This window comes from Peromyscus eremicus, chromosome X (genome assembly GCF_949786415.1).
Source record: "Peromyscus eremicus chromosome X, PerEre_H2_v1, whole genome shotgun sequence".
NCBI classification, from domain to species: domain Eukaryota; kingdom Metazoa; phylum Chordata; class Mammalia; order Rodentia; family Cricetidae; genus Peromyscus; species Peromyscus eremicus.
Genome location: NC_081439.1, coordinates 12,176,521 through 12,320,699, shown reverse-complemented (window position 1 = coordinate 12,320,699; position 144,179 = coordinate 12,176,521). Strand labels below are relative to the sequence as shown.

The 144,179-nt window shown below is 41.8% G+C and overlaps 3 protein-coding genes across 5 annotated transcripts in view; 2 read left to right on the top strand and 1 right to left on the bottom strand.

Annotated features, from left to right (window-relative positions):
* Positions 1-13,226, top strand: part of Dgkk (diacylglycerol kinase kappa) — a 130,704-nt gene extending 117,478 nt beyond the window's left edge. The window contains exons 23-28 of the mRNA XM_059251222.1: positions 2-162; positions 958-1,099; positions 2,701-2,787; positions 6,571-6,681; positions 9,228-9,351; positions 10,297-13,226. Coding sequence (XP_059107205.1) covers positions 2-162; positions 958-1,099; positions 2,701-2,787; positions 6,571-6,681; positions 9,228-9,351; positions 10,297-10,385 — 714 coding nt within the window. The 3' untranslated portion in view covers positions 10,386-13,226. The remainder of the gene's footprint in view (position 1; positions 163-957; positions 1,100-2,700; positions 2,788-6,570; positions 6,682-9,227; positions 9,352-10,296) is intronic.
* A 31,128-nt stretch (positions 13,227-44,354) lies between these two features.
* Positions 44,355-103,184, bottom strand: Ccnb3 (cyclin B3). Of its 3 annotated transcripts, XM_059250598.1 has the most exons (15): positions 103,107-103,184; positions 100,079-100,163; positions 94,443-94,576; positions 85,003-85,086; positions 77,995-78,104; positions 69,723-70,041; positions 69,459-69,605; positions 67,050-69,374; positions 63,946-64,059; positions 59,850-59,942; positions 55,564-55,701; positions 51,713-51,868; positions 50,397-50,546; positions 44,903-45,033; positions 44,355-44,666 (listed from the first exon to the last, which is right to left on the bottom strand). In XM_059250598.1, the coding sequence occupies exons 3-15, from the start codon at positions 94,536-94,538 to the stop codon at positions 44,585-44,587; spliced, it is 3,945 nt and encodes a 1,314-aa protein (XP_059106581.1). In that variant the 5' UTR covers positions 94,539-94,576; positions 100,079-100,163; positions 103,107-103,184; the 3' UTR covers positions 44,355-44,584. The 3 variants fall into 3 exon arrangements, with proteins under 3 accessions (XP_059106581.1, XP_059106579.1, XP_059106580.1); XM_059250596.1 differs by having other exon boundaries at positions 67,050-69,605; XM_059250597.1 differs by having other exon boundaries at positions 67,050-69,605; positions 100,123-100,163.
* Positions 103,185-123,917: 20,733 nt separating this feature from the next.
* Positions 123,918-135,825, top strand: Akap4 (A-kinase anchoring protein 4). Its single transcript, XM_059251171.1, has 7 exons — positions 123,918-124,073; positions 126,780-126,874; positions 127,032-127,095; positions 131,388-131,438; positions 131,935-132,036; positions 132,819-134,915; positions 135,479-135,825. The coding sequence occupies exons 1-7, from the start codon at positions 124,047-124,049 to the stop codon at positions 135,632-135,634; spliced, it is 2,592 nt and encodes an 863-aa protein (XP_059107154.1). The 5' UTR covers positions 123,918-124,046; the 3' UTR covers positions 135,635-135,825.
* Positions 135,826-144,179: the final 8,354 nt, after the last annotated feature.

Genomic DNA, 144,179 nt, shown 5'->3' with positions numbered 1-144,179 from the left:
GGAGTTTGAGAACTCAATGAAAACATGGGAAAGTAAGCATACTGAAATCCAAACGGCCCCACCACCCCAGCTGGATTACCAGGAATCTCAAGATAGCCTCTCTGATAGGGAGTATGCCCAGATGCAGCACTTGGCTCGGCTTGCAGAAGACCTCATTAGCAGGTAAGAGGACTGACCTTAAAACAGGGCTGGGAAACCCAAAAATGGATAGGGAGAGATAGTCAATTGATATCTGTTGACTACTGGGGATCTTAGCCTCAGAAAGGAATCTGACTAAGTGCTTACAATTAGGGCCCTGACAGTCTATGCAGGAAGTATTCTTGGTGACTGACAATAGACCAGTTTTCACACTCCCCATTAGAGCCCGAGGTGAATTTTTATTTCCCTCTGCTTTCCAAGACCCAGTAGGAATAAGAATGTTTATTCTGGGCCAGCACAATGGTTCAAGAAGTAAAGGTGCTTGTCATCAACCCTGGCCATCTAAGTTTGATCTTTATGGTCCCACATGGTAGAAGGAGAGAACCAACTTCTGCAGTTTGTCCTCTGATCTGCATGTGTACACACACACACACACACATACATACACGTATGTGCAAATACAAACAAATAAATGAACAAATAAATAAATAAATGAATAGTTTATCCTTGCCCTTAACTGTTAGAAAGACCTTGAAGTTTCAGCAAGAGCCAGTTACCTCCTCAATTTTAGTTTCTCACCCTATTCAATCTCCCAGTATCTAAACCCAATGTAAACAAACATGAACAAAGGTGAATGCTTAAAGAAGCATTTCTAGCATTTTCTTCATTGGATACCTAGTGAAGAACAGAAATAGCAAGAGGGAATAAAGAGTTCAAATTCAGGACCTAGGGTTTTTGTTTTGATTCTTATCCCAATCTACCAGCTCCTCACACCATAAATCCATAGCAACAAACTCATCAGGTTTTGCTTTATTACAGACTCAATGACCTGAGCAAGGTCCACCAGCATGTGTCTGTCCTCATGGATTCTGTGAATGCCAGTGCTAACATACTGAATGAGGTGTTCTATAGCCAAGACATTGGCAATGAGGCGGGTGCAGCTTCCTGTATTCCCATTGAGGTAAGGGGAGAAAATTGGCAAATGAAATAAAGGAGCCAAACTTTAAAGGAAAAGGGGGTTTAAGGGAAAGGGAAACAAAAATGAAATGAGGAACATGTGCAAGTGATAGGGTAGAAAAGTGATGGGTAGAGTAGACGGGGGTGGGGCCATGGATTCCTAGGTAAAGTGCCTGCTGTGCAAGCATGAGTAACTGAACTTATATATAACCCAAGCACTCACCTTGTCAGGCATGGCAGCATGCATTTTAATCCCAATACTTGAAGGCAGAGACAGAGGATCTCACAGGCTCTCTAACTAGCCAGTCTAGCCAAATCAGTGAGTTCCAGGTCCAGTGACAGACGCTGTCTCAAAACTGTAAGGTGGACAGCAATTGAAAAAGACTCCTCACATCCATCTCTAGCCTCTACAGGAACACACACACACACACACACACACACACACACACACACACACACACGCATCCTTATACACAGGCATATACACATGTGAATATTTAAACAATATAAACAAACTAAAATTGAAAAATAAAGTAATAGAGTCGATAGGAATGCAGGAATTCTTTAGATTGTTATAAGGCCAAGGTGGCTGCTGAGGAAATGCCATGACCGATTTCATCATCCTGAGAAGCAGTGTTTGTTTCTGGCAGCTAGCCACCACATAAGCCTCAGAGTGAAATAGTTAATAAATGGAAAGAAACATAGTCTTGGACCTTCCTCATTCCATCTGACTCCCTGTGTAACAGTATAAGGTTATACCTGTCATTGGAACCAGAGATCCAAGAGGCTTTTATTTCCCTCTTGACAGGTCCAGATCAGACATTTAATATTAAATGTGCCATCCCATGCCAATACTCACTGCCATAAGATTTGAGTGTTGCTTTTAAAATGTGCTTTCAATTTGGAGATGTAGCTTGGTGACAGAATGGCCTTGGATATGATCCCTGGCATACATAACTATATACATGCACACACAGGCACACACACATGCACATATGCACTCATTCATGCCTACACAGGAGGGGAAGGGAGGGAGGGAGGAGAGGAAGAGAGGGAGAGGGACGGAGGGAGGGATATGAAGGGACAGGATGGAGATGGAGGGAGAGGAGCACAAACTTCATTAATAGGTAAAAATACAATAGGATCAGGATGTGTTCAAATGTGAGTTAACTTTATTTTAGGCCAGATCCTAGTGAGGTCCAAAGGCCACAAGTTTCAAGAAGAGATATGTATGGTTAGACTTATTTCTACCTGCCATGGGAAAGGTAGTTTTCACTTAGATTTGCAAATTTCCCTCTGGTTTGCAAATTTCCTATTGCCCACTGTACCGAATCAATGATGCCACAAGCTAAGCTGTATTGTTCCACTTTGCGGGGCACACCAATAGAGCTATATTGCTGACAGTGGACCGTTGACAGCTGGTGTCGATTCTGACTGGTTGGTGCTCATGCTGTGCCAGCGGGCTGTATTTGTAATATTACTTTTCCAGCTACAGCCATGCCCTGCTAGTCTGCTCCTCCCTTCCTGTGGAGAAGGCAGCTGCACACTTACTAACCAGCTACTCTGTCTTGTCCTTTCCATTCTTCTCCTTTATTCTCCCCTCAGACTCTGAGCAGAACTGATGCAGTAGATGTTACATTTATTCTTAAAGGGCTCTACGATGACACCAAAGCTTTCCTGGATGAAAACTTGGTGAGTGCATGGGGTTGGAGCATGGGAGGGCACATCTCTTTTGAATATGGCCACTTTCTGTATTTGGTTCCAGGGTACTAAAGATGTGTGATAGTGAGTAGATGCTTGCCTGATGATTCCCGTCATTCCAGTCACAATTGCCATTATGCAGTATTTGTCACCTGAATATGCTACTGTGTGTGTTTATGACAATCCATAGGGACTACCATATTTTGGATGAAAGTCTTTCTATCTTTGGTCAATGTCTCCTGGGTCAAGACTAGGCCCATCAGATGCTCAGTGTTCTCATTACACCTGATTCAGCTACAAGTGAAAAGAGTGAGCTCCTCAGAGATGCTCTTCTCTCAAGATGGAAATTTTACCTTCTCCATGGAGAAAGTAACAGGAAATAGGGGGAAATTTTGAGGGCTCTGAGCTCAAATACAAATTAGCTACCTACCATTTGTATTAACTCCCTAAGGCTGCCATGACTAAGTACCAAGGATTTATATGACTTTAAATAACAGAATCTTACTAGCTTATCATTTTGAAAACTCCAACATTAAAGCCCAAATTGTCAGCAGGTCCATCCCTCTAAAATCCCTAGGGGAAGCTTTCTTTGCCTTTTCCCAGCTTCTGGTCATTTTTCTTGCAATCTTTGTTAATCCTTATCTTATCTTCAATGTCTCTTGTCTTCATACGGCCATATTCTGCCAGGGCGATTGATAGTAATGGATTAAGGCCTGCTCTATCTATATGACCTCAAATTAACAGTGAATTACAAAGGCAATGGCTATAATTTCTCATAAGGGTGCATTCTGAAATACTGGGGATTAGGACTTTTAACATATCTTTTGAGAGGAACACAATACAACTCACAACACTAACTGTGTAAGTTCACCTGTTTGCATTTATTTCCTTTACCTCCAGGATAGGAATTGTAACCTTACCTCTACAGCTTATTTAGAGGATTTACGTAAATAACAAAGTATTATACCTTCAGTGCCCAGCAGTTCCTGGTACATAGTTATGGCTCAAGAGATGGGCTTTAGCTGGGTGGTGGTGGCTCATGCCTTTAATCTCAGCACTCAGGAGGCAGAGGCAGGTGGATCTCTGTGAGTTTGAGGTCAGCCTGGTCTCCAAAGCGAGTTCTAGGAAAGGCGCAAAGCTACACAGAGAAGCCCTGTCTCGAAAAACCAAAAAAAAAAAAAGGTGGGCTTTAAAAGTACTAAGGAGGATGAACTATGACTCTGAACACTACAATGTTTCTCCTCATGTAATGTCCATGCATGGGCCCAAGGTGATTGTACTCTGAGAAGACAACTGCTCATAACTATCCAACTTTGATGTTGTCCCTGAGCAGATGTTGTGCTTGCTTTTGATCTAATTAAAGTTGAATTTGAAGAAGGGCTTCTGAGTTGAAATTGTAAGAATATCCTCTTTCGTTTACATATCTGATTGTCACACTGCCTCAGAAGCAGAACGACTAAAGTACTCAGACCACACCGTTCCATCATCTGGGCCCCAAGCTAGGGTGTTTTGGCTTTGGACAATTTCAACTGGAATTCTGAACTCAATGTCATTCCCAGTTCAACCATCAGTAAATATGGGAAGTTGGCCTCTTGCTAATTTAGGCTTTCTTGAAGCTCATAGCTTGAAAATTAGGCCATGCTAGGTAACATCCCAGCTTGAACATACCCTACCATGAAGTGAGGCTTTCAGAAGGCTTCCTTCAGATAGGACCTGTGAGGCTCCATCCATGTGTACACATCAAAATGAGGCGAGCAGGCACAAAGCACATAAGAATGACCATGTATCTCCAGAAAGGCTGTCACCGACATGAGATGGGTACAGTCATGTTTCATTTGGGGATTATTCCTATTGAGAAAGTATGACAGTAAAAAAGAGCAGTTTTGGCAGAGGGGCTGTATTAGCTTTCCATTGCTGAAATGAACACCCAAGATAATCAACTCACAGAGAGAAAGCTTTGTTTTGGCTCACAGCTTTGGAGGGTTCGGTCCATGAATGGTTTGATCTTTTGCTTTCAGCATCTGGCAAGGCAGCACACTGTGCTGAAAATCATGTGGGAGACTAAAGTTGCTCACCTCATGGCTAGAAATGAAAAGGAGTGTGGCCCAGGAACTACTGTCCCTCTCAAAGCCATGGTCACAATGACCAGAATACTTCTGATTGTGCTACATCTCTTAAATGTTCCACTATCTCTCAATAGCACCAGTCTCAGACTTAAGCCTATATAACAACACATGGGCCTTTATGGGACATTGTAGGTAAACTGTAATAGGGATATAGTTTTTTTGAAAAATGAAGTGAATCTCATTCAGTAATTCCCACTTCCCTTCTTTGGCATTATATGTTTGGCACGTGCATCTAAGCCATGCTGTATTGTCTTAAGTTGCAAAGGAGGACACATTATTTGTTAGCATTGATTTGTTTCTTTCGTTTAGCATGTTCTGACTGGCCATAACCTCCCATCCCACTCGCTGTCGATTCATTCAGCACACATTTCTGGCACTAGCTATTGCTACAGCAGCAAGTGTCCCATGAATAGGAAGAGACCACAGAGATGCCAAACTGAAAGGAGAGTGCATGTAGAGATGAGAGCTGGGTCCAGCTTCGATTGCTGTATGCTTTCAAGGGCTGTGTCCATCAGTGTGTTGCCATGTGCCCCAATTATTTCCTCTTAGAATATGAATGCTCTCCCTGTACTGCTGATTTTGGAACTTGGAAATGGTCTCAAAAGAATCTCTAAGTCTCCCATGTACCACACAGAGTTTATCTTGTGTGTGCTGGGAGGTTAGCAGTAACCACTTAGATAGGACAATCCCTCTGCACACATGTTTCTTAATCATGGAGAACAAATAACTAGACGCTACAGCACAGTCTAGAGAGGCAGAGCCTCTACCAGGAAGGGAAAAGTTGAGGTAGTCCTTCCCTAAGCTCACCTTGATTTACAAACTATCTTTTAAATTATAATGTATAATAACTATTATAACTTCTAGCATCTGGATACCTTTGTGTATTGTATAAATGGTAGGCTATTAAGTTAGACAGATTCAGTCTGGCCCTGTAATCTTCTTTTAAATAAATTTATTCTCTCAAATATTACATCCCAACTATAGATTCCCCTCCCTCCTCCCAGTCCCTCTCCTCTCTCCCCATCCACTCCTCCTCCATTTCCCTTGAGAAAAGAGCAGGCCTTCCAGGGATAACAACCAAACATTAGCCATGTAATCTTCAACACTAAACTTCTTTGATTATACTTTCTCACCTATGAAATGAGAATGATCATACCTTGTAAGGTATTGTGAGGGTATTGGGGAGAGTACAGGAAATTATGTATTCACGGTACCTGATATACACAATATGCTCAGAATTTAGTGACAGCTCTTACTTACGTGGGTAGTTATATGGCTTCAGAAACTGGAAGCCAAGAGTGAGACCCTTGTTGTAGACATTAATCGTGATGCTAATTCATGCTGGAGAAAAGACCTTCACTTGTGAAACTGAGCATACCCAGCTTCAAAGAGACCTCATCCATCTGATGATTTCCTGGATCTTCTTGGTGAAAAGAGAGCTATCTAAAGCTAGTATTACTTTTGATAAATGAATAATCTGATTGTAGGCCAAATGAGCTACAATTTGTCACCATTATAATCTCTTGGCCAAGTTGAGCTACAGTATGTTGATACCTGTATGATCTCTTGGTCCTAGCATGGACTCAGAGTAGAGTCTAAGGCAAAGTGCTAGGAAATGTACACTTACTATTCTCCTTGTCTATGCCAGTTGAGAGATGCTGAGGATGAGGCCGTACTACAAACTGCCCTGGATGCCATGAACACAGAGTTGAGAAGGATCCTGTCAATTGACTGGTTGAATCAAATCCTTTTTCCAGAGGTTCGTAACCTGGGGAGTGGGAATTTTCTCTTGGTGTCATAGTATGGGGTCAGTACATGGGATAGGTGTAACAGAGGCCCAATGCAAACTTTTAACTTCAGCATTAATGAGGCACCCTCCTCCCTATATCCTCATCATAAATGGACAGAATAAAGCAGCAAAAATGAACAAGTAGGTGACCATGGACAAATAACCAGAAAGAAGACCATTCTAAAGCAAGAAAGACTAAGGAAGATCACATTGTTGTCTAGGCTACAAGCTCTCCCTGCTCAGTGTCTGCTGCCAGAACTAAACCATATATGGTACATACTAGCATAGCCACACCAGTTGTTTGCAGACAGCTGTTGTAACTGCTTGATACCTAGGACATGTTGGTAGGTCAGTCTTCCAAATACCTCCTCTTCCTGCTGCTACCTGCCCCTCCATTGCCTCTCCCAGCCAATATGCGGCATAAAAGGAAAACCAAACATTGTAACAGATAGAATATAGTTGCAGAGATGCTGCCAAGTTTGGACTACTTTGAGTACTTTTCTAAGACTGCAAACTTTCACATTCATTCATAAACCAATTATCCCAAAGATGGCCACCTATACCAAAGTAAAGTATTCTCATTGTGATCTGACAGAGATTGTCTCAAAATTTTTCCAACCATAAAAACATTCATTTCAAATTTTAGAATCCCTGCCTGCCTCCTCATAGCTATTTTATGACACTAAATGCCAGTTGTATGCATGTGAGCACTCATATAGACATGTTTGGAATAGTGCAGGGATAAGGCTACTATTTCAGAAGGAAAATCATATGCAAAGTCTCAAAACAATGGTTCTCAACCTGTGGGTCGTGACCCCAAAGCCCAACAGTAGCAAAATTACAGTTATGAAGTAGCAATGAAATAATTTTGTGGTTGGGGGTCACCACAATGTGAGGAAACTGTATTAAAGGGTCGCAGAATTAGGAAGGTTGAGAACCACTCATTATCTTAAAAAGATTTACCAATCTTTGGTGATTACATTACAAGGTCTGGTGTACTGCATGTTTTTATCAGTAGCCTTCTAGGGAAGGAAGACGTCCTGTTAGACAATAAGAAAAGCAAATTCTCACTCTTTTCCCATTATTACCTGCCTCAGCTATCTCCCATTAAGCTCCTGAGCGAGCAAACTAGCTGGATATTAATCATCCTATACCTTGGGGTCCCAATTCACATGTGAGTCTTCCTCACCTGGGACAAAAATCTCTTTTCTGAGTTCCAGTATTTCCAGAGAGGTAAAGCCCTGAAGAAAGGAAGTCAATTGAAAATAAGGCAAGGAGAGGTTGCTCACACTAACTGCCCTTATCTTGAGATTACAGAAGATTGAAACCCACTTTGCTGGGGGAGAGCAGGACAAGGGTCAATTCTTTATTGGACTTCTCAGGACTCTAACTGAGGGGAAGGTCCTGTGCTCTTTCTTGAAGTTGTTTATAAAAGGCAGTTCTGAAGGTCGGGGATACAGCCAGGAGCAGCACTAGAAAAGAAAGGGTGTCATTGGGGTCTGTGCAGAAAGAGGAGGAAGATAGGTTTGGACTCTTACCCTAAGGGAAGGGACTGGAGGCATAAATAATCCTGAAAGGAAGATTACCCCAAAACCTCTTGTAATGTGTTTGGCTAGATTTCCTGGCAATAAATCAACCGTTTTGCTAGGAACAGAAGGAAAATAAGAATGCTTTTACAGAAACAAGATATGAGTTGCAGAATGAACTGGAATTACAGAGCCTGTGTTGTCTGTCCAGCAAAGAACTTACATTCAAAATTAGTAAGTTTGTTTAGAGCATCCTCTGCATTCCAGACAGGAAAACAGGTAGCCTGTGAGGCAGAGTCTTCCCTATATGAGGATGGCTTGACTGAGGCGGCAAATAGGGGCTCTCAACTGGAGGTGTGAAAGATGAAATACATTTTTCTATTTATAAAGAAGTGCCATATGAGCAGCAGTGACTCCCAACAATCCATGTGACCTCACATGAAATGTTTAACCTATGAGCCTTTGCTTTTTGGGTTTTTTTTCCAAAAACTTTAAAAAATGAACAGTTATTTGTTTCTGCTTCCTCCTCCCCTAGCCCTGCTTACACAGCCTTCCCCTCATTCTGAGCCTTTGCTTCATTTCTAATGCAGGAATGATAGTAGCCATTTTTCCAGGTTGTTCTGAGGCTTGTGTAAGGAGCATGTATTGATATATCCAGAAAGGCACATGGCACAAGAGTGAGCTCTTTCTAAAGCTCAATTTATTTTAGTTTTAACTCCCCCCCCCATCATATGGGTGCTGGGAATTGAACCCAGGTCCTCTGCAAGAGCAGCAAGTGCTCTTAACCACTGAGCCCCCTCTCCAACCCCTACAGCTCAATTTCTTTATTAAGATATATGGCTAGTGAGTAGGGGCGACTCTAGTACCTGAGCTGAGAGTAGGTCCACCTGCTTTCTGTAGCCATCCTTGTCCATCACTTTAAAGAGCCCATAGAAATCATTGCAGAATGTAAACTAACATTTTGACTTTACTCTTGCTGTGGTTTCCCAGGAGCAGTCTTCTGACACTCACAGTTTACGTCACAGACTGAGGATTAGATTCCCCAAGTTGAGGAAGAAGAAGCAAGAAGAGGGAGAAAAGCCAAAATCAAGCCACAGATTCCCTCGTTTTCTTGGTAAGTCAATTCCACAGGCACAGAGGGCATGAACAACAGCTTGGGCTCCTCCATGAGACCTGAAAGTACCCTCAGAAATGTTCATGGTATGTTGGAAAGGGTCTCCAGGAGGAAGCCAGTATTAGGTAATGCCAAGTAAGTCAGAGAATGATATGAGTACTGGCTGGTAAGGGGCGAGCCTGAGAAGGAACTGGTGCTATGTGGGCTGGATGGCCAAAAGGAAAACTAAACTTGGACCGGTATCTTACTGTTTGACCCATTCCTAAGATGCTAGGGACAGGTTTATCGCCCTGTCAAAAAATCCCTTCTCTCTGTTAACGAGAGTTCCTGGATATACAAATCTCATACTATATAAATTTTGTTTTCTGTACCATTCTTCCTTATAACTGAAGTATTGTTGAAATGTGAGTGGGATACAAAAGAAGGCTCTCCTAGAATTTTCAGTTGTCCCAATTCTGATGCTCATGGTCTCTCCTAAACTTGAGGCTTAGGTAACGTGGAAGCTTCAAAGATACAGCATTAGCAGACATGTGAAAACAGGACGAGAGGACGGCAGTTTGTTTTAGTTTGAATGAATAAGGATTTTTCAGATGCCAAGAGAAAATCTTTTGGATCTAAGTATATTTTTCTTGGGTATGGTCCAACTGGTTTGATTCCTTAAGAATCTGACATTTGGAAATCTCTAGTGTTGGAAAGGATTTCTGTAGACTCAGATTGAGTCCACAGTACTTGCATAGATGATCGGTTTCTAAGAATTAATCCTATTTGCATTTAGTTTGTATGGTCCCCAGTGGCTTCCTCTTTGATTCAAAGATGGTTGCTACAGTAGGAACAAACTAGTCTGTCTCCTGCCACCCTGCCCCCTCTGAGGCTCACACATTGAAGCATCTGGCAAAGTACTAACTTCATTTTTTCTATACCCTTTTTTTGCGGGGGGCTCTGAAGGCAGGTTCTGGCCTCACAGAAACCGTGGCAATGCAGAAAAAGGTGATGACGACGACGACCCTCCAACACCTGCCAGTTCTCAGCTGTAGTCCTTGAAAGCTGGAAGGAGAGCTCTCAACACAGAATTCCACTACACATTCAAAACCTCAGTAAAGACGGAACTCAATTATATCAGAACAAACCTGAGCACCACCAAGAAAGACCCTCCAAATCCTTAGACTAACATATTTCCCTGGACTTAATCAGATCTCCTTAGAGGGTTACATTTTTCTCGTTGGCCAAAGATTCTTGTTCCGAGTTGTCTTGTTCAGTTCTCCTTCTCTTTGTGTACCCTGAGCAACTACAGTGTTTACTGGGGATAGACTCTTTATGAATAGCCTGGGATCTATGAGAATTGATGGGAGTGCATCTCTTTAGGAAGTGTTGGAATGGGTTTCCTTCACTAGAAGAGAAACTGTTGACATCAAGGAATGAATGAATAAACCGACTCTCAGAAAAATGAAGAGGGGGCAGGGCATTCGGGCTTGGCTGTGTTTCTCCTCCAATCCCTGCCAATTGCAACTTGATGTTTCAAAGGATGTGGTTGGTTCAAGATGAGAACAAGGTCCTGGAGGCTTATCCACTTGTCTGTTACAATGATCATGTGAATCTTCCCTTGTAGATATGAGTCTCTCCTCCACTCCTCTCCTCTCGTCCCCTCCCCTTCTCTCTCTCCTCTCCTTTCTCACCTCCCCTCTCGCCTCTCATTTTCTCTCCTTTTTTCTTCTCTTCCTCACTAGCCTTCCTTCTCATCCCATTTCCCCTCTCTCCCCTTCTCCTCCTCTACTTCTCCTTCCTCCACTCTCCCCATACACTCTTTGTGTTTTCTCATGTGTACATGTATGTCTTTGCACATGTCCAGGTGGTGCTCTCGTGGCTGGGTGGGCCCACTGTTTGGAACTCACCCCTCATGGCAACCATACAGGCTCTTGTCCTTTTGCCTTGATCCTAGCCTGCATGTCTTCATGGAGTGCTTGCCTGCATTCTCGCTGGATTTTTTAACTAAATGTTTTGCCGCTGTGCTGCAGTATAGATTATATACAGAGACATAAAGATGTACATATATATACATATATATTTTTAAGAACTGAAAATACAACTCGACCTCTAAGTGACCCTCTAATATATTGTGATAACCCAGGAATCCCTCCCCTTCCCTATTACCCTACATACATATATAACTCTACCAACTGCCCTAGTTCTTGGTGGAGCTCCTAATCTTTTGGTGCATTTTTAGGGTCTTAGAAGTAGCTGGAGTCTACTTACAGCCCAGCTAATTCTGACATCCACTTAAAATACTGAGCCAGGCCACAGAAAGGGAACAAAAACACCAATGCCCTGAGAAGGGCCAAGCTGGCATGCTGCCATTTGCCCTGTTTCCCCTGGCTCTGTATCAGCAACTGCCCAAGCTTTATTGTCCCCTTCCCCAGTCCAAAAGATGTCAAAGAGCTCTACCCTTTGGATGTCTAAGTTAGGGCCTACCAACCACCACAGCCTGTGCTCTTCCCCACAAGCTTAATCTGGGCCTGCAGCTATTGGACAGGCTGTTGGGGCACTCTTCAAATTAACTTCAAATCTCAGATCTTCCCCCCTTTTCCCCCGAGTATAAGAGGGGCAGTCAGGGTGACCAGAAGGAACATGGATCGGGGAAAATAAAGGCTAAAAGCCTTGGGCTTCCCTGCCGTTCTGCTTCCAAGTTTTTCATGGAAACATAGTAGGCCTAAATTGCTCCAAATCTTAATTTGAATCTTTTTTTTTTCTAAGTGTACAATCTTGGTCAGGCCAATCTAATGAAAGTCCAATGCTCGGAGAGAATGTCTCTGGTCTGCCTCTCATCTCTACCCTCGGTCATAAATCCAGAAAACTGCCCTTTTCTCACTGCTCAGCCAAACTTAGCGTGCTCAATTTACCTGACTCAGTCCAACGGCTGGTTCACTGAGGTGCACAATCCAGACTCCGATCACTGGTTCTCAACTTTCTAGAACTCCACCAGCCTAACCCACTTAAACCAGCTGCCTGTGTTCCACCTCTTCAGGGGTGAGAAAAAGAGACTTAACAATGGGGTAGCCCCCGATGTCTTGATAGCTGTGCCAAACAAAACTGTCCTAGCTCTACAACCAGAGGAGAAACTCAATGGGAAAAGATGGCCGAAAACACTTAAACGTCACCATCAGGATGTGTATTGCTGACAGTGCAGGTATTTAAGTGGAGCGTGCTGTTGCAGTGTCTTTGGTTTCCTCTTGTCACTCTTTCTTCAAAGGAAGAGGTAGCAGAACAAACCGCCAATGCCACTGTTCCTCCTTGGCTGCAGGAACTAATACCTGCACATGCACATTCACATAGTTGGGAACCATGTTGAATTTTCTCCGAAGAGTCTTTTAAAAAACTGGATCATTTCTAAATAAGCAAATTTAAGGAAACAGAAGGAAATCCTAGGAAACAGTAGCCTTACCTTGGTAATGACTAAGCAGGGCTATGTCTTGTAATTATTTCATTGCAAATGATAGTCAACTGTAATAGGAATCCATCCCTGCTTCTTTTGCTGGAGTGCTGTAGGTCTTTGTGTACTGTAATGCTGCTGTTGCTCTGTTGTACCAACTGAAGTCCCACTCATTCCCCACCTTGTCCTCCTATCTGAGTCAGAATGCTATTGAACGACACCTAGAGGATGGGGACTAGAACGGAATGTGGGGCAAAACTGATAAGCTAAGGGGCCAGTGTGGCTTGTTAAAATGGTCCAGATACCATCTGCATTGTTTAGTTACCAATGGTTCCCTGTAAAGGGAAGCTGGCATGCTAAGAACTTGTTCACACATCTTTGGAAACAAAGCAAGAAGGGATCTCTCTCTCTCTCTCTTTCTCTCTCTCTCTCTCTCTCTCTCTCTCTCTCTCTCTCTCTCTCTCTCCCTCCCTCCCTCCCTCCCTCCCTCCCTCCCTCTCTCCCTCCCTCCCTCTCTCCCTCTCTCCCCCTCTTTCTCTCTCCCTTCCTTTCTCCCTCTCTCCCTTTCTCCCTCTCTCCTCCTCTCCTTCCATCCCTTCCTCTCTCCCTCTCTCCCTCCCTCTCTCTTCTTCCTTCCCTCCCTCCCTCCCTCCCTCCCTCCCTCCCTCCCTCTCTCTCTCTCTTTCTCTGTCTCTCTCTCTCTCTGGAGTTTCCTTAGCCCTGAGAACATGGGCTTCTTTCAGGATTTCATTGTTAACGATTTGAAGTAATACAGTTGCTCAGGTGGTGGGACCAGACACTAAGTATCCACCACAGTTCTGTACAGAAATAATTAAGAATCAAAGTTTTGGGGTTTGTTTGTATCTTTGGTAGTACTGTCTGTAGAATTGATTGTCTAATTCTTGGCCAGAAGGACAGCAGGGAAGGAAAAATCCAAATAGAGTTAAGTTGCCACCAACCACTTCTGGCATTGATACTGTAAGAGGCCAACAGCTATCCATTAAGGCCCTCGATTACACCCAAAAGGGCAAGGGAAGAATAAAGAGGATATTGTCAATGTACTAAAAGGTGACCAGAAGAAACAATTGGGGGTCAACATCATCTTCCCTTAGGACACAGTAGAGTTTTAGTTGTATAACAGACAGAAACCAATACCAGAGAAATCAGACCCCATCCACACCTTTCCACTGAATAAGGGACCTTGATTGGCTATATGGTTTGTGGAGTTGCATTTGTCTGCTAATCTGTAATACATTGTTGCTTACTATTATATGTTCTGTGTTTTCTCAGAGGCCCTGCAAATAAGTAGCAGGGCCAGGGCCTGGTCATGGGAGGAAGCTGGAATAGTGATGGAATAACAGAAAATAAAAACGGAGAAGGAAAAGATCCACAAAGTGTGCCTATTCTTCTTAGCCCTTCCCACAAAATGGAACACCGGTCCTCAAAATTCATACAGTGATTGCTTCTTAAAATATTTTAATAAATGGATAAATATCACCAATAACTACATCTCATCATTTCTTTCAACAGGGTAGAGGATCAGTTGCATGGGGCTTGATGAGAGTTAATGGATTGGGGTGGTCCTTCAAGCTCTCAATAGGCCTCCTACAGGTACCACTGGAAGGAAGGACTAGGCAGCAAAACACAAACCAAGACTGGCCCTTCAGGTTGATTATAATGCAAATCAGGACATTTCTGTGGGGAAATACCTGCCACCATAATTGCTCTAGAAGCCAGTTCTCTGCAGTATACAGACAAATCTCAGTAAAACCAGATGGTTAGTGGAGGGTAGAGTAGGATGAAGGAGTATACCCCAGGCTGTTACAAAGAAGTGGAAGACACTTGAAAACATTGTAAAATGCAATGTGCTCTCCTAACACAAACAATAAAAGCTCCTCTCCCTTCCAAACGAGTTTGAGGTTGGAAGGGCTCTGTTCAGATCCAACATTAGTTAGCCCCACCACTGAAAATAGTTTAGGGCCATTGAGATGGTTGGTACAACAGATAAAGGTGCTTGCTGCCAAGCCTGATGACCTGAGTTCAGTCCCTAGAACACACATCACACTTATAGGTTGTCCTCTGACAACAGACATGTGCTATGGCATGTTACACACACACACACACACACACACACACACACACACACACACACACACTGTTACAAAAAAAATGCTTTAATTTCTGCCACATACATGTAGTCCCATTAGGAATCCAGATGTTAATTACATTTGCCGCACAGGCAACTAGGGATATAGCAGAGCAGGGTGCCACATAAAGTTCTATAAGAGTAAGAATTCAAGTCATAAATCCTTAACTTGCCAAATACTAAAAATGATTTCTTATTTGGAGACAATGCATTTGTGACAGTTGGGACATTTCAGACTATCCTTATAAAAACTATATTCCTGGGCTTTGGGGGAAGGTAGGTAAACAGTTCTGCTGTGGAGGACATAGCAGGCTAGGCCCTGTGATCCATATTAAGACTTGTTTTGCATACACCAGACTATTGAAACACTATCAGGATTGGACATCTCATTCCAGTCAGAATAGCCAAGATCAACAAAGCAACTGACAACAAATGTTGGCAAGGATGAGGGACAGGAACCCTCATTCACTGTTGTTGGGATAGAAAACTCATCAAGGCACTCAAATCACTGTGGAGAACTCTCCAAAAGTTAAATGTAGATGTACCATATGACTCAGCTATTCCACTCCTTGGCCTATGCCCAAAGGATCTGACATCCTACTCCACAGTTACGTGTTCAGCCATGCTCATAGCTGCCCTATTCACAATAGCTAGGAAATGAAAACAGCCTGAATGTCCCTCAAGTGATGAATAGATATGGAAAATGTGGTACATATACACAATGGAATACTATTCAGCCATAAAGAAAAATGAAATCATGAACTTTCCAGGTAAATTGGTGAAACTAAAATAAATTATGAGGGAGGCAATCAAGCCCCAGAAAGACAAATACTGCATTTATCCTTTTCATCTGTGATTCATAGCTCCAAGTCTTTAGCAAGAATATAAACTGGAGTAACCACATAAACCATGAAAGTAAAAAGGAATTATGGGTAGGGGAAAGAGCTCCAGAGAGTGGGATGAAGCATACAGGTGATATATAGAGGAAAACGGACAGAATGGGGTGGGGTTTAATTGGGGATGACAGAGGGAGATAATACAGAAGGAAAAGGGGAAAGGGGGATAAACAACACTATGGATGTCTAAAATAGCAATAGAGAGTTACATTTGTGTTTAGCTAAAATTACATACAACATAGAAATGTGTGGGTATACATACAGAGTTTAAATGAAGTTAAGCCACTTGGGATGATAATGTTCTCCCCAAGAGCCATAAACTATGTGACAAAAAGCCAAGTGCCAGGCACAAGGAACTTCCTTTCAAGTTTTTGGTCAGGGATGTCCAAGAGCAAACAATTTTGGCTATTGCTCTTGCCTTTGCTTACCTCCCAGTAGTTGAATTTAAGTCCTTATTGCACTTCAGACACAGGACTCAGGATGCAAGCTAGTTTGACCTGAAACCCTCTTCCTTGAGGACTAGCTTTCATAATATGAGAAAGTATGCCAGCTGCAGTTAATGCTCCTCCACAACTGTAATGCCTATGACCCATAACAATGACCAGCACAGCAAGCCATCCCTAAAGGTGTACCTTAGCCTCTGTTGTGTTGCTGTGAAGGGACACCATGACTAAGGCAACTAGTATAAAAGAAAGCATTTAAATGGGGCGTTCTTATAGTTCAGAGGGTTAGCCCATGATCATAGTGGGAAATAGGCATGGCACTGGAGAAGTAGCTGAGAACTTCACATCCCGATCAGCAGGCAAAGAGAGACACTGTGCCTAGCTTGGGCTTTTGAAATCTCAAAGCCCACGCCCAGTGACACATCTCCTCCAACAAAGCCACACCTTCTAATCCTTCCCAACACCAACTGGGAACCAAGCATTCAAATCTATGAGCCTATGGGGGCCATGCTCTTTCAAACCACCACAATGTACAATAAGGGCTAATTGGACTTAATAACTATTCAACAGAAGGGAATTCATGCCTGGTATTATTAACCTAGGCCACTAGTCATGGTAGAGAGGCCATGGACCCTAGAAGATAACCTAAACCATTATAATCCCTAACTACAGTCTAAATGTATACCCTTATACATAAAGAAAAGTACAGTTCTCAGCTCTCATCAAAGAAGCTTCTCTTTGAAGCAGACAGAGACCATTACAGAAAGCCACAATGGGTCAAAATTCAGAGAACTGACTACCATGTGCCCTAATTGATACATTTACAACACAACCTCTATACCAAAGGCTCAGGAAACAGTGTAGTGCTTTCTCTTCAGCTGTCTAATTGGAAACTATTTACTTGTGCAGTTTTGCCACCTCTTAAGATGAGTGATAGACAGCTAAGCAATGGGTAGAGTTCCCAGAGTCCAGTCGAAGAGAAGGAGGAGGGATTGTATGAGCAAAGGGGTCAAGATCATGATGGGGAAACCCACAGAAACAGCTGACCTGAGCTAGTTGGAGCTCACTGACTCTGGGCTGACAGTTGGGGAACCTGCATGGGACTGAACTAGGCCCTCTGAATGTGGGTGACAGTTGTATGGCTTGGGCAGTTTGTGGGGCCACTGGCAGTGGGACCAGGATTTATCCCTGATGTATGAGCTGCCTTTTTGGAGGCCATTCTTTATGGAGGGATGCTTCCCTTAACCTTGATGCAGGGGGGAGGGGCTTGGTCCTGCCTCAACTTGATATGCCATGCTTTGTTGACTCCCCATGGGAGGCCTTACCCTCTCTGAGGAGTGGATGAGGGGTGGGTTGGGGAGGGGAAGGTGGGGGTGAGTGAGAGGAGGGGAGGGAAGGGGAACTGTGGTTGGTATGTAAAATGAAAAAAAACTTTTAAATATAAAAAAGATGAGTGGTGGAAAAGCAGAGAGATTTAAAAGCAATGGTATGTGGCTCTCCTCTGTTGTGGCGGCAGGTTAATCAAATACAATTATGGAGCCTGTCCCTGAGAGTACTCACTCCTAAAGGCTTCTACTGCTACTGTTGTTGCCACTGAAGGATTAGCTAGAGGGTGGGATATAGAAGAGAATAACCTGGATTCCTCCTCTTCTTCTAATCTTGAAGAATTATCTCTATCATCTCTCAAGCCAGAACTAGATTTCTATTGGAAGTATTTGTCTGTACCATAGTGCTCACTTCCAGTTTCCCAACTGGATTAATTTCAGATCAGAGAATTCAAGAATCAAAAAATATAGGAATGCTATAACTAGTTTGTTGCTTATTCAAATTCTGATTCTTCTTTAATAGGCTTGATGTTGTTAACTTTGAGATCCTCTGATAGCTAGCTACATCATGTGTTCTTTCTAGGTCTTATTGAATTCAGCAGGAGACAAAAGATAGGAGATGCAGAATTATAAGTTCAAAATTAAATTTATGATAGCCTAAAAGTACAAACAACCCAGTATCCAACATCGAATGACAAATAAACAAAATGTGATATATTCATACCATGGAATATTTGATAACAAGAGGAAATGTACTAATATATGCTACAACACAGATGAGCTTTGACAATATCATGCTCAGTAAAAAAAAAAACTAGATACAAAAGGCCACACATTGTATGATTCAATTTATATGAAATTTCCAGACAGGAAAACTTCCAGAGAGAGACAGAAAGTAAATTGATTGCCTAAAGCTCACTGAAAGTAGGAGTGGGAGATGAAGACTGACTGCTAATCAGTTTTGAGTTTCTTTGGAGGGTGATAAAAATGTTTCAGAATTACATAGTGATAATGGGTGTACAAGTATGTGACTACACCAAAAATCACATACCCACACTTTATATAGATGCATTACAGGATATTTGAAATATATCTTAATATAACTGTTCTGTGGGCTTACACAGAAAATTAGTGACTAGAGTCATCAAAATATGAAAGGCAGTCTTTGATAAAGGAATGGCTGTGTTTTTTTTAATAAGGGCCAAAATAACAAGATCCAGTTATAAAAGCTATCCTAATTTTGAAGTAATAATTAAGCTTAAAATGAACTATAAACATTTGCAACAGCAAAGAAAAAGATAAATGATGGTTTAGTTAGCAGCTCTGAAGCACAGAGTTGGAAAAATAGAGGAAATAATTCAATTAGTTAATGGTTCCCCTTATGTGAAACTTGGGATTTAAAAAAGCAGTAGATAATAGATTGGAGTAATATGTATGATAGAAAGGAGATAATTAAGTAAAGCTCCATTTCAAACCTTTTCTTTCCATCCCGTCATTTACAAGACACAAGTGGTTGATTATTAAGAGCAGTCATTGCAAAGCAAGTTGCTTTAAATAAAGGGACAGTAAAAAGTTACATTAAAACCTGGTTTGTGAGTTTATCTCTTTCAGTATGAAGTCTGCTAGCAAGGTAAACTGTGTCTGCCTTTCTCAGCTGGAGACCCAGTAGCTTTAAAATGAGGCCTGATTTTTACATATGAAATGAATTGACCAAGCAGCTATAGCCTTGGGGTTAGGAGCTAGGTGCCTGCTGCAGCCAAACTGGCAAGACTACAGTTAGCCATCAACACCTTCAGAGATCTGAGAAGGATTAATTATAGCAGGAAGTATAAACCAAATGACTTATGTATCAATTAAAATGACAGAGACTTACTGCTACCTGGATGGTTCCTGTGGTCTCAATGGCTTCATGGGGGCCATCGAGGTCATAAATCTTTGGCTGTCACACAGTCACACAAAACAGCATTACATCTTCAGCTGCTGCATAGGACAGTCTTGGCCTTCAGCTGGCAGGCAAAGAAGGTTTGAGAGATTTTCCTGTGGCGGAGGAATTTGGGGAAACTTATATACCTTGGTGAGGCAGAGTAGAGCAGTCAAATCAGTGGTATCCACAGTTTGGCCAGGGTTCTGGCAGCAGGTGAGGCATGAGGCAGTTCTTTGCCCAGCAGTTAGCATCACCAAATCCAGGTGAAGTTGTCTGTGCCCCATCATCTTCTTTGGAGACCTTAGGCTGGCATTTCTGTCTATTACAGGAAGTTTTCTCATTAAACACTTTAAATGCCATATTCATCAGATCTCTAAAGAGTTTGAGAACCATTATCTATTAAGTATACCTGAGCTAAACAAACATTACTTGTTTTTAGTTACTTGCTTTAGTCTTAACCTTGAAGACATATACAAGAGGACAAATGTGATGGTTGGAAAGAAAATGGACCCTGTAGGCACATAGGGAGTGGTACTATTAGGAGGTGTGGCTTTGTTAGAGTGGGTATGGTCTTGTTGGAGGAAGTGTGTCACTGTGGTGGCAAGCTTTGAAGTCTCATATACGCTCAAGCCATACTCAGTGAGGAAGATCACTTTTTGTTGCCTGTTGCAAGATGTAGAACTCTCAGCTCCAGCACCATGTCTGCCTGCATGCTGCCAGTGCCACATCATGATGATAATGGACTAAACCTCTGAACTGTAAGCAAGTCCCAATTAAATGCTTTTATTTCTAAGAGTTGCCATGGTCATGGTGTCTCTTCACAGCAATAGAAACTTTACCAAAGACACTAAATATAGCTTGTCCCTATAAATGAACTAATTTGGAATTCTGAGCACATTAAAAATTTGATCATTTATAATGTGACTTTCATGTCTTAATTATCTTTAACAGTTACCAAGTCAGTACCATTTAGATTATGAATTTATAATTTTATCCCTGTTAAGCTTGAGCCTTAAAATTTAGAGATGAAGGTTTAATTGGAAGTCCTTTAGCATCAAAATAAAACTTTAAACCATAAATAAAGTCCACAGCAAGACTGGGAAATTTACAAAACCATAAATACTGTCCAAAGAGAGACTTTTTGATCCTTTCATAATGCACCATTACAGAATATCAGTTTCTTATAAGACTCAGTGTCTTAGGGTTTCTATTGCTGTGAAAAGACACCATGACCACAGCAACTCTTATAAAAGAAAACACTTAATAGAAGTGGCTCGCTTACTGTTTCAGAGGTTCGGTCCATTATCATCATGACAGGGAGCATGGCAGCATGCAGGTAGCTATGGTGCTGGAGTAGTAGCTGAGAGTCCTACATCTTGCAGGCAACAAGAAGTTGACTGATATACTAGGTGGTATCTTGAACATAGGCAATCTCAAAGCCCACCCTTACAGTGACACACTTCCTCCAACAAGACCATACCCACTCTAACAAAGCCACACCTCCTAATAGTGCCACTCCATGAGATTATGAGGGCTAATTTCATTGAAACTACTGCATTCAGTTTATCCAAATAGCTAAACCTTAATAAAGTTAGCAAAGACAAAGAGGCTGGACATACATCTTCAAGTCAGTTATTGTTAACCTGAGTAGACCTTAGAAATTTATAAACCTTACTTATTGAAAATATCTTATGTTGTTCCTTATTTGAATTTTTTCTAGTAGCCTGATTTTGAGCAGTTAGCAGAGACATAAGTAGTTAGACATACTCCTCTAAGTCAGTTTCTGTCAATCTCAGTATATCTTTATAACATTAGGAATTTATCATCACACAAAAATCCATCCTATTCCAAAATATTTGAGCCCACCAGTTGTCTCCTTAGTCTAAAAAGGAGATATAATGATAAAGAAGTTTTATGATTGTTGCCTTAATTGATTTATGCCCTGTGGTCATCTTACTAAAGATGGTAGTGAAGTTATATTTTATGTTCTCTTCTTTAACCTTAGTAAATATAGCTTCCAGCCACATAGTTGCTTCCACCTTAATGAGATCATCAGCCAAGATGGAGGCAAGTCACATGGTTGCTATTTAAAAAACATCTATTTTCCTAAACAAGAGTTGAGTTCAAGTTATATGTACAGTAAGTAGATCTATTTTTTTAAATAAGAGTTGAATAACATGTAGCAAATTAAGATTCAACCTTTTGTTACAAATTTTAAGCTACTTTTTGTTACACATTTTACAGATTCTTTAACCACATCCAATGAACTTACAAATCCTGAGATAAAGAGTATTTACACAATAGTCTTAAAAGATGTCTTGAGAGTAGAGCACAGAGAAATTGTAGAGATAAAAGATTTTAAAGAGTGGAAATTTAAAAAAAATAGAGATAAGAGACATTGAGAACAAATGAAGCAGAGGGGGCAGCATCTTAGTGGATAGTTGTCCATGCAGTGGGGCACTGGAGGGTGTAGGACACTCCAGGAGCCAGAGAGAAGACACCCAGTAGTCCAGTAGAGACAGATGGTTGGAGCAGGTGAGGGGAGGAAGTGGCTGAAGAGGTGAACTCTAGAATTTGCAGTTAAATAGAGTGGATGACAGAGACCAATGATCCATACAGATCTTAGGAGAGTCAAATCAGCTTTGGTTCAGGGAGGCTGAGACCCTTATACGCTACTCCCGGGTTTCAGCACCAGATGAATGAAAATGAAGATATGCCCATTCCTGGGTATGTTTGAGGAGAAGAGTTTTATTTTAGATATGAGGGAGGCATCTGGAAGAGTCCATGCTGAACATGGTCAGCAGAATAGAAAGGAGGGAGAGAGAGGGAGAGGTTGAGAAGAGAGAGGGACAAGGAGGCCAAGAGGACCAAGAGAACACATGGGAAGCAAGAGAGTGCACAGCCAAAATGGCAGAGTTATACAGAAATCAGACGCTAGGGGAAGAGAAACAAAGCCTAGACTCTGGAGTGAAGAGGTTTAGGATAGGGGTTTGGTGAGAAATGTTGGGAGGGACAACAGGTACTGAGTGAGATTAGTCAGGTTTCTTTGGGACCTGACAGAGTCATTTTATCACTACAGTTTTTTTTATGTGTTTGTTTTAGGCCAGTAGTATTTGTTTTCACCCTAGGTCCCTGGGCTATCTAGTCTCTGGTTCTTTGTCACCCAAGCAGTGTCAAGTATGGGTTCCGTCTCATAGAGTGGGCCTTAAGTCAAATCAGGAGTTCGTTGGTTACTCCCACAAGCTTTGTGCCACCATTGCCCTAGCACTTTAGACTTTTAAACAGTGTTTAGACTGTGAAAGAGTATAAGGACTCTTAAGGTAGACTAAATGTATTTTGTATTATGATTGGTCATGAGCCTATGGGGGCCAGTGAACAGAATATGATTGTTGGAATAGGAATGCCTCTCTTAGGCTCAGGTATTTAAACACTTGGTCCTCAGATGGTGGCATTGCTTGGGGACATGGTATAGCCTTGCTAGAGGAAACAAGTTTTGAGAGTTCATAGCTTCACCCCAATTTGAGTTTTCTCTCTCTGATTTCTTTGTATAGATGAAGATATGATCACTCTGCTTCCAATGCTCCTGCCACCATGCCTACAATTTGCTATGCTTTCACTCCTGTTCTTTCTTCTATAAGTTGCTTTTGGTCATGGTGTTTAACATAGCAACAGAAAAACTAACTAATGCATAATACTTACCCATACTACTTACTTTCTAATATTATTAACTAAAACATGAGTTTGCTACGTACTATAGTTCATTATTAATACTCCAATGGTTATTGAATTCAAAGGGGCCACTGTATTATTTGGCTAGTACAATATCTGCATAGTGGTAATATGAAGCAGTTCTGGTTCCTCAAGTAGACAATATCCTAATCAGGGAATAATACTTAGTTTATATCAGGCACCCTGTAGCAGGAATCTTAAAAGTTCTTTTTAACAAAATCAAACCTGAGGCCAGTTATTAGGGTAAATGCTGGAAGATCAGAGAACAAGAAGCCACAGCTACCTCACCTCACCAGTTCCTCAGCTGGTCCTGTTTCCTCAGACTGGAAGCCTCTGAGTCCTCATCCAGAATGAATCTCAGCTGAACTGCTGCTCCAAAGCCTGAAACCTTAACCAGCTAAATTCTACTAGTTCTTGGTCCTCATGCCTTATATATCTTTCTGCCTTCTACCATCACTCCCTGGGATTAAAGGCTCACTCCCTGGGATTAAAAGCGTACGCGTGTCACCATGCCTGGCTGTTTCCAATGTAGCCTTGAACTCACAGAGATCCCAGATGGATTTCTGCCTCTGGAATGCTAGGATTAAAGGCATGAGTGCCAACATTTTCTAGCCTAAGTATCTAGTGGCTTTTCTGTTCTGTGACCCCAGATAAGTTTATTAGGGTACACAATATTTTGGGGAACACAATACCACCACATCTAGGTCTAAGGAACCATTTTCCAAACTACACACTACACATTCAACTTTACCTTATCCAAGGGTTGCAGGATATTTGATCACACTATGAACCCTGAGATTGTGTTATTTACTGGAAAACCCTGTTTCTATCTGTGGTGTGGCTCAGCCCTAGCACAGATCTTTAGTCCAAGAGCTTTCTGTTTGAATATTGTAAACAGGATTAAATAAAATCAACCAGTTGACAAGAAAAAGCCATAGAGAATAGGAGGAAGTCAGGAGGATGGGGGGGGTAGAGACACACAGTAGAAGGGAGGGACATGAAGTTTGAGGAGTTTTGTTTGTGAAGGCATAGTAATTGTGAAGGTATAGGGTGACAGCAGAGGAGGAAGCAGCTGGGTGCTTTCTCTGCCTCTCTGCAATAGCATGTTTTAACCCTAGCATCTGGCTCCTGAGTCTTTATTGATAAAATAGAATAAGACAGAGACTTAGATAAATAGATATATAGAGACTAAGATAGAGACTTAGATAAAAAAAAACAATACCCAAGTCCCATTTGAACATTGCAGATACTTCAAGTGAAACACACACACACACACACACACACACACACACACACACACACACACAGATACACATATACCTGATTTAAAAACACAAACAAACAAGCAAATAACACAAGAAGCATAAATCCCAATATATTAATATAAGAAAAATGAAAAAGTCAAGGCAACATAACTCCTCTGAAACTTATTAATCCTACAGTAATGGTATATTGTGATTGATGGTCAGGTGAAATCCTAGACAAAGAATTCAAAAGAATATGTTAATCCCACAGGGTGAGAATAAAACCACTACCACAATTTTTGAGCCAGATTTGAATCAAGCTTTATTAAACACTGACCAGGATGACAGACGTTGGTCAGTTCCATACCAGGGATTCCCAGAGAATAGCTGAGAATTACGTTTGTCAGGTGCTTATAAAGGCAAAACCCATTAGGCTTTGTACTTCCCACCTTCCTACCTCCTGCCTGTGTGTGATCAAGCACATCCTGTGCAGTTGGGGCAACTAACCTTGTTTATAAAAGTGAAAACATGTGGCTTGTTATCTTACCTGAACAACAGTCCCTAGTATTCCAGGAAATTATCTGTCCTTGGGCAAGTGGGGCTTACAGGTTAGAGGCATTTTTGTTTTATAGATCTCTTAAGCATAAGAATTTAAACTTAAAACAAAATTTTAGCCCTCACAAATCATTATAAGTATGTTCGAAGAAATAAAAGAAAATCAGCTCTTGGTAGAGAACACAATCATAGCTGAATGAAATAAGAAAGGTGATGAGAGATGTGAAAGAGGAATTCAACAAAGAAAAACACTAATGAAAACCCAAATTGAAATGCTAAAAATGAAAATCATAATGATAGAGTGCTTAGTTGTAAAACAGGATTCACAAGATTTCTACAAGATTACAGATGACCTTGCTTGGTCAGCCCAGAAAGGAATGTTTGCAGACATAACTTATCTTCCAAGATAATCTGTCTTGATGGGAGCAGGCAATTCCGGGAAAGAGAAACTACAGAACTGCATATATTCCACATGGCTGCAACAACTTTCCCATTCTCAAGTCCCTCACCTGGCCCTATAAAGGGTTGCACCCAGCTTTTCCCCCTTACAGGTACTCCTTTTCCCACAGGAAAGTGTCTGCCCCCTTCTCTATTTCAAATAAACAGTCCTGTCTGTTGAAGTCAGAAACCTGTCTCTTTTCTGCCTTCTGTCTCTTTACATTGTCTCAGAAAGCTAACATTTGGTGCTGAAACAAGAGAGCATCTTGGGTCCCAACCCCCATCTGGGGTGGCTTCACATCCTCTTTCTGGGATCTTTTGACTTTCTTATCATCCATGTCTACTCTTGGGACCTGTTCTTTCAGAAGTACATGCCAAGCTCACTATATAGGCTAAATAGGCACCATTCTACCTGGGACCTCTGGTCTTTATGGCCTTTGCCTCTGTGAGTGGTGCAGGTCCTGTGGATGAGACTTCTGGCTCTTGGAGCTTTATCAGAGTTTCTTTTTTTCCTTTACTGAAAATAGATTCTTTTCTCATACAGTATATCCTGATCACAGTTTCCTCATTCCTCTATTTCTTTCAATTCGTCCCCACCTCCCCTCCCATCTGGATCTACTCCCTGTCTCTTTAGAAAAGAACAGACTTCTAAGAGATGACAAAATACAACAAAATATAAGATAAAACAAAAACCATCACATCAAGGCTGGACAAGGCAAACCAACAGACGGAAGAGAGCCCCAAGGTAAGGCACAAGAATCAGAGATCCACTCATTCTCACAGTCAGGAGTCCCATAATAATACTAAGCTGAAAGCTACAGTATATATGCTGAGGACCTGGTACAGACCCATGTAGGCCCTGTGCTTGCTGCTTCAGTCTCTGTGAGTTCATATGAGCTTTGCTCAGTTGATCCAGTGGGCCTTGTTATCCTGGTGTCTTCTATCCCCTCTGATTCTTACATTCTGCCTCCTCCTCCATTGGGCTCCCTGAGCTCTGAGGGGAGGGATTTGATGGAGGAATCCCATTGAGAGCTATGTATTCCAATATCTGTGTGTGTGTGTGTGTGTGTGTGTGTGTGTAATGTCTGGCTGTGGCTGTGGGTCTCTGCATTTGCTCCCATCTGCTACAGGAGGAAGCGTCTATGATGATGAATCTATGAGTATAGTAGAATATCAGTAGGAGTTATTTTATTGATACTTTTTTAAGGCCAGTAGTGTTTGGTTTTAACTTAGGTCTCTGGGCTTCTAGTCTCTGGTTCTTGGTCACTCAAGCAGTGTTAGGTATGGGTTCTGTTTTGTGGAGTGGGCCTTAAGTCAAATCAGATATTGGTTGGCTATCCCAAGAGTTTTGTGCCACCATTGCCCTAGCATATCTTGCAGGCAGGACATGTTGTAGGTTAAAGGCTTGTGGCTGGGTTGGTGTTTACATTTCTCTTTTGGTAGCCTGCAGAGTACCTTCCCCCACCAAAGACACTAGAATATAGGGGTGAAGTCTCCATGTAGGCAGGCACCTGCTTAACTTGTTCATGTTCAGCAAGTTGTGTGGGTGTTGTCCTCAGTAATGAGGCCCCACTGTCAATTTGTGGAGGGCAACCCATTGTCATGACAATAGCCTGGGTTGTTTGGGGATTTCCATTAGAGTCCTTTGAGGAACAACACAATTGAATGCAACCCACTCTTGGTACTAGAAGCGTCGTTTGGTGATGAGGTGGCAGTTAGAACTGTCTCCCCCATCATTAGAAGATCTCATTAGGATTGTCTTCATATATTTCAGGAAGTTTCCACTGCACTAGGTTTCCACACCATCCCTCAACTGCCCCTCAAATCCAACTGTTTTCCCCCACATTCCCTCTCTCAATCTTATCTTCCCCCTCCCCACCTGATCCTCCCATAAAATCCATTCTATTTCCCCTTCTAAGGAAGATCCATGTGCCCCCTAGTCCCTTCCTGTATACCTAACCTCTCTGGGTCTATGGATTGTAGGTTGGTTATCATATATTTAATGGCTAATATCCACACATAAATGAATAGACACCATATTTATCTTTCTGGGTCTGGGTTACCTCAAACAAGCAGGATGATTGTTTTGTAATTCCATCCATTTGCCTGCAAATTTCACGATGTTATTTTTTAATAGCTGATTAATACTCCATTGAATAAATGGACCACATTTTTCTTTATCCATTCTTTTGTTGAGGGACATCTAGGTTGTTCCCAGTTTCTGGCTATTATGAATAGAGCAGCAACAATGAACATGTTTGAGCAAGTTTTTTTTTTTTTTTTTTTTTTTTTTAAAGCCCAGTTTGGGGCCTATTTAAATGGGCTTGTCCGGGCTAGCCATCTCTCCCAGGCAGTTATTCCTTTACCTTTACCTTCCTCTCTCCTTACACCTTTCTCTGTTTTGTTTAGACTTTGGGGCCCATCCCAGCAGCCAAGTCCCTGAAAGGAAATGATGGTTCTGACTCTGGCAACCATGATCATCCAGTACCTTGGCTGAATCCCTTCAAGTCCACCTGACTGATAGACCTGCCCGTCCATCACTTTCATGAATATCTATCTTCCATCATCTCTCCTTTTCTTATAAAATATTCACATTTCTCTTCTCTCACATCTCTCTCTTTTGTTCTGACATAGTCTGACCTTCAGAGAAGAGGCCAATTCTCCATCAGATCGGACCACTCATCCAACACAGCCAAATGTCAGGACAAAGTAATTCGTGGGAAGTCCCCTGGTTAGGTCCCAGGGGTGGGGAAACTCCCCTCTGTATTGTCTTGAGACTCATTCAGGTCAGAGACTCCAGGAATCCCCCCCTCTCACCTTCAGACTTGCTCAATCAAGAGTTCCAGGGACTTTCCAGGGTCCCAGGGTCTCTTGGCTTCTGGAAAGTATGAGATTAGAGATGCCCCTCCTACTCGCCAGGCCTGTTTGGTCAATTGTAAATTCAGGGAACACCCCAGGAGTTCAGATGTTGGCCTCTGTCTTTATCTTGATCCCATACTTGCTATGGGTTCCAAACTGTCTGCGCTAAAACACTCCTTAACCTGTTCGTGGGATAACTTAAAGGAGCTCCAATTAGGAGAGTTGAGACCAGCAACTTTCCTTCACCTTTCAATGTAAATCTGGCCCCAGTATCTGCTAGACAACAACAATTATTGCCCAGAAGTCAGAACTTTTATTTTAGTATCTTAATTGATATAGATAGCTTCACAAAACTGGATAGAAAATAGCCTGAAGCCCCTTATGTACATGGCTTTTTTTCCTCTGGACTGACTCTCTCTCTGTAACTCTTGCTCTGCTCATCAACTTTTCCCCTGCCACTGTCTTAGTTAAGGTATCTATTGCTGTGAAGAGATATCATGACCATGACAACTCTTAAAAAGGAAAAACATTTAGCCGGGTGGTGGTGGCACACGCCTTTAATCCCAGCACTCAGCAGGCAGAGCCAGGCTCTCTGTGAGTTCGAGGCCAGCCTGGGCTACAGAGTGAGTTCCAGGACAGGCTCCAAAGCTACACAGAGAAACCCTGTCTTGAAAAACCAAAAAAAAAAAGAAAAGAAAGAAAGAAAAGGGTGGCTTACAGTTTCAGAGGTTTAGTCCATTATCATTATGGTGGGACATGGCGGCATGCAGGTAGACATGGTGCTGGAGCTGAGAGTTCTACTTCTTAATTGGCAGACAACAGGAAGTGGTCTGTCCCACTGGGCATGACTTGAGCATATATGAGACCTCAAAGCCCACGTCCACAGTGACACACTTCCTTCAACAAGATCACACCTACTCCAACAAGGCCATACCTCCTAATAGTGCCACTCCCTTTGGGGCTATTTTCTTTCAAATTACCACAGCCACTGAAATCTTGATTATAAACCCCCCCACAAAAAGACCCCCATCCCTCCAGTTTCAACCCTGCAGATGACCCTACACTATATAAGCACCCTAGAGATCTTCCACCAGCTCCTATACCAGCTCCGTTTTTCCTCCCCAGTCCCCCTATCCACTCTATCCACTCCCTCTACTACTTCAGGAGAGTTCCTTCTCCATTCCCATCCTTGACTCTCCCTATGTCCCAGAGACCCTGATCCTTTCTGCTCATATATGCTTCCCTTGAGAGAAGTAATAGGGAGGGATGGCTGCTCTGCCTACTTCCACATTCTGTTCACCACAGCTGAGATGGACCACATAGAGGAAAAACTGTGGTCCTTCTCAGAAAACCCTTTACATTCCAAAAGAAGATTCATCAGATTCTGACAGGTTTACTCACTCACATGTCAGGCTATTATTATATACTCACATCCACCTTAACAACAGATCAAGAAAACCCATATCTGGAAGGTACCCAAGACTATGTAGATAGACTATACCAGGTAAATGAACAATCCCCAGGAGGAGTAAATGCAATCTCCACAGCAAGTTCCAACTGGAACTACCTGGAGAATGGCATGGTGACTCAACACTTTTTTTTTTTTTTTTTTTTTTTGGTTTTTCGAGACAGGGTTTCTCTGTGTAGCTTTGCGCCTTTTCCTGGAACTCACTTGGTAGCCCAGGCTGGCCTCGAACTCACAGAGATCCGCCTGGCTCTGCCTCCCGAGTGCTGGGATTAAAGGCGTGCGCCACCACCGCCCGGCGACTCAACACTTTTAATTATGATTATTTGCCCAGCAGAAGGCATGCAACAAAATATTCATTCAAAGGTAAACCTTGAAAAGTTAAAAGAAATAACTCAGGGCCCATCAGAGCACCCCACCCTGTTCTGGATACTGTCACTGAATTTACCAATGTATAACCAGACTATCCAGAAGGAACGTTACTTCTTCATATCCACTTCATGGGACAAACAGCCCCTGATATTAGACGCAAACTCTAACAACTAGAAAGGGTCATGACACCCCAGAATGAATTCCTCAAAACCATATTTGAGGTCTTTAACAACAAAAGAGAAGGAACAGGAATGTGAATGGATTTAAAAAGCCCAATTTCCATTTTTGGTCTTGGCCCTCCAGGGGCACTACCTCCTCCCTCCCCTGACAGCTCTCAGGTGCAAGTTTCTGCTAGGCTCTTGTTTCACCAGACTCAGGTGATAGGACTCATCTCCTAAGACCCCATTCTCATCCTGTGTCACTCTCTATTCATCCTACAGCATGAGGCACTGCTAATCCTTCCATAGCCTATCATCACTCCCCTGTCCTTGTCTCTCTGAAAAGACCCTTCCTACTACATAAGACAAGTATAATAGTCTCTATCCACAAAAACATGGAGAGGCCTGCCTCCTGCCCCAATTCACCAACTCCTTCAGGTAGGACTCCTAGTTCCCACACACTCCCCACATAACACACCTATCCTTGGGGTATAAAACAAAACCAACAGCAGCAACAAAACAAAACACAAACAACAACAAAAACTAATGGGCTCTTCTGCTGGTCCAAGACTTTAGAAAAATCAACAAAGGCCGGGTGGTGGTGGCATACACCTTTAATCCCATCAGTCCAGTCGGGAAGCAGAGCAACGCAGATCTCTGTGAGTTGGAGGCCAGCCTGGTCTACAGAGTGAGATCCAGGACAGGCATCAAAGCTACACAGAGAAACCCTGTCTTGAAAAATCAAAGAAAAGAAAAGAAAGAAAGAAAAAAAAATCAACAAAGGTATAGTCCCTACCTTCCCAGGACTCTCCAACCCCTATACTCTCCTTTCATCCATCCCTCCCAGCATGGCCTAGTTTTCGATTTTTTACTTAAGAGTTTTACTATACTCCTACACCCATCTCCACTCCTCTGTTCACTTTCACTTGCATATTCTAAATTCCCAACAACCTACTTGGACAGTCCTACCCCAGGGCTTCCAGGACATCCCCTGCTTCTTTGGTCAAGGCCTGCAAAACCACCTAGCTTCCCTAGACCTCGCTCCTAGTTTCCCCCTGCAATATGTGATGACCTTGTCCTCTGCAGCTCAACCCACCAGGACGAACTCTGCCAGGCCACAGCGCTCCTCAGTGCTCTGAGTTCCTGGGGCTATCAGGTGTCCAGAGAGAAGGCATAGGTCTGTGCCCCAACTCTTCACTACCTAGGCCACTTTCTCCCCTCTAGGAACCACTCTATCCCCACTTCTTGGACTCAGGAGCTGGTAGTATACCCTTTACCCAAGACAAAGAGAGACCTTGTGGCTTCGCTGAGCCTTTTAAACTTTTTCCATATCTGGATGCCTAATTTCTCATGCATAGCACAGTCCCTCTCTGAGGCCACTAAGGGTCCTATAGAGGAATCTCTCTTGTCTCCACAGTCTCACCAGAGCTCCACAGATCAGCTTAGTTCCTCGCTTTCCTGGGCCTCTATCCTAAGCTCCTAGACACCCTCTGACCCTCCTTTCTTTTCCTTCAATCCAATCAGGGACAAGAGCTAACAGTTCTTTGTCAAAAGGCAGAAGATACTTATTCTCCTGTACCTTATTTGCCAAAGCAGCTGAATATGGTCACAAAAGGCTGGCCCCCATGCTTACAAAGCTTGGCTGCCACTGCACTCCTGATTCCACAAGCTAACAAAATTTTGCTCTACAGCCCATTTGTGTACTCAATTCACACTCACTCAGGGATCTCCTATATCACCTCCCATATCATCTCTTTACCCTGATCCTCCACACCTTTCTTCTGACCCCAACCTCACCTTGGAACCTTCCCCCACACTCAACCCAGTTACCCTTTTACCTGTTACCTCTTCAGCCACTGACTCATATAACCCCTCTCAGTCCTCCCCTGAGATCCTCTATCTCACCATGAATCCCTTCTCACATACTCTTGATTATCCTTCCCCACCGACTATGGACTGGTTCATAGATGGCAGATTCAACAACAACAAAATCCCCCTATGCAGGTGCATATGCCAATGACACCCTCACTCCCCATGTCACACAACTCTCATTAAGGCCAAGTCCCTTCCTCTCCATACCACTTCTCCACAGGCAGAACTGACAGCTCTAACAAGGGCCCTCACCCTAGCCAAAACATAAACAGGCTAACCTTTATGCTGACTCCAAGTATGCCTATAACATTATCCACTCCAACACCCTAATCTGAAGACAGGGGATTACTAACACAAAGAGAAACACCCATTGCCAATGCCATTCAAAAACTCCTAGAGGCAGCATTGCTACCCACTACAGTCTCAATAGTACCTCTAGGGGACACTAAAAGTTTAGACAATACAGCTCTCTGGATACTAATATGGTGGCCATGGAAGCTGCTCTCACATACCTGGAGGTAGAAAGGACCAGAAAACCAGCCCCTAAACCTGTATAACAAGAACACATATATTAAGCTCCAAAGTCCTCCCCCTTCTTCACACACTAAGTTTTTACCTACTGATGCTCCCTATTCCACCCAGACTCTGCTCACACTCCTCAAACAATACTTCCCAGTCCTGCAACAGCTAAGGCTTCAGTAGCTTCCCCAGACTTGTCATATCTGCATGTGTACTGACCTCCAGTCTAATGTCTGGCCACCATCCTTCCTCACTCACCAGATGATAGGGCTTCTACTGCCCCAGACAAGCAAATTGACGTCACACATAGTAAGGCCCCAGTAAAGACTCACAAAATCTCCTGGTTCTGGCACTGTCTCAAATTGGGTAGAGGCTGCTCCCACCTCCAACAAAAGAGCATCCACTATCACCCGACTCCTTTTGGAGATTATTCCCACTTTGGCCCCCCACCTTCCATCCAGTCTGACAACCGTCCGAAATTCACTCCAGTACCACCCAACACCTCGCTTCTTTTATCACACCCTGGAAGTTTCACCTGCCTTACTACTCACAGTCCTCTTGGAAGGTGGAATGAACCATCGTAAGAAAACGCTGACCAAACTCTCTAGGGAGTTTGGGTAAAGCTTTGTCTTCTAGTTCTTTTGAGATTATGCCCCCTTGGCCCCAAATCTACATACTTCAGCCCTTTTGGGGTCACATATCATGGACCAATTCTCCCTCTGTGCAAATATCCAGCAGATTCTCCTTTGCCCCTGCAGATACCATCTCACCTCCTGTCCCTTTTTCAGGCAGCAGCTATGGAAAATAACTCATCCCCTCTCCCCTGCCCCTTTCTCCTCTGAGGAAGGAGACACAAATCTCCAGATAAGAGACATGGTTTAACTGGCAGAGGCCCAGTGCCCCATCCTGAGCCCCAAATATGCAGAACCCCACAAAATTATTCTCCTGAACCCCACAGCTGCTAAACTCGAAAAGTTGTCATCCTAGCTATCTTCAAAGATCTGCCTATTTACACAGAGCAGTTCTAACAGGACCCATGACACTAAACCTCACGTAAGCTCCCTTCCAGCCCAAAACAGCCAGACGGCATTGATGCCAATGCTTACTTTCTTCCCCTCCTTTCTGAAGGACTTCCAGAATGATGTTTGGTTGATGCTAGGGCTTCAGGCACCCTTGAGGAGTCCTAGGGAACTTTATTCAGTACACCCCAGACTTAATCCAGCTTTTCTCTCTCTGCCTGTATCACCCCCACCCACAGTGAATGTACTGCAACACCTAGATCAGATCTTAGCGATTTTGTTGTCTTTCTTCTCTTGGTGGGCTTGCTGTCTAAGCCCCTGAGGACTGGGGTTGGGGAGAGAAGCTCCTCCTGGCTCCCTTTTACCTGACTTATAACATCAGGGGGTCGTCTGGTGCCCTCCCTTCTTCAAAACCCCTTCTCAATTAATTTTTCAGAAATTTTTTAGGGGGGACAGGAAAAGGGGGTGTTAGGGTATTTTGACTTCAAAGTTATCTCAGTTCCTCAAGAATTTTTCAGAATCCCCTCTTGGTTAAAATGCTTCTTCCTTTATTTTCAGTCCCAACTCTGATCCTACCCCCCCAAAAAATCATGGCTCAAACTTTAATGGGAAGTTACCTTGTTCTGGAATCCCAGGCAGCAAAACTCCTGGGATTGGGGAGGAAACTATGACTTTTCTATAGTCCTTAATAAGACAACTTGTATGGAGGAAGGCCCCTACTTAGTGTATTTCACATGGAACTATGACTTCTTGGCAACTACATAGAACCTAATTGTGTCGATCTCAGGATCTTGTCATGATTCCTCATCAATAGAAAAGCAACATTGTAGCTATGGAGAGTGGGATTCTGGGTCCTGCCACTGGCATTTGTGGACACTTGCCTACCACAGTCCTTTCTGCAGCACCAATCTTGTGACAATTTTGCCTCCCACTGGTGCATGGTTGGGACCCCTACCTCCAATGATTATATCGCATCAGTAGCCAGAATCCCCTGGATATCCATCAAGACACAGACCAGAATAAAGCAAGGAATAGTATGGATAGTCAAGTTTTAAAACAATACAAACTGGGGAAAGTAAAATTCTGGCCTCAGATGGTTAGCTAATGGCAAGGGCCTCTCTCCAAAAGCCACTCTCTATCTGTAGGTGAAGGCTGTAGACATTTCTGTTCCTATCCATACCTTAGACCCATGGGGAGTTTTGATCCCTCTCCTCAATGATAAAAATCCTCCCTCAGAAAAACCAAGCCAGCCAGAATGGGAGAAAATTTATGCCAACTATATATCTTATAGAGGATTAATATCCAGAATATACAAAAAACCTAACAACCATGAAAACAATATAATAAAAATGGGTTGCACAATTGAACAGTTTTCAAAAGACGAAATATAAATGGCTAGTAAATTTTTAAAAAAATAGTTACCACAATTAGCCATCAGGAAAATGCAGATTTAAACTACTTGATATTCCATCTAACCCATCTCAGAAGGGCTATCACCAAGGAAACAAATAACAACAAATGTAGGCATGGATGTGGGCAAGGACAGCACTAGGTATAACCATTATGCAAATCAAGTAGAGGTTTCTCAAAAAGATAAAAATATAATTACCACATGATCCTTCTATATCAATCCCGGGCACATACCCAAGTACTCCATATCTTCCTGCACACATTGCTTCTCTATTCATAGTAGCCAGAAAATGGAATCAGCCTGGATGCCTATTAACTGATGAATGGATAATGAATATGTAGTATTTATACATAATGGAATTTTATTCAGCTGTAAAGAAGTATAAAATTATGAAATTTACAGGAAATGGATAGAATTGCAAGGCATACTAGTGAGTTCATCCAGGCCAGAAAGATAAATGTTCCATGTTATCCTTCATATGTGAACCCTAGTTTTAATTTATTTTAGATTTGTGTGTTTAATTTGGAGTGTCTGTAGAGGTCAAAAGGCTAGAAAAGGCCCATGAGATGGCGTGTTATTAGAGGTTACATGATACCCCCACGACTGGGCTTCATATTCTTGACTACAACTTCGGAAGAAGACTTAGGCTTTACTGGACGCCAGGTTAGATCTAGGCCTCAAGGTAAGATGCCACCTACCACTTGCCTATACCCCTTTAAGCCTGCCTAAGAATCCCAGACTGCACCCCCTACCCTGGGCTCCATACCCCAGCCCACAGCCTCAGAAGCTTTACTGGAGGCCAGGCTGGTCCTAGGGACCCCAGGTAAGATGCCCCCCACTGCCCACTAACACTCCTTAAAGCCTGCCCAACAACCTCTGACTGCAACCCCTCCCCTGTGGTCCATAATCCTGTCTACAACTTTGGAAGAAGATTTCAACTTTACCAGATGCCAGGCTGAATCTAGGGACCCATGGCCTCCAAAATCCCAGAGGAGAAACACTACTGGACCTGAAGACTTGCTAGTCATCAGAACCCTTGGCCACTTAGGCCAGAAGACCAGACAGGAAACAGAAACCAAGGAACAAAACACCCATCCAACAAAGTCAAATGCAGGAATCAACACCTAGACCTATAAGCATCCCAAATCTAGATGCCTAAATGCCAGTGTGAGAACACAATCAATAACAGAAAATGCAGCTATCCTACAACAGCAAGACCTGAACAATCCAACGCAGCTGAAGCACAAGAAAACAGCCTTAAAAATAACTTTATGAAGATGATAGAGAACCTTAAAGAAGAAATGAAAAAAAAACCCTTAAAGAAATTAAGGAAAAGACCAACAAAAATTGGAAGAAATCAATAAATCCCTTAAAATGATGCTAAGAGAGCAAAGAAAAAACAAACAGGTGAAGAAAATGGTTCAAGACCTGAAAATGGAAATAGAAGCAATAATGAAAACACAAACTGAGGGAATTCTGGAAATAGAAAATCTGGGTAAGTGAAAAGGAACTACAGATGCAAGCATTACTGACAGAATATAAGATATGGAAGAGAGAATCTCAGGCATTGAAGACACAATAGGGGAAACAGAGTCATCAGTCAAAAAAATGTTAAAACCAAAAAATTCCTAACACAAAACATCCAGGAAATCTGGGACACTATGAGAAAAAACAAAGAATAATTGGACTAGAAGAAAGAGAATCCCAGCTCAAAGGCCCAGAAAATACACTCAACAAAATCACAGAAGAAAAATTTCCAAACCTAAAGGAGAAGCCTATAAAGGTACAAGAAGCTTACAGAACACCAAATAGACTGGATCCGAAAAAAAGTCCCCTCACCACATAATAATAAAAACACTAAACATACAGAATAAAGAAAGAATATTATAATATTAAGAGCTGCAAAGGAGTCAGGCGTTGGTGGCGCATGCCTTTAATCCCAGTACTCGGGAGGCAGAGCCAGGCGGATCTCTGTGAGTTCGAGGCCAGCCTGGGCTACCAAGTGAGTTCCAGGAAAAGGCGCAAAGCTACACAGAGAAACCCTGTCTCGAAAAAAAAAAAAAAAAAAAAAGAGCTGCAAAGGAAAAGGGCCATGTAACATATAAAGGCAGACCCATCAGAATAACACCTGACTTCTCAATGGAGACTCTAAAAGCCAGAAAGTCCTGGACAGATATCTTGCAGACCCTAAAAGACTATGGATACCAGCCCAGACTAGTATACCCAGCAAACTTTCAATCACCATAGATGGAGAAAACAAGCTATTTCACAACAAAGTCAAATTTAAACAATATCTATCCACAAATCTAGCCCTACATAGGTTCTAGAAGGAAAAATCCAACCAAAGAAGTTAGCTACATCCATGAAAACAAAGGCAATAGAAAATCTCACACCAGCAAAACCCAAAGAAAAGAAACACACACACACACACACACACACACACACACACACACACACACACACATTACCACCACTACCACCACCACCATCAAAATAACAGGAATTAGCAATAACTGGTCATTAATATCTCTCAATATCAATGGACTCAATTTGACAATAAAAAGACACAAGCTAAAATAATTGATAAAAAAAAAAAACAGGATCCATCCTTCTGCTGCATACAAGAAACACACTTCAACTTCAAAGACATATATTACCTCAGAGTAAAGGGTTGGAAAAAGAGTTCCCAATCAAACAGACCTAAGAAACAAGATAGTGTAGCTATTCTAATATCTAACAAAATAGACTTCAAACCAAAATTAATCAAAAGAGATAGAAAAGGACTCATCAAAGGAAAAATTCCTTTTATACTCATCAAAGGAAAAATTCACCAAGATGATGTCTAAATTCTGAACTTCTATGGCTCAAATGCATGAGAACACACATTTGTAAAAGAAACATTACTAAAGCTTAAATCACACATAGAACCCCACACAATAATAATTGGAAACTTTAACACCCCACTCTCACCATTGGACAGGCTATCTAGACAGAAACTCAACAGAGAAATAATGGAACTAACAGATGTTATAATTCAAATGGACCTAACAGATATCTACAGAACATTTCACCCAAACACAACAGAATATACTTTCTTCTCAGCACCTCATTGAACCTTATCCAAAATTGACCATATATATACTCAGTCACAAAACAAGTCTCAACAGACACAAAAAAAAAAAATGGAAGTAACAACCTGTATCTTTCCAGATCACCATGGATTGACACTGGAGTTCAACAACAGAAACTACAGAAAGCATGGAAACTGAACAACTCTCAAAACTGAATTACCGTTGCATCAAGGAAGAAATAAAGAAACTGAAGACTTCCTAGAATTCAATGAAAACCAATGCACAACATACCCAAAGTTACGGGACACTATGAAAGTGGTACTAAGTGGAAAGTTCAAAGCACTAAGTGCCTACATAAAGAATGTGGAAAAATCTCACACTAGCAACTTAACAGCACATCTGAAAGCTCTCAAACAAAAAGAAACAAACACACCCAAGAGGAGTAGATAGCAGGAAATAATCAAACTGAGGGCCGAAATCAATAAAACAGAAACAAAGAGAACAATGCAAAGAATCAATGAAACAAAGAGTTGGTTCTTTGAGAAAATCAACAAAATAGATAAACACTTATTAGAACTAACTAACAGGCAGAGAGAGAACATCCAAATCAACAAAATCAGAAAGAAAAAGGGGGCATAACTACAGACACTGAGGAAAACCATAGGTCATACTTCAATAACTTGTATTCCATAAAGTTGGAAAATCTAAAAGAAATGGACAAATTTCTTGATATATACCACTTACTAAAATTAAATCAAGATCAAACAAACAATTTAAATAGACCTATAACCCCTAAGGAAATAGAAGCAGTCATTAAAAGTCTCCCAACCAAAAAAACTCAGGACCAGACAGTTTTAATGCAGAATTCTACCAGACTTTCAAAGAAGAATAATACTCTTCAAATTATTCCACAAAATAGAAACAGAAGGAACATTGTCAAATTCATTTTATGAGGCCATAGTCACCCTGATACTCAAACCAAACAATGACTCAAAAAGGAAAATGAATTACAGACCAATTTCCCTCATAAACATTGATACAAAAATACTCAATAAAATACTGGCAAACTGAATCTAAGAACACATAAAAAATTATCCATCATGACCAAGTATGCTTCATAGGCTTCATCCTAGAGATGCAGGGATGGTTCAACATATGAAAATCTGTCAACACAATCCACCATATAAACAAACTGAAAGAAAAAACTCACATGATCATCTCATTAGATACTGACAAAGCATTTGACAAAATCCAACACCCCTTCATGATAAGAGTCTTGGAGAGATCAGGGATATAAGGGACATACTTAAACATTATAAAGGCAATACACAGCAAGCCAACAGTCAACATCAAATTAAATGGAGAGAAACTCAAAGCAATTCTACTAAAATCAGGAACAAGACAAGGTTGTCCATTCTCTCCATATCTATTCAACATAGTACTTGAAGTTCTAATTAGAACAATAAGATAACTAAAGGATATCAAAGTGATACAAATTAGAAAGGAAGAAGTTAGAGTATTTATATTTGCAGATGACATGATAGTATACATAAGCGACCCCAAAAACTCTTCCAGGGAACTCCTACAGCTGATAGACACCTTTAGTGAACTGGCTGAATACAAGATTAAGTTAAAAAAAATAGCCCACTTATATACAAACAATAAACAGACTGAGAAAAATCAGGGAAATAACACCTTCACATTAGCAACAAAAATATAAAATATAAAATATCTTGGTGTAACTCTAACCAAGCAAGTGAAAGACCTGTATGACAAGAATTTCAAGTCTTTGAGGAAAGAAACTGAAGAAGATATAAATAGATGGAAAGATCTCCCATACTCATGGATTGGTAGGATTAACAGTAAAAATGGCAATCTTACCAAAAACAATCTACAGATTCAATGCAATGCCCATAAAAATTGCAACACAATTCTTTACAGATTTTGAAAGAACAATATTCAACTTCACATAGAAAAACAAAAAAACCTAGGACAGCTAAAACAATCCTGTACAATGAAAGAACTTTTGGAGGTACCATCATCCCTGATTTCAAGCTCTACTTCAAGGCTATAGTAATAAAAACAGCATTGTATTAGCATAAAAACAGACAGGTGGATCAATGGAATTGAATCAAAGACCCAGACATAAATCCACACACCTATGGACATCTGATTTTTGAAAGAAGCCAAAATTATACAATGAAAAAAAGAAAGCATCTTCAACAAATGGTCTAACAAATGGTCTAATGGGATGTTGGCATGTAGAAGAATGCAAATAGACCCATACCTATCACCCTGCACAAAACTCAAGTTCAAGTGGATCAAAGGTGTCCATATAAATCCAATTACACTGAATCTGATAGAAGAGAAAGTGGGAAATATCCTTGAACAAATTGGTGCATGAGACAACTTCCTGAATATAATGCCAATAACACAGACACTAAGATCAACAATTAATAAATGGGACCTCATGAAACTGAGAAGCTTCTGTAAGGCAAAGAACACAATCAATAGGCCAAAACGACAGGCTACAGATGGGAAAATATCTTCACCAACCCCACATCCAACAGAAGGCTGATTTCAAAACTATATAAAGAACTCAAGAAACTAGACATTAACAAACCAAATAATTGAATTAAAAATGGGATACAGATATAAACAGAGAATTCTCAACAGAGGAATCTCCAATGGCCTAGAAACACTTAAAGAAATGCTCAACATCCTTAGCCACCAGGGAAATGCAAACCAAAACAACTCTGAGATTCCATCTTACACCTAACAGAATGGCTAAGATCAAAATCACAAATGACAGCTTATGCTCATGAGGATGTGGAGCAAGGTGAACACTCCCTCTGTTGCATGTGGGGAGTGCAAACTTGCATAGCCACTTTGGAAATCAATATGGCAGGTTTTCAGAAAACTGGGAAGAAGAGTACTGTAAGAGATGACTAGAAAGGAGGGCATTTCGGGGTCAAGTAGAAACCTGGTGCAAGGAAAACTCCCAGGAATCTACAAGGATGACCCCAGCTAAGCCTTCTAGCAATAACAGATACGTAGCCTGAATTGGCCATCTCCTGTGACCAGGTAAGACTTCCAGTGGTGGGATTGGGACACCAGCTCAGCCATAAAACCTTCAACCTGCAGTCTGTCCTGCCTATGGGATGTGCTGGAGTTAGGGTGGTGCAGAGATTGTGGGAGTGGCCAACCAGTGAGTGGTCCAGCCTGAGACCCATGCCACAAGATGGACCCCACTCCTGACACTGCCTGGAATGGCAGGACCCAGAGGCTGGATAGCCCAGGCCCAGAGACTTAGGAAAGAATCATACATGATTGAAGAAAAAATATGAATATAACAATGCCTAATGATATTCTGCTATACTCATAGATTGAGGCCTAGCCCAGTTGTCATCAGAGAGGCTTCATCCAGCTACTGATGGAAACAGATGCAGAAACTCACAACCAACCATTAGGCTGAGCCCAAGGAATCCTGCTGAAGAGAGGGAGGAAGGACTGTATGAGCTAGAGATGTCAAGGACATCATAAGAAAACCCACAGAATCAACTAACCTGTGCTCATAGGAGCTTACAGAGTCTGAACTAACATCCAAGGAGCCTGCAGAGGACAGACCTAGGCCCTCCACATATATGTGACAGCTGTGTAGCTTGGTCTACTTGTGGGACTCCCAGCAGTGGGGGCTGGAGCTGTCCCTAATGCTTTGGCTGGCTTTTGGGACCCTACTCCTCATACTGGGTCGCCTTGCCCAGCCTTAATACAAGGAGAGGAGCTTAGTCCTACTGCAACTTGATATGCCATGTTTTGTTGATATCCTTTGGAGGTCTGCCCCTTTCTGATCAGAAACAGAGGAGGAATGGATTGGGAGGGTGCAAAAGGGAGGTGGTTGGAAGGACTGGGAGGAGAGGAGGGAAGGGAAACTTTGGTTGGGGTAAAATAAATAAATTTAATTAGTAAAAATAAAATACATTATTTAAATGTCAAAAAAGAGGTGACATGATAGTAGAACACACATGATATGAAAGTTGAGGGGGTAATATTGAAGAGCTAAAGGTTTAAATAGAGATTGGTTGGCAGGATAAGGGAGATTTAGGAAGTAGGGCTGGGTTAACTGAACTAAGGATATATGAAAACCTCTTATGGAAATACACTACTGTGAAAACTAATTAAAAATATAATGAAATGAAGGAGTTTGGAACACATGTACCCTGTATGGATGGATAGTGCTTGCCCCAGAAGATATAAATTATTAAATTAAAATCCCAGTGCCAGGTAAGGGATGCATATCTATGAGTTATTGTTCAGAGAGACTCCAGAGCTATCCACACCAATACAGGTTTTGCCTTGTTCTTGGTTACCTACCATAAATAGATGTTGAGACCTTATTGCTTAAGATACAGCATATTTCAGTTGTAGGGCATAGGGAAATAATGCTGGATTGATCTGAAAACTTCCTCTCTGCTACTTAATTTTCACAGTGCTAGAAGATGCTATGCAGACCACCTGGACAATGCTATGCATACTAGAAAAGTCATCAATGCTACTACTCACTGGTAAACCCTGAGTGCTGCATTATCAACCTTCCAGTTAATATGTGCCCACTAGTGCAATAGTGGCATGACTATTATCAGAATAACCATCTACTTTCTGATTGAATTTGAGGTCTGAGATATAGGCGAGAACTTATGCTTACTACTATAAACCTAGTCAAATAGTCATGGGTGAGGAAGTCATAGCCCCCAAGGGAGAACCTAATACTGTTGGTTTGCTAAATGGATATGTTGTCAAAATGACTTCTAAACATTTATGTTTATAACAACAGATTAGTGTTGTTCTTTACCTTAGTCAGAGAAGCTTCTTTCTGCCATGGATAGCAGTTCATGCAGTGACTCACACCTGGTCAAAGTTCTAAGAATAAGTGACTGCAAAATGCTCAGCGCTAAATGGGACATCTATTTCAAACCTCTTAAGGCTCAGGGGACACTGCAGAAGAGACTGTGAAGCAAATATAACAGCCAGAGGATGGAGAGGAGTGCTTTGAAATGCCATCTTCTGGACATGACACGGCCAGTACACCCAGGGACTTAGGGCAGCTGCACACAACCTGAACGAATGGAGCTGCCAGTCAAATTTCCAATAGGCAAGACTAACTGGACTAACTGGGTTACAAACCAGAGAGAGGATATGAAGTTGGGAGGGGATATTCTGGGAAGTGTCTAGTGGGACTAGGAGAGGGAAGTAGAAACACCTATGTATGAAATCAACAAAGATTAAATAAAGGACAAACAAGCCATAAAAATAAGGGCTGGAAATGTAGTTCAATGTGTGGCATACTTACCTACCTTATATGAAACCTTAGGTCCAATCCCCAGTACCACCAAAAAAGAAAAAAAATATGAGAGTTTGAGAGTTCGAGTAGTCTTCTGCTATGGCAAATATTACTTGATAGACTGTGGGAAAGCTGTAGAGATGGGACTGAGAAAAGGGCTCTGGGTATAGAAGATGTTTAATTCCTTTCTTAGCAAATGACATAACTATTTCAGTACACATCACCTCAGAATAAGGCAAGAGAAAAAACAACTTCCTGCTCCTGCAGTTTTATGAAAAAAAGATAGTATAACTGGTTGGTGCTTACATTTATGGAAAATCTTGATTTTATGACTAGAAATGTCTTCTTTTGGTAGACAATAAGGTTCAGAAAAGATTTCAATGTGTCCTACAGTTGTTTTTGTTTTCAAATTTAGACTGTGAAGAGCTGCCTTTTGGAGGGCTTATTTCTCCACCTTTCACCATTGAAGCAAAAGGGAATAATCGGAGATTGGAACTAATAAGTATTTCTTCTATCTTCCTATTAGTTGCTCTGGCTCTGAGTTGTTGAGGCCTGGCTGGGGAGGAGAATCAGGACCCCTTCTTGAACTGGGTGCCACACTCCAGGACCATCCTTTTATAGACTCACTCACCAGTTCACACCTAGCTCAATCCCTCTTCCTCTAAGGAGAAAAAATTCTAAAGACAGACAGACATGGGGTGAGTTAGATCCTGAAACAGACTTTACTGGGTTGGACAACAACCTTCCTGACTATACATGGGGTGCCTCAGCAATAAGAGGGGAGATAAGCCATTCTAGTAACCATTGCCTTTTTATTAAATTTTTTAAACAAATATGACAGTTTCTTTTCTTTCATAAAAGCAATTTAAAACATTTAAGTATTCACAACACTATCAGTTTAGGAAAATACAAACAGGAAAAATATTAAATGAATAGTTATAAAAGGAAAATTTCAAGCATAAGATAAATGGGTAAGTGCCGCCTATGTGTGTATCTGTCCTGACAGCTGCTGTCAGAGGTCCTCAGCTCAATAATGCACCCTTGAAAATCTCCTCTAAATGGTCCTTGTCCAAAGGAGGTATTTTGGAGACTTCAAAGAAGATCCTGCAAAAGGAAATGTAGTCTGCTTAGAGAAAAATAAACCAAAGCAAAACAGGTTCCACAGAGGAAATAGCACATCAGAGACCCCTGGGTTCCTATCTGGCTTTAACTGTAGAGTAGCAAGGAAGGTGTAAAGTTTCTGAATCCTCCTTTTTTAAGTGACGTTTTTCTAGGCCCACTATTTTAAAGATTTTCATGAATGAGCATAAATTAAACTTTAACTGTAGTGTGGTGCTTACTCTTCAGAATACTTCTCATATACATTCTTGAGGCAACTACGGGGTATGAAAAGCAGCGATTCGTTTAGCTTCCTGACCAAGGTGTGAAGCTCAGCAGCTTTATAATCAGTGTAGTGTTCCAGTAAAGGAATCTGAAAACAGAAGAATGAATAGTAACTTCTATTATTTAAAGTATACCCTTACCTCCAACTATGCTAAGTCCAAACATCCCATCTCTTGTTTAGGCAGGGGAGATACTCAAAACATTTCAAAGACTCATACAGTACAGATACTAACTAGTAATTATAGGGTAGCACCTAAAAGAATAAGTTTTGCGTTGGAGAGATGGCTCAGAGGTTAAGAGCACTGGCTGCTCTTCCAGAGGTCCTGAGTTCAATTCCCAGCAACCACATGGTGGCTCACAACCATCTGTAATGAAATATGATGCCCTCTTCTGGTATGTATGCAGACAGAACAGTGTATATGTAATAAATAAATAAATCTTTAAAATAAAAGAATAAATTTGAAATACAAACTTCTAAGATGATTATGCCCAAGTATTATTATTTATATGTTAGCCCTAGTTATAGGTGTTCATGTAAGCTAAAATCCACCAAAGACCTAAGGAATAGGACTAGTTTTCGAATTTTACTCCAAACACACCATACTCATTTCTTCAGTACCATCACATGTTTTCAGTTACTACTTTGCCCATATTCAATATCTCCTCTCACAAGTTCTACACGTCTTTCAAGACTGAGCTTTAAAATGACCTCTTCTGGGGTATGATAGGAAAGTAGCTAGGAGGATACTGATGGTAGAAAGCTTAAATTGAGGATGGGGTAGGGCTTGCAGAAAAGCCAATGTGAACAAGTTAACCAAAACTAACAATGTATTAAAGAGCCATATAGAAATCCACTACTTTGTGAGCTAATTTTAAAATATAATAATAATAATGCTTGAACAGGTATATCCTGCATGAATAGATAATGCTACTTCCAGAAGCCATAGGCTAGTGAGCAAAAAATGCCAGTGCTGGGTGTGGGAAATCCTCCCTGTGAATTGTTGGTCAGGGAGGCCTCATATGCTTCCAAATCAACACAGGCTATTGTCATTGCTTTTGCTTTGCCCACAAAAATTAGACGGTAAGAGCCTACTGCTGAATAAAGAAATTGAGTTGGAACTGAACTACTAGCTTCCTTCCTGTTGGCTAGCTTTCACAGTGCCATCAGGTGTACAGGTCAATTAGGAAGAAAAGTTATCAATAGACTCACCCAGTACAGGACCCTGAATGCTACAATGCTGATCTGCCAGTCAAGATGTACCTACTGGCATATTAGTGGCATGATTGTTATAGAGGTAAAAAACTACTTTCCTACTAAATTTGAGGGTCCACAAGCCTCCACTATAACCCTGATCAAAAGTCCATGGCTGGGGAGGTTAAAGGCCCTAGTGGGAAACTTGCTACTATTGTTTGCTAAATAAATGCACTGTCAAACTGCCGTCTAGACATTTATGTTTTGGCTTTCAACCTCTCCACCTAGCCAGATCCTGCATATACTTCTCCAGGGTCTAACATAGTGAATCTGCTTGTCCCGCCCCTCCACACAACCTACCCAACCTTCCAGATCTAGCCTGGATCCAACATCCAGTGCCCCTGCTTAATTTGCCCACTTCTGCCTGCTCCAAAAGCAACCTCTAAGCTTTTACCAGGACCTGCCCTGACTACCCTCCAAACCCCAGGCTCCTCACATATTCATCCAACCTTTCCACCCAGCCAGATATACCCCTATCCTCCAGGCTTGAACCAGGATGCACATCCAACCAAACAGCCCAGTCCCCTCTGTCCATCTAACTTCATTCCACCTAAGCCATTTCCAACCTCTAGGCCAAACCCACCCCCACATCTTCCATTCTTCCCTAACCTGCTGTGTCTGTATCAGACAGAGAACTAGCAAAAGAAATCCACATGACCATATCTCATAGCAAAAACATGCAAACAATATGAAAGAAAAAGCCATTATTTCCCCTCCAAAACTTACCAATCTTGTAAAATGTTTGCTATTGAGAATTATGTGGAAGAACTCTAGGACACAAAGTTTAAAAGAACAAACTATAGTCTTCATCAAATAATTCAAAGAGTTTAAAGATACTAATTTCATTGAGATGTTTCACCGAGTGATTCCCAAGAGAACAAAAACATAAAGCTGACAGAAATGACAAAGACAGCCCAAGATTTGAAAGTGGACTTCAACAAAGACATAGAAATACTGAAGAAGGCTCAATCTGAAATGAAGATGGAATTAAAAAAAACAATAAACCAATTAGAAAACTCAAAGAAAAGCCTCAGAAATACAATGAACAAAGCAGAAAATAAAATATTAGGACTCTGAGATAAAGTTGAACATATAGACCAAATAAGCAAGGAATGTGAAAAAATATTTCAAACACAGGAAAGGAAGATACAGGAAATGTGAAAAAAACATGAAAAAACAAACCTCTGAATTACAGGCATAGATAAAGGAGAATCCCAAATCAATAGCATAGACCAGGTCTTCAACAATATCATAGAAGAAAACAAGCCCAAACTAAGGAAATATATTCTCATAGAGATACAAGAAGCATACATAACACCAAATAGACAACATCAGAAAAGAAAATCCTTATAGTATATCATAGCTAAAACACTAAGTATAAAACACAAAGAAAGAATATTGAAAGCTGCAAGGAAAACAAAAACAAAATCTGAAGTCACATATAAAGGAAAACCCATGAGAATAACAGCTGACTTCTCAAAGGAAATTTGAAAACCAGAAGAGCCTGGAGTAATACATTCCAATTCCAGAAAGACCATGACCAACCTTACTGATATACCTAGCAAAAAATATCTGCTATAGTTGAAGGAAAAAGACAGACTTTCCAAGATATAAATACCTTAAATTTTTTATTTCAACAAACAAAATCTAAAGAAAACATAGGAAGCAATACTTTGGGCTGAAGAGAGTAATGAGCATAGTCAAGAAACTGAGGAAACAAAGACAAAGCCATAATCAGTAAGATACAAAGTACCAATTAGAACACAAACAATATTAAAAATCAACAGCACAATGACCACAATTAACTCACACACATTTCAAAAATAACTGTAAATATTAATGGCCTCGATTTTCCAATCAAAAGACACTGGCTTGCTAAATAGAACAAGAAACCAAATCCACTCATCTGTTGTTTTCAAGAAACACGTCTTATCTTTAAAGACAGTCACCACTTTAAAGATGGACAAAAGTAATCTACTCAACTTGGACCTTAAATCAAAGAAACATCAGTATCCTAATAGCTGAAAAAACAGGCTCTATACTAAAAGCAATCAGAAGAGATAAAGAGGGATAATTCATTCTAATTAAGGGAACACAACAGTTAACCATGAAGATATTACTATCCTAAAAATATATGCACCAAATTCTAGGGTGCACAATTTCATTTAAAACATTACTATTGGATTTAAAAATACAGATTAACTTCAACCTAATAATAATATGTGGCTTCAGTATTCCACTTTCTTCAATAGACTAGTCATCTGGACAAAAATTAAACAGAAAATCATTAGAAATAAATGAGATCATATATCAAATACAGATATCTACAGAATATTCCACCCAAGCACAAAAGAATATCCATTCTACTTAGCAGCACACAGAAGCTCCTCTTCATGAAATAGGCCACAAAACGAGTCTTTAAAACTTCAAAAAGACTGAAATAACTTCTTGTATCTTATCTTACCAGAGTGGAATAAAAGTGAAAATTTGCACAGCCCCGGCAGTTTTACAGGAGGCCAGGGTGCTCTTAAGGACTCCAGTAAGACACTGCCTACCACTTGCTAAACCCCTTTAAGCCTGTCCAACAATCCCAGACTGCACCCCCACCCAGGGCTCCATATCCTGGCCTTACCAAAGACCAGACAGGATCTAGGAACCCCAGGTAAAAAACCACCCACCACCTTGGCCAAAGGCTAACTCCAAATGGATCAAAGATCTAAATGTGAAACCTAGAACACAGAAACTTCTAGAAGAATACATAGGCAGCACCCTACATAATATAGGTGTGCAGGAAAGGACTTCCTGACTAGGACTCCATTTGCCCAAGAATTAAGGCCAACAATTGACAAGTGGGACTTCAAAAACCTAAAAAGCTCTGCACAGCTAAAGAAATAATCACCTAGAAGAAGCGGAAGCCCACAGAATGGGAGAGAATATTTGCCAGCTATACATTTAATGGAAGATTAATATCCAGAATATGTAAAGAAGTGAAAAAAAACAGTCAAAAACAAATTACCCATTCAAAAAAATGCACTTAGGACCTGAATAGAGAGTTCTTAAAAGAAGAAAACATGGCTAAGATACACCTCAAAAAATGCTCACCATCCTTAGTAATTAGGAAAATGCAAATAACACAACTTTGAGATTTCATCTTATCCCAGTTAGAAGGCAAAAGATCAACAGAAACCTGAAATACTGAAACTGCTAGGAAGATAATAAATACAATTGGTCCAGATTTATACAACTCTGTGTGCTATTTCCTCAGGATTCAGAGGTTTGCTCATCAAGAGTGGCTGAGAATTTCTAGATATAGAGGGCTTAGAAATGGCTCAGCAATGGTGTTGTTACTACACTGTCTCTAATTTGATTATGTATTGCACATCAGTAAGAATTCAAAGTTCTCTAAAGTTGCTTTTCTCTACAATATTTTATAAAATTGAGGAAAGTATCAAATACGAATTTTAATTATAGAAGGCTTTCTACTTCAGATGATAGTACTACACGCATGCCCTGTTACATACACCGACAGATCCTTTCACTATTCTATAGTCTCTGGGTCAGTGTTTCTCAAACTCTAGTCCAACAAGATCCTTAAGAGGCCAGTTCTGCTAAAGAGACTGCAAGGGACAGGGATGGAGTGGGGTAAAGGATAGGAAGTGAGCCCACCATAGCCCCTGTGACAAACAGAGTGACTTCACATTGGTCTGGTTTGCAATTTTGGCTTTTTTGGGAGGCTTTCTTTAAAACAGAAAGTGTTACAGTTTGTGGCTAAGAAAAACTAAATATTTGAAAGCAATCACTGTAGAAAACCTTGTCCATACATTGTGCAATTGTTAAAGAAGCCATAACTGCAGGAACAGCAGTTTTGTTACAAGAACTCCACAGTCCTAAATTTCACCCCATCTCTACCCATCATGAGTATTTACCCCAAGTAGTTTTAGGCCAGAGAAACATGTCGGGTTGTCTTGCTCTATTACTGTCCTCCTTATTCTTTGAGACAGAGTTTCTCACTGAATCTAGAGCCAGGCTGGCAGCCAGCAAGTTCCCAATGATTCTTTTGTGCTGATACCCACCCACCCCCACCGCCCACAGACTAGGGGCACAATCAAAAATGGCCATGCATAGCTTTTTACATGAGTGCTGGGGATTTGAACTTATAACATCATGCTCTTAGTGACTGAGCCACCCCATCCATTTACGCAATTGTTGAGATTCCTCATGTAGATGGCCAAGAGAAAACAGGCTGCAGCTAGTTTTGAAGGCCTCTCTTGGACATATTCATATTCCTGCAGGGTCATCTCACAGATGAAGCGGGACAAGGTTAGTGTCTTCATGCTAGCATGGATACACTAAAGGAAATGAGAAGACTGGTTAACAATCAATTCAGAAAAGCAGTATCAGGCAGAAGAATCCCTTTCAAGTTATCTCATCCCTAGTCCACATGGTACTCTGCTTGAACAAAGTACTTCTGCTACCATGACCTCTTTTACAGACTCCTGCCTGTAAGCCCCTTGAGGCATGCAAATGGTCAGGCCCCTCCCTTAAGGACCTCCAACTGCCAGGTTCTACCCACAAAACACTCTTAACTGCCCTAATAGCCAGCCCCAGCCCTACACTGGAGTAAAAAGCCTAAGCTCTGGATGTGAAAACCCACCAATACCCACCCTGGAAAGCTCTGCCTCCAAGAAACACTATATAAATCATGTGTTCTGTTCAGTTCTCTGCTGCTTCTAGCCTGATTAGAGGCAGCTACCCTCCTGGATTTTTCCCTCCCAATAAACCTCTTGTGTGAGGTTTGTTGTGGGGCGTGACTTTGTGGTACTCCTTGGCTCCTGACTTTCCCTTCAGAGCTGTAACACTTTGTGGCAAACCTTCCCCCACTGGAGCAGAGCTGTAACACTTTCACTGGGGAAGCCTTCCCCCTCAGAGCTGTAACACTTACACTGCCTTCAATGATACTGGCATTGGGACTTGCCATCTTTAGGGCTCCTAAATTACCAAGTGTGTGCCCTTTGACTCTCTTTGCTGTAGTAATCATCCTTTGAAGGGTCAAAGTCTCCCAACTGTGATTCTGCACATAGTCCTACTCTAGGAGATGTTTCATGTTCCAAAACATTCTCTTCCTTCTTATGTTTGAAAATAAATTTTAACTTATACCATATATATATATATATATATATATATATATATATATATATATATATATATATATAATTGTAGGGTACAATGAATAATTGAAAGTGATCTCCCCCATAACCAATATTCAACTAAGGAAAAGAATATTGCCAACATTTCCCCAAAATATATGCACCCTCTCCTGATCAAAGACTATTTTACTTTTTCCCCTACTTTGCTCTTATCCTAAAATCTTATAGGTATACCACAGAAATTTATAACTTGCCCCACCCCAGTATCTGATAAACAACCTTTAACCAAGAAGTCTGTCAGCCACTCTGGATATAGAAAAGATTAATCCAGAAATCAAAATAACTAAGGTATATCTCCTCCCCGTTACCGAAGCATATCTACGCAGAAAATTATATGCAGTAGGAATATTGATGTCAAAGTTGAGGGTTTTCAGGATGTTCATTTCCAAGGAAACCATATCACGCTGCTGATAAAGATCTTCACAAATGTAAAGGAACTCTGGCAGAGAAGGTGGATAGGATTCCTGTGGATAAAAAGGAGACACAGTCATTCATGTAGGCACTCTTTTTTTTTTCTCTAATTACGATAAAAGAAGAAGGGGAGAGAAGTGAAGGAAGGTTGAATAGGAGTCAACCACATTTCCTGACATAGACTTTCAGGGCAGATCTGAGAGTCAGTTTTAGTTCGTTTGAATTGCTCAACAGAAAGAAAAAACAAATTGAAAATAGTTGCCTGTCCCTAAACTGTATCAACATCAGGCAGAGGATGGGGCTAAATGTTATGGTCCCTTACAATGCCAAAGGCAGCCTAACAGGACACAGCATCTGAGAGCAGGAGTGTGCCCTCCTGATGGGTGAGAATCAGAAATCAGAATAGAGATATCTAAAGCCTGCTATGGGAAAGGAACAGAAGGAAGCCAAAGAAAAATGAGCAAGAAATAGAGAAAATGTGCATGGTAGGATGGAGAGGAGCTGAGAGTGTGAGTGTGCTGTGCTGCGAGTGTCTTCCCATCCTCTGTTCTCTGGAAGTTGAAAACTGGTTTTGGAAAATCATGAAGATATAGAAAGATGCTTCGTTTTTACTTGACCTAGAGCTCACCATCCACTCCAGCCATATTTCCTCTTTACCTCCTTACTGTTCTTCCCTCCTTTGTCTCCCCCTCCCTTTCTTCCTCCTCCCCTATGGCTTATCAGGCTCATAGATCCCCAGATCACTCGTTCCTTTCTTCTACAATCACCCCATTCCCACAGCTCCCTGTATCATGATATTCCCCACTCGAGCTCCCTCCTCCCATTGTCCGTTTTTACTTTCCTGTCTTTTGCAGTCACTCCAGGACATACTCACAGTTGAAGATTCAGAGCTAAAACTTGCAAAGCCGAGAACATGTGGCATTTATCTTTCTTGCTCTGGGTTACCTGACTCACTATACTATTTTCTAGTCCCATCCATTTACCTGCAAATTTCACGATTTCATTTTTCTTTACAGCTGAAAAGTCTTCCATTGTGTATACATACCATATTTTCATTATCCATTCATCTATTGAAAGACGTTTAGATTGTTTCCATTTCCTAACTATTTTGAACAGAGACACAATATATGTTGCTGAACACATTATTTGTAAAGTAAGAATGTCAAGTACTTTGGATATATGCCAAGGAGTGGTATAGATGGGTCATATGGTTCACTAATTTTTAGATTTTTGAGGATGCTCCAAGCTGAATTCCAGAATGGCTCTTCCAGTTTGCATTCTCACTAATAGTGAGTGAGGGTTCCCCTTTCTCCACATCCTCACTAGCATTTATTCTCAGTTGTTTTGTAACGCTCCCCCAAAAGTCACAGGCTACCTAGCAAACCTCTCAGAACCAGGCGTGAGAAACCTCCTTTCAAGCTGTTGGTCCGGGTAATCCAGGAGACTCCCAAGACAACATAAGCTACTGCTGTTAACCTTGGCTGTCTCCCAGAGGTTGAAAGAAAGTCCCTGTTGCTGAAGACACCACACAGTTTGGACATACACAACTCTGGAGGAAGAATATGTGCTGTATTTGACCAGAAAGTTTCCTCCCTGAGGTCTAGCTTTCATAGTATCAGGAGGTACTATGCAAGCTGCCAATGGAGGGAAGCAACCAACAGTCTTACCCACCTATGACATCTGTGAACCACAATAATGACCAGCACGGCAAGATATCCTTCAAAGTACAATAGTGACACTCCTATCTTGGTGGTAACCAACAGCTGTCTAATTAGACTTAAGGCCACCTCAACAGGAAGAAAATAATGTCTGCTATTGGAAACCTAGCCACCTTCCCAGAGCTACTGAGCTTATGGATTTAGAGATGAACCTACTACTGCTGCTTCACTAGACCAGCATAATTCCTAACTATATTCTAAAACTTAGCCTTATACTCACAGAGAAGTGTAATCATCACCTTTCATCTAAGAAGCTTCTCTTTGCAGCAGGTGGAGAGCATTAGAGAAAACCATAAATGGTCAAGATGCAGAAATCAAATGATCATGGGGTGCCTACCCCCAATTGATATATCTATAAGACAAGTCCTGCACATAAGGTTCGGGGAATATTGAGGGAGGAGGGATGGAAAGAATGTAGGACACAGAGGACCAGGAAAGTTGCTGTGGGATGTGTCTCCTAGAAATGACAGGAAAGCTATGCCCATGAAATCTCAACAATGTGGCTGCCTCAACAAAACCTGAACACTGGCAATACCAACAGGCATGTTAATGTGGAAGGGGGAAATATCACAAGCCCCACTCCTATGCAAAGGACTACAGGTAATTAATAACTGCTGAGAGAGGGAGAATTAGTCTTTCTCAGAGATGAACTCCTTATTTGGTTATCCTATACCAAGTGGTCAGCCCTCAAATCATGTACATACAAGCAATAGTAAATCGACTCAGCAGGCTGTATTTTTGTGTATATGTATATAAAAAATAATAATCAAAGAAAAAAGAGCCATGAATTTAAAATGGAGTAAGGGTGTTTGAGGGGATCAAGGAAGTAAAAGAAGTGAGTAAGTAATGTAATTACATTTGAATTCAATTTTTATAATTAAAAAAAATTCTTTCAGGGGCTGGAAAAAAATAGCCCAGTAATTAAGAGAGCCTACTGCTATTGCAGAAGAGCAAAGTTTAGTTCTTAGTTTCCACGCCAACGGGTGCACAGCTGCCTGTAAATTCTGCTCTGGAGACAGGATACCACTGATCCCAGGGACACCTGCACTCACATGTGCAGACTCCCACACAAACATATACACATTATTAAGATATAAAAATAAATCCTTTTTAAAAGTCTTCCAATATTTCTAAGTCCTATAAGGGAAGCCATCCTTCTTCCTTAGTGTATGCCTTCTGTTCTGACCAAAGGAAGAGGAGTACTTCTGGTTCCAAAGCTCGCTACAAGTACCCACCCCCTCTGTGCCTTTCTTCTTACTCTGCCTGGGCCCAGCCTTTGAAAGCAAGGTATAGGACAGTATCTCTAATGATAAATACAAAGGGCACTTGAGCAGGGAAGGAGTGAGATAGAGAGGGAGGGACTGAGAAGGCAGAAAAAAGAAAAAATAGTTCCAAAGTTTTTTGAACCTTTTAATAGAAATTGCTACCTCCTAAATAAAGGAAAGAATTAGAGAGGTTAACTAGATGGATTATGGTCATGAAGAAAAGGCTAGTTGTCTTCATATTATTTGTCTTTATACAGTTACTTCAAAAATAACTATTTCACCTAAACCAGTTTAGACTCACTATAATTTATACCAAACCATTTTCTATAATTGTCTCCAGCACTTTACTTTGTTTTATTATAGGTGCAGATAGATTCTCCTAGAAGAGGATACAGCTGGTGGAACAAGAAAAGCTTAGGGAGAGGGCAGAAAATCATTAATGAGCAGGAAGTTTTTAACAGAACTACCTATCAAATAAGGCACCTGTGCCCAAAGTATCTTTAAAAACTAAACAAGTGAACCTTGCTGTTCCCAGGACAAATATACCTCCAGTGCCAAGTAAGAACTTTCCATAGCTAAGGAAATAGACAAAAATTTGGTAAGAAAAGTATCTGTGTATATATGATTTATATATACATATAGATAAATTTATAGAGATGCATATACACAATTTCACTTAGATATGTCTGTACATATACACACTCCTTCTCTGTTTAGGATGGATATTTGGTTAGTTCCCCTCAGACCTTAAGGATTCAGACTCACCTCCAATTTGGCTGCAATCATGTAGGCAGTGGAGCCCAGGAGTTGTAGATGATCCTTCTGGCACTGTGCCTTCATCAGGTAGTGATCCACTAGCTTCACTGTCAAATACAGCGTCTCATTATTCATCTGAAAGGACGTCTGAAGGAACAAATCAGATAGGAATCTGCATAGTTTCCAAATAAACAGCCATCTCCAGACAAATCTACAAACCTTGACTGTCTGGAGCATCAAGGACAGTTCTAGCCAGTTTGTACTCTGCTAGGAATGTGGAAACTACTCCAGAAAGGTACTGACATATAGCACTAACCCCTTTAAGGACCCTGCAATTCTCTGTAATTATCCTTCAGAAAGATACCCAGCCTTACAAACTAGGCAGTGTCTGTGGGTGCCTTGATCTCTGATACTCAGATTCCTGCTTTCTTCATTTGTTAGGAACCGTAATCTCCAAGGAGATAGTATTTCTTTATATCCAAAACAGAGACAGGGCAAAAAGTCAAGTTTCTAACAGGTCCAGCTTCCTTTCTAGAAATTCTAGTAAATTCTCTACTTTGTAGAGGCAACTAACAATTATTGGTCTGTTGCCCCTTTTATCTCCCAAATCTATGTATAAAAAGACAAATCTATGTCATATTATATCATCCCATCTCCGTGTTCCATATTTAAGGATACCTGTAAAGACTTTAGGATCACTCTAATAATCTGAGATCATTGGCATATCTTAAATTCAGCTGATTAGCAATATTAGCATTTTCACAGGTACTGGGGATTCTGACATGGGCATGTTATTTTGCTTTCCACAGTATCGAAATGAATGTCCTAATACAGAAATGGGAGGAACAAACATGGTATGTACTCACTCATAGGAGGATACTAGATGTAAAACAAAGATGACTAGACTGCTACTCACAACTCCAGGGAGGCTACCTAGAAAACAGGACCCTAAGAAAGACACAGGCATCACCCAATGACAGAGAAATGGATGAGAGATCTACATGAACACCATGGACGTGAGTGGGGGTAATGAAAGACATGGTTGCAGGGAAAGAGAGCTTAGGGGAGTGGGAGATCCCAGCTGGATCAAGAACAGAGAGGGAGAACAAGGAATAAAAGATCATGATAAATGAAGACCACATGAGAATAGGAAGAAGCAAAGTGCTAGAGAGGACCACAGAAATCCACAAAGATACCCCCACAATAGACTACTGGCAATGGTCGAGAGACAGCCCAAACTGACCTACTCTGGTGATAGGATGGCCAAACACCCTAATTGTCATGCTAGAAACCCCATCCAATGACTGAGGGAACTGGATGCAGAGATCCACGGCCAGGCCCCAGGTGGAGTTCCAGGAGTCCAATTGGCGAGAAAGAGGAGGATTTGTATGAGCGAGAATTGTTGAGACCAAGGTTGGATAAAGCACAGGGACAAATAGCCAAATGAATGGAAACATACGAACTATGAACCAATAGCTGAGGAGCCCCCAACTGGATCAGGCCTTCTGGATAAGTGAGACAGTTGATTAGCTTGATCTGTTTGGGAGGCATCCAGGCAGTGGGACTGGGTCCTGTACTCAGTGCATGAGCTGGCTGTTTGGAACCTGGGGCTTATACAGGGACACTTGGCTCAGCCTGCGAGGAGGGGACTGGACCTGCCTGGACTGAATCTACCAGGTTGAACTCAATCCTCAGGGGAGTCTTTGCCCTGGAGGAGGTGGGAATGGGGGGTGGGCTGGGGGGAGAACAAGGGAATCCTTGGCTGATATGTAGAATTAAATTAAACTATAAAATAAAATAAAAATAAAAAAGAAATGGGAGGAGCTCATATAGGTGAAAAGTAATGGCTATAATCTTAAGTAGCAAATTGAAACCAGCTAATCATAAATAAATAAATAAACAGATAGATAGACAGACAGATAGATAAATAAATGATGGCAGAAATGGGAAGCAGTATCTAAGGATAATGTCTCTGTGAGAAAATGGCACAGCCAATACTTACATTGCTTCCTTCTTGTATACACATATTCCTGCATGCTAGTATTAAATGGTAACATATAAATATGAGGGTAATATATGAATGAAAATCCTGTGTGTTTTCATGTATATGAATGAGTGCACATGTAGGGAGTGAATGTACGTGCACATGTAGAGGCCAGAAGTCAACTTAGGGTATTGTCCTCAGGTGCCATCTACCTAAGTTTTTAAGAAAGTCTCTCAATGGGACTTGCAGCTCACTAATTCTGCTAGTCCAGGTGACCAGTGAGCTCCAGAGATCTGTCTTCCCTCCTCATCCTTCCAGTGCTGGGGTTACAGACACATGCTCAGCCTTTTGTGTACAGGCTGGGGCTCCACTCAGGTCCTCATGCTTGGCTGCCAGAGAGCCTTCTATCCTAGTAAATGGGGTGTAACAGAAGATGAAACTGAGTTCTTTCCTCCTATATTCTTTCTGGCTACAGCTTACAGTCCTGTGAAACCTGGTGCTAAACCATTTGTAGACAATCTGCCTCTGCGAGAATTTAATAGGTAGCAGAGCTGATTGCTTTCTTCAGCCTATTGAAAGTCAGCCCTTAATGCAAGGGGTTTAAAACAATAAATAAAAAGAAAAAAAGGTAGAGAAAAGGTAGAATGGTATATAGGAAAAATGATAAAAATTCTTGCAGCCAAAGACTAAACATTTAAAGGCCTCACAATATTACAACATAATTATAGAAATCAGAGTCACACTGTGATTTTTTTAAATTCAAAAGTAATATAAAATACTATGCAAGACTAATATAGACCTAAAACTTAGATTTTTAAAATTAGAAGCAGAAAAAGAAATGAATTGAAACATGCAAACCATTTAATCTTATCTTAGGGCAAGTTATTAGACCAGTTCTATCAAAATGCCTAGTTATCTAAATGAAGATTTATACATATAAGAGAATCACAGAGTCATTAAAAAGAGCGTGATAGATCTATACTTATAGGAAAAGATTACTTGGATTATTTTTGTGTGTGCGGTTGTTTGTTTTGAGATGGGGTCTCATTTGCCCACACTGACTTCAAACTTGCTGTGAAGCTGAGGATGGCTTTGATCTCTTGATCTCCTGCCTCCACTTCCCAAGTATAAGGATAATGGGCTTGTAGCACAACATTTATCTTGGGATCTGTGTGTTTTTAAGAAATGCAGGTATATGTATAGTAGCACAGGTCTGTGATCTCAGTACTCAGAAAGCTGAGGCAGAAGGGTTTAAGGTTTAATGTGGTGATACATTGTGTACCCCAACATATTGTATACGCTAATATACTTATCTGGGGATCAGAGGACAGAGCCAGCCACTAGATTAGACATAGAGGCCAGACAGTGGTGGTACACACCTTTAATCCTATCACTCGGGAGGCAGAGATCCATCTGGATCTCTGTGAGTTCAAGGCCACACTGGGAACAGAGCCAAACATGGTAGCACACACCTTTAATCCCAGCACTTGAGATCTCATGCCTTTGCTTGAAGAGCATGAATGCCTTTAATCCCAGGAAGTGACATGGCTGGGTGGAGAATGGTATATAAGGCGTGAAGAGACAGGAGCTAAGCAGCAGTTCAACTGAGACCCTCAGGGGTGAGGACTCAAGCTTTGAGTCTGAGGATTTGTGGAAACAAAATTGGCTGAGGAGTTGGCAAGGTGAGGTTGGCTTGTTGTGTTTCTCTGATCTTTTAGCTTTCACTCCAATATCTGGCTCCAGGGTTTTTCTTTATTAATAAGATCTTTTAAGATTCATGTTACAGTTTAAGGTTGCATGTGTATTATTGACATAAGCAAGAGATAGCAGAACCTTAACAACAAAAGGGACAGAAAATGATCTGAAAGGATACACTTCCAATGTTTAGTTGTCACCCCTAGAGAATAAGGAGTACTGAAACAAAAGTCATTTGCCTTAATCCAGCCTCTGTACTTGAGCAAGTTTGGCTAAAGTAGATTCTCTCTATAGTGAATGACAACATGTAAAAGTTGTAACCTCACCTTGTAATCAAACAACTGAGTATCAGTCAACCAAAGAAGCTGAATTTACAGCCAATCAGAAGCTGAAATCCACCAAATCATGAACATATAAGCCAAATGCCAGTAGCAGCCATCAGGTTTTACATTGTATTTACTTGTCTTCAGGTCTTATTTTGCCATCCAAATAATAAATTCCTAGAAATCAGGACTATAGTTTCTTCAGCTCTATAGATGCAGTATGTTTTTAGCATGTTTGATTTGAAATGAAAAAGACAACAACAGTTTCTCAAGGCAGCAATTCCCAGTCTTACCTGAACTTCCACCAACCAGTCCACAAGAATGGCTCTCATATCACTGGTGAGTTCCATCTGTCTGTCCATGTATTTCGTGACTATGAACTTTTCCTGGCATTGTTGAAAAAGAAATGTTAATAAACTATTCTTGTACTTCAAAATTTTAACACTTCTTTTTCATGGTTCTAACACACTACTTTCAACTTGTATCAGATGTCAGCATATCAGCGTATCCTTTTCTGAACAAGTTCTGTTAGGGTCCAAGACGATGGGGCCTGCTGAGCCAGCAGAAGGGGTTCGGGGGCCTGCTGAGCCAGCAGAAGGGGTTCAGGGGCCTGCTAAGCCAGCAGGAGGCCAGGGGGGGCATCTGTTGATTGGTTGTCCCTAAGCTGTGGTTTTCCTGAGAATTGCTTGCTCAGCTCCAGCCTCTTCTAGTTAAGGCCTGGTCCATGTCAGGGCTGCCAGGGAAGCCTTTTATGGCCCTCGTTTGGCCACCTGGTCCTTTTAGTTCAAGCTATCTTTCGGAAATGGACATATAAAATATTTAAGTGTCAGAAGAGATATTGGGGAACCCACCCATGGCTGTCAACGAATACTAGAAGAGTTGCAATACTTCTTTGCAAATCAGTCTAAAACAGAATACCATGCTGTGCAAACCAATGCTTTTTCAACTTTGATATACATATGTAGTACTCAAATGTCTTGTAAAGCTTCATACTTTGATTTAGAAAACTAAGCTTAGTTTCTACATTTATATCAAGATTTCCAATGAGACCCACCAGAGCCAATCTACTCACCTGCCTGACCCCTCAGCCACCCCACTGGCCATTCTGTGGACCATGTGGTACCCTGTGAGCTCAAACTCAGGCATGGACCCCAGAGCTAGTCTATGATCTACCCCACCCACTGTGTTACCCAAAGATCTCATGGCACCTATGAGTACAACTCCAGGTATAGACCTTTAGCCCAGCCTACATCCCACCCACCTCTACCCAAAGATGGTGTAACATTCTGTGCCCTACCTTCAGGGAGCACCTTCCACTCCCACTGAGATCCCCGCCCCTGCTACCCAAGGACTACCTGTAGAACTGGGTGAGTGAGCCCTCACAGACTTCTGAAGATCAGCCATAAGAATCTTCTAGCTACAGATGGTCTGCTCCAGGGCTCAGAAGTTGCACCTATTCCTAGCTTAAATGGGACTGCTTATGACATTCCATTTAAACATCAACGGAGTTGCTCCAGTACTGAGCTCCAAACACCGTTCAGCTGGACCACAATCCAATAAGTTGGAGCAGCAGCAAACAAAGATCCAAACACCCATGCAATGAAGGTGAGAGCCCATATCTATACCAAGGAAAACCACCAACCCTTTAACTCCAGATGCCTAGGTCGCATCACAAAAACAAACAAAAAATCCACACTGGAATCATAGACTATGAGAAATATCATGACCTTAAAGCTTCATCCCTACTGGCTAGCTTTCCTAGTTCTGAAAAGTGCTGTGCATGTTACCAGCAAAGAAAATTAATCATCAGTCTTACCCAGCTTTGAGCCCTGCAAGCTATAATAACCAATAGCAAGATATTTCCCCTGGTACAATAGTGGAGTGAATGTTACTGAAGTAACTAAACACATTCTGATTGGTTTTAAGGCCTGCTCCACAAGACAGAAGCCATACCTGGCACCATTACTGGGGCCAAAGACCAGGGGCTAGACCGACTTAAAGGAGAACCTAACTGCTCTTCTGCTGAAAGTACATAGTGCTAAATCAGCTCCTAATGACTTAATGCTATATCCATAGATTACATACATCTCTCAACCCTCATCAGAGAAGCTTCTTCTTTTAGTATAAGGCAGTTAACTGAGACCCACAACTGGTCAATGTGCCAAAAATATAACATCATGGAATGCTCAGCCCCAAATGGCTCAGGGAGGCTTGTAGAAGAGAGGGTAGAAAGACTGTAAGAGTCAGAGATGATGGATGATTACATTGAAACAGTATTTTCTAGGCACAATCCATATGAATTCATAATGGTTGTGATGGCATGCACAAAGACCCGCACAAGCTCTACCCAGACAAAATCCCAGCATGAAGGCAGGAAGTGGGCATGAAATTCCACCTCTAGCTGAGGAGCTATTGGCAATGGATAGCTTCTGGGGGAGGGAAATCCAATTTTCTTTAAGAATGTGATTCTTGGTATATCAACCACACTCCAGGGGTGGCCACGAAATATTAAGGCAACACATATTTGACTTGATGGGCTTAGAAAAAGAAGACACAAATTTGGGTGCTTCTAAGAGGAGCTGGGAAGGAGTGTGAATGTGATCAAAATACATTGACTGAAATTCTCAAAGAATTAATAAAATATGTTAACATTTTTTAAAAAAAAAAAATACTTCAGAGAAGAGAAAGAAGGCATGGAGTTGGATGGGCAGGGAGGTGGGAGGATCTGGGAGGAGATGAGGAGGGCAAACCATGACCAGAATATACTGTATGAAGTTCACATGGTAAAGTATTACATGATGCCAAGGATATATATAGCAGCCAGGAAACACAGAGACCAAAGGGGGCTATGGTCCCCAAATACCCTCTACAAGCATTCATGTGATAATTGAATCTCCTCTTATAAAACCCACCTCCTAAAGGTTATGCTACCTCCTAGTATCACCTCAAGCTAGGAACCAAGCCTTTGTGGAACATTCTAGATCCAAATAATAGCATGAGAAATCCTGGGAAAGCTGAAATTTGTTATCAAATGGGTAGAAATATGGGCATCCTGATACCTTGTCTGTGTTTGACATATGGAGTTGGTGCATTATTCTGTAAGTGAGCCCTTTATCTGAGGGATCTGATGTGAAATTTGGGAGCTCAGTGTCAGAATCTAGTCAAGCTATTGAACAGTTAATTGTGTTAGAGAAATGGGCAATTCCTGCTTTACAAAATGGTATATTAGCTTTGGATGAAAAAATCAACTCTAATCCCTAAAGAAATAAAGATTACAACTTACATTACCTTAAAAAAAGAACATATTGTATGAAAAAATCTATTTTCAAATAAATAAAATAAAAACTAGGAAACAGGAAAAAGTTCAGATTTCATCTGAAACTGCTAAGCCAAGATTTAATTAACAACAACAACAACAGAGAAGTTTCTTGGTTTCTCCAAGGTATAGATGGTCCTGAATTATTTTAACTTAATTTTTGTACTTTATGATAGATGAAAAGCAATACACATTCAGTAGAAACATAATTTCTGGCTGTTAATTTTGATCTTTTTCAGGGCTAAAAATATGTGGTTCAATCCTATCCCAACAACTGGGTAGCTTCATTAATCTACACTTTACAGTGAACATTGTGGCTGAGACCAGATATTTCAATTTATAGTGAGTTTATTTAGATATTATCCTCTTTCAATGTAAAGAAGTATCTGTATATTAGAAAAGGCATGGACTCGAAAATCAGGAAATCAATTCTCTCTAGAGAGAGTGTGAGATATTCATTCATCATATAGAGTCTTCTAAAACTTCTATTTGGTAGGTGATTTGTTCTTACATGTTTCATTGAAAAAGAGAAGAAAATTTGGAACTAATGAATGTTTAAAACAGACTTTAATTTTCAAAGGCAAAGAATATTGCACCAAATTGGAAAGTTGAAACAATGGATGTGATTATTACATACAAAGCCAGAAACATGGGGAAACAGGAAAAAGATCTCTAACAGAAGTTATTCAGAGACAAGCTATTAATGATGTTTCTATCTTAGACTGTCTGATCAGCAGTTAGATGTTGTAAGGTCATGGTCTTCATGGTAATCAGACTTTTGTTTCTATTTCAATTCTACCATGTACTATGGATGACTCTGGGTAGTTTCCCCTAAAATGTAAAAAGGAGATAATAATCTCCACCATCAAGAAATTTTTGGAAGAATTAAGATAATGTATACAAATCCTTGAACATAATGATCAGCTCACAATAAGCTACCAATCGATGTCATTCAGAGATAGTTATTTTCAACATCATTATCAGCCCTCCTTCAATTTTTAAGCTGAAGGAGAGAATGAGAAGGAAATGAGAACTAGAAATCACTGTCCACCTCCAGCAACCTACATACCCACCTCTCTCTGCCTCAAGTAAATGAAGATTTCCTTGGTATATATAGTGTTGCGTGTTAGATCCTCATCTTCCTTTTCAATACTTTCCACTGTGTCACTGTCTTCCAGTATGATTATCTGTTTAGAACAAAAGACGAAAATTTTGAGTACATGTTCCATGACATTTCCATCTACCTGGCATTCAACAGTGATTACTTTGGCAGGAGACTAGTTAGAAAGGGACAAGAGAGAGCCGGGCAGTGGTGGCACACTCCTTTAATCCCAGCACTTGAGAGGCAGAGCCAGGCGGATCTCTGTGAGTTCCAGGCCAGCCTGGTCTACAGAGCGAGATCCAGGAGAGGCACCAAAACTACACAAAGAAACCCTGTCTCGAAAAAAACAAACCAAAACAAAACAAAACAAAAGGGACAAGAGAAACTTCCTAGAGGTAGTGGAAATGTTTTGTACACGCTAATATATTCACTTGTATTGATTTGTGCATTTTTACCATATATAAATTTTAGCTTAAAAAAAGTCTCTCCTATGCCAGGCGGCAGTGGCACATGCCTTTAATCCCAGCACTCGGGAGGTCGAGGCAGGTGGATCTCTGTGAGTTCGAGGCCAGCCTGGTCTACAGAGCGAGATCCAGGACATGCACCAAAACTACACAGAGAAACCCTGTCTCAAAAAAACAAAAATAAATTCTCTCCTTCATTTCTGCCTACAAGATGCACTGGGGTAAAGGTGGAACAAAAGTTGTGGGAATGGCCAACCAATGACTGGTCCAGCCTGAGACCCATGCCATGAAAGGGAGCCCAAGCCTGACACTGCCTGGAGTACCAGGATACAGAGGCTGGATCGCCCAGAGACTTAGGATAGAACCAAATATGACTGGGAAAAAAATGTCAATGTAATGACACCTAATGATATTCTGCTATACTCATAGATTGGTGCCTAGCCCAATTGTCATTAGAGAGCCTTCATCCAGCAACTGATGGAAACAGATGCAGAGAACCACATCCAAACATTAGACAGAACTTGGGGAATCCTGCAGATGAGGGGGAGGAAGGATTGTGGGAGCCAGAGGGATTAAGGACATCAAAAGAAAACCCACAGAATCAACTAACCTGGACTCATAGGACTCACAGAAACTGAACTGAGCACCAGGGTCTGACCTAGACACTCTGCATATATGTTACAGTTGTGCAGCTTTTTCTTCTTGTGGGACTCCTAATAGTGGGAGCAGGGGCTGTCTCTGACTCTCTTGCCTGCTTTTGGGACCCTTTTCCTCCTTCTTGCCTTCTCCAGCCTTAATATGAGGGGAGGTGCTTAGTCTTACTGCAACTTGGTATGTCATGTTTCGTTGATACTCTTAGGAGGCCTGCCCTTTTATGAATAGAAACGAAGTGGATAAGGAGGAACAGGGGAAGTGCTAGCAGGAACTTGGAGGAGAAAAGGGAGGGGAAACAGTGGTTGGGGCATAAGTAATAATAATAATAATAAATCATTAAAGAAGAAGAAGAAGAAAGGAATCATCAAAAGGACATCAGGAAAGGAAGAGTTAAAAGAAAGCTTAGTTCATAATACTCATTTCACTTCACTGTCTTCTACTATTGTTCCTCAAGTTTCAAGTATTTTAGACTATCACAGATCATGCCTTGGCCCTGCAATTTGCATACTGTCCAGCAATCACTATTTGCTTAGCATATGCATGTTCTGCCCCAGGAACAAGGTACTTTCTTTACATAAAACTTTAAACGTCTCTTTTCATTACATATGTGTGTGTGTGTGTGTGTGTGTGTGTGTGTGTGTGTGTGTGTGACCTGAATGCCATGTATGTGCACCATGTACATGCAGTGCCTGTGGTGGCCAGAAGGCATTAGATCCCCCTGAAACTGGACTAACAGTTGTAAGAAGCCATGTAGGTGCAGAGAACTGAACCTGAGTCCTCTGCAGAAACATCAAGTACTCTTCACTACTGAGCCATCTCTCCAGCCCCAATTCAAGCCTCTTTTATGGCAGCATTTTTATTTTGTTATTTCAGCTCTGTCAACTGCCTTTTAACATCTCATGTTATGCCCCAATACTTAGATCTGCTCTGACTCATCTTAGTAGCTTTTTCCTGCCTCTAAACCTTTATCTAAGTTGCTTCGCTTCTAAATAGGGGATGTTTCGCCCTCAATTTGATAAATATCATTCCTTTATTTCATTCTTGTAATTTATAACTTAAATACTTCCCTCCTTGGGACACATATCTCAACACTCTTGGTCTTAGTAAGCAAAAATACTTTCTTACTGCTAAGCTTCACCACTACAAAATCAGAAATTAAAGGTATCCTACAATTTGATATGAGAGGAATATTTCAAAGTGCCTAGTAAATTTTTCCCCATCTCATGAGTAACCCCAGGGTATGAAAGATGAGAAAGAGGAGATTATGTATTACCTCTCATTAAATAAAATCAGAAGGTAACCAAAGAATTATTTCTCACTGAGTGGAGGCTCCTTCCACAATACAGTACACACTGCTTAGTTGCTTAAGCAGCACATTAAAAAAACACTTTTGAGGTATTACAATGATGGCTCAGTGGCTAAGAGCACCCAGTGCTCTTTCAAAGAACCCGAGTTCAGTTCCCAGCACCCATTCTAGGCAGCTCACAACTGACTATAACTACAGCTCCAGGAGTTTTCAATGCCTCTGTCTTACATAGACACCTGAACTCACATGCATAGACAGACAGACATACAAACACACACACATACACACACATGTGTGTGCATGTGCATATTTTATTAAAATATTTCTTACGGGCGGTGGTGGCGCACGCCTTTAATCCCAGCGCTCGGGAGGCAGAGCCAGGCGGATCTCTGTGAGTTCAAGGCCAGCCTGGGCTACCAAGTGAGTTCCAGGAAAGGCGCAAAGCTACACAGAGAAACCCTGTCTCGAAAAACCAAAAAAAAAAAAAAATTTCTTAAATAATCTCTTTGGGGGTTAGGGTTGTCAACTTATGGCAGAGCATGTGCTTTGTCCTGGTTTCAATATCCAAAACCAAATAAAAATTAGATGAAGCACCTTACCTAAATTAGATAAAATACCTTATCTAATTTAAGAAAAAAGAGAAATCAATACCTCAGGCTGTCTTCCGCCCACAGCTGACTGGAGGTCATTAGAATCAGATTCATATGGACTGGAGTTCATGACAGGACTGAACCTCTCTATACCGGGCACGATAGCACTGGAATTGTCTGTTTGGGATTCTAAAGCATTGCTGGACACACAAGGGTTATTCTCATGGTGAGAGACAAGGAATGATTTGAAAAAAGCCTCTTCATCAATAACAGTAGTCTCTTCCAAAGCTGGCATATCTGTAAAGAACAACTGGTCTGCAGCAGTGAGTCCCTCATTCAATGCCAACATCTCTGTAGACTCCTTCTCAACAGTTAATGTCTTTCTGGTTCCATCATCCTTCTCAATGTCAGGCTTATGATCAAAGGTCCAAGACTCCTGGAGGATTGCCTTCTCAATGCTGGGATTCTCTTTCAAGGCCAATGGCTCCTTCAGGCTGGCCTCTGTTTTAGTGCTAGGGTTCTCCTGCAAGACCAAGGGCTTCTCCAGAGTAGACTCTGTCCCAATTTTAGGTTTCTCCACCAATTCCAATACTTCATTCAAGAAAACCTCTGCATTACTGGGTGCTTTCTCCTGAGAGGTCAAGACTACATTCTCCACATTGGGCTTCTTCACTATGACCAGCAGCTCCTTCAGAACAGTCACCAACTCAGCTCCAGGCTTCTCCTGTGAAGCCAAGGGCCCTTTCAGAGTGGCCTCCTCCTTGATGCTGGTTGTCTCCTGCAAGGTCAAGCATTTCTTGGAGTGAGCTTCTGTGTCAGTGGACTTCTTGAGGAAAGCCTCCTTCATAGAATTATCTTGTGTGTTCAATGGCTCCAGGAGCGCAGCCATCTTGTCTATGCTGAGTTCCTCCTGAATATTTAAAGGATCCTCAGAGGCCTCCTCCTTAGTGCTGAAATACTTGTGAAGGTGTAGTAAATGATGACTAGATTCATCAATACCACCACTGCTATTCTCTTCCAATACATTCTTAAAGACAAATTCCTGCTCTAAAGCAAGGGGCCTCTCTTGGCTCGATTCCTCAGAACAAGGGTATCTGTCCTTATAAAAGAACTCTTCTTCAGAAACACTGTCCGGTGAGTTGAGCAGTGTTTTGAGGGAGTCATTTTCTCTATCAGTCTTCTCTTGCAAGTTCAAAGACTTCTGGAATTTAAATGGATCTTCATCAGCAGAACTACCAGGAAGAAATAACTCTGGACATAAAAGTAGCTTGTTACCATTTAAAGTCCCTGACTCTTGACTGGTGGTCTTCTCCTCTGAGGCCGATGGCATTGGGGTGGGTAGTTTCTGTGGAATGGAGTACTTTTCATTCAGTGAAGCCGGATTCTCTTGGAACCTAGTTACAGTTTCATTCCTAAGTGATCCAGGCTTTTTAGAGAACAAATTCTTCGGGTCATTAAACTTTTCTAGCCACTCAGACTGTGCTGGCCAGAGGGGGATTATGTGAGGAGCACACTTTTTTTTCAGTAAATCTGTATTTTCTTCCTTAAAGGGCAGTGGCTCCTTCGTCAGTGGCTCTGCTCCTGAAGTGGCTGTCTGTAATACTAGTGGATTTTTGAAATGGAACATTGTCCCTTGAGTAACAGTCTGCTGCATCTCTAAAGTTAAAGGCTTCTGGGTGGAGGCTGGCTCCTCCATGATGCGCCTTTTCTTAAAAGCTGACGCAAATGGAAAATGTGGCTCCTCCTCAATTGGACGCTTTTGTGGGGCATGGAGCTTCTTCAACTTGGACAATACCCCAGGACTAGTGTGCCTCTTTTGTAATGCAGATGGCCCCTGGAAAGGGGGCTCTTTCTCTGTGGTAGACTTCTTAAAGGTCAATGGCTCGCTAGTGACTGGCTCTTGTGCTGCAGGGTTATTGAGGAGATGTCTCCTTTTAGTGAGACCCTGCTGCTTCTTTAAAGGTGAATGCTTCTTCATGCGAGGGGCCTCTTCAATGCTATGCCACTTCTTCAAAGCCGGAGCAATGTGAAAATGCAACACCCCCTCCTCAGTGGTGGGCTTTTTCAGAGCCAAGGACTTCTCCACAGTGGACACCTCCACGTGCGCAATGTGCTTATCTGGTAATGCAGATGGCCCTTGGAAATGGGCATCTTTCTTGGTGGTAGACTTCTTAAAGGACAGTGGCTCATGTTCATAGGTGACTGGCTTAAAAGAGGGTAGCTTTTTTGTGTGGACTGCTTCAGTGGTAGTATGTTTCCCCTTAAATCCAACTGGTTCTGTTAAAGTGTCATCTTCATTATTTGTATTTTCTTGTAACACCCATGGCTTCTTAAAGATGCTTGCCTCCTCTTGAGCATTGTGTTTCTCTTGCAGTAAAGAGGGCTCCTGTAAAAAAGACTTCATGTCAGTGGTAGGATTCTTTTTCTTGAAAAATGGCTTTCTAATTACTGACTTATCTCTACTTGTTACCATCTTTAATGCTAATAATTTCTTCTTGAATGAACTCTTCCCCCGAATAGTATGCTTCTCTTCTGGAATAGCATATTTATTCTTTAAAGATAATGGACTTGAGGTGAGAGTCGCCTTCCTGGTGACAGGCTTCTTTAAATCAATCATCTGTAGATGGAAATAATAAGTAGAGTTTTAGTCTTTCCTAAACAATAGCTTCTGGTGAAGCTGCATCTCTGAAAACACATATCTCTGAAGAAAAATATGATTCCCTAAGGATACTACCTTCTCAGTGATGTCTGCTTCTTTAGGCTTATCCTTCCTTTTCGAAGTCATCGGCTCTATGTCAAACTCATTGTTATCTTCAGTCTTCTCCAGCAAGGTTAGTGGCTCCCCCATTAGAAATGTCTCCTGATGACATGCACAACTCTGTAATGTCTTCTTCATCAGGCTTGTCTCTTCAGTAGCAGATTCCTCATTGAAAACTAATATCTTTTGAAAGACAGATGGCTCCTTAGTAGTCAGTGTTTTAGACTTGGTGGGTATATCCAGAATAAACTGTCTCTCCATGTTTGACAGTGAGGTGACAAGTCCAGACTTAGAACTGTAAATGAAACAAAGTGTGGGTAAGAAAAATGTAACTCCTAGTCCTCACCCACTATTCCATTCTGTTGCTACATTAACTAAAAGAAAGAGAAAGAGCTTCAACCCCAAGATAGTACAGAGTGTTAAAAAAAAAAGGTGTAAACCATACCGAATCAAGTTAGTTGCACACACCTACATCCTTATACTTTTCTACTTTTCCCATGAGATCCATATTATACCGTCTCACATATGGTTTGCTACCATTATTTATATACAAAGTTTTTATTATAATAATTTAGATGAGTCACCTGCATATGTATTAATCACTCTCATTAGAAACAGTTATTTATCTTTGTCTATCAGCACCATGCCTCTGATAAAATGCAGGTTGAAATTATTGTTGTTTGAAGACTAATGAGAGATGAAGGCTGGTAATTAACATTGGTGGGATCTAACAACGTTCTCTGTACCAAGGAGGATTCAGAAGATGTTTTCTCAAAGAAGGGTACAGAGAGATCAAAATAGAGATGTGTCACATATGTCACCTAAAGCTCTGTTCTGAATAGGATTTCATGATTAATGAGTGATTAACAGCATAACCAAATCATTTGAAGAATACAAGTCAAAATAAGAACAAAAGGGAAGTAAAACCACCATCCTGAACACCAGGTATAAATGCCTCCAAAGATTACATATCACATGATTCAATTCACATGAAATATATAGGATTCTAGGGTGTAGGGCAGTGGTTCTCAACCTGTGGGTAAACCCCTTTGGGTGTTGAACAACCCTTTCACAGGGGTCACCAAAGTCCATCAGAAAACATTATGATTCATAACTAGCAAAATTACAGTTATGAAGTAGCAACAAAAATAATTTTGTGGTTGGGGGTCCCTACAGCATGAACTGTACTAAAGGGTCACAGCATTAAGAAGGTTGAGAACTACTGGTGTAGGGAAAGTTGGAAAGTAAACTCCTAGATATAGTTTTGTTTTGAAGATGTTGACACCTTTTAACCATACACAGTGGTAATATCTCTAGAACTCTTTTTAAAGCACTGTATTATAAAAGATAATAATTAATTAAAGGAAATGCCTTATGAAGATTCTGCTTGACAAAACAGGCTTTCCTGATGAGGACATTAAGAAGTCATCTCCAGGTCTTCAGATAATGTAGGTACAATAAGAACATACATTGTCAGAAGCTAGTCTGTCAAGATTCAAATCCTGTATCCTCATTTAGAACCTAGGTAACCTTGGGCAAATTAATTCAGCATTTCAGGTTTCCTACCTATAAAATGAGGATAAAAGTAGTATCTATTTAATAAGCTTGATTTGAAAAAATAATATGCTTAATGACACTTAAAGGAACGTTAAGAACAGTTCATTGGAATTATATAATTTAGAGAAAATGAACAAATTTTAGAAGTAACAAACTACCAAAGCTCATTAAAGAAGAAAATAAAAATTTAATTAGACTTGTATCACGTAAAGGAATTGAATTAGCAACTGAATAAACTAACCACAAAGAAGAGTTCAGGCTCAGATGGCTTCACTGATGAATTCTATCAAAAATTTAAAGAGACATTAAAACCAGTTCCTCAGAAACTCTCTTAAGAAATAAGAAAGGTGGAAACAGTTTCTAACTCACACTTTAAGGGCAGTAGTATTATGATACCAAAAGAAAAACAGTATCACGGGACAAGAAAAGTATAAAGCATTACCTCTTATTGATATAGATGTAAAATTCCCCAACAAAATACTAAAATAACAAATCCAGAAATGCATTTTTAAAGGATGATCCACCATAATCAAGTAGAGACCCTAGTAGTGCCAAGTTAAACATCCAAAATTCAACTATTATAGCATACTAACAGAACAAAGACAATGTGATTATTATCAATAGATCAATAAAAATCATTTGACAAAATTCAATACTTTTTCATAATAAAAACCATTCAGCAAACTATAAATAGAAGTGATATTCTTAGGCTGGTAAGACGGCTCAGCAGGTAAAGGTGCTTGCTGCTCAGCCAGATGACCTGAGTTTAATCCCTGGGATGAACATATACACACATACATACTTACATGCGCAAATGTGGAAAAAATAAAGGAAAGAACAAACACTAATTGGAATCAATAGGTTGCTTGTGTATGGTTGTGTGTGTGTGTGTGTGTGTGTGTGTGTGTGTGTGTGTATTTATCTAGACAAACAGAGGGAGAGACAGACTGACCAGTGGACTGACAGAAGATGGACAGATGGACGGACCAATGGACAGATAGATAGACAAAGAGATCTTGAAATCTAGTGGAGATGGTTGAGAGGATGTGATGCATGAGGAGTTTGATAGGGGAGAAGGACTAGAAAAGATGCAGATACAGTACACTCATGCATGAAATTCTCAAAACTACATTTAAAGAGGAAATGAGATTCTTGAACCTGATAAATGACATCTATAAAAACCCTAAAGTTAACATCATATTTAATAGTGTCAGAATAATGCCTTCCCCCTAACATCAGTAAAAAAAGGCAAGGATGACCAACTCTTGGCACTTCTACAATTTACCAACATTCTGGCTAAGGCAATTAGATAATAAAATTAAATAAAGGCATCCCTATTAGAAAGGAATCATCAAAATTATTAAGGAATCTACACAAAAACAGTTATAATAGATAAGTTAAGTAAGATTTCAGGACACAAGATCAATACACAAAAATCAGAGGGATTACCATCCCAGATATGAAGATATATTGTAGAGCTATAGTACTAAAAATAGTACAGTATCAGCACAAAAACAGAAATGTAGACCAGTGGAACAAAATAGAAAATCCAAACATGAGTACACATTACTAAAACCATCTGATATTAGACAAAGAGGCCAAAAACATACATTGAACAAAAGACAGCATCTTCAACAAATGGCACTGGGAAAACTGGATGCCCACATGCAGAAGAATAAAATTAGACCTATATCTATTACACTGCACAAAAATTTGACCCAAGTACACCAAAGGCTTCAATTTGAAACCTAAAACACACTAAAACTACTAGAAGAAACATAGGCTGTACCTTACAAGATATAGAAGTAGGAAAGGACTTTCTAAACAGGACTACATTTGCTCAGGAATTAAAGCTAATGATTGACAAGTGGGCTTCATAAAACTTAAGGCTTTTGCACGGCTAAGGAAACAATCAATCAAGAAAAGATAAGGTTAACAAATGGTAGAAACTCTCTACCAGCTATACATTTGACAGACGATTAATATCCAGAATACATAAAAAACTAAAAAAAAAAAGTCAATGAAACTAGACTATGGATCCAAACAAAAGGTTCTAAATTGAAGAAAGAAAAGTATCTTAAGAAATAGCCAAACTAATGGAAACACATGAACTATGAACCAATGGCTGCGGGGCCCCCAACTGGATCAGGCCCTCTGAATGGGTGAGACAGTTGATTGGCTTGATCTGTTTGGGAGGCATCCAGGCAGTGGGACCAGGTCCTGTGCTCATTGCATGAGTTGGCTGTTTGAAACCTGGGGCCTATGCAGGGATGCTTGGCTCGGCCTGGGAGGAGGGGACTGGACCTACCTGGACTGAGTCTACCAGGTTGATCTCAGTCCTCGGGGGAGGCTTTGCCCTGGAGGAGGTGGGAATGGGGGGTGGGCTGGGAGGAAGGGGAGGGGGGGCGGGAGGGGGGAGAACAAGGGAATCCGTGGCTGATATGTAGAACTGAATTGTATTGCAAAATAAAAAAAAGAAAGAAAGAAATAGCTCCAAGAGTGTTCATCATCTGTAGCAATTAGGGGAATACAAACTAAACAACTTGGAGATTTCATCTCACCCTAGTCAGAAAGGCTAAGACAAATGAACATAAATGCTGGCTAAGATATGGAGAAAGAGGAACCCTCATTCATTATTGGTAGAAATGCAAACTAGAGAAGCCAATCTAGAAGTCAGTATGGAGAATCCTTAAACAGCTAAGAATAAGTGCACCATATGAACCAGTCATACCACTCTTTGCCCAAAGGACTCAACAGCCTACTGTCCAGATCTTCCTCGGTTATGTTTGCTCTTCCTCTATTCACAGTTAGTAGGAAATACAAACAACCTAAATGCCTTTCAACAGATTAATGAATAATAAAAATGTGGTACATGTACGTGATGGTACACGAAATTTACAGGTAAATGGACGAAACTGGAAAATATGTTGTTGAGGTAACTCAGACCCAAAAAGAAAAATTCTTCATGTTTTCTATCATCTGTGCTTCATACTTCCAAATCATCAGATGTGAATATATAACCTACAATAATCACAGAAACCAGAAAAGACCATTGGTGGTGAGGCTAGAGAGAAGAATATCAGGGCACAGGTGATATGAAAGCGATAAAAGAAACATGGGGAGGGGTCTTGAGTTTGGGAACGGGGAAGGAGATAAATACTGAAGGAAAAGAAGGAGAGACAAACGCCACTGAGGATATTTACAAAAGCCGTGAGAATTCATATTATTTTATATTTATTTACCTAAAGTTATGCCACTTGGGCTGATGATGTTCCTCGCTCCCTTAAAGAGCCATAGATCATCTAACAACAACAACAAAAACACACAGAACCAGGCATGAGAAACCTTTCAAGGTACTGGTCAGGGTAGTCTAAGAGACTCCCAAAACAATGTAGCTACTGCTGTTAACCTTGGCTGCATCCCAGAGGTTGAAGGTGAGTCCCACATCCCTTGGACACCAGACCTGAAGGATTTCAGCTGGCTCTGACTTGAAAGCCTCCTCCCCAAAGTATAGAAAGTGTCATGAAAGCTGCCAATGGAGGGAAGCAACCAACAGTCTTACCCACCTATGACATCTGTGAACCACAATAATGACCAGCATGGCAAGATATCCTTCAAAGTACAATAGTGACACTCCTATCTTGGTGGTAACCAACAGCTGTCTAATTAGACTTAAGGCCACCTCAACAGGAAGAAAATAATGTCTGCTATTGGAAACCTAGCCACCTTCCCAGAGCTACTGAGCTTATGGATTTAGAGATGAACCTACTACTGCTGCTTCACTAGACCAGCATAATTCCTAACTATATTCTAAAACTTAGCCTTATACCCACAGAGAAGTGTAATCACTACCTTTCACCTAAAAATGTTTCTCTTTGCAGCAGGTGGACAGCATTAGAGAAAACCATAAATGGTCAAGATGCAGAAATCAAATGACCATGGGGTGCCTACCCCCAGTTGATATATCTATAAGACAAGTCCTGCACATAAGGTTCGGGGAATATTGAGGGAGGAGGGATGGAAAGAATGTAGGACACAGAGGACCAAGAAAGTTGCTGTGGGATGTGTCTCCTACAAATGACAGGAAAGCTATGCCCATGAAATCTCAACAATGTGGCTGCCTCAACAAAACCTGAACACTGACAATACCAACAGACATGTTAATGTGAAAGGGGGAAATATCACAAGCCCCACTCCTATGCAAAGGACTATGAGTAATTAATAACTGCTGAGAGAGGGAGAATTAGTCTTACCCAGTGGTGAGCCCTCTCATTGGTTATCCAAAATCCAAGAGATCAGCCCTCAAATCCTACACACATAAGCAACACTAAATGGACTCAGAATATATGAACAATACTAGTCAAAGAAAAATAAGATATGAATTTGAGAAGGGATGGGGGCATCGAAAGGGTTGAGGGGGAGAAGGAGGGAATAATGTAATTATATTTTACTTGAAATAAAAAATTAAAAGACATAAAATGGTATGTGATTCATACCATATGAATTTGTGTTATATGAGTAATACCTCAACAAACTGTAGGTATTACTCATTCTAGTATCATTATTAGGTCCATTCCACTAAACTCTGAATAAAAAGAATATTTGTTTCGTGCTAAAGTCAGAATAATAAAAGATCTTAAAGAGAAATTACCATAGTGAATTAAGGCCAAATATGTCTGCACACCCCAGGAATTCCATTTAAGCCCCAAACTAAGTAAGAATAAATGTGAATCTTCTAGTTTTATTTCTCTCTACTGGCTAAATGGTAATGTGCCCTGTGGGTCATGCTGGTTAATTTCTGGAATTCCCAACTTTTTACCTTATTCATTAGAAGCTATGCTTAGCTCTGTTACGGCCATCTGTCTAATTTATTTAAGTACACATTGGTCATCACCTAAAGAAGTAATTAGAATAAAGAGAAACCCTTAAAGGAGAGGGGAGGAAAGAAAGGTAGTGGAATACATGTGACATGGAAGCAGAAAGGGAGACCATTTTGGCTAGAGAAAGAAGGGAAGCAGCCTGAAAGACACATGGGGCACAAAGGAAGGTCATGGGTAAGGCTGATGAATTAGAACAAAATACAGCCACATAGGCACGAATAAACCATAGTAAACTCGTTACTTTATATGTTTACTTAAAAAATAAAAACAGTGAAATGGTAACTATAAATGTCCAACCACATCTGAAGACTTAGGAGAGAGCAAGAACAAATAACTCTGATGGGAAAAAGTCAACACATTTTCTGTAAAGTAACATACGATAAATATATGCCAGGCATGGTGGCCCAAACTTGGAATCCCAACATATGGGAGGCTGAGGCAGGAGGATCAGGAGTTCAACATAGTAAAATCTGAGTCTCAAAGAAAAGTTGATAATCAACTCTGTGCTAAACTCAGCAACATACATTGGGTAAAGTCAGGAGTGGAGCTGTATATGTTTAATCAATTTTTATTACTAGCCAAAATAAGAAAGACTAAGAAAATAATGTAGAAAGGCCTCACAGTAGCTTTTAAGTCTTCTTTGAGTAAAAGCTTTCGTAAGGGTAAATTATTGTTTCTAATTTACTTGGAGAACCTCTAGAAGCTGGAAGGCACATGTTTGGGGTGCAAGGAGATAGTAATTTCCCTCCAGTAGCAAGAGGAATATCTCCCAAAGTTTCTAATTAGATAAGCAAACTTGTGTGTTATTAGCTAGCTGCTGAGATTTCATGAAAAGTTAGGTTAACTCCATGCTCCCCCACATAGACTTTCTCAAACAGGGGCTAAATCAAATATATGATCTTGTCCAATTCTGCAATGTTGATAGCATTTTCAATTTATGCACTAACACCCACAATCCAAGGAAAAAGAAAGAGAGAAGAGGCCTATAACTCCATCAACCAAAGATGATCCTCCATTAGCACGCAGAGGAAATGTGAAAGTCACCACTGTGCCCCACTAAAAATATTATTTATTTATTTATTTTTAAGAAAAAAATTTCATTCATTTTGCACACCAATCAAATATCTCCTTCTTCCCTCCACCCACCTCCCAGCCTCCCCCTCTCAACCCACCCCCCACTCCCCCCCACAAGAAGGTAAAGCCTCCCAATACCTATCCACAAATCCAGCCCTACAGAAAGCACTAGAAGGAAAATTCCAACCTAAGGAAGTCAGATACACCCACTAAAACACAGGCAGTAAATCCGAAAAAAGAGAAATACACACACACTACCACCAAAAGATAACAGGAATTAACAATTACTGGTCATTAATATCTCTTAATATCAATGGACTTAATTCACCTATAAAAAGGCACAGGCTAACAGAATGGATACAAAATCAGGACCCATCTTTCTGCTGCATATAAGAAACACACCTCAACTTCAAAGACAGACATTACCTCAGAGTAAAAGGCTGGGAAAAGACTTTCTAGTCAAAGGGACTTAAGAAGCAAGCTGGTGTATCTATCCTAATATCTAATAAAATAGACTTCAAACTAAAATCAATAAAAAAAAATGGAGAAGGACATTACATACTCAACACAGGAAGGTCCACCAAGATGAAGTTTCAATTCTGAACATTTATGCCCCAAATACAAGGGCACCCACATATGTAAAAGAAACACTACTAAAAATATTCTTAATGGAGAGAAAATGATGTCACAGTCTCTCCTTTATCATATGAAACAGCACCAACTGAGTCTTCTCTTACGTTTTTGTATGAGTAATTTCACTCATTTCCTTGCTTGTCCTTTTGGAAACATGGCTCCTAAGCTCTGTATTGTCTTCCTTCTTCGACTGGACAATTTGACTTTGAGAACCCTACAAAAAAGACAGCAAATTAAGGAAATCATATATCATCCAATAAATGGTTCTTATAAGAAAGTCATGACAGCTCCTCTATCCTAGACAGCTTATTTGGATGTTCCCAGGAGTCACAATGTAAAAATTTCATAACAGATATATGGCACTGGGCCAACCATCCACAGAGAGGGAGCTATACTAAACAATCAGTACAATAATACTGGTACATATAAAAAATAGCAGCCATAAGTATTCCCAAGAGATGTAGGATACAATTCTGATTTCCATGCCAGGTATACTGACTCATGAATAAATGACAAGATAGTTTGTTTTAACTTAAAATGTACAGAGGACACAGGAAATATGACTAATTTCACTGTCTAGTTTTGCCAAGAACAATTAGCTACTCAGGGTAGACCTCTAACACAAATCTACTTATGATACCACAATCCTATTTTTTCAAGTGGTATTTATTTAATATTTCTCTCTCAAGAATATACCCTACACTAATCCTACTCATTAAACAGTAGGAGAAATCATGAATCTGAATGTCAGTAAAAAGTCAATTTAAAAGTTATACCTTTCAAATGAGCCTAATTATATTTCAAATAAATACTATTATTACAATCATTTTAAAGGAAAAACAAAAACAATACAAGAAACAACTAATCTAAGTAATTTATAAGTACATTACTTGACAATATATCCTCAGTCAGGATGGGTTTCCATGGAGTGGATATAACAAATAAATATGAAACACTGTTCATTAGATTGTTTTGTGACATAAATATGGAAGAGTTGCTTTGAAACTGCTGCATTATAGTATTGAGTAAATGTCCTGATAATCTCACCTCATCACTGGGATTAGTGCCCTTACATGCAATGTGTTAGGGAATTTTCTTGCCTTTCTGCTATATGAGGACATAGAAAATAGCATTTTTGAGGAATGGTCCCCAAGCCAATACCAAATGCACTGGCATCTTCATTTTGGATTTCCTGGCTTCAAAAAAATGTAAGTAAAGTATTTGTTATGTTGGGGCTGGAGAGAGATGGATTAGTGAGTAAAAACTTGTGCTGCAATTCCAGAGCACCTGGGTTAGATTCTCAGCACCTACATGGCAGCTCATAACTGTTTATAACTCCAATTCAAGGGTATGTGACAACCTCTTCTGGCCTCTGCAGGCACCACATAAGCATGGAAGTGAAACATCTATACACATAAAAATAAATAAAAATTTTAAAATTATATTGTTTGTATAAGTTATTCATAGTTTCTTATAGCAATCCAAATGCACAAAAATACCTTGTCCTGCTGTGGAATACTAGTTGAAGTGTTACATTCATTTATGCTGTGGAATGTTTGTTTAATGATGCAAAGATAGGTTGCATTCTTTTATGTTGCATTTGTTTAACTCTGTGAAGCTGTGTTACTGTAGCTGTCTAAAACACCTGATTGGTCTAATAAAGAACTGAAGGACCAGTAGCTAGGCAGGAGAAAGGATAGGCGGGGCTGCCAGGCAAAGAGAATAAATAGAAGGAGGGAGAAGAAGGGGGAGGTGTGAAAAAGGAGGAGACAGGACGCCAGGGGCCAGCCACCTAGCCACACAGCCAGCCATGGAATAAGAAGGAAGGAAGTTATATAGAATAGAGAAAAGTAAAAGCCCAGAGGCAAAAGGTAGATGGGATAAGTTAAGAAAAGCTGGCTAGAAACAAGCCAAGCTAAGACCGAGTATTCATAAGTAAAAATAAGTCTCTGTGTATTTATTTAAAAGCTGGGTGGTGGGCCCCCAAAGAGAAAAGAGTAAGAAAAACCAACTATATTGTCCCATTCTACACATTCCTGTTAGGGATTCTGCATGTGAAGGACCAAAGGAAGTTACACTAAGACAGACTTTTTTTCTAATTTGTGTATCTACCTTATTTCAGCCAAATTCCTAGAACAGGATAGGAAATTAACATAAAATTGCATGCATATATATATATATACATACATATATGCATATGTGTGCATACTGTAAAGCTGAAATATGCAAAAAATAACATATATGTTATAATCTGCACAAAAAAGAGATTGTATTAACAGGGATCCAAAGTACGGAACTTTGTTCATACAATCATTCCTCAGGGGTCAAACACTGTCTAATAGAAGGATTTTGACAGACACAAAAATCTTTTACAGTAGAGGGCAAGAACAGTTTAGTAAGCTTTGCTGTAGTCTAAGTGAAATAGACTTAAAAACCAACACTGGTTCTCATCTGTCAAGTAGAGATGATTTTAGTATCTATTATATGGGGTTATATCAAGAGGAAGTGGCTTGATAAAAGGAAAACTAATAGACTAATACTCAAGACATAAGCACTCATTAGGCATCAATTATGATTCTCTAAGAAAAATTACTACCTTTGTCCTGCTCTTACATTAACTTACCAACACTCTACTATTTCTGAGTTTTCCTAACACCTTAACCTTATTCAAAGTTAGGTGATTGTTTTTGGCATACCTAGACAGTGAACTCATGAATTCTAAGTTAGGTCCAAAGCATGTCACTAAAATGGCAGTGTCACTGATAAGGTCCAAAATGACAGCCTGGGCTCAACTCAGGCTGAACTGCCTGGGTATGAATCATTTGCCTCTTCTGGCTTCTGCTACCCACCACATTCAACTCCAAAATCTCCAGTCAATCTCTTCAGCTGTTTTTATCCTCCACCTGCTCAACCTACTTGTCCCTCCACACCTGCTCAGTATTGTGTCAGAGCGGCTTGTTCTGTCTCTCTCTTGTTTACTCAACAAGAGTCTTACTGGTATGCCACAGAAGAGTTGCTATTGGGTAAACAAAAACTTAAACTCAGCATTCCTCAGAAATCTTGTGAAGTGAGTTTCTGTTGGTCAGGAAAAGCCATTACTTCCTCTATCCTCCCCCAATGGTCAACTATCGAGGGCAAAGGCTTCTAGTTTCTGATTAACACAAGCAGTCTACAACAGATCAAATTCCCATGTTAAATCCCAGGCTTTTCTGGCCTACACCTCTCCTTCCACAACTACCTGCCCCCATAAAACTGACAAGTTTTTCCCTGCTGCCTCCTGTTTTCTGCCCTCAAGAGACAGCCTGGAAGTGTGATTTCCCAAATAAATTGCCTTTCTACCCATGGAGCAGTCTAGTTCAGTAGTTTTACTGTGCCTTCACTTACACATGGTGCCAGACTCTGGAAAGAGACACTTGGGGCCTAAAAGCCTGTTCCCTCCTGTAACCAAACTAAACTGCCAACTTGGCACTCGTGGGTACAGATCAATTGCCTCTGCTGACTTCTGCCACCCGCCACATTTGACTCCAAAATTCAGTCTCCTCAGATGTTTTTCTCCTCTCCCTGGTCAACCTATGTATCCCTCCTCATCTACTCAGTATCCTCTCGTAACTTTCTGCTCTCTCCCCATTGCCTCTCTCTTGCTCACTCAACAAGCCTTACTGGTATGCCACACAGCTTCCCTATACCCTTCTGGGTGTCCCATCACATGAACAAGGGATGCCTATCTACATGATCATGGACATGTCTCTGATGAGTGTCAGTCCCCTGGGGATGCCCTTGGATTAAGACTGTCCTATGGCACTTATCCCTTACCATATCACCCTCCCTATGTCTCCACTCCTACGATATTGGGGTTCTCCTTCAGGTAGAACTCCTATTTACAGGCCCTTTCCTAAGTCTCTCCTACCTCCTCTTTACCGTGCTTCTGAGATTTTACTGACACCCTTTCTTCAAGGCTGTCTCCCTTCCTCCCTCTACCAACCATGGGATCTTCCCATTCAGAATTTGACTCGTCAACTCTTTTTGCCTGACTTATTTTACTGCAAATACAGCTTGGCCTCAACACAAGCTTGACAATCAGTCTCAATGGCAAGAAAATGGCACATTGGATTTCTAAATTCTCACAGATTGTGACAATTTCTGTCATGGAACAAGCAGAGGGTCTGAAATACCTTATACACTAAGTCTTCTTTGCTTCCCTCTCCTCTCTCCTTCTGATCCCTGGGTTCAGACTTACAGATTCAAATGCCTTTGGGGTATGGATAATATTGAAATATTTTCACACGCTGTTTTCCTCCACTGAAAAGCTGGCTCTGGGAATGGGATTTGGCCTGAAACTCTAGACCAAGCATGTTTGTCCCCAAGGCCTCTGTCCTGGGTCAGGCTGCCCTCTGACTCTGTGACAGGGAAAAGGACAAGAGGACAGCCCAGGAAAAAGACACTATATGCTTGAAAATAGCTAAGAAATAAACTATTTCCGACAGGTTACTCTGTTTATTTCATGGTATTTCAATTTTTTAATCAAGGGAAATTTATGTATAAAATTAATATAGCTAAATGTAATCACATATGTTTAGCTCTCTGAATACCACTCCCCTTTTCTTGGTTTTGTTTAAAATGTTCTGCCATTCAAAGTCACAGATATCTTTGAAGCTTCTGCAGAAATGCAAACTTTCTTTGTTTTCGGATTTGTAAGACCACTGGGAGTGTGGTTCAAAGAAAAATCTGTAAAATCTCAAGCACAGCAAAAGATAGCTTAAAACTTATAACAAAAAAAGGGTTGATAGTTAACAATCTATTTATAGGTAATCTTAATTTGCTACACCATATCACAGATGTTACTTGGACTCCACTCTTATTTAGGAAAATAGATTTTTGTATTAGACTAAGGAGGCAATGCCAGGCCTCCAAGATGGTTTGTTTTGGTTTATTTTCCTTAGATTCAGAAGGGCAACATCAGGCCTCTAAGATATTTTGCATAAGGATGATTTTTTAAAAGACAGGGCTTCTATGCATAGCTCTGGCTGTCCTGATCCCCCTGCTTGTCCTCCCCCACCCCAGGTACTGGGAATACAACAGTGCACCACTGTACCCAGCAAGTTTTTCATTGTATGTTGTCAAACGCATTATCCTTTGCCTTTGTAGCTTATAGTAGTTTGTGATTTTTTTTGGGGGGGGGGGTTTCGAGACAGGGTTTCTCTGTGTAGCTTTGGTGCCTTTCCTGGATCTTACTCTGTAGACCAAGCTGGCCTTGAACTCACAGAGATTCACCTGCCTCTGCCTCCCAAGTGCTGGGTTAAAGGCGTGCGCCACCACCGCCCAGCTAAGGATGAATTTTTTGTATGATGATTTTTGTCCTAAAAGTGGAAAACAACACATGAGGACAAAACCATGAACAGGGTTTATGAAAAATAGGATTTAGGAACAACATATGTTTGATGATTATGGTTTATAAATTCCTAAGACTATAATGGTCTATTCAGTTTAACAGAAATTGATTTAAAGACATACTACTAACCATTTATGTCTTTGCTAACTTTGTCAGGCTTTAGCTATTTGAAAAAACTATGTCATAAAAATTGCAATATTTTGTAAAATTACACTATGAAAGGGCCAGGAAAAGGAGGTTCTTAGTCTCTCTATGTACTGCATTTATGGCTTAAAGTTTATTTTCATACTAACAGATCTTCAATTTAAAACGTTATAAATTTTAAGGCTCGAACTTTACAGAGATAATCTTATAAAAGTTACTAACTTATTGTAAACTGTTAAAGATAATTAAAACATACAAATTAATGGTCAATCACCTTATAAATGATCAAATTCTTTAGTGTTCTCAAAACCAGGTTTGTGGTCATGCTAAATACAAATGCAATTCGTTTACAGGTATGAGCTTGGAAGGAGAAACCAATTGTTATCTCCCATTACATAGACTTCTGTATATATTGTCAAAATTAAGCCTGAAGCAAGTAACTTAAAACAAGTTTAAAGTAAATTCAAAGTTTGTTTAATGTAGATAATGCCCCTCAAACCCCTCAGAGATCCGTTGAACATGGCATTCAAGGTGTTTAATGAAAGTGAGGAGCAAGAAAGGCCCCCAAAGCTTCTCATGATAGACAGAAATAACTGCTTCTGGCAGCAGCCCTGAGGTCAATTCCAAAGAAAATGGGGCACCAACAGGCTTCACCCAAGACCTGGTTCAAATGTGGCAACACCAGTCACTAGATGAAGAACTGCACGTCACCTCACCCGACACCAGGACCCTCCTCAAACTGTGGACAGGCAGGACACTGGCAGGTCAACTGTCCTTCTTTGTCTTATCAAAGTAGGTGAGTCTCCCAATTTTCTCCTCCACCGGAAAATCTCTCAGGTTTTCTGGACCTAGTGGCTGAAAACTGATGATGCCCTGGGACCTTAGCCCCCAACAAAATCATCAAAATTACCATGGAGGAGCCTAGGGTAACTGTTCAGATAGTTGGCAAGACTCATTTTTAATTGCTATGGAGGCCACTTGGTCCATAGCTCCCAATTACTCCAGTAAGTTATCCTCCTCAGATCTCTGTGATGGGTGATGATGGCTACCCCCACCAGTCAATGGCTACAGGTCCTCTCCTCTAGTTTGATAAGACATGAGAGGTAGTTTTGATTATCTCTATGACTAAGCTAATTACAGAATTTAAATCCTGGGATACAGAGGTGATGGGTGAGGTCATTCCTACAGAAAAGAAAAAATGATCTTGCCCAAAACTTTCATAGTGCTTGAACTGATAAAGCTACTCTGGGCTACAATTACTCTAACTCATTTCCAAAGCCTAGGGAGCCATCTCTGGATTTTAGATAAATATAATCTCCCATAGTTTTTGTTATTTACAATTCCATACACTAGTCACTGTTTACTGTCTCCAGAGAACATATAACTGACCCAAATGGTATGTTCCAGTCAAAGGAGCCTCTATAGTTTGTGAAATTGTGTCACTATGACTCTAAATAAATTCTGCTGTCAACATTCCCCGAGAGTCAAGGTCCGCTGGTAAACAGGAAAGATCTCTTCAAGGCAAAGACTATCTAAGGCTTATGTAAAACTACAAAAAGAATGAGATTAGCACACTCACATTAGTGAGATCTTCAAAAGCTGATCTCTTTTTTACTGTGTCTTGAGATGAAGGTGAAGATGTTGTATGGTTATCCTCTCCACTCTGTAAAAACAAAAGGCAAATGAGCAGGGCCAACTGTAAAAAAATCCCTTTGGAACTTTAGGTCATATTCAGGGCTTGAATAAACTCCACAATATGTACAATAAATCATATGAACTCCAATAAAAGCTTATTTTGGTACCTTGAGATGTTTAAACAGTCACTGAAGAATATAGTCGTTAATGATAGGGACAAGACTAAGAAGAGACTGGATTATCATCAGTAAAAATTTCAAAATGAGTAAAACAACTTGGTGAAGCTAATTTATTCTCTTTCTCTTCCCATAGTTATGGCTATACTATCCACGTTTAACCATCAGCACTACTAAGTGATTCTTTCAAAGGGGATACTACCAAGTAAGTTAGTTAAATAACAAATAATTAAGTGTCTCTTATACTAAATGCACTTTTTAAATACTTATTCAATATGGACAATAGTGTACAAACCTAGGTACTGGTTCAGAATCAGCTCTCTACTAAATATTGACCTTGGAAGAATCACTCAATCTATGAGACTCAATTTTCTTTATCAGTCAAATTGGAATGATAACCTAGCTTACAGAGTCATTCTGGATTACAAAAGACAACATACTTTTGAAAGTGTTTTGTTGTAACTGTGCTAAAGATGGAATCCAGAGTCTTGTACACCCAAAGAAAATTTTCTACTATAGAATATATTTTTCAGTCTCTATAAATTGTAAATGGGAAGAAATGGTACTTTAAAACTATGTAGCCCTGAATGCTTGTAAACATCACAAGAGAATTTTTATTTTTATTTTATTTGAAGAAAATAGTTTGTTAATATAGATTATCTCTAACTGTTATTTGATATGTGGGACTTATGGGGGAGAAGAGACGAGATAGACAGGAGGAAGCTGCATACTTTAAGCAACAAGAATTTTCTTTCTAGGTACTGTCTATCTATACATGCCTTACCTGACTCCCAAATGACTAAGACTATATGTGAAGGGACACCAGCCCACTTGAACCCACTGGGGTCTGGACCTACTGGGGTTACTCTCTTAGTGACTGGAGCCTGGGTGACGACCCCTCCCTCCCAGAGATCATTCCTCAGCCTCTTGAGATACACAGGGACGCCTGTTATCTCAACATTTGGCCCACTAGCACCAAGAGTGATGGGTTCCACCTCCTCCATTCCAGCTGACTCCCTCTTTGATGTCACTTCCAGAATCTCAAACAGCTACAACACTCAGACATCAAATCTCCTAAGCTATATAAGTATATATTATAGTACACAGGCTTGGCCTCTATATCCCCTAGACAATCAATCTAAGTGACGCCCCCCCACACACACACACAAAGCTCTCTGGATCCTAACATTATTCAGGATCTTTACAACGTTTGTGAATGCACAGGGAAATGGAAAGAGATCCTTTACATCTCTGCTTTCTTTCCTGTCTGTTCCAAGCCCTGTGTGCGGCTCCTCCACTTTCTGAATTTTTCCAAACTCCATTGTAAACCTTAAATGTCCTATTTTGCCCTCTGTGCGCTACAGGGATCCTGACTGCCAGGCACGCTGTGCCCACTAGCTGCTGCGCTGCCCATGCAGCCAGTCTCCCCACCCTCCATCGTCAGGCGCCTTCCCAACAATCTCCATCTGCCACCCTCCCCACTCCTCCATCCACAGAGACTTCACCAAGGCCAAACAGACCAGCCTCCATGTCCTTGGTTCCCACTTCCCCTCCCCCCACTTCCTCTGCTCAATCCAGCCCAAAGTGCTGCCAAGCCTGGCCCAAGCCCACAGTTTCACAGGTCATGCCCTGCAGGCCGGAACTTGAGCAGCTGTTACAGTCCCCTCTGCCCATAGGTGCTGAAGTCCCCACTTCCTTCCATCCTGCCTGAGCTCATCAGTGCTCTGGCACGGAGCACATCAGACTCCAACACCCCTTAACAATAGGTCACTCCTCTCCCTCCAGGAACTGCAGTTTCCTTAGGCCCAAGTCTGGGCCACAGAGACTCCCTTAGGGCCTCTGGGCCTCTGCAATGTCCCTCTGATCCCTCAGCTTCCTCCTGAAAGAACTAGAGGTTTCCTAGGCCTGTAGGGGGACACTGTAACCCCCAACAAACCTCCTCCCCTGCCTCTTCCACCACTTGTTCCAGCTGCACTGCTCCAATAGCCTCTCCCTTCCTCCTCACTCTGCCCTCTCCTCTAGCCACGATCCCCCTCCCTTCCTAAAGCCAAGTTCTCCACTGTTCATAACCAAGCTACAATACAACGTATGGCCTTGTGATAATACCTGCTTACTTCTGCCACTTTCTCACACTAACCCTTTCCTGACCTGACATTTCCGATGGTATAAATTGTTAGAGATAATTAAAACATATAAGTTAATAATCAGTTACCTCATGATCATATTCTTTAATATGTTTATAACTATACTTATAGCCATGATTAATTACATAAATAAGCTTCATTTAATATATAGTTTTCAAAGTTAAGCCTTTGAAACAAGCAACTATAAAGTTTGTCTAGTCCAGGTACACTTAATAGATAATGGTCCTCAAACTCTTCAGAGATTTGCTAAACATAGCATTTAAAATGTTTAATTAAAAAAAAAAAGCCTTTTGTAATAGAGAAAGACAGACATGCCAGCTACTGGCAGCACCCCTAACCTCCTCCAAAGAAGATGGATAAGCACAGAACTCCACTTAGAGCTTGCTTTAAATGTGGCAAAACCAGCCACTGGGTGAAAAATTGCCCTTTACCTCAACTGCTGCCATGAGCCTGTCCAACCTGTGAATAAACTGGACACTGGGGAGTTGATTGCCCCACTTTGCCTACACATGGTAGGTCGGTCCCCCAAAGTTCCTACTCCACAGGAAAGTCTGTTGATCTTCTGAGCCTGGCAACTGAAGATTGATGCTGCCCTGTGACCTTTGTCCCCAATGACCACAGAGGAACCTGAGGTGACTGTTCAGGTAGCCAGTAAGTCTCTCTCATTTTAATTGACATAGAAACCATTTAAATTATACTTCCTACTCAAATTATCCTTCTCTGAGGGCACTGATGACTAATTGTAGCTTTAAGAGCAAACACCCAGCTGCCTAGTCAGTCCATTTCATATGTACAGTTTGCCTTGCTGACAGGCTTCACACTAACAAAGATTTAGTTTCTAAAGGTTATGTAAAAACAGACAAGTAAGTTGTATAAGTCGAGTAAAATAAGTGACACAAGTTATGATAATTCAAAAATGTGTTAAGGTCTGAAGATATGAAAGTTTAAGTAAGTCATGAAGGTTTAAATAAGTCACTTTTGGACCTATAAGTCTGAAAAAATAATGTAAGATATATAAAAAGTTGTTTCAGATTTCTTTCCTTCTCTCTATGCTAACTCCTTCACGCATAATCAGAATACACAACCAGTCCTCCGGACCCTCCAGACTCCTTCCTTAACTTGCTTCTTTCAAGGTTTTTTGTTTTCTCTTCATTCCCTCATGTCCTATTCCCTTACTAGGAAAGGATGTCCTCTCCAGAGCTGACATAAATTTTCCCTTTTACCCTGACAGCCGCTCCCAGGACACTCCTGCATCCATCCTCTTCCTTTCCTCAAAAATCCCCTTCTGCCTTCTGCCTCCTCTTCTAATCCATTTCGCTGCATGGTATACCACCTCTCCTTCCCTTGCTGCACATTGTAAACCCCTCTCTAGCATACTCAAAGACCCTTCTTCCTACATCTCAGAACCAAATACTCCCTGCTCTGCCTAGACCCAAACCCATCATCTCTATGCTCTACTTCCTCACCCTATAATACCCCCTTACTAATAGTCAAAAAAACCCTAAAGAAACCTTCCACCTAGTCAAGGACCTTAGTTCCATTAACTCTTGTCCCTTTACACCCTTAAGTCTCAAACCCTTAGGCTATCCTCTCCATTATCCCTGACAACGCCACTCACTTTTCAGTCCTAAATCTTAAAAACACTTTCTTCTCAGTACTCCTGGACGTGCACTCTCAAGACCTTTATGCCTTTGTATAGACAGATTCTGATACTCAACAATCCTGACAACTGACCTGGACTGTTCTTCCCCAGGGATTCAGAGATAGCCCCCACCGTTTTGGGCAAACACTTGCTTCAGACCTGGCCTGCCTTCTTCCCTTTTCTCCTGCCTCCTTCAGTGTGAAGATAACCTCCTTCTTTACAGTCCTTCCCTCTCTGATAGCCAATCTAACACTGCTTCACTCTTCAATTTTCTGAGTTCCAGAAGTTACCAGCTCTCACCTTCCAAATCTCAACTCTCCTTTCCCAAGTCACCTATCTTAAATTCTCTGTCACCTCAACCCAAAGACACGTCATTTTAAACAACCTTGCCCATTTCCACTCTTTATCTCTGCCTTCATGGCCAATTTCCTCCTGCCCCCCACTAGCCTCTCCCTCCCATTAAAGAACAATTCTTTAAACTCAAAAACATTCCCTTTTCAGCTCCAGCCCTCTAGCTCCCAGATCTATACAAACTTTTCCATCCTTACACTTCCAAAATACATAAACACTTTCTAAGATCAACATTTGCCCCTGTCACCTACCTCTCCAAAACTTTCAAAGACCTCCTACCCCATCCCTCTCATACACAAGAGGGTCCTCTAGCTACTTCTGCCTACACTTTTTATATGGATGACAGCTCCTTCCTGTCAGATGGCCACATCAGATTGACCACTTCATTATCAATATTCATCCTCATCCTCTGGTTCCTATTCCCTACAGATCACCTATTCCCCCATAAATCTCATCTCTTCTCACACTCCTCCTTTTCTTCTGTCCAAGTGATTGCCAAACATCCACCACCAACTAACTAACTCCCCTAAAAATTCATTAACTGTCCAGATGTCGTCAGACATCAAACACTCTTGAACAAATCCTACACTCCCCGATTACAAAACATAGGCTAAACCCAAGCCATCTCCTTCCAACTCTCTCTGTCTCCCTGTGTCTGTCTGTCTGTCTGTGTGTGTCTCTGTTTCTGTCTGTCTCTGTCTGTCTGTCTGTCTGTCTCTCTCTCTCTCTCTCTAACAGCCAAACCCTCACTTAGGTCAAACTCTCTTCTCAACTTCATTGATACCTCCTTCAGTGCCTCCCGCTATTTTCTTGGTGCCTCCCTTCAATGCCCTCCCCTGGACACAGTTCCTCTCACAGGTGATGCTCCAGTCACCAAGGCCCAACCTCCCCACTAATGATCACCTTTTTGGGACCCAAAGATAGATCCTCTCAACCTTTCTACCCAATTCCAAAATTCTGCTACTAGCATCCCTTCTCATCATTTGACAAAAGCATCTAAATTTTATTTTCTCCTATAAAACCAGACCCTGCATTCAGATAACAGTTGTTCCCCAATTAACCTTACACAGCTAATCTAAATTTTCCTGGCTCCTGTCAAGAACTCTCAGATTCTAGATAACTACTCCTTGACAACCAACAGCCTAAGTTTTCCACCCTATTGCCTATTCCTAAGGGTGTGATCTCTCCTCATTTCCCTACTCCTCTCCTCCTTTCCCTTGTCTTCGGACTCCTCTTCCAAACTACCAGGACCATGAATCTAACAGTTTCACATGTACACCCAAGATAAAAAAAAATTCTCCTAAACTCCTTAACTTCATCTCTGTCCCTAGTCTATCTACCCAACAGATTTCAAATCAACTACAGAGTACTCCAGCAACCCCAGTACCAGCCCCAGCTGTTTCCTTAGAATCTACATCCTGTTCCAGCCTCACAGACTACACTTCCCTAGCCTCAGATGGTCCCACAGAACCTGGACATCGACTTACATAGCCTGAACTTCCTGACCTTGAACAACCCAGCTTCCTTGGGTTCCCTAAGAATAAGACCCCAACACCAGCAGAAAGCAGCCAGAGAGAACAATGTCCACTTATCCAACACCCAGCCACCCAATAATAAAACAAAAAGATGGAAATGAAGGGACACAAGCCCACTTGAACACGTGGCTCTGGCAGTCCTCGCCCTCCTCCCCCATTCCCTCTGCCTTGCTAAAAAACCATTAGATTACATTCCTAAAGCTAGCCACCAAGGTCTATTCCCTTATTTGGCCACTTCCTCCTCCTGAGGCTGACTACCAAAATCCAGCAATCAAAAGTCCCCTTTGGCTCATCTAATTAACAAGCCCAATTAAAATTGAACACCTCATCCTAACACAGAGTTTCCCCTTTATCTTTATAAACCACCATTTGCCTATTGCCACGTCTGTCTCCTCTCTATGCAGAGGCAGTCCTTTGTCCCTCTAGGATAAATACCCTTCCCCCTTTCCCTTATCCCCTTTCTCTTCTCCCTCATCCCCTATCTCCTACCACCACATCCTAGCCCATTCTAACACAGACCTCTCCTTTTTCTCTTCTTATAAATTACACCTGCGAGGTCATCTGCTGCTGTTTTTCTGTCTGAGTCAGAAAGCAGCCACTTTAACTTTTCTTCTCTGCTTAATAAAGGATCTCTCTATGAAAACACATGTTTGGGTGTGGTTTGTGCCTAATCTGGGGTCCAGGAGGAAGCCCCTGATGTGTGGGAGTCCCCTTCAATATGGAATTAGAAGTTAGGAGAAATTACTCTTGTAGCATTTTTTATCCTTTAACAGTTTCTATTTGGTGAATATCTATTAAATCTCAAATTTCTCTCTTAAAATTCTAAGAACAAACTCTGTCTTACCCATATAAGAAAGCTCTTACAATTATTAAGCAGAACACTGGGATATGACCACTTGCTTCGTGCTAGCTACATCATTATATGACACAGTAAGTGCTCAAAAACTTGGAGAATTGTATTCATGACACAACACATTATTCCAGCAAAGACAGCAACCTTAGGAGAGCTAGGAATTACTTTGCTTTCTACTTCAGCTAAAAAAATCAACTATTCATCTCTATCTTATTTGTGATAAATAATCCTATAGTAATAATTAGCAAATAATAAAATATTATTTTTCTTTTAAAGTGGCTAAAAATTAAACTGTCAGTCTGTCTTCTAATTCTTACTTAGTATTACTGTTATAAATAATCTCTTTAATATAAAATTAACAGTGGAAACTGAACTCAATAAAACTTATACTTACAAAATGTGACCAAAGAAAGTTGGGGTTGGAAAATAATGGCCATAAAAGAAAACATACAATGTCATAACTACAATCAGAACATTTGATACAAACAAAAGCTCAATTCAGGTATTAAATCTTTCCTGATAAATTTACATGGCTAGACAATCCCTGATTCCCTCCTTGAAAATCATGTTACTAAGACAAAGTAAAAATTGATAGAAAATGTTTATCTGCACATATAAAAAAAAAAAAAAACAAATTCTGCAGTGCTGGAGATTGAACACAGGGCCTTGGTCCTGATAGGCATGTGCTCTGCCACTGAGCTACATGCCCAGCACAGTCAAAAAAATTATACAGCCTAATGCTCTCTGCTTCAGGAAACTCACTCTTGATGCTAATTCACAACTGTTAATATAACTCTTGTTAAAATATATATAGTGAACAATATAGCACGTAACATATCAGAAAGTCAGATGTTAAACTATCTCAAAGTCAAATCAGGAAAGTTTAAGTGTACCAATACATCCTAGAAATTTAATACAGGTTGAGTATCCTATAGCTAACATGTTTGGGACTAGAAGTTTCTTGGATTTCAGCTTCTTCACATATGCATAATTAAAGATCTCCAGGATGGGACTCAGGAATCTTTCTTTTAAATTCTTCTTTTAAGAGATTTTGTTTACTATTTTTAATTATGTATATGTATTGTCTATGTTTTGGTATGTGCACACACTGCAGGTGTCCATGGAGACCAGAGGCATGAGATTCCTCCCTGGAGCTGGAGTTATAAGTGGTTGTGAGCCCTCTAGTATGGACGCTAGAAACTGAACTTGGGTCCTCTGGAAAAGCAATATACACTCTAAAAACCCAAGCAATCTTTCCAGCATCAAAATTTATTTAATTATGTGCATGTATGTGTGCTTCTGCATGTGGGTATGTGTAGGTAAAAGTGGGTACTCACAGAAGCCAGAAGAGGGCTTCAGATAACCTGGAGCTGGAACTACAAAGTATTATAAGCCAGCAGATATGGGTACTGGGAACTGAACTTCAATCCTCTTTAAGAGCAGCAAAAGGTCTCATCCATAGAGTCACTTCTCCAGCCTTTCTTTTTAAAGAATTTCACTAGTGTATATTCACTGTTCAAAGCAACTAGTTTCATATTGATATTTTAAGTATATCATATACTTGGATATATTTACTCCTCCATTACCCTCCCCTCCCCCTATTGCCCAAATTACATATTTGTTTTGTATATATACCTTATAAAAGTGTAGCTTAAAGGCAATTTTATACAACATTTTAGTGGACCTGCATTTTTGTATGTATGTTGTATGCATGCATATATAAATATGCATGTTTGCATATGTGTGGGTACACATATATGTGCAAGAGTGTACATGGGCAAATGTGTGCCTGTGCATGTGGAAGCCCAAGGCTGATATCAGCGATCTCCTTCTATTGCTCTCATGTTATTCACTGAGGCAGTGTTCCTCAGTTGAATCTAGAGTTTGCCTATACAGCTTGTGGGACTAGCCAGCTTGCTCCACGGATCCCCTGTTTTGCCTTCTGAGCACTAGAATTACAGGCAAGCTGCCATGTCCACTCAGCATTCCCATGGATTCTAGGAATTCAAACTGGTCCTCATGCTTGCAACTGCTTTAAACAGTGAACAATCTCCTTGGCCACTAATATGCCTGCAGTCTGACTATGAACTCCATCACTTGAGATTAAATATGGAATTTTCCACTTGCAGAATTAGGTCAGCACTCAAAGGGTTTCAGACTTTGAAAAATTTAAATATTGGATTTTCAAATTAGGGATACTCAATCTGAATATTTAAAAAGCACAACAATATTCTTACTGACAAAATGTACTACCAAGAATGTACTATAGCCTCCTGGTAAGATACTTGGAGCTTCTAGAGGAATATAAAGTATAGACATGATCATTAATGAGAACTCAATATTGTTTGGCTTTGAAAAATGTGGAAAATGCCCTTTATTTCACCCATACATATTGAAGTATGAGTAGGATTTATACCTTTTGCACAAGTTCCTTTGGGGGAATGACTGGGATATAACCTAAGGCCTTGCATGTATTAGGCGAGAGCTCAGCCCTGAACCAAATCTTTAATGCCTAGCCCCATGTTCCAACCTGCTGCTAGTCCCAACTGCAAGGATTGCTAGCAATACCCACTTTCTCAGACTAATACCAACATCATAAAAGATTAAGAGGTAAGGATAAGCACCAAAGCAATGCATGAAGAGACCACATGAGACACTATTGGAAGAGATAATTTGCTTTAACCTTTTCAGATTGCTCCTCCTCACTGGGCACGATCTTGCTACACTGAACTTTCTCAGTCTCCACTTTGGAGCTTTGGGATAGTAGTGGTGGTGGCATCTTAATGCAGATTCAGCAGTGTTTCATCCAAGGCAGAGCTGCAATCAGAAAGAAATGCTTTAAAGTATCATTCACCAGAAGTACCACAAAATTTTGTAGACACTCAAGAAAACTTAGTTTTTCTATAGCATTTCTTAGAAAATATATGCCTTAAGACTGAGTAGATCTGGGTACAAAGCCTGGTTCTATCCCAATTAACCCGGAGAAAATAACTTAAACAACATGGGCTTCAGCTGCTCCACCTATAAATAGAAGTAATTATACCTAACTCTAACTACAACTTCTTTTAATTGAGACATGCCACCCTCTATAGGTGCGGTGGCTGTGGCTTAGGCCCTAGTTTAGACTCAGGAATACTAGGCACAAATTTGCATAAGAGTTGTGCACTGAGACAATCAAATACATGACAGTTCATATAGCATGGTTACTACCTTCTGGACTTGATGGTATTTTTTAAGTCCTGGTCACAGAAATTATAACACTACACAAAAATACAGGAGGATGACTACATACAGCAACGTATGCATAACAGGCAAGACAGTACCCTAAACTGGCATCCAATTAGAAGATACTATGATCTAATTCTATATCTAGGTATCTTATCTAGACACCTAGGTAAGAAAATAAATAGCCGGGTGGTGGTGGCACACACCTTTTATCCCAGCACTCAGGAGGCAAAGCCAGGCTGGCCTACCAAGTGAGTTCCAGGAAAGGCACAAAGCCACACACCCTGTCTCAAAAAAAAGAAAGAAAGAAAGAAAGAAAGAAAGAAAGAAAGAAAGAAAGAAAGAAAGAAAGAAAGAAAGAAAGAAAGAAAGAAAGAAAATAGAAAAGAGCAGAAGGAAACAAATTATTGAAAATAATTTATGATAAGAATTTAATAGTCACTACATCCCTTAGGGGAGTTCTAGCTTTGCCAATCTCAGTATGAGATTTTAGTTTATATTCTCAAAGGTTCTTTTAGTTTGTGAATCCTCAGTAGTTACGATACACATAAGTGCTGGGTAGTAGTGACACACGCCTTTAATCCCAGCACTCAGGAGGCCGAGGCAGGTGGATCTCTGAGTTTGAGGCCAGCCTGGTCTACAGAATGAGTTCAGCCAGGGCTACACAGAGAAACTCTGTCTCAAAAAAAGATATACATATGCACCTTACAGGCAGCTGCATTATTATTAAAAGTAATTGTTGTTTTGCTACACAAGAGATCCTTTCATCTCTGACAGAGCTTCCCTTCCAAACCCATTCACATTCAATTTCCATTTTATAGTACCAAATGAGTTAAGTGAATGACTACCCCCAAAGAAAATATTAAGCAACACAGATTACCAAGCACTTTCTAAAGTACTATAAAGTCTTTCTGATCATGTTCAAAATACTTCAAAAAATGTAAAGGTTGCAGTATTAAAGAGCGGGAATGGACACAGGTTTCAGAGTTCCGGTAATCAGGCTTCTAAATCAGCTAATTTACCATCTCTGAGTCTCCGGGACCTCGTTTGCAAAACAACTACAATGCCACTTACATAAAGAGGAGTTGTGCAGCTCAAATATAAATCTGTATGTGTAAAGCATACATGGTAGGTGCTCAATAAATGTTACATTCTACTCTCCTCTCAAATCTAAACCAATTTGTTTTATCTCAACCCCCCAAAACTCGGCCAAGCAGCAATAAAGTTAGATTGGATGCACCTATAACTTAGTACACTGTCGAAATCACTTATACCACTATCATCATTCTTGCTTCAAATACATTATTTATGACTTACCAGAGACCTATGTTATGAAACCTTTACCTTTACCCTTCAAAAGGAAGGAAGAAATATGGAGTCAAGAGACTAGAAAACTTTCAGCTGATGACTACAGACTAAACCCCAGAGAAAATGAAACTATGCAGATGATGGCTATACTCATTATCCGCAATACTAAGCATCTGCTTTGAGGGATCCATACACTAACTTAGGTAAAGTAATATCCCAGCCACCAGAGACAGACAGAGGAGAAGGGGGGACCAACACTCTCTAAAACATTATTTTATAATGGATGCTTTGGGGCTAGGGAGATGGTTCAGTGGGTAAAGGGCTTGCTCTGCAAGCATGAGAACCTGAGTTTGGATCCAGATCACTCATGGAAAAGCCTGGCATAATGGTACATGACCATAACCCCAGAACTGGAAAAGAAAGAGTGGAGACAAGGTGGATCCCTGGCACTCCTTGGCCATCGAGTCTAAGGAGTCTGTGAGTTTCAAGTTCAGTGAGATAGCTTGTTATAAAAAAAGAAAGTGGAGATCACTGAAGGAAGGCACTTGGGCTTAAAAACCATGAAAGGGCACTCTTGATTTCTACCACCTCCAAAACCTCAAACCTTCCATAGAGGAAAAAAAATCGAATGCTTTCCCCTTTCCAGATTTTCCATCTCCCCAATTTTAGGCTGATAATTGTTGGATGTTGTACTGTACATTGTAACCCACACAAGGGTAGCAGAAAGAATCTGATCAAAACAGACTACAGGAATGATTATGCACATCACTTCACATAAAAGGTGGTTGAATGCAGCAAGGCACTGGAAAGAGGGCACAGCACAGTGTCCGTGAAAGCAGCACTGGGGTAGAAAAATGCCTAATGTAGCTCTGACCCTGTCGGCAATTGTTTTGATGACGCTGGGCAATCTGAATGGTAAGTTTCCAAACTAAGAAAATGAGGCAACATGACCACAGCTGTCTCCTATTCAAAATGTGACCAATGACACGCAGCATTAGAAATACCTGGGAGATTTAAAAAACCCCAGCATGTAATATACAACAGCTCCAGGTGTTGTGTGTGCATTTTAAAGTTTAAGAGGCACGCTGCTCTGCAGTCCCTTAGACTCTAAGTGAATCTTAGCAGAAGACATCCCTAGGAAAACCAGAGTTGAAGGGGGGGGGGGGGGCTGAAGAAGAGTCAGTAGAAATAAAAGAGATAACGAGAGAAGACAAGTTTTCACCCTGTAATTGATAGTTCAAAACACATTTTCAAGTAGCATTCATTCTCTGTCTTAAAAATCCAGCGGATCTCACAGCACTTGTGCATGAAATCAATCATGTATACTTTCACTTGTTAAAGACCCTTTTAAACGTACTCTGATTGCGGCCCTGTGTACTGGATCATCCATCTGAGTTGGAACCCACTCTCATTAGCTTTTCTATCTCATCCCCTAGTAAACACTCCTTGCCCAACTTTGGGCAGGGTTCACTCCAAAGAGTTTTGCCTGGCAGAAGGAGACCAATATTTCCTTACAGGTATACTGTGCATTCCAACAAGAGAAGACAGGGTGCGACAAGTAGCTGGAGTGACCCAAGGACCAACTAGCGGGTGACAGTGCCAAATGCTTGAGCTAATATAAACTAAAGGTGTCTACCTCACACAGAGATTAAGGATACAGCAAGAAAGACCAGGGACAAGAACAAAGTATGTGTCCTTACCTACCCAGTCTGTCTCAACCAGTCCTGGGCTCTCTCTAACAGGGCCCACTAGAGTTTGGTCCAGGAGAAAGCAAACTGCTGATGGGTTACCAGGGTCCCAATCAGCACATGCAGCTACTGTGATCCCCTGACAACGAGAGGAAATGGGTATTTTTAAACTGCACTCTGGGGCTAATGGACCTGTCATTGGGCTGTGGGTTTGAGTTGGACCAGGCTTGGGGAGTAATGCGTCTCTGCAAAGATACATTTTAATCCTCCTGGAGGATGGGGAAATAACTACTGAATAATGTAGTGTCATTTCAATTAAAACAATTAACAACCCTTCTAGAGTCCAGTATTACGTCCTGAAGGCAATACAAATGTAGGAGAAAGAGGACATAAAGTTTGGCCCCTACTTTATGAATGAGCACCTGAAGTACACAAAGCTAGTAGAAGTTAAAATTAATTCAGCCCTAGCTCTATGCTAACCATAGCAAAATTTTAATTGTTTTAAATACTGGCCAAAAAGATAGGTACTTTAATTATTCCCACTTTAGGAATGATAAAATGCAGCTTGCTAAGTGCCCGATATCACAAAGCTACACTGAGGCAGGGCAATTCTATAATACAGATATTCTCATTTATTTCATTTCTATATTAATTCAGTTGTAAAACAAATTACTTAAAGAGCAGGAGCTCTGTTCCCCAAACTAGAAAATATAGAGAAGGAATTGGCAGAGAGTTTACAGAATTTATAATACAGCAAGTACTCTATCCACAAAACCACATCCCTACCTTCATTATTAGCCCACCCTCCTGACAGTCTATCACAGTGTCTACATTGAAGACATGAATATGATCCTAGGCCCTCTCCTTCTTATAATCTCCCATCAATATAATTTCCTGTAAGCATCATCACTGTGCATAACTGTGTCCCACAAGGACTAAAAATTAATACGAGGTTCATCAATCAAAAGCAACATAAAAATCACAAAACTAATTTAGGCTTGCCTATTGCTTTCTAGGTCATCTAAAAAGGAAACAAAACAAAAAGTTACTTAGTAAAGAAAGTTTTTAAAATCATTTTGGTTTTGACATAAGAATTCACTATAAAGCCCGAGTTGGCTTCCAATTCAGGATTGTCATGCCTCATTTTCCAAGTGCTGGGAATATGGGCAGGAAACACAAGACTGGCTCTTTCTGAAACTCAAAAATTTATTTTTCCCTTAGCCTTCATGCCTCAGGTTCATTTAACCTTCTCTCAGGGGAGTAACCAAAAGGAATAAGAGGAAAGAGGAAATAGCCCTTAACTCCAATATAACAATATACCACCTCCAGGCATGCGATGTGAGCTTTCTTTTCCTCCCTCCACAGTACATTAAAGCCCAGCAGAAAGTTATTATCTATCTCACATTAAAATATATCTAGGGCTGGAGAGATGGCTCAGTGGTTAAGAGCACTGACTTCTCTTCCAGAGGATCCAGGTTCAAAGCCTGCACCCACATGGCAGCTCACAGCTGTCTGTAACTCCAGTTTCAGGGGACCTGACACCCATGGCAAAACACCAATGCACGCAAAAAAAATAATAAAATATATTCTAGACGGATCCATGATTTAAATGTGAAAATGAAGCCATAGAAATATAGATAAAAATGAAAGAATATTTTCATAACTTTAGAGAAAAAATTTTAATTAACAAAAAGGAATCCCCTTGATAGCTGCAAAGGAGGAGTGGCACCTTTCAATGGGAGTCAAATTTGTGAATGACAATGGTTTTTTCATCAGGAACCATGAGGCCAGAAGGAGTAACACAGTATTTTCCAAGAACTAAAAGTAGAGCTCTGCCAACTTATAAATATATACACAGAGACAATATACTTTAGGAGTAAAGGGGAAAAATCAAATGTTTCTTAAAATATGGGAAACCAAGAGAACATGTCACCAATAATCTATAAACAGAATGCTCATAGAAGAGCAAAACAAATAAGCAAACAAACAAATAAAAAGATAATAGGGGGAGTACTGGAACACCAAGAAGAAAAACACTGAAAAGAGTGAAAAATAATGGAGTGGCTAGAGAGACAGCTTGGTGCTTAAGAGTGCTTACTATTCTGGTAGAGGACCTGGGTTCAGTTCCTAGCGCACACTCACATGACAGTTCACAGCTGCCTGCAACTCCAGTTCCAGAGCATCTGCCAATGAAAAGGCAAAAACAAATTAGTGAAAATATAAAACAAAAAGCTGGTACTTTAACAGATGAAACACTTGACAAGCTCTAGTTAAGACAGACAAGGAAGAGAGAGAACTTAATATAAAAAAGACCCAGAGGGAAGCTAGAGAGAAGACCCAGTAGTTAGGAGCACCTGTTGCTCTCACAGAGGACTGAAGTTCCTTTTCCAGCACCTATGTTGGGTGGCTCACAACTGCCTGTAATTCCAGTTCCAGGGGATCCATGCTCTCTTCTGGACTCCAGGAGTATTCACATGGCATGCAACACACACACACACACACACACACACACACACACACACACATGCATGCACAAGTGAATGTGCACTCTCACACTTAATAAAAATAAATCTTAAAATACAGGAATAAAAAGGTATTCTATACAATAGTGACTGTAATCAATAATGTGGTAGATAGTGCTAACTTCCACATTTAAAATTTAAGAAAGTAGATCTTAGTGGCCCAGGGTATGGTGGCATGCATCTATAATGGATAGTTATTTCAAAATCAGCATGGGCTACATATGTAGCCCCTGTCTCAAAAAATAAAGGAGTTGGGGGAGTGAAACAGAGAGAGAGAGGGAGAGAGAGAATAAATAAAAACACCAGGAATAAAAAATAAAAAGAATACCTCAATTGCAGTGATGTTATCATATATATTAATATGACTAAATTCATCAAATATACATATTAAATATTTGCAGGTCTTATATTTCAATTATATTTTAATAAAACTATTTAAAATGGGATACCAAACAGAGCATATCACTACAGACCCTATTGACATCAAAAGAATTAGTGAATATTTATATGCAAACACTCTTGTCAACTTAAATAAAATTATAGTAATTCCTTGGAAATCACAAATATTCATAGCACACCTAATATGAAACAATTTGAATAGACGTTTTTAAAATATTTTGCTTTTGCTGGGCGGTAGTGGCGCACGCCTTTAATCCCAGCACTTGAGAGGCAGAGCCAGGTGGATCTCTGTGAGTTCGAGGCCAGCCTGGACTACTAAGTGAGTCCCAGGAAAGGCACAAAGCTACACAGAGAAACCCTGTCTCGAAAAACCAAAAAAAAAATTTCCTTTTTTAAAAATCCCATACATTTATACAATGTTTAAATTGTAGATCAGATCTACCTATCACTACCTCCCTCCAACTCTCCCTAGTGTTCCTCTACCCCATATCCCTCCAAGTTCCACATCCTGTTCTTAAATTTTATTATTAATAACTCCTTGAGTCCATTACTGCTATGTCCATGTTAACATTAGTTCCATGTCTATGTCAAAAAAACACCACCCTCAGGAGGTAACATGCCAACTCCGTGACACCAAAACCATCCAAAGACCAGCACAAAGTAGGAAAACTTCAGGCCAATGTCACTCATACTATAAAAGCAAATCCTTAATATGTGCACAAGGCTATAAGCCCACAGCTAAAAAAAATAAAATTTTAATTTATTATTCCTCTAAAAATTAATCTCCAGACCTAAGCACTTCAAATTGAGAGATAAACCACACACTTAAAGAATATTTAACATTAGTTCTATGCCTGTCTCAAAAAACAAAACCTCAGGAGGTAACATGCCAACTCAGTGATAGTGAAACCATTCAAAGCCAGCACAAAAAAGAAAATCACAGGCCAACATAACTCACAATAAAAAAGCAAAATGTTTAAGAAGATACTAGCAAACATATTTTAGCAATACATTTAAAAATACCACTAACAAATGAGCTTATTACAAGGACATGAGACTTATCTTCAAAATTAAATATATGTAAACCACTACATATACAGATAGGCTAAAAAGAAACCTAAAGAAAAATTATTAGAGCTAGAAAACAAGCTCAAGGTTGAGATACAAGATCAATGAACAAATCAATTAAACGTCTATACCCAGCCAGGCAGTGGTGGTCTGTGCCTTTAATCCCAGAACTCAGGAGGCAGAGGCACGCAGATCTCTGTGAGTTCAAGGTCAGCCTGGTCTACAAAGCGAATTCCAGGACAAGAACCAAAACTACACAGAGAAAACCTGTCTTGAAACACCAAAAAAAAATCTATACCCTTACAAGGAATAATCTGAAAATGAAATTAAGAAAAAAATTATATTTACAATGGAATCACTAAGAATCAACTTAGTAAAAGAAGTACATTCAAAGATCACCATAAGTAATTGCTGAGTGACTAAGGGTGTGCTAAATCCTATTACAAAGCTGGATAATTTGTGCTTTCACTGAATCCATCTTTATTAAAAAAAAAACTAAGAAAATTTATCAAATACAATGTATACGGGTTTCAGGATAGGGAATATTATATACTAGTAACCACATAAGTCCACTGCCTCTACCCAGGATCCTGTTTTGTTGGCACCAAGCACTGGCAGTCTAAGGCTGACAGCTAACCTTGGAGCAGGACTACCAGTCAAGGCCTGAGACCTAGTTGAGGAACATCTTCAGGGCTCATGTTAAGGGGAGCCTACAACAAAGTACTAAGAGGACCCGAAAGGCTTTATGCTTAAAGATCTCCTTTACAGCTAACGAAGACTATATATGACTGAAAAACAAAGCTTTTAACACAAATAGTACATCTAAGTACTTTTTAAAACTTTTTCCCGCCATCAGGTGTTCAAATTTTGACAGAAAAACATCCAAATTAAATCGCTAGTTTGGCCAGCCAAATTTCTTCCAGCACATTGATCTCTGACACCAAATATAAATATGTGAAGCAAAAGGGTTTTAACAGACAATAAAACAAGTACTTTTACTAAGCTAAAGAACCATAGACAATTGCTAGAACACTGAAAATGTTCCGATCTACGGAGAAAAAAAAAACATTTTCTACAAATTTTAAGTGTGGGGGGTGGACACCAACCGAAATTAAATAAAAATAAGTGAGGTGCTACCTGGAGATGGAACACTGACCAACTGCTTCAGTATAAGCGTCTGGGCCACCTTCCGGGTGGGTACCAACTGCCTGCCGGTACCAACCAGCGCCAGGTGCTAGTAGGCGCGAAGAAAAGGGGCCAAAGACCCCACCATTTTCACCGCCAGAGGGAGATACAGAATCTGCTTCCCTCAGTGGGACTTGAAATCAAGTGATGGGGTCAAAAGATCATAGTAGGGAGTTTTTAAAGTTTTATCCAATTATTTCTTGCCTGAATCACCAGAGTCTAGAAGAAACAAAAGACTTACGAATCTCTGAGCGCGCCGGTACACCCCTGCCAGCTCAAAACAATGGAAGTGACCAGAAACAGATTTCCCGCCTCCCCCCCCCCCCTCAAACCGTCAGTGGGCTAGCCCCAATTTATAAAATGGAGGGTAAGCCTCTGATGACGTAAGTCCAGGAGAGAAGTGGGTTCGAATCCCAACACTACCAAAGGACGGACTATATTTCGGAATAAAATAATACTTGTTTTAACCAACTTACAATTAGGAAGAATAAATCAGCATGATATTGACTAATAGGGTGACTATTAGAGATAGTTTGCTGGGACAATAGCGTGACTAGATGAGACAGCTTGCCTGCCCAGCTGGGTCAGGAGCGGTGGTTGTTTTAAAATGAGATTTATATTTTTCAAGGCAAGGGCTTTCTAAATATCTCAGGCTGGTCTGCAACTAGCCCGTAACCTTAGCTTAGGCCAAAATACTTTTTTTTCTTTCTTATAAGGAGTTTATTACCTTATTAATGGTCTAAGCTTCAATTTATTTGAGATTAAAATATAATTACAACATTTCTCCCTTCCCTTTCCTCCCTCCAAACCTTCCTATTACTCCTTGCCACTCTCAAATTCTATTGCCAAACCAAACCTGCCTCTCCAAAACAGTTGTAGTCTACAAGGAAATAGAACAGTTTTAGCTCTCTAATTAAGCCTCTGACTGCAGAGAATTTTTATTTCCCTTTAACGGTTCCCCTATAAAATGTAAAATATAAATGAGAATGTTTAGAGATATTGAAATGACCCATGCTAGATAGTTACTGGCAAGCATGCTAATTAAGCCAATTAAGAGTATAAGTGTCCTTTAATAATGACCAGACCAAGAACAGGCTAATGCCCTGAGTATTTGAAAAGACAAAAACAAACAAAACTACAAAAAAAAAACCCTTAAAAGTATAATAACATTAGTGTTCAAGGGGACTGGAGCAACCCTGTGACATCTGTCCTTTTGCAGAAATTAGCAGTATTTTTCAGACACAACTTGACAATTATTTTTTATTTACATTTCCTCTAATTATTTTTGTTTTCTGTTTTAGCTTATACAAGCATTAATTATTTTGGTTAATATACATGGACCATGGCCAGGGTCCCTAGACAGTCTCAAAAGCATTGCCAAGGCAGATGCGGTTACCGAGGGATGGGAGTCTGAGAGGTGTCTAAGCAGACACAAAATAAAGCCAGAACAAGATGTCAATACCTTAGTCACTTCAATATTTAAGTCCTTTATTTTTTCCCCTCTACTCTCTATCATGGAAAAGGACAGATGTATATGACATCTAACATAATAACATGCATTCTTTTTCACTAATTGTGATTGCATACGTATATGTATTTGCATATTCATATATATTTCTAAATGTAGCCTGTTTAGTCATATAATGCTACCTCTATGTATGTTTTCAGGGATGGCTGTTTGGCCCTAGACAACCAGTTGGTGTGCTCTTCCCTGGGGAAGGCCACCTCTCCCAGTTCTCCTCAGTTGCCTGTAGTTCTTAGTGTAGAGTTGAGGCCTTATGGGCATTTTCCCATCCAGTTTGGTGTGTTCATTGGTATTCCTGTTCACCTCACACTTGGCAGTCATATTGGGGAGACTTCATTGGTATAGCTTCTGTTGTTACTGGGAGAAACACTCTCATGGCAAAGTCCCTGGTCCTCTGTTTCTTACACTCTTTCTGCTCCCTCTTCTATCATGTTCCCTGAGCCTTAGGTGCAGGAGTGTTTTGTAGATGTGAGAAGACTATTTTTAAAACATTTTTAACCAGAAAAAATAAATGTTTGAGAAAATGGATACTCCATTCACCTTTATTTAATCACTATACAGTGTATATAGGTCCATCACAACATCATTATGTATCAAAACTAAAATTAGGCCCAGCATGGTAACTCTCCCTGCCTACATAATTCCATACAGGTAGCATACAGGAAACTGTCCAGACAATTTGGGTAATAACATTGTAAGTTCTAAGCCAACCTCCAAGATACAGTGAGACCCTGCCTCAAAAAGGTGAAATAAATAAGTGAAAATAAATAAGGCTGGCGTGCTAGCACACGCCTTTAATCCCAACCCTTGAGGAGGCAGAGGCAGGCAGATCTCTGTGAGTTCAAGACCTGCATAGTACATTACAGGTCAGCCACGGCTTCACATTGAAACCTTGTCTCCAAAAACAAACGAACAAACAAACAAACAAATAAATAAATGAAGACTACCCATCTCATAAGAGATTATATGTGAAGCCCAATAAGCAGGCCAATTCTCAAGCACTACTCCAGTTCTGAAATATTAGAAAGCCAGTTCTAAGTGGCTGCCAGAAGACTGATATGCCCTAAAGTATTACATTCATTGTTCTAGGAACAATCTTTCCTACTTGGGTAAATGAACAAGCTTTATTTTATCATTTTTTACAGATCCCATGACTCTCTGGCTTCTCAATTATGTTTCCTGCCTAAATTTCAAAACTGGTGTTTATTTCTTGAACCCCCAACTGTATGCCTATTATTGTGGTGAATACAATGAAGACAACACAAATAATTTGATTTCCAGACTTGCAATATAGATGACCCAGGCATAGGAAACAGAAGTTTGTTTTAAAAGACCAGATCCAGTTAATGTCACATGTTAACATTGACGATAAATAAGCGCTGGGCAGTGGTGATGCAAGCCTTTAATCCCAGCACTCGGAAGGCAGAGGCAGATGGATCTTTGTGAGTTTGAGGCCAGCCTGGGCTACAGAGTGAGATCCAGGAAAGGCGCAAAGCTACACAGAGAAACCCTGTCTCGAAAAAAAAAAGGCAATAAATAAGCATTCTAGGAAATAAGAGGAAAATCTCACAGTTATAAGAGGGAGAGCCTAATCAGAAATAGCCACAGCCAAGCCAAACCTAAAAAATAGTTGTAAGTCATTGTGCTGCATAGTTTTATGTCACTTTGACACATACTAAAGTCATCTGTGAGGAAGGAGCCTCAACTTAAAAAAAAATGCCTCCATAAAATTGGCTATAGGCAAGCTGCAGGGCATTTTCTTAGTTAGTGATTGATGGGGAGGGCCCAGCCCATTGTGAATGGTGCCATCCCTGGGCTGGTGGTCCTGGATTCTATAAGAAAGCAGGCTGTGCAAGCCAGGGGAAGCAAGCCTGTAAGTTCTACCCTTCCATAGCCTCTGCATCAGCTCCTGCCTCTAGGTTCCTGCCCTGTTTGTGTTCCTGTCTTGACTTCCTTCAGTGATGAACAGTGATGAGGAAGTATAAGCCGAATAAACCCTTTCCTCCCCAAGTTGCTTTGGTCATGATGTTTCATCACAGCAATAGAAACCCTAACCAAGACAGTCATTTTCTACCAAAAGGCAATAGTACAGTCCTTACCTGTCTAATTAAGCCTCTGACTGCAGAGAAACTTACACTGACCTTTAACAGTTCCCCTGTAAAATGAAACATATAAATGAGAATGTTTAGAGATATTTAAGTCCTTTATGTTTCCCCTCTACTTCTCTCATTCATAGGAAAAGACAGAGGTTCACAATATATCATATAATAATATAAATACTTGACAGAAGTGACTATGCCTCACCATTGCAGAAATGTTTAAATAGTCATCTAAGTTTACTTTAGCATACTTATAGGAAGCTACTCTAACTAGCACTGTGTGTTCTCCTGGCCTGGAAGACAAGTCAAAAGAAAAATAAGCAGCTTTTCCAAGTTTATTGGCCCACAATAAACTATGTGTAATAACCTTTGGCATCACTGCCCATCTTTTAAATAGTCACAGTGTCATCATCTAAACTAAATTGGGTAGGTTATATCTAAGGCTGGAAGATACTTGGCAGGACAAATAGGCAGACTATGATTTTATGGATGCCAATAGTTCCTTTCTTTTTTCATTATTAAGAACATTTGCATTAGAAATACAGGTCTCGCCGGGCGGTGGTGCACGCCTTTAATCCCAGCACTCGGGAGGCAGAGCCAGGCGGATCTCTGTGAGTTCGAGGCCAGCCTGGGCTACCAAGTGAGTCCCAGGAAAGGCGCAAAGCTACACAGAGAAACCCTGTCTCAAAAAAACCAAAAAAAAAAAAGAAAAAAAAGAAATACAGGTCTCATTAGTATTATCTTAATGGCTTTTTCAAAGCAAATGCAAACTAAAAATTGTTGATTTATACTATTGTTCACAAGCCTATGTGGAAGAGATGCTGCTTTGATAGAAAAAAAATACACTGGTTGTGGTTATACACACCTGTAATCAAAGCATTATAGGAAGCAGAGTGGCAATAGTATTACAGGCTCAAGGCTACCCTACACAACATAATGAGTTCTAGGCCAGCTTGGACTTCATGAGATTCTGTCTTCCATAAAAATCAAAAGAGGGATAGTGTAGAAGGCGGGAATATGAATATGTGATGATATGGGAAATGATGAGTAAAGATTAAATTTTGTTATCATTGTTGTTGCTTTCTGTGATTGTTTTTTGAGAAATGGGCTCAGTATGTAGCCAAGGCTGAACTGGAACTAACTGCATAGCACAGCTAGCCTTGACCTAGCCATCTTCCAGCACCAGCCTCCCAGAGGCTGATCATACAGGTATGTGCTACCATACCCAGCTAGGATTTGGGTTGAACACCTCTTTGTCTATTTATGTATTATTTAAGTATATATTATCCACATGTATTTATTAATTAACACATCATATTCTTTATTTTCAGTCTTTGAATAGAACTCCTCTCCTTCTGCACCTATCCCCCATAGTCAGTACAAGCCATTTTGAGAACTTCAGCAACTTCTGACAAAGAAGGAGCAGTGGTTGCATTGATTTTTTTTCCATACTCTTTCATTTTTGGTTTCACACTCAAATACTGTTCTTGTCTGTTTCTAGCTAGCCTCCCGGATGACAGAATTGGGATGCCATTGGACAGGGCTCTATCATCTACAGTTCTCTTTGTCCCTTGGGAATTTGATAAGACATTTCCCAGACAAAGATACTGGTGGTTCTCTTCCGGTCCAAGCAACGCCAAGCTTTTCTCTTAGGGATATGTGCGGTGTGTGGAGAGCATATAAATATTTTCTTCCTTTGCTTCTTATCCCACAAAGAAGAGTTAGACATAGGAGACCCAATTTTGTGTTTAATCACCAAAAGTTCTCTGTTTGGAGTCACCTGTATATTTGCATATTACACTTGTGTTAGATATGTAATTTGAAAATATTTTCTCCTTTTACGTAGCTTGTATCTTCACTTCTGCCACATTAAAGCTTTTAAGTCTGATGCTTGCTTTTCTTTTCTGTGAAAATCCCTACCCACTCCAATATCATGATACAGTTATGTTATATATTATTCTTCTAACTGCATTTTTTCAGACTTACATTTAGTTATTTAATCCATTTAGAATTGATTCTTCTAATTGGTGAGAGATAACATGCTTGTTTCATTCTTCTGCATAAAATAAGCAATTTTACCAGCATTGTTGATTGAAATAGACATTTCTCAAAAACAAGATATATAAATGGCCAACGAGCATATAAAAAAAGTTGAACATCACTGTTCATCAAAGAAATACAAATCAAAACGACAATGAGAGAGCACCTAATTCTAATAGAAATAGCTATTATAATAAATACAAAAATCTTAAGCGCTAATGAAGAGCACACTGCTGATAGGAATGTAAAATAATTTAGTCATTACGGAAACTCATATGAGGGTCCTTCAAAAATAAAAAACTGAACTACTCCATGGTCCAGCTCTTCCACTACTGGGTGTATATCCACAGGAATGAATTCATTATGTTGAAGAGGTGTCTGTACTGCCCTCTTAGTTGAAACATTAATCGCAGTAGCCAAGATAGGGAAAAAATCTCAGTGTCTATCAAATAATGAATAGATAAAGAAATGAGAAGTACATGAGATACTACTTAGGCATAAAAGAATAAAACCCTGTCATTTGGTATGACATGGATGGGACTGTGGAATATTAATTTGAGTGAACTAATCCAAGTATAGAAATACAAGTACCATATAATCTTGCTAATTTGCAATCTGAAAAATTGTTCTCATGGAAACTTATGGTAGAGGCCATGGAGACTAGAGGAGGTAAGGATAAATAAAGATTGACTAAGGGGAAATAAGTTAGAGTTAATAGGAGCAAAACATTTTGTTTTTTGTTTTTTTTGTTTTGTTTTTTTTTTGGTTTTTCGAGACAGGGTTTCTCTGTGTAGCTTTGTGCCTTTCCTGGAACTCACTCTGTAGGCCAGGCTGGCCTCGAACTCACAGAGATCCGCCTGCCTCTGCCTCCCGAGTGCTGGGATTAAAGGCGTGCGCCACCACCGTCTGGCGGAGCAAAACATTCTGATATGCCATTATACAACAGGGTGGCTTTGGATAACAACAATGCATCATATAGTTCAATAAACTGGAATAAAATATTTAAATACTTTTAGCATAAAGAAATGGTGAGTAAGAAAACAATCCCTCTGAGAGAAGGATGCCATGGGGTGGGGCAGTCCTGTTTATGAATGTTAGCTGACCAACACTGATTCTCTTCATGACCAAATTTTAGTCAGGCTCCTTTGAGGCCTCTCCTCAACTAGGCCTCAACATTGATGTATAAGAACTGCAACTTTCAGGATAAATTATTTCACTACCACACCACACACACGGATGTGTGAACAAATTGTTTATATAAACTATGTTCCTAATTTAATGAAAACCAAAGTCCCTCTAAAATCCCTACCTAAGAAAGCTCAATACTGCCAAAGGAATTTACTATTTCTTCCTGTCGGATCTTATTACAGACACTAATTCCCTTTCCCAAGAATATATACTTTCGAAAACTTATAAAATATTTTTCTATTTCATTGAGATGTTATCTTCTGCAACAAACAATGTCTTTTTCAAAGACCTGGGAGTCATGCCTTTGAACTGCCATCATCAAAAAAGGTAAAGCCAATGTCTCCCAGACTTCTTCAGAGGGTGTGGTGGTTTAAAAGAAAATTGCCCCCAAAGGGAGTGGCACTATTAGGAGGTGTGACCTTGTTGGAGGAAGTGTGTCACTGTGGGGGTGAGCTTTGAGGCCTCCTTTGCTCAAGCTTCCCTTAGTGTGACAGTCAGTTGACTTCCTGTTGCTTCTCAGTCAAAATGTAGGACTCTCAGCTCCACACCACATCTTCCTGCACACATGCCACCATACTCCCTGCCATGATGATAACGAACTGAACCTTTGAACTGTAAGTGAGTCACCCCAATTAAATGTTTTCCTTTACCAGAGTGTCCGTGGTCATGGTGTGTCGTCACAGCAATAGAAACCCAAACTAGCTGGGCATGCACGCCTTTAATCCCAGCACTTGGGAGGCAGAGGGAGGTGGATCTCTGTGAGTTCAAGGCCATCCTGGTCTACAAAGCGAGTTCCAGGACAGCCAGGACTGTTACACAGAGAAACCCTGTCTCGAAAAACCAAAACAAAAAAGAAAGAAAGAAAGAAATCCAAACTAAGACAGATGGGAAAAACCAAACTGATTATGACCCATCTCCAAAGGTACTTAGTACTTTGAAGATGGGCTGGCTTTTGTCTTGGTGATGTTGTGCTCTGTTCATCTGAAACCTCTCTCCTCGACTGTGGTAGCCTGAATAAAATCTTTCTACCTTGGAACAAACATCTAACTATAATTCTCTTTGACGCTGTGAAGAAACAAGATAAAAACTGGTTAAGACATGGAGTCTGAGAGGGTAACCAGAACATCATGTAGTTCCTTTTTCTAAATCGAAGCACCCACCCCAGCATCGAGGAAAGAGGTTTAAAAGAGGAGGTAATTCAAGAAGCCAACAAACCTTTTAAGGCTCAGGAAGCTAATGAAGTTTACAAGAATTAAAAAGCCCATGGGGTGAGAATTTGAAGATTCACAAGGTAGTAATATAAGCAGTATTAATTGCTGACTACAGGGACTTTCTGGCTAGCCAGGCTGTCTCATGCCCTTCAGGGAGCAGCAGGGTCGCAGACTGAATCCCTTTGCATCTAGGGGTGATGCACATACCTTCGTGTCATCAGTATTTCTGTAAGTCACCTAAGCAGTCCCCTACGTTCCTGTAAGTAACCCAAATAAACATACCACTCACCACGCCATACTTGGGTGGAATCGTTTCTTTGGTCTATCATTGCTACTCTGTCTTGGGTGAATAGGTAGTTGTTCCACATCTCTTCAGAAAATCACACATGATTGTCACTTGAACAGGAACTAACAGAGCTAAAGAAGAATTGAAGAGGAAAGGAGTGGCAGTGAGACCTCTGCATCGAAGCTAACATGTCTCAGGGTGAGGGGTCCGTAGGAGCAGTCCTGAGACAGCTACCTCTCTCCTCCTCAGGAGTGGTGGGAGATAGCCCTCCTTGTTGCAATGGCGGTTGTTTGCTCCCTCGATGAATGGGAAAACATACAGCTGTTAGGTCGGCCCAAAGTGAGCCCCTAAAATGGCAGTACTGGCGGCAATGTCCTAAGCAGTACTCTGACCAGAGAAATGGTTTCCTGGGGAAACAGTAGCCTAAATACAACATTCCTGAAGAATCCCAGAAGTCGGGGTTCTGTCTACCAGGACCTCCTTTAATCCACTCGCCAAGTTTTTCAACTACCTTGGGCAAGAGCATCTAGTTGCTGGTTAATGTAAGCAGCCTGCATCCGCTCAAAGACTCCAACCCTGCTAATTATCATAAAAATCTGCTCGCTTTTCCACCATTTTGCCCGCGCCCACCAGGAGATAGCCTTGGCAGTTTGATCCCCACTAAACCTTTCTTTTTAGTCAGTGGTCCAGTTAGGTGGGTTTCAATGGGCCTTCATTTACATTTGGTGCTGAAACTCAGATCAGGACACTAGGACCTCTTCCAAAGGGCTCTGCTGCTCCTAACCAAACAGCTGATTTGGCCTTCCCAGGTGCAGATCATTTACCTATGCTGGCTCCTGCTGTAACATGGTCTCAGATGTAGTAGGCCCTGAGACCTTAGCACAACTGACTCCATGATAGAAGTACCATTCAGGCTGTATACCTCAGCATGTAGACAGAACCACCCCCATCATGAAAACAAAGACCTAATCCATCAAAGTCCATAGTTTCTAAGTGGACTAACCTTGCTTTTGGCTTCTGTAGTTCTGCTTCTGGCTCACTGTTCTTGTTTTTTTTTGTTTGTTTGTTTTTTGTTTTTTGTTTTTTTCGAGACAGGGTTTCTCTGTGCAGCTTTGCGCCTTTCCTGGAACTCACTTGGTAGCCCAGGCTGGCCTCGAACTCACAGAGATCCGCCTGGCTCTGCCTCCCGAGTGCTGGGACTAAAGGTGTGTGCCACCACCACCTGGCTCACTGTTCTTGTTAACTGGAGTATGTCAACCCAGGACATGGATTTTTTTTTTTGTGTGTGTGTGTGTGTGTGTGTGTGTGTGTGTGTGTGTGTGCTTAAAAGCTCACCCTGAGAAAGATTTGGGGCTACCCTGAGATCCCAAACACCCAGTGTAGTTGCTGACCTAATAAAGACTTTCTGTTGGCTTAAACTTGTGTCTGAGCAGTCTTCTCTGGTGAATACCCCACAACATTTCTGGAGATCCCACTGAGATTCCAGAGACCAGACCTCAAGACACTGGGGTCTCGGAGCCCCTCAAATGAGGAAGAGTGTGGTGGTCAGAGGACTCCCAGGAGGTGAACAACCTGAGATGTTCCAGGTCCCCAGAGCTCCCTTTGATCAATCACTGCCTAATGCTTCAGAGGGGTCTGACACCTCTACCTCCAAAGGAAACAAATTAGAAAGTCGCCTGGTCTGTCACCTCCAGAGTCTGGTTAAGACGCCTTCTGTTTGGACACATAGGAGAGAGGTTGGACATGGCTGCTGATCCAGTGTCTGAGGATCTATGTAAGATGTCAATGGATCCCTCTGTCTGTTTAAGTGTATGAATGTGTGGTGGCCACCCATGGTGTTTTTACTCTGTGTGTGTGTGTGTGTGTGTGTGTGTGTGTGTGTGTGTGTGTCTGTCTGTCTGTCTGTCTGTCTGCCTGCCTGTGTGCTTCTGTCAGTTTTGTTACCCTGTATTGACCAGTGGCTTTCTCTGGTATGAAACCATCTCCAGACCCAGCTTCCTTTTGGCTCTGTCAGGTCACTTAGAGAAACTTAGAAAACCTCTAATTATCCTACTCTGGGAGTAGGAGCGCTTGCTCATTTTGTTGCTAGACTCCTGATCGTGGTCATGGTTGGTGGGGAGAGACCAGGCCTCTCATCCAGGGCCCCTGCCATCTAAGTGGAGTGCACACAGGAATAGGGAAATAGTTGCCCTAGGTGAGCATTCTACCAGCTCAGTGTCTGCTCTAAACAGACTTGGGGAAGAGGAAAAGTTCCCCTTAGCTGACCCTGAAGGAAAGGAGAAAATTCTTCTCCTTTTTCTTTCATGATTTATGTCTCCTTTTTAACCAATGGTCTATGAAACCCACCATTCTCTGAAAAAAGTAAAAAAAAAAAAAAAAAAAAAAAAAAAAAAAGCCCCTGGGTTGGGCATGGGGGTTGCTGCCAGGAAAGGCAGCCTGGACAGAATAGATTTTCCCTTCTGTTGAACACTGACCAAGGAGACTTTAACCATCTTTTTTCTAGGTCCTTTTAAGGAATTAAAGACAACTGCTAAAAAGATCTCTTTTGGCATCCAGTTAGCCACAGATACTAGAAAAAAAGTTTAAAAATTTTAAACGAATAAAGTCCCCGTTGTCTGAGGTAGCTCAAAGATGTTTAACAATAGAGAACTGATTGGGACAAGGCGTTTTGCCTAAACTGAAACTCACCATCACCTTCTCTGATTATGAGATGCAGTTGGACTTACAGATAGCCAGCAAAATTTTGGTGTTCCACCCTCTGTCAGAGGATAATCTCCTAACTGATAGTTGTGCCTCCAATCAAAAGATACAATTGGGCTTTCTCTCAGACTGACAACAAAGATTCCTGGGGTGTGGGCAGAAACCAACCCCCCCAGGACTCCCCAACACTAAGTTCCTACCAGTTCAGCTACCCCGTCCATATTAAAGAGTACCCAATGGCCCTGGACACAAAAGGGAAATTGCAGTCCATATTGCCTGGCTTGAAGAGACAGGCATCCTGGTGCCCTGTCAGTCACCCTGGAATACAGCTCTCTCATTTGTGAAAAGACCTGGGACCCCTGATTCCCATGAGTCTGATTCTTCCAGAGAAACAGGTGTACACTGTCTTGGACCTGAAAGATGCATTCTTCAGCCTCCCATTGGCAGAGGTGAGTCAACCCATCTTTGCTTTTAAGTAGACAGACCCAGAGGGAGGTTACAGTGGACAACATACCTTGACCAGGTTGTCCCAGGATTTAAAGACACTAAATGCAGACTTCCTGCCCTTCTGTCAGAGGTTTCCTGGAAAAATAGATGATATGTGGGAACCCACAGAAGCTAGGGAGCCCAAGTTACTCAGGGTCAGAGACTCTAAGCTTGCTTTACCCAGCAAGGCTTCATAAGGAGATGATTTGGCCACAGGTGTTTGGAAGGGTCTACATTTAGCTGTACTGTATGCTCTGATCTTGCAAGGGGGAGGGAGGTCTTTTGCCTCTCACCTTGGCATATCATAAAAATCCCTTTTGTATAAACAAAGAGGCTGGTGGGTATTGATCCAGGCCCTTCTGAAGCTATCCTGTGTTTCTGTCTTTCTTCTCATTGGGTAGGTCTCTCTTTCTAATATTTTCTTATCCTTCTCTCCTCCTCATAAGAACCCTTCAAAAAGGTGGGAGCTGGACTCCCACAATTATAAAAGGGCCATGGAGGGACTGCTGCAAGAGTTACAGCCCTTGGGCTACAGAACATCGGCTAAATAAGGCCCAACTTTGTAGGCAGCTACCTATCTTGGCTACCAGCTAAAGGGAGGTAAAAGGAGCCTGTCTCAGAGTAGGGTGGCTGCCATCCTCAGATCCAAACTCCAAAGACTAAGAGACAGGTTCCAGAGTTCCTAGGTGCAGCTGGGTATTGCTGCCTCTGGGTACCAGAGTTTGTGGAAACAGCAAGGCCTCTATACACCAGCACAGAGGGAGACACTAAGCTCCTAATCCGGACTGAGACTAAACAAAAGACATTTGAGGTTTTAAAAACAGCTAACTTCGGCTCTCGCCCTAACACTTCCAAATGTCTTAAAAGCTTTTCATCTGTTTGTCCATGAAAAGAAAGATAAAGGGGGTGTTAATCCAAACTTTGGGGCTGTGGAAACACCCTGGGACATACCTGTCCAAACAACTGGACCCTGGAGCCACAGGATGGTCTACCTGTCTAAGAGCTATGGTGGCTACAGCTAGTTTAATAAAAGAAAGCAAGCGAGTTAGCTCAGGGTCAAGATCTTATACTCATAGCACCCCATGACAAGGTTGAGGCCCTCCTCCGAAGAGCACCCGAACACTGGCAGTCAGCTGACTGAACGACACAGGGGCTCATCTGTGACTGTCACAAGATGAAAGATGAAGGATGAAACCAGATATGTAGGAGCTGCAGCAGTTAGTTTGACTGAAATGATTTGGGCCCAGGCCAGGTACCTCAACCCAGGAAGCAAAACTGATTGATAGGGCACAGGCTCTCAGATGGGGAAAAGGAAGGTCCACCACCATCTACACAGACTGTTTGTTAGTCGATAGTCTTTTACTACTAAGGATGTCTATAGAAAAAGAAGGCTTCTCACTGCAGGGAAAAAGGACATTTAAAAAAATCCTTGCCCTTCCTAGAGGCTACTTGGCTTCTCCTATGAATTCTGTCCTTCTCTGCCAGGCTGCTGACCTGATTGCCCATCAAATGGCCCTAAGATCACTGGGGTCTGTTGATATTCTGATGACATACCATGACCTGCCTGAGACTCCATGGTAAAGAAGAAATGAACAGTTCAAACCCACAGGATGATGGAGGACCCCAGAGGGAAAGGTCATCCACAAACAAGTGGCATGACTCTGGAAACTAACCTTCACCAGGCTATTCATCTGAGGCCCACAAAACTTTCTGAGTTGCTCAGACCAAAGTAAGTTATACCCAGACTGGACAGCCTAGTGTAGGATGTCTCAGCCAGATGCCAGGTTTGTGCTCAAGTGAATCCAAAACAAAGAGCCCTAACCAAGTAATGGGTCCTAATGAGAGACCAACACCGCAGTGAACTCTGGGAAAACTGACTTACTTCACTGAGATCTGACCTGCTGGCAAGGATACAAGTACTTGCTAGTTTTTATAGATAGGTTTTCTGGGTGGGCATAACTGTTACTCACCTGAGGTGAAACTGCTCAAACAGTACCTAAAATCTCCTCCAGGACCTGGTCCCCTGATTTGGTCTCCCGCTAGCAATAGGGTCCAACAATGGCCTGGCTTTTGTAGCCAAAACCTCTCAATTAATAGCTAGAGCTTCAGACATAGATTTAAAACATCATTGTGTATATAGATTTCACAGTTCTGGGCAGGTGGAAAAAATAAACAGGACATTAAATGCAACTTGATGAAATCATTAGAGTCCAGCAAAGGGTGGATAGGCCTCCTTCCTTCGCTTCGGTTAGCCTGCTGCACCCCATATAGGAAGGAATTTACCTCCTATGAGATTATGTTTGGAAGACCTCCCCAACTGCTTCCCAGACTCAGAGACCAGCAGTTGGCAGAACTCTCTAATCATCCCTTTCTCAAGTCACTATAGGACCTCCAGTCTTCCACAAAAGCTATTCATTGGACTGCCTGAGAGACCCAGCGAACCTCAGAGTCTACCACCAGTTTCCTCTTGATTGAGTCTGGTGACACTGCCTGGGTCAAAAAGGTAGCCAAAAGTGTGCTGGAAGCAAATTGGAAAGGACTCTACACGGTCCACTCCTATGACAGTGAAGGTAGCTGGCATCACACCATGGATCTAACACACCCAGGTCAAGAGAGCAGAAGCCATGGACCACTATGCCAAATGGACTGTCTCCAGACTATGGACCCATTGAAATCAAGGTTTCATGGGGCCCAGGTCCTTCCGCTCCCTGTCCCTCTGGCCCTTCCTGAGTCTTGTGTTTTGCACTCTGGGTATGAATACAGGGTCATGGTGCCACCACCACCATTTTCAGACCTGGACCTACAAACTGAGGAAGACAGATACAGAGAAGGTGTTGGCTAATATATCTACAGACCAGCAGCACATGTTCCACCTTGACCTTTACTTGCTGACATCAACTATAAATGTCTGGTTATGTTGAAGAAAAGGAAAGATATGGGAGTTTGTCTTTTGAGATAGGAATACAGGCTTACAATTCTATGCACATCCTGCAGCTGGCCCCTCTAGTTGCCAGAAACAAGGGAGTTTCCATTGTAAAAACTGGGGTTGTAAAACTGAGGCTTCCTGAAAAATTCCTTTAAACAGATGCTGGCCTTTGGGAAACAGGAAAAACCTGGGGAATCAGACTCCATGCCACAGGAAGGGACCCTGGGGATAGAGTTAATCACTCACAGCCAGAAATCAGCCAGGATTGCTGGTTATGCTTAGACACCTGGCCCCTGTACTACAGAGGATAGGAACTAACCAGACTGTCAGCCCACTAACTGACAAAACTCATCGTGACTGCGGACATCCCAAATTAATGTTAGAGGACTAAAAAGGAGGTGAAACTTGTATAATATTCAAAACCTTTAACCTGGGCACTTCCCCTTATTCTGATGCCTGCTATTCTGACTTACAGGTTAATACATCTGGACAACAGCAATATCACCGAGCCCCTGAGACTACTTGGTGGGCATGTACCAATGGTTTGACTAAATGTGCCTCTTCTCATGTTTTCCAGACTAAGTAGACAGTTGATCAAGACCTCGAGGTATTAAAACAACAGTTAGATTCCCTTGCAGAAACGATCCTACAACATTGGAGAGCCTTAGATTCAGTTCTCAAGAGATGAAGGAAGCCAGCTGGCTTTGGGAGAAACCTGTTGTTTCTATGCTAATTGATTAGGGGTAATAAAGAAGAACTTATAGTTAGGGAAAACCTAAAAAAAAAAGAAAAGAAAAGAAACAAAGGCATAAATCAAATAATTGATACCGATCTCTGTTCTCTTGGTCCCCCTGGCTCCTCTGTCAGCACTGACTGGGCCTTTAATTCTCATTCTGAATGGATTAATGGAGAGGCACTTCATCTTAAACTTTACGGCCAATTATGTATCAGTTAAGTAAAACTAACAGTCCTTATAGCAGTCCTCCATCCCTTCAGAGCAGGATGAGTCCACAATTTGACTCATTCACTAGGACCAGTGGGAAATGTAACAGGGCCCGAGACCTTGGTAGGCCCTGAGACCTTAACATAACTGACTCCATGATGGAAGTGCCATTCAGGCCATAAAACTCAGCATATAGACAGTACTACCTGTCAAAATGAAAACAAAGACCTAATCCATCAAAGTCCATAGTTCTGGGAAAGTCTCTAAACGTACTAACCTTGCCTTTTGGCGTCTGTAGTTCTGCTTCTGCCTAACTGTTCTTGTTAACTGAAGAATGTCAACCCAGAACATGGATTGTGTGCTTAAAAGCTCACCCTGAGAAAGGCTCAGGATACACTGGGATTCTTGAACATCCAGTGTAGTTGCCAGCTGGCTAATAAAGACTTTCTGTTGGCTTAAATCTATGTCTGAGCAGTCTTCTCTGGTGAATACCTCACAACATTTCCACCTCACAAATGATATTTTACTCAGCTCTGGACTTTCTAAATCAATACAATCAGATAATGGCCTAGCATTCATCTCTATTTAAAGTAATTCAGTTTGTTTCCAGGGCCGTAGTGGTACAATGGCACCTCCACATCCCCTACCACGCCCAGTCCTCACGAAGAGCTAGTGGACTTTCTAAGACACAGCTATCTAAACTGTCATCTGACCCTTACCTTCCTTGGACTTAACTCCTACATCTAGCCCTAATTTGCATTCAGACCACACACTGAACACCCTCCTCCCTGAGCCCATTTGAGTTAATATATGCCCATCCTTTTCTTTGGGGGAAAGTTCCCTCCTCTGGAAGCAACCCCACTCCAAGACAAAAATCCTCCTAAGATCCTTCACTTTATCTTCTTCTTTCCATAACCTAAATCTATCTCAACAGATTTTCACCAAGCTGGCAGACACCATCCAGGAATCAACCTCTGGCCCTGCAACTGCTAATGATGTTGCTACTATGTGAATCAATTGGTCAAGTCAAAGAAAGGATTAAAAACTAACATGAACTGGCCTACAGACTACAGCCTCCAGGGGCCAACTGCAATGCAAGGCTTCTTGCTAAGGTCCTCTCTGGGGCCTTGGATTCTACCTCTCCTCAGCCCACTTTTCTTTATCTTCTCATAATGATTGCTCCTTGTCTCTTCTGGTTCCTTTAAGAGAGAATTAGTGAAATAACCCAACAGTCAGTAAACCAGATGCTTCTGATGATGGTATTTCACCGGGTCTCCTACCATCACCTGACAGCTTGAGCTCCTTGGACCAGCATTCCAGAACCCCCTTTTTAAAGACCCCAATAGTCAGGAAGTAGCCAGAGGATTATCATCACTCCTTATCATCAACAAAAGGCTGGGATGTTAGGTCCAAAGTGGGCTACCAAAATGGCAGTTAAACAGAGGGATTGCTATTGGGTAAACAGAAGCCTAAATTCAACATTCTCAGGGATCTCATAAGATGGGTTTCTGGTTACCATGAAAGCAGATCTGCTAAGACAGGTTTCTGTTTACAAGGACCTCCCTTAATAACCCCCCCCAATTCAACTTCCTCAGGCAGGGACATCCAGTTCCTAGTAAATCCAAACAGTTCAAAGACTCCCACCTTACTGACTGTCATACACAGTCTGCTTGCTTTTCCAACACTTTGTTTTTCTCTGCCCTCCTGAGAGATAACTTTGGCATTTTGATCCCCAATAAACATTTATTTCTACCACGGAGTACAATTTAGTTGTCTCACAGCACCTTCACAGCCAAGGCCAATCCATCAGAGAGTGGAGCATCCTTTGCTGGGAATCATAGAGGATGGTGAAAATGAAAGATGGAAAGGCAAGCCTCCCTGATGAATGAGGTCTACCTTGTGAGCATAATGATGCCCCCAAAGAACTGATGGGCTCAGTAATACATCCCAACCCCTAAAATTTGCATATATAAGGTGGGTTCATAAACAGGCTGTGGCTCCTGTTTACCTAATAGCAATCCTGTTTAACTGCCATTTTGGTGGCCTACTTTGGATCCAACTTATCTTCTCTTTCTTTTGCATCCTGTCTGTGGTAAGAAATGGCATGCCATCACTTCCATCTTATGTTCTACTCCCCTCAACTGTCTCCCTGAAAAGTTAAAGACTAATATAATGTGGAAAATACCACATGTCTTTTGTTCATTGAAATTGTCCCCTTGCATGAGCAAGTCCTTTCTGGACAGACATACCAGCTTCAGTTGCATGTCTTATCACTTACAGCAATCACCACCTGTTAATCCAGCTTCAGGGGATATTGTGCTTCATCTGAGCTCTAGAGACACTGAACTCATATGTGCACATACCTACACCTAGACACACACATGTACACATCATTAAAAATAAATGTTTTTGAAAGAATAATGTTGATTGAGCAGATACCTTGGATCTGGTATGAGGTTTTGCTGAGTGGTATTGCTGAGCCCCATAGTGGGATGAGATCTTTACAAGGTAAGAGGGGTGCAGACACATCTAAATGGTTTAAATCACATGTAAATTGGATTCCTAAAGCTATAAAGTAATCAATTTTCTGTGCCATTCATAGACAAATGTGGCAAGATTTATGTTGAGCCAGAGTTTCTGGGAAACAAAACTGACAGAAAGCTAAGTGCCGTGTTACTGAGTTTCTGAAAGGCTTTGAAGATGAGCCACAGCTCACAAAGGACACATGACAAAACACTGCAAGTTAATATTAAACTTGTCCTAGGACCGGGCTGTAATTCTCCCTGGAATGGTAAGTGTACTTTCTTCCCCCTGAAAGACAGTATACTGGGAGTGAACACTGTCTACTCAGTCTGAGGCCTTTTCAAAAGCCAGTTATGACAGTTGGAAAGGGGAAGGTCATGGTACTGGCTCAAAGGCTGTCAAAACCAAAAGGCTAGCTCCAGAAGCAAGCATGGCAGGCTAGAGTGTGGCCCTGCTCCCCCTTGGGCCTGAGCTGGGTTGAATAGCAAATGCTAGCTCAATAGAAACCATCAAGGTAGGCCAATGTATAGGAAATCTATGACAGAGGTAGCACCCCAGGATGAGGAGACTGGACAGTTCACAGAAAACGACTGGGCATTATAGATGGCTACATGGAATAGTGTCTCCTATCCATGATACTGCACCCAACATTATTTTTGACAGAATATTTGATAAAAGTAGTGGGATATGTCCTAGTTTGCTTTCCATTGGCTGTGATAAAGACGATGACCAAAAGCAACTTGGAGAGGAAGGGGTTATTTGGCTTATACATCCCAAACACAGCCCATCATTGAGGCAAGTCAAGGACCTGGAGGCATGAACTGAAGCAGAAGCCATAAAAGATTACTGCTTATTGGTTTTTTTCCTAGGCTCATGCTCAGCTACCTTTCTTGTATGTCCCAGGACCACCTGCCCAGAAGTGGAACCACCCATGGTAGGCCAGGCCCTCCCACATCAATTATTAATCAAGAAAATCATTAAAACTATGGACTTGTGGTGGTGGTTTGGCTGAGCATGGCCCCCATAGGCTCATATTTTTGAATGTTTGGTTGACAGTTGGTGGACTATTGGGAAGGATTAAGAGGGGTTGGCTTTGTTTGAGAAAGTGTGTCGCTGCCGGGGGTGCTTGAGGTTTCAAAAGCCAATGCCAGGCCCAGTTTCTCCCTCCCACCCTCCCTCCCTCTCTCCCTCCCTCCCTCCTGCCTCTTCTCTCCCTGCCTCCACCTCCAATTTGCTGATAAAATGTAAGCTTTCAGCTGCTGCTCAGGCACAATGCCTGCTGCTGTGCTCCTCACCATGATGGTCAAAGACTGACCCTGTGAAACTGAACACAAACTCCTAAGGAAATGTGTTCCTTTCAGTGCTGCCTGGGTCATGGTGTCTCTTCACAGCAATAGGACAGCAACTGAGACACAGGCCCCTAGGTCGACCTGATGGAGGCAATTCCTTGACTGAGCTTCCTTCTTCCCAGCTCTGTCTAGGTTTGTCTCCAGCTGTTAAAATCTGACCAGCCCAGGATCTGTTTTGGCTGTATCTGACATTTCCAACAGTTCTTTTTTGTACGTTCCTAGCTGTCCATTTCTGATTGGCACTTGCTTGCGGTGGACAATGATGGACCCTTAACTATCCTAACCACCCTCTGTAAAAATGTTTCTTTATATGCTGCTAACCCTTGAATGTCATATATATATATAAATATTTGGAAAGACAATGAAAACAGCAGTTAAGGATGTTAAAGATATCACATGTAGGTTTAAAAAAAAAAAAAAAAGCTACTTCCAGGTGCCATGATATTACTTCTGCGGTCAGATTTAGTCTGTCACAGAAAGAAACTTACTTGCTTTGAATTAAGCTATGTCTCACAGACACTCATAATCAGTTACATTCCTGGGATTAAGTGACTGTTGTTGTGAGAAAATGTCCAATGCTCAGGCAGAAATGGGAAAAGGGAGTCAGACATCTCCAACACCCCCTCTAAGGCTCTGAAAACATCACAGGAGAGGGTAGAAAGGAGCTCATAGGACTCAGGATGCTAACCAAATTGAGAAGCCTCAGGAAATCCCATGAAAGTTCCAAGATTTAGAAAGATGCCCGCCCCACCCCCAAGACTGAAAAATCAGGACACAATCACTAAGAAGAGGATACTCTCCGACTGGCCAACATATATGTATCCTCTAGTCATAACCCACAATGTGGTAAGCTTTCTGCTGATATGGTGGCCATTAAGTAGCCGTCCATGCTCCTGTAAGTAACCTCTCCTATACTCCTATATGTAACCCCAGATAAACTCATTGGTTCACTGAACTAGACTCTGGTAAAATCATTTCTCTGATCTGCATAGGTGCCCTATCTACAGTAAATAGAAATTTGCTGCATTCTTTTCAGGAAAAAAAAACACAAAATAAGAAGAAAGTGAAGCTATGGCTGTAATATGAAACTATATTATCTAGGGGAGCATCTCAAATGGTTTTGAGTTCAGTTAAGTTTCTTCACATTCAACTGGTTAAAGAAGAGACACACAGGGAAAGGACAAATTCAAAGAAAGTATGATTTGGACATGGATGATAGCCCTTTGGTGTGTGTTAATGCTTTCAAACTGGTTTAGACAAGAGGTATCTTAATGGACAATTCTTTAAAACATATTGTAGCTAGCAATGATCGCTAGCCAAAATGGGAACCAGTAGTGGACTTAAGTCTTTTTCATGGTTTGAAGCTAAAAAAGTGACTATCAAGGCTTCCTAGACCTTAGATCACACAGAATTCTAAGAATAAAGCCTACCAGTTTGTGCTGTCACTGGTCTCTATGGAAACAGTGATGTCATGAGTTTTAAGTTCTAGTACCAGCTGGCAAGTAAGGCTTTAGGAGAGTATGGAGGGTTGAGGAAAGACATACCATCTTGAGGCAGACTGGAAGAGTCATCGCAGCATCCCAATTCTCCAGAAAAGAACCATCCAACGGTCCCAAATGATTGCCTACTGTGGTACTGCAAAGGTAGAAGTATCTTCTACTTCTTTTGGCTAGGATGGGAGGTATCTTGGTATCTTGTTAGTGGCTAAGGCAGCCCCCGGTCTTTACTTTTCATTTCATTTGGGATAACTAAGAATGACTTGGGTCAAAATTTCTCTCTTTCAACATAAATCTAAAGATCTTTTGCTATATAACTCTGGTTCTGTAGTGGGAAATTCAAAGGGAGGCAAACTAAACTGAGAAAACACTTTCAGTTTACAGAGACTGGAAGTAATTCTGTAGGTGAAAGCTACGCTCCTCCAGCAAACTGGTAATGAGAGGGATTAGCTTATTCTCAAAGTCTAGTAGGAAAAAGGAACGGGATGCTTGATACTGAGAGGTTGGGAACTGTGTAAAATGTTATGAAATACATGTGCTGCACAAGACATAATGAAAAGTTGTCCTCCAGCAGGTAGCTTAGCATACTCTGGATATGAAAAGGTTACTGAGTTTTCCAGGAGCGCCATGCCTTTGCTCAGGTTGCTATAGCACTGGGTACTGTGACCCAACAAAGCCCCTCATCACACCCCAGGGCAAGAGCCAGCAGGGAACAGCTTGGCCCATCAGTCTGGTCCAACAGCTGACCGGGGTAGCAGCAGCTGCAAGTGCCTAAGAACTTGGCACTGCCCACTTCCATCTAAAGGGGCACATCTCCCTTCCGGGTGGCACACATTCAGTCAAAGGTCCAAAAGAACTCCATCATCAAGGTAATGAGTTTACACATTTTATTTTATTTTTTTTACCGAATTTTTAAGATCCAAATCTCACAAGGGATCTCTTAGGCTTTGACTTTTTTAAAGCTAATAGTTGTTCACTAGATCTTCAGAAAAGACACCCTCTCATCTGAGGGTGTAGGAAGCCCTTTTCTATGAGTCTTTCAAAGTTTTGTAGAGTTTCCTAATTGGAAACATCCCCAAATATCTAGGAAAGTGATCAAGGTAAGTACTGTGTACGAAGATAGTCACTAGATGATAACATTTTTTAAAAAGTGAGGCCAAGAGAACACAGGGAGAAAGAGGGAGGAAGGAAAAATGGGGGAAGAAGAGAAGGAAGAGGGAAGAAGGGATGGAAAGAGAGGGAGGGAGAGAAGAGGCATGGAAGTGAGAGAGTTGTAGATGGGGAGAAGGAAGGAGGGAGGCCAAAAGAGGTAGATAGGGGAGAGCAGGGGAAGAGGTTAGAGAGAGGATGGCGGATAGCGGAGGGCGGGGTTAGAGGGTGGAGCTAGATGGAGAAGGGAGGGGTAGAGAACAGGAGGGGGAAGGGACGGAAGGAGGATGAAGAGAGGGAGAGGGAGGGAAGGAAGGGAGGAAAGTTGAAGAGGGAAGGAGAGGATGGAGAACAAACAGAGGGAGGTGGGGGGAAGGGGATGGAGGGGAAGAGGGAGGGGAGGGAGGGGAGGTGGGAGGGGACAGGGGAGGGATGAAGAGAGGGAGGAGGGAGGGAGGAGGGAGGGTAAAGGGAGGAAGGAGGAGGAAGGAGGAGGGAGGGGAGGGAGGAGGGATGAAGAGAGGGAGGAGGGAGGGAGGAAAGAGGGATGGAGGGAAGGAGGAGGGAGAATAAAGGGAGGGAGGAAGAGAGGAGTAGGGGAAGGGAGGGAGGAGGGATGAAGAAAAGGAGGAGGGAGGGAGGAGGGAAAGTAAAGGGAGGGAGGAAGGAGAGAGTAAAGGGAGGGAGGAGGGAGAGTAAAGGGAGGGAGGAGGGAGAGAGTAAAGGGAGGGAGGAGGGAGAGAGTAAAGGGAGGGAGGAGGGAGAGAGTAAAGGGAGGGAGGAGGGAGAGAGTAAAGGGAGGGAGGAGGGAGAGAGTAAAGGGAGGGAGGAGGGAGAGAGTAAAGGGAGGGAGGAGGGAGAGTAAAGGGAGGGAGGAGGGAGAGTAAAGGGAGGGAGGAGGGAGAGTAAAAAGGGGAGAGAGGAAGGATGAAGAGGGAGGATGGAGAATAAAGGGAGGGTGAAGGGAACACAGGAGGAAGGGGAGGGAGGAAGGGGAGGGAGGAAGGGGAGGGAGGAAGGGGAGGGAGGAAGGGGAGGGAGGAAGGGGAGGGAGGAAGGGGAGGGAGGAAGGGGAGGGAGGAAGGGGAGGGAGGAAGGGGAGGGAGGAAGGATAGAAAGGGAGGAGGGAGAATGGAAGGAAGGAGGATGAAGAGGGAAAGGAGGAAGGGGAGAAAGTACAGAGACTATTCAGAGGAGGAAGAATGGAGGCAGGGGAGAATGGGGAGGAGGAGGGAGGAAGAGAGATGGCAGGTGGAGGAGGGAACGGAGGAGGGAGAAGAGAGGGAGGGAAGAGGGAAGATCTAATATAATCTGGTGAAAGTAAAGGAGAAGAAAAAATATACTTTTATATGTGTGTAAAAATGAATTCCACAGCCATCTAATACTTAAGAAATTTATCTCACTAAATTCTGGAGTAAATACAATTCAAGCCCCAGACACCAAAACCCAAGTCTATCGAGTTGTTAACTGGTCTTACACAGCAAAACGCTGTCATTAACTTCTTCAGTTGTCTTTGGACATTTGGCTTGAGGCTGCCTTGGGAAAGGACAACTGTAGGAGCTGACAGCCACTTGCTTCTTTCAGAACCTGCTGTCCCTTATCTCGGACGTTTAGTTGGGTAGACCAAATCACTACATAGAATCCCTAGTCTCTAGACTTGAATTTGCTTCCTCATGCACTCCTTTTTTTTGCTTCTTCCTGAAGATGTCTGACGATATTGACTGGTTACACAGCCGCAGGGGTGTGTGTAAGGTAGATCTTTACAGCCCAAAAGGACAACAAGATCAGGACGAAAAGTGGTAAGATACAAACTGACTCAAAGGAGTAGAAACATTTTCCATATGGGTACAGACATGCTGGAGGCCAACATAAACTCATGGAAGCTGATATGTGGCTTCTCCAAGCATCAAGCAGAGTAAGGGCTTTCAGATGCCAGAACACATGGACATCACACAGGGGTGAATCAGAGGAGGGGCAGAGTGAGAGTGATGTAAGTCAACTGGACAGGGAAGAGGAGCCTGTAGGGAGGGAAGAGCCTAAGAGGAGGGAGGGGCCTGAGAGGGGAGGGGCCTAAAGGGGAGGGGCCTGAGAGGGGAGGAGCCTATGAGGGGAGGGGCTAGTGAGAGGAGGGGCCTAAGAGGGGAGGGCCTAAAGGGGGAGGAACCTAAGGGGGAGGGGCCTATGAGGGGAGGGGCTAGTGAGAGGAGGGGCCTAGTGGAGGGAGGGGCCTAAGAGGGGAGGGCCTAAAAGGGGAGGGGCCTAAGGGAGGAGGAACCTATGAGGGAGGAGCCTAAGGGGGAGGGGCTGTGAGGGGAGGGGCTAGTGAGAGGAGGGGCCTAGTGGAGGGAGGGGCCTAAGAGGGGAGGGCCTAAAAGGGGAGGGGCCTAAGGGGAGGGGCCTATGAGGGGAGGGGCTAGTGAGAGGAGGGGCCTAAGAGGGGAGGGCCTAAAAGGGGAGGGGCCTAAGGGAGAGGAGAACCTACGAGGGAGGAGCCTAAGGGGGGCCTTGAGGGTAGGGGCTAGTGAGAGGTGGGGCCTAGTGGAGGGAGGAGCCTAAGAGAGGAGGGCCTAAAAGGGGAGGGGCGTAAGGGAGGAGGAACCTAAGGGGGAGGAGCCTAAGGGGAGGGGCCTATGAGGGGAGGGGCTAGTGAGAGGAGGGGCCTAGTGGAGGGAGGGGCCTAAGAGGGGAGGCCTAAAAGGGGAGGGGCCTAAGGGAGGAGGAACCTATGAGGGAGGAGCCTAAGGGGGAGGGGCTGTGAGGGGAGGGGCTAGTGAGAGGAGGGGCCTAGTGGAGGGAGGGGCCTAAGAGGGGAGGGCCTAAAGGGGGAGGAACCTAAGGGGGAGGGGCCTATGAGGGGAGGGGCTAGTGAGAGGAGGGGCCTAAGAGGGGAGGGCCTAAAAGGGGAGGGGCCTAAGGGAGGAGAAACCTAAGGGGGAGGAGCCTAAGGGGAGGGGCCTGTGAAGGGAGGGTCCTACAAGGAGGAGGGAGGCCTAAGAGGGGAGGGGCTGAAGGGAAGGGGGGGCCTGAGAGGAGAAGTAGCCTAAGAGGGAAGGGCCTATGAGGGGAGGGGCTAGTGAGAGGTGGTACCTAGTGGAGGGAGAGGCCTAAGAGGGAGGGATCTGAGAGGGGAGGAGCCTCAGAGGGAGGGCCAACAAGGGGAGAGGACTGAGGGGAGAAGCCTGGGGAGGGAGGGGCCTGAAATAGGGAGGACCTAAGAGGGGAGAAGCCCAAGGGATGGGAGGGGCCTGAGAGAAGAGGTACCTAAGGGGGAGGAGCCTAAGGGGAGGGGCCTATGAGGGGAGGGGCCAATGAGAGGAGGAGCCTAGGGGAGGGAGGGGCCTAAGAGGCAAGGGGCCTAAGAGGAGAGAAGCCTAAGGGAAAGGAGGGGCCTGAGAGCTGAGAGGGGCGGAGGCTAAGAGGGAGGGCCTAAAAGAGGAGGGACCTAAGGGGGAGAATCCTAATGGGAGGGGCCTAAGAGGAGAGGGGTCTATGAGGGGAGGGGCCAATGAGAGGAGGAGCCTAGGGGAGGGAGGGGCCAATGCGAGAAACCTAGGGGAAGGAGGGGCCTAAGAAGGGAGGGGACAATGAGAGGAGAAGCCTAGGGGAGGGGTCTGAGAGGGGAGGAGCCTAAGAGGGAGGGGCCTGTGAGGGGGGCCAATGAGAGGAGGAGCCTAGGGAAGGGTGGGGCCTAAGAGTGAGGGGTCTGAGAGGGGAGGAGCCTAAGAGGGAGGGGCCTATAAGGGGAGGGGTCAATGAGATGAGGAGACTAGGGAAGGGAGGGGCCTAAGAATGAGAGGACTGAGAGGGGAGGGGCCAATGAGAGGAGCCAGGGGAGGGAGGGACCTAAGAGTAAGGTGTCTGAGCGGGGTGGAGCCTAAGAGGGCAAGCCCTATGAGGGGAGGGGCCACTGAGAGGAGGAGCTAGGGGAGAGAGAGGCATAAGAGTGAGGGGTCTGAGAAGGGAGAAGCCTAAGAAGGAGGGCTTACTAGAGAGGGGACTATGAGGGAAGAAGCCTGGGGAGAGAGGGGCCTGAAATGGGGAGAGGCCTAAGAGGGAAGGGACCTAAGGGAAGGGAGGGACCTGAGAAGGGAAGGGGACTAAGAGGGAGGGGCCTATGATAGGAGGGGCCAATGAGAGGAGGAGGCTAGGGGAGGGAGGGGTATAAGAGTGAGGGGTCTGAGAGGGGAGGAGCCTAAGAGGGAGGAGCCTATGAGGGGATAAGCCTGTGGAGGGAGGGGCCTGAAATGGGGCGGGGCCTAAAAGGGAGGGGCCTAAGGGAAGGAAGGGCCTGAGAGGGGGAGGAGCCTAAGAGGGAGGGGTCATTTGAGGGGAAGGGCCAATGAGAGGAGGAGGCTAGGAGAGGGAGGGGTTTAAGAGTGAGGGGTCTGAGAGGGGAGGACCTCAGAGGGAGGAGCCTATGAGGGGATAAGCCTGTGGAGGGAGGGGCCTGAAATGGGGAGGGGCCTAAAAGGGAGGGGCCTAAGGGAAGGAAGGGCCTGAGAGGGGGAGGAGCCTAAGAGGGAGGGGTCATTTGAGGGGAAGGGCCAATGAGAGGAGGAGGCTAGGTGAGGGAGGGGTTTAAGAGTGAGGGGTCTGAGAGGGAGGAGCCTCAGAGGGAGGGGCCTATGAGGGGATAAGCCTGTGGAGGGAGGGGCCTGAAATGGGGAGGGGCCTGAGAGGGAGGGGCCTGAGAGAGGAGGAATCTCCGAGGAGTCTAAGGGGAGGGGCCTGTAAGGGGAGGAGCCAATAAAAGGAGGAGCCCAGGGGAGGGAGGGGCCTAAGAGAGGAGGAGCCTAAGAGGGAGAGCCTACAGGGGAGGGGCCTAAGAGGGGAGGGACCTAAGGGGGAGGAGCCTAAGGGGTGGGGCCTACAAAGGGAGAGCCTAGGAGGGAGAGGCCTAAGAGGGGAGGGGCCTATGAAGGAGAGGGCCTAAGGGGAAGGGAGGGGCCTGAGAGGGGGAAGAGCCTAAGAGGGAGGGTCCTATGAGGGGAGGAGCTAATGAGAGGAGCCTAGGGAAGGGAGGGGCCTAATAGAGAGGGCTCTGAGAGGGGAGGAGCCTGAGGGGAGTGGCCTATGAGGGAAGGGGTCTAAGAGGGGTGGAGCCCAAGGAGAGGGTCCTATGAGGGGAGGGATATATCGGGGAGAAATCTGCAGGGGAGGGGCCTAAGAGGGGAGGGGCCTAAATAGGAGGAGCCTAAGGGGAGGGACCTAAGAGGGGGAGGGGCCTAAGGGGAGGAACCTAAGAGGGGAGGGGCCTAAGGGGAGGGAGGGGCCTGAGAGGATGAGGAACCTAAGAGGGAGGGGACCTATGAGGGGAGGGACCAATGAAAGGAGGAGCATAGGAGGAGAGGGAGGGGCCTGAGAGGGGGAGGAACCTATGAGAGGGGCCTACAAGAGGAGGGGCCAATGAGGAAGGAGCCTGAGGGGAGGGGGCCTCAAGTGAGGAGAAGCCTAAGAGGAGGGGCCTAAAAAGGGAGGGGCCTAAAAGGGGAGAGGCCTAATGGAGGGAGGGGCCTGAGAGGGAGGAGCATAGTAGAAGGAGGGGCTGAAAGGGGAGGAGCCTAAGAGGGAGGGGCCGAAGGGAGAGGAGCCTAAGAGGAGAGAGGAGCCTGAGAGGGGCCTAATAGGAAGGGAGGAGTTATGGTTGCCTAGTAACCAGCTTCTATTACCTAATACTACTTAAGTCATAATGTTTATGCAGCTACCAATAAGCTGCACTGGTCCACCTCAGGAGGGCAAATTACTTCAAACTATTTCATACTTTTTCCCAAATTTTAAACTATTTGATAGTACTTGTTTTCATCTTGATCAAGTACCATTCATTTTATTATTTACTTGATGTACAATTTTGTAGCATTAAAAAATGATTTATAGTTAAACATGACTATCACCCTATGCAATATTATTTGTAACACCACAAGCTGCATATTCTACTGTAATGTACATTTTAAACACAGAAATGTTTACCCGTGTCCCTACTAAAAGTTTTGATATTATCGACAGTAAAATAGCACATCTTGAGAAAGACTGATGTAGTAGAAAATGCCCTAAATTTGAAGTTAGGGGAATCCAAATTCCGGCACAAAAATCAGCCATGCCATCTCAGGTTTTTTCCAATCAATGTTTATGGATATTTTCTTTTGGGGCTACACTGTTTTCTTTTGTTGCCACATTCTGCTTAGAAATTTACATACACTATCGATTAATTTGCCCAAGAATTGCATGAGGTAAGTGTGATTATCATTTCCAAGAGAGAAATTGGTGACCTTTTCTCCAGAGCTTATCTAAATTTGCCCTCCTAATTTTGTACAGATATGCTTCGTGGATGTGTCCACCTTGAATGTGGAAGATAAAGATTCCAAGGTGGGTATTACCTGCTCAAAGTTGAAAGGGTGAAAAAAAAGAGTGGGAAGGGTTTTTCTGTGAAGTATGGGAAAAGGGAAAGGGTGAGGCAGAGGGAGGAAAGGGGGAAGGGATTCAGGGGGAAGGCCCAGGGTATCTGTTCTGAATTTATTGTCAGCCTCTTGGTACCAAAGTTCATTTTCGAAGTCACTTACATCAGTGGTTGGGCCAAATCAAAGCATGGATACACACAATCTTTCCAAACAGGTGTGAAGTAACAGAATAGCTCTTGAGACTGAGAGTCTTGAGTGTCATCAGAGGGCAAATTAGCAATTTGGGGAAATAATCTTGTCTCATTCTTCACATTTGTAGCATTGAAACCCTACCTCTTCTGGAGAAATAAAAAATGATGGGAGACATGACCTTCATGCTGTGAAGTTACACCCTAAGGGGTGGAGGAGGTTCAAAAATCTCAAAGTCAACTTTTCAATAAAAATCTCACCCTTTAATTCCACAGGGTGCTGCTGGTTCCAGATCTGAAGGCGAATTAAATCTGGAGAATCTGGAAGAAAAAGAGATTATTGTGATCAAGGACACTGAAAAGCAAGACCAGTCTAAGGTGGACTTAGCCTCTAAGGTTCTATCATTCTAATTTCTAGGGCTCAATATTAAGTCTGAAGACTCTGGGTCAGAGAAAGTAAGGAAATGGTTGTCCAGTAGGTTCACTAACCTGGAACACATGACATCTAGAAACAGAGGACTATGTTTAGGGTCATGGTAAGTTCCACATGAGGTATTTTTAAATGGTGTTCATTAATCACAAAGGTTCAGGATACCCCCTTTGACTTGGAAGTATCTACTCCAAACAGAACCTTGCTATCCTTGTTCTAAGAAAGATGTACACTTAGTATCAACCTTGCTTGCTTATACTGTGCTCATGTGTTTCATATTGCCCACCATTCAGTACAGAATAAAGATATGGAACAGAGAAAACACATAACAATCAAGAATTTGAGTACCTAAGAGATTACATACACAAGCTGTTGAAAAAGGTTCTCTATCCATATATCCATATGCATATATATATGCATTTAAAGTAATTTATATAAGCAAAGACATACACATGACTAGCTACATGTCATACTTATAAACATGTACATGCATTGATAAATATACTGACTGACCTTTACATATAGAGTTAACACATACAAAGACATGCAGTTGTAGTAATGTACCCACATGTGGAAAACAAATTGACAGTGACTTCTTTACATATTTAGACATACTGACACATACAAGTATATTTTTCCATTCACTAGTATGTACAAATGCAAATAAGAAAATAAAAGGGCCTACCCAAACTCTTCAAACACTTATGGAGAGGTATTCTTCTTTTTCTAGACGGAGGGATCTGTATGTCTTTTCAAACAAGCTCCCTCTGACCCCATAAGTGTCCTCAATTGGCTACTCAACGATCTCCAGAAGTATGCCTTGGGTTTCCAACATGCCTTAAGCCCCTCAGCCTCTAGCTGTAAACATAAAGTGGGAGACCTAGAGGGTGACTATCACAAAATACCTTCTGAAAACTGCTACAGTGTGTACGCTGATCAACTAAACATGGATTATTTGAACAAAGGACCTCAAAGCCTACGCCTAGAAATGGCAGCATCCAAAAATACCAACAATAACCAAAGTCCCTCAAATGCTGCAGCCAAATCTCCCAGCAATCAGAGGTCAGTTGCCACCCCGGATGGAGAATGCTCTATGGATGATCTTTCCTTCTATGTCAACCGATTGTCTTCTCTGGTAATTCAAATGGCCCGAAAGGAAATCAAGGACAAATTGGAAGGCGGAAGCAAATGCCTCCATCATTCAATGTATACATCCACAGGAGAAAAGGGGAAAACCAGCCCCCGAAGTGCTGTCAGCAAGATTGCTTCTGAGATGGCCCATGAAGCTGTAGAACTGACCTCAGCAGAAATGCGCGGCAATGGAGAAGAATGCAGGGATGGCAGGAAAACCTTTCTGTATAGTGAATTATCTAACAAGAACAAGTGTGGAGAGAAGCAGATGTGCCCAAAAGATAGCAAAGAATTTGCAGATTCCATCAGCAAGGGGCTTATGGTTTATGCAAATCAGGTGGCATCCGACATGATGGTCTCGGTTATGAAAACTTTGAAAGTGCACAGCTGTGGCAAGCCAATTCCAGCTTGTGTGGTCCTGAAGAGAGTACTATTAAAGCACACCAAAGAAATTGTGTCTGATCTGATTGATTCATGCATGAAGAACTTGCATAACATAACAGGAGTCCTGATGACAGACTCAGACTTTGTTTCTGCTGTCAAGAGAAATCTTTTCAATCACGGAAAACAAAATGCAGCGGACATCATGGAGGCCATGTTAAAACGTCTGGTCAGTGCTCTTCTTGGTGAGAAGAAAGAGACTAAGTCTCAGAGTCTGGCATATGCAACCTTGAAAGCCGGAACTCATGATCCGAAGAGCAAGAATCAGAGCCTTGAATTCTCAGCTATGAAAGCTGAGATGAAAGGAAAAGATAAATGCAAAGGGAAAACAGATGCATGCAGCAAGTCACTGACAAGTGCTGAGAAAGTCAGCGAACATATCCTCAAAGAGAGCCTCACTATGTGGAACCAGAAGCAAGGAAACCAAGGCAGGGTGGCTAACAAAGTATGTACCAGTAAAGATGAGAAGAGAGAAAAGATCAGTCCTTCCACAGATTCACTGGCCAAAGATCTGATTGTCTCTGCCCTTATGCTGATTCAATACCATCTGACCCAACAAGCGAAGGGCAAAGATGTATGTGAAGAGGAGTGCCCTGGTTCCTCCATGGGATATATGTCCCAAAGTACACAATACGAGAAGTGTGGAGGTGGCCAAAGTACTAAGTCACTCTCAATGAAGCATTTTGAAAGCTGTGGAGCTCCTGGACCATCCACATGTTCGAAGGAAAGTCAACTGGATTCCCAGAAGCTGGATATGTCAAACATGGTTCTGTCACTGATTCAGAAACTTCTTAGCGAGAGCTCTTTCAGCTGTGATGAGCTATCTGAAGGTGAGAATAAGCGTTGTGATCCTAGATCAAGCAAAGCAGTTTCCATGCCCAAGAGACTTGAAGAGCAATGCCCAGACAATCCAGAGATGGACTTCATCAGTGGGATGAAGCAAATGAACCGCCAGTTTATAGACCAACTGGTAGAATCCGTGATGAAACTGTGCCTGATCATGGCTAAGTACAGCAACAACGGAGCAGCCCTGGCCGAGCTGGAAGAACAAGCAGCTGGTGGCCCTAGATGTGGCCGTGAAGGTGCAATGTCACAGTATCACGATGCTCCTGGCCCTGAAGTTATCGTCAACAATCAGTGCTCTACAAGCAACTTGCAGAAGCAGCTGCAGGCTGTTCTGCAATGGATTGCAGCCTCTCAGTTTAACGTGCCCATGCTCTACTTCATGGGAGACGATGACGGACAACTAGAGAAGGTAAGAAACGCACGAACACCCAATAAATTAAAGGTCCTATGGGTGGATGTGAGCAGGATAGCATTCGTATATAATCACATTCTCTATCTCCACACACAAGCACACACACGCGCACGCACACACACAATTGCAGTTCCCACATTAGATTCAAGCGAAATCACATAGTTAAATCATTTTCAGTATAGGAGCTGAAACGAAACCATGCAATTTTCCTTAAACCCATGTCACAGGTTTTTTTTTTGTTTGTTTGTTTTTTGTTTTTTGTTTTTTGTTTTTTGTTTTTTTAGGGATGGAGAGTAGTAGGAACTCTAGACTTTGACCTAGAATTCTGCACAGACTAACTTGAGGGTCTGTGACCTGGTGAGAAGTACTTAATAAACACAACTGATTTTCAGAAAGCTTAAGGAAAAAAGGATAGGCATGTCAGCAGCCTCCAGTTCTGGATCTATGACATGACTTGAACCCAGCAGACAGGCACATGGAGATGTTAGTTCACTTTGCCCAGTGGGTCCTCTTTCTAAAAAGTATCAGACTAAATCAAGCCAACTCTGCTCTCTCCACAGCTCCCTGAAGTTTCAGCCAAGGCAGCAGAGAAAGGGTACAGTGTCGGAGATCTTCTTCAGGAAGTCATGAAGTTCGCCAAGGAGCGCCAACTGGATGAAGCCGTGGGCAACATGGCTAGAAAGCAACTGCTAGACTGGCTTCTCGTTAACCTGTAAGCTGAGAACTCCTTAGACTCCCCTCCATCGTCCTCTCCCCGGCAGCAATTCCACCCCAGCTGGGCCACCCTCACCGTCAGGCTGCGGAACTGTACAACTGTGATCGCATTTACCAATACATCTGAGCAGTTGCACTGTGACAATACTGGGTGCCCTCCCTGGGCAACATGAATAAAAAAAATTCAAAAACGTGTCATTTTCTTGATTGGAGGGAAGGGAAGGGAAATGGGTTCCTTTTCCGTGGCTGCTGATAGTGTTGGATTTGTGTCCAGATATCACTCTGGGCTATTTTCTGAGTACCCAAGACACAATGTCCCTAAGTGGTCTGTTTCACCAAAACCTCCACTTACAGTTTATTTAGAGTTCTGTCATCTATGACCTTGTTTCTGTTAAAATAGCAAACTCAACTATATAATCCCTTTTCTAATCCCAGACATACATCTTAGAGTGTAAAGATACACTTGTTTAAGATAAATGCACATACATATGCACACATGCACGTACACACACAGACACAAAGACATATATAGACACAGACACATATAGACATACACAGACAGACACACACAGAGACACATAAAGACACAGACACAAACACACACACAGAGACACACACATCCACACACCCACACACCCACACCCACATACAGGTTTACTACACATGGCTCAATACTGAAATCTGATTCTCCACTCTTGGAGTTGATCAGACTTCCTTATCATTCACTACTCTGAAAGGAAAATATTCCAAAAATATGAAGTTAAAAGATGGTAAATTGACCTTCTATCACAATATGATGGTGTTTCAAAGTCTTCTTAGGGCCTAGGCACTAAGATCCTACAAATTCTACACTTCCCAGGAATCAATCAGATTATGGAACTGATTACAGACCAGATCAAGACAGCGGTCTCAACTCTGTGGCCTCTGTCAACCCCATTACTATATACTTGTGGCATGATTTGTCACTCTGGAGGTGTTATGTGTGGCATAGGATGTGGTCTTGGAGCCTTCATCTGTAAAATGTAGCTGAAAACCACACTCACACTCTTTAGAGGCTAATCTGGAGGAATGGATGTGGTAGTGTTTCGTACCTGGTAGATTTGTTACAAATGTAAAGACATGAAGAAATCCACACTTCCCAAAGCCTACCCCAACCAAGTTGGGAGTGTTCTCCTACTTTCAGAACTGAACGCAAGAACCATCAACGTGGGAGTCAGGTAAGAGGCAGGTAAGAGGCAAGAGATGTGGGTCAAGATTGCCTTTCCTCCACACTATCTGGGGCCAGTCAGAAGGAAAGACAGGCCTCCTTAAATTGGGTCCTTCCAAACCCCAAGACCTGCCAGGATGAAACTGGACCAAACATTTTCCAGCCTTACCCAACCCGGTGTAAAGCTCTGGAGTTGAGTCAGCACAGATCTCTTTTTGTCCTTGAAGAAATTCCTTGATAAACAACTCCTGAGGCCAAGGCTGCCTTTAAAATGACTCGGTCCTTCGCAAGCACAGCTGGGTCCCATGATAGCTTACTTTCTTGATTAACTTGGCTCTTACCTTGCTCCTGATTTGTGTTATAAAGCAGCCTTGGGGATTCCTTGAAATGTGGAAATAGAGCAAAGGAAGTTACATGTTCTGTTAAATGAGGCGGGTTGGGGCAAGATGCTCTCTAAGGGACCTTCAGTTATGACATTTCAGGATTATGACACCAAGTCTTCTCTCCAGACTTTCTCCAGGAACCATATGTGGGTAATAGGTAAATTTGGGGTGAGGAAATTTGATCTTTTCCAGAACCAACTGACAGATCCCAGCAGAGAAAGGAATGCTTTGGGCTATGAGAGCCCTGACAGGGGTCTGGAGGATCTCAATAGTCCTCAGGGTTTATTCTTGGAGAGCGAGGCCCTGACCTTTGACCTCTGTAAATGAGAAGTGGTCCTAGGCATCCCAATAGCAATGTGGCCATACTCAGTAGAAGCAGCTGGAAAAGCTCAGGGCTTATGCTGAATGAGAGCCCTGCATTAGTGGGAAAGGAAGCAAGGCAGGGAAACGCGATCCTCTCCTGGCAGGAAGTACAATCTTCTTGATAGCTCCTAACAATTTCAGCCTCTTTAAAATAAGGCCTCCATTTCAAAACAAAGTCAGGAGTGAAACTTGTCTAGGAGGTTATCACAGAACCATAGCGGCACTGCGCTAAGACAAAAGAGGTGCTTGTCTGTGTCCCCCCCCCCAAAAAAAAACAAAACAAAACAGCTATCAAGATAAATTCCATACATGTACATAACATATCTTGGTCATATCCATCCCCATCCCTCCATCCACCACCCCCAGGCACTCCCTACAACACATCTCCTGCTCAGCTTTATGTTCACTTTTTATAACCCACTGAGTCCAATTCGGACTGCCCACATGAACATATGGGGTCATCCACTGGGGCATGAGCAACCTAACAAGAAAAGTGACTCTCCCTTCCTCAGCAGCTCTCAACTGCCAACCCTCAGGAGTAGGGCATGCAGGGTCTTAGGCAGGTAACCACAGCTGTTCTGAGTTCGTGGGTGCAGCAGCCGTGAGAACAGTATCCACAGCACTCCTCCCCACCCTCCAGTTCTTTCTACCTCCCCTTTCACCCTTCCATGCTTGTCCCTGAGTCTTTGGTGGGTTGATATAGATATTCCACTTACAACTGAGCGCTCATAGTTGCTTATTCTCAGTACTGTTATGAGTCTCCGTATTAACCACTACCCACAGCAATAAGTTTCACTGACCAAGGTTGACAGTAGCTCAAATCTACAAATATACACATAAGTATTTAGAAAGCAGTTTGACAACATGGGCATTTAGAAAAACAATGCCAATGTGCTCTTTTCTAGGGTCTATGTCTTCCTTAGCCTTGATTTTTTTTTACCATGTTTACAGGAGCAGGCCTCAAATCCAACCAAAATAGTGGCTAATACTCCCAATAAACAATCTTGCCACTATTGCCTTGCAAGGCAGTACTGGAGTATGCAAACTCCAGTATTGGGTAAGATCACTGATGTCTCTCTGCCCCCAGCATCCCTGCGTAGCAACTTGCAGAGCCAAGAAAGCTAGACAGCAGGGAAAGATCTTCCCGGTCATTTCAAGACAGTTACCTTCAGTTGCACGACAAAGATAAATAAAACTTAATGACATTTTAAAATAATGCCAAAACCCACACCATGAACAAAATGCCAAAAGTGTAATACAAAAGATCAGCCACACCATAACAAAGAGGAAACACTGGCAAAAATTCATTTGTGAGAATAATACTTTATAGGAGTTGACCAAGACATTATATTAGGAACTGTGTTGCCCTAAAAACCTGTATCAGTACAAATAGACGATAAAGCATCTGCCTAAATAATTTAGAAAGGAAACAAAAATCCACATCAGACCAGTTTAATAAGGAGAAATAAAATATGAAGCAAGGCAGAAAACTTGTGAAACAAAAAAAGAAAAAAAGTGAAACTTATCTCACTTAAACCTTAAAAAGCCAAGGAGTGGTGAGGCAGCACTTTTTCTCTGGCTTGACAGGAGCACATCTTTCCTAACCAAAGCTCTTAGATAATTTCCTGCTAAAACCAGAAATCTGGGCCAGTGAGGTATCTCAGCAGGTAAAATCGTTTGTTACCAATCCCCAGAACCTACATGGTGGAAAGGGAGACTTGACCTCTATAAGTTGTTCACATACAGCACACATACACACACATACACACTCTCTCTCTCTCTCTCTCTCTCTCTCTCTCTCTCTCTCTCACACACACACACACACACACACACACACACACACAGAGAGAGAGAGAGAAAGAGAGAGAGAGCGAGAGAGAGACAAAGAGACACAGAGACACAGAGACACACAGAGAGAGAGAGAGAGAAATCCATTGCTCTTGTTGCAATTCTCCCTTAACATAGTTCCAGTAATGTCAGAAGAAAAAATAAGTAAAAGAAAAAGTTCAGTTACACTGCTACTATTGCAAATGACATTTTGGTGTATCCATGAAAGAAAACCCCCAAAAGGTTTGCAAATGGACATGATAGAAGACATTGGCAAACTGCAAGAATTTACCACCCACTGAAACAATCCCAGCCACTTTCTCCACAGTTACTAAAACATGTAAAAATACGAAGCAGTTCCGCTGCAGTACGCTGAGGTGTCAGAGCACCAAATAAATCTAAAATAATCTAGTCACCCAGCTAGAGAAAAAAAATCAAAGTCATCTACAATAGTAAGAAAGAGACGCTTGGTTTTCAAAGAGGAGTTCCAGGCACCGGGTGCTTTACTGCATTTTTATGGATGAGAATTCATAGCTGTGGATTCAGTTGTCTTTCTCAAGGTCTGCCAGTAAGTGGGAGTGAGAAGTCTATGCTTATTAAAGAACAAAAACCTGTAGGGCCGTGGTTCTCAACCTTCCCATTGCTGCGACCCTTTAATACAGTTCCTCATGTTGTGGTGACCCCAACCATAAAATTATTTTGTTGCTATTCATAACTGTAATTTTGCTACTGATATGAATCATAGTGTCAATATTTTTGGAGATAGAGTTTGGCCTAGGGGGGTCGAAACCCACAAGTTGAGAACCACTGCTATAAAACATGAATGAGAAAAATCAAAAGTAAAGTAAAAACTAATGAGTAAAAATAAACCATGCTCCTGATTGGTTAAGAAGCACTCTCTAATAGACCTTATATGTTGTCAATTTGACACACTCTAATTCAACACAGACTTTGTATAACACAAGCTTAATACTCTCTAATTCAAACATACAGATTTTATGTGATGCCAATTTAAATTTATAGGATAATCTTATGTAGCTCAAGGTATTTACTAATAGTAACTTTACACTGGAGAAACTCGTTAGTCCCTTGTTTGTTTGTTGAGACAGGGTCTCATTATGTAGCCCGTGCTGGTCTTGAAATCACAACCCTCCTGGTTCCAGACTCTGGGTGATAGAATTATAGGTATGTGCCACCACACCAGGCTTCAGTGAAGATAAGTTGCTATCACATGTATCTCCTGATATGTTTTTCTGGCCTAAACACCATACTTCCAATCTAAGTATGAAATACCATCAGACAGACACAAATTGAGTCATGTTCTGTACTATATTTGACCAGAACTGACTTCAAAAAGCACAAAGGAATATTTTGGGGTGATAGAAATATTCTAGTTACCTTTATAGGAGAAATGCCCAACAGAGGTATAGATAGATAGATAGATAGATAGATAGATAGATAGATAGATAGATATAGCTATACTTCTCAGGACTCAGCAAACCTGTACCCTTAAATTTGCTGAATTTTAGTCTAACATCCCAAAAGGTTGGTTTAAAGTGTGTATAGGGCTAAGAGCTTAGTTTGGTGGCAGAGCATATGTTTAGGATGCACAAGGTTTAGCTTCAATTCAAGTACATGCACAAACATATCGAAACTTATAGGGAAACCAATTGCCATCCCTGTTTCCTGAAAGAGAGACACTTTTTCAGAAAGTCTTGACTTTCACATCTCTCTGATTGGGCTCTGAGCCAACTTTAATGTGGAGACCTCTGTCTTATTTTTTTCTTTTTGTCTCTGGTGGACCAGACTAGGATCTTGAACGCTCCTCTTTATTGAAACTTCCCTCCCATAGCTTATCTATAAACCTAAGGTAAGGAGATATCCAGATCAACTCCTTCTTGCCGTGAAAGTTCTCACCTCTGGAAAGTCTTCCTTTACTGCCATGATGTCATCTCCCTACAGCACCCTGCTTTACTTGTAATCCCACAAAATGATATATTCTGTTCGTCATTATTTAGTTGTTTATTGACTATCTCTTCACACTAGTATGCTGACTTGGGGAGCCAAAGAACTTGTATTTCTTGCCCACTATTGCACTCTGAGTACCCAGTACAGTGCCTAGCCTATAGTAGCAATTCAATACATGTTCATTGAGTAGTGAATGATCTACGTATTTCAACATTCTCTGGTGGGGAAAAACAGCTCTGGGTTGTGAATCAGAAAAAAATGATATTAGCCTTAGCTACCTCACTTATATAGCTGGGTGTTAGCTTCTCTACTTCAGAAAGTGAGATGCTAATCAATATATTTCATACATACCTCTCTGGAAATGTTAGCAAGATCAACAGAGACAATCACAGTGAAAAGGGTTGAAAATACTGCCTAAATGGCCCATTAAATCTTCAATACAAAATGGTAATAATAATAATATTTATAGATTTTACTATGGGCCAGACATGAAGTCTGCTATGACATCATTTCATCTCTCCAGCAACCCTGTGAAGTAGGAACTGTCATTATCTCATCTTAGAGGTGGAGTGATTGAGTTCCAGAGAGGCTGAGTAATCTGCAGAATGAGATGAGTAGTTTGGCTGAAAGAACCCAGCCTAGTAGATAGGCATGAATTTTTGAAAGGCTTTTGCAGGCAAGAAAGCTGAAAGCTGCCACGAGGCACTGGGACACAGCCTCTAATGTTCACCGCATAGGCGATGTCTGCCCCCCTCCCCAAGGACAAGTAGAGGGTATGTTAAAAATGCAGCACAGAAAAGATTTGCTCACAAGCTTCTTGACTTCTTACTGTGTGGTAAAGAGCAACTAGAGCTAGGTTAACACATGAAGAACACACTGATGAGAGACAAGGACAGTGTGCTCAAGAGTCAGAATGTTGGACACAGGTATTTCAACACTTTAACAGCCAGTAGTGTGGTGTGTATGCATACAAATTGAGTGGCAGCCCTAGGTTGGAAACTCTTTACTGCCTCCTTTCTTCTTCAGTTCTAGGGAATTCAGGATTATACCTGAACTAAGTACGACTGAGGATCAGGTAGAAGGCAGACAACTCACAAGTTGCCTTCTGTCTTACTCAGCTCTATACTTGCATAATTTTGCTAATATTAAAGTCCTGGTTTTGTGTCTGTCTTTCCAGTAGACTATAAATAGATGGTATTAAGTGGATATAAAGGGCCTTCCCCCTACTGGGCAGCCAGATAATGAATGTTTGTTGAGCCAAGCATGACCTATATGCTGATTTGAGGTATAATCCTGTGTTAGAATGTTTTCACAAATTCTCTCATTATATCTCCACCCTGGCTTTGTTGGAGCCATGTTTTGCGACTGAAGAAATGAAAAAGGAGATTAGATGGCTCACTTTTATCTAGAATTATTCTGAAGTATGTACCTTTAACTCCCATGCTAGACTTGAGTAGTTGGTGGGGGACATACATGTGCAAAAAGTCAGAGGTGAATCAAGTATGGATTGTTTAGGAACATAGATGTAGGAGTTGCTGGAATAGTGGCGAAAGAAAAATTAGGGATGACAAAGTTAGGTCAGGTGGTAGCAGGTTGCATATCATGTTCTAAAATGTAGTCTGTCTCCTAAGATCAAGAAGACTCTTGAAGGATTTGAACCTTGACATTTCAGATGAGGTTTATACTGTGATGTGCTGACTTGCTTTGCTATGAAAAGGATACATTATTTTTTTTCTTCTTTTTCCCTTAAAAAATTGAGTACAGGTGATTGATGAAGCCAGAGGCATCAGGCCCACCCAGAGCTGCAGTTTCAGATGGTTGTGAACCACCCAGCATGGGTACTGAGTACTGAACTCAGGACCTCTACAAGAGTTACACACACCCTTAACCACTGAGCAATCTTTCCACCCCTTTACTTTTTTTCTTCTTAAAAATCAATGCCAATCTTGATGAACTTTACTGATGGTGGAGAGCGTTTCTCAAAACCTGGGGCAATACTGCTTATGAGGCAGGTAAGGAAGGGGAAGGAAATGGGCCCCTCATGTCTTCTGGGAAACTGCAAGATGTGACAGACACATTGGTCAACAGGATATCAGGGTTTTCTTTTCCTTCCCTGATGCTGTACTTTGCCTCCTAGACTATATTTGCTATTCTCACTCCTACTAGATGCCAGGAGCAATAGTCTATAGATTCCATACTCTTCCCAAGTCCAGACGACAAGTGGATGTATTTTCTCCGACCCTAGGGTGGTTTCACACAGCACTTCCTTGAATATATAAATCCTGCCCCTGAAACCAACAAGAATAAAACAAAAGCAAACACCTTGACATACTGGAGGGTTGAGAGCACCCAGAGCTACCTTGCTTTTGGAAAAGGAAACTCTCCTGTCAGAGGTTGCATGCGTCTTTGTCATCCAGTCCTGTGGCGTAACCATCCGACAGAGGGAAGGTGTCCAGGAAAAAAAAAAGTCTAGAGCAGCAGTTCTCAACCTGTGGGTCACAACCCCTTTAGGGGTCCCATTTCAGATATCTTGCATATCAGATAATTACATTATGATTCATAACTGGTAAAATTACAGTTATGAAGTAGCAACAAAAAATATTTGTAATGTTGGGGCTTGTCACACCATGAGGAACTGTATTAAAGGGTCGAAGCACTAAGAAGGTTGAGAAGCACTGCTCTAGAGATAAATGGTCCATGTCTAAACTAACAGAGCAACATGGTTCTAGTCCTCCCTGAGCATCCTCCAATCAGGAAAGATTTATTGTGTCGTCTTTCCATCCTCCTCTAAGTATGCTC

Excerpts from the sequence above, each read along its gene's own strand:
- Ccnb3 (XM_059250596.1), bottom strand. The coding sequence starts at position 94,538 with ATGCCACCACCACTACTATCCCAAAGCTCCAAAGTGGAGACTGAGAAA. Across the intron at positions 50,547-51,712 it reads TTCTGCGTAGATATGCTTCG|TGTATCCATGCTAGCATGAA; the intron begins GTAACGGGGAGG and ends CATTTCCTTTAG. Across the intron at positions 45,034-50,396 it reads TGAGGAATCTCAACAATTGC|ATTCCTTTACTGGAACACTA; the intron begins GTAAATGGATGG and ends TTCTGTTTTCAG.
- Akap4 (XM_059251171.1), top strand. The coding sequence starts at position 124,047 with ATGATTGCCTACTGTGGTACTGCAAAG. Across the intron at positions 127,096-131,387 it reads TGGACAGGGAAGAGGAGCCT|ATATGCTTCGTGGATGTGTC; the intron begins GTAGGGAGGGAA and ends AATTTTGTACAG. Across the intron at positions 134,916-135,478 it reads ATGACGGACAACTAGAGAAG|CTCCCTGAAGTTTCAGCCAA; the intron begins GTAAGAAACGCA and ends CTCTCTCCACAG.